General features: G+C 37.5%; 5 protein-coding genes and 1 pseudogene across 7 annotated transcripts; 3 read left to right on the forward strand and 3 right to left on the reverse strand.

The window, feature by feature from the left end:
- Positions 1-6,584: 6,584 nt before the first annotated feature.
- Positions 6,585-9,210, forward strand: LOC141348442 (uncharacterized; annotated as a pseudogene).
- Positions 9,211-18,304: 9,094 nt separating this feature from the next.
- Positions 18,305-69,072, forward strand: ankrd6b (ankyrin repeat domain 6b). Its single transcript, XM_073853160.1, has 16 exons — positions 18,305-18,424; positions 27,346-27,612; positions 42,029-42,127; positions 43,309-43,407; positions 43,702-43,800; positions 47,805-47,903; positions 48,042-48,140; positions 48,260-48,358; positions 48,644-48,721; positions 49,274-49,372; positions 55,820-55,939; positions 56,183-56,350; positions 59,083-59,235; positions 60,177-60,290; positions 60,456-60,759; positions 66,150-69,072. The coding sequence occupies exons 2-16, from the start codon at positions 27,487-27,489 to the stop codon at positions 66,623-66,625; spliced, it is 2,232 nt and encodes a 743-aa protein (XP_073709261.1). The 5' UTR covers positions 18,305-18,424; positions 27,346-27,486; the 3' UTR covers positions 66,626-69,072.
- A 1,575-nt stretch (positions 69,073-70,647) lies between these two features.
- lyrm2 (LYR motif containing 2) lies at positions 70,648-73,432 on the reverse strand. Its single transcript, XM_073816827.1, has 3 exons — positions 73,298-73,432; positions 72,893-73,033; positions 70,648-72,210 (listed from the first exon to the last, which is right to left on the reverse strand). The coding sequence occupies exons 1-3, from the start codon at positions 73,340-73,342 to the stop codon at positions 72,130-72,132; spliced, it is 267 nt and encodes an 88-aa protein (XP_073672928.1). The 5' UTR covers positions 73,343-73,432; the 3' UTR covers positions 70,648-72,129.
- Positions 73,433-74,918: 1,486 nt separating this feature from the next.
- Positions 74,919-89,775, reverse strand: lats1 (large tumor suppressor kinase 1). 2 transcript variants are annotated; one of them, XM_073816513.1, is made up of 8 exons: positions 89,634-89,775; positions 88,563-89,004; positions 86,821-86,962; positions 83,082-84,487; positions 80,592-81,174; positions 80,007-80,189; positions 78,611-78,717; positions 74,919-76,777 (listed from the first exon to the last, which is right to left on the reverse strand). In XM_073816513.1, the coding sequence occupies exons 2-8, from the start codon at positions 88,914-88,916 to the stop codon at positions 76,277-76,279; spliced, it is 3,276 nt and encodes a 1,091-aa protein (XP_073672614.1). In that variant the 5' UTR covers positions 88,917-89,004; positions 89,634-89,775; the 3' UTR covers positions 74,919-76,276. The 2 variants fall into 2 exon arrangements, with proteins under 2 accessions (XP_073672614.1, XP_073672615.1); XM_073816514.1 differs by lacking the exons at positions 74,919-76,777; positions 78,611-78,717; positions 80,007-80,189 and adding an exon at positions 82,812-82,916 and having other exon boundaries at positions 81,043-81,174.
- Positions 89,776-92,895: 3,120 nt separating this feature from the next.
- On the reverse strand, positions 92,896-106,112 carry nup43 (nucleoporin 43). Its single transcript, XM_073817010.1, has 8 exons — positions 105,910-106,112; positions 105,704-105,826; positions 103,938-104,015; positions 103,686-103,848; positions 103,019-103,154; positions 101,997-102,148; positions 100,333-100,449; positions 92,896-93,335 (listed from the first exon to the last, which is right to left on the reverse strand). The coding sequence occupies exons 1-8, from the start codon at positions 106,024-106,026 to the stop codon at positions 93,106-93,108; spliced, it is 1,116 nt and encodes a 371-aa protein (XP_073673111.1). The 5' UTR covers positions 106,027-106,112; the 3' UTR covers positions 92,896-93,105.
- A 10,345-nt stretch (positions 106,113-116,457) lies between these two features.
- On the forward strand, positions 116,458-130,570 carry pcmt (protein-L-isoaspartate (D-aspartate) O-methyltransferase). 2 transcript variants are annotated; one of them, XM_073853208.1, is made up of 8 exons: positions 116,458-116,692; positions 119,921-120,025; positions 120,373-120,404; positions 120,494-120,598; positions 123,747-123,867; positions 124,261-124,346; positions 124,736-124,905; positions 128,708-130,570. In XM_073853208.1, the coding sequence occupies exons 1-8, from the start codon at positions 116,527-116,529 to the stop codon at positions 128,718-128,720; spliced, it is 798 nt and encodes a 265-aa protein (XP_073709309.1). In that variant the 5' UTR covers positions 116,458-116,526; the 3' UTR covers positions 128,721-130,570. The 2 variants fall into 2 exon arrangements, with proteins under 2 accessions (XP_073709309.1, XP_073709310.1); XM_073853209.1 differs by having other exon boundaries at positions 116,460-116,692; positions 124,736-124,953.
- The last annotated feature ends 6,314 nt before the right edge of the window (positions 130,571-136,884 follow it).

Genomic DNA, 136,884 nt, shown 5'->3' on the forward strand with positions numbered 1-136,884 from the left:
GTTGTGTCTGAGTGAGAAAAGAATTCATGAAATTTGAGAGATGTAGTCATTGAATGCATTTTGTGCCAAAACAATGATAATTGATCCTCAGTTTAGCCCACATAGACTTCTGTTGTGCTTACTGTGTGAAGAGTTTTGCAAAAGTGACCTAAGTATTGAGAATTGTGTCCTAGCGTCTGTAAAAAACTGTAATCAGACATGATGCAGAATTTGTCAATATTTTATGTTGTTTATTTATTTTTTATTTTTTTTGTTACTAAGTAATTCCAAAATACAAGAATTTGTACACACACCATCCTCTGATACAGATAAAAAAGTAATGCTAATCTACTGCATTTTTAGATTTGAAATATGTTTCAATAAAATAATGCTGCTGAATTTTGCTGTCTTGTTCAGTTTTGCATTATGTTATTGTTTGGAACATAAGTTTAACAGTTTTGAAAACAGTATGTAAGCATGTGCAAAATGTGCTGTATGTACAAAGATTTTTGGCAGTTGTTGTGTCTGAGTGAGAAAAGAATTCATGAAATTTGAGAGATTTAGTCATTGAATGCATTTTGTGCCAAAACAATGATAATTGATCCTCAGTTTAGCCTACATAGACTTCTGTTGTGCTCACTGTGTGAAGAGTTTTGCAAAAGTGACCTAAGTATTGAGAAATGTGTCCTAGCGTCTGTAAAAAACTGTAAAGCACAGGTTTCACCACTTGAACACAACAACTCAAAACTGATCACACTTGTGGCTAATGATGTGAGGGAACATATACAGTAAGCCAGTTCAGAGAGCACTGGTTTGTGAGGCCTGAGAGGAAGTGTTCGTGTGAGAGGTGGTCAAGGTGGTCAGCGAAGACAAAGAACAGTAATATCTGATAAATCCAAACATCAGTAGATTCACTGTGTCCACCATAATCTGAAGATTTAGAGAAGAAAACAAGGAAATTACCATTTTTTGACATTATAGTCAAACAATTATTTTCTCACATTCACTTGCATTGACGATTTTTCAATCTAGAGGTCCAGTGTGGTTTTATGGATGGGCGGGACTTACCAGCTCTATAGTATGTCATACAGTAATTGCTGTCAACATTTACATACTGTACTATAATGTCAAAAAATGGTAATTACCTGTTCTCTTCTCTAAATCTTCGGATTATGGTGGACACAGTGAATCTACTGATGTTTGGTTGTACCCTTTGTCCAGCCTCCCTCATGCTCATACCATGGACAAGAACATGGTCAATCAAGAAGCGGATGGGAGGGTGGGCATTTATAAGTCTTCTCTGGGCTGAGCTCAGGCAAGGGAGGCCATTCAGGGCTGAGCTCGGGTATGGTAGTTTCAGTCAGTTCCGGTTAAAGTGGGAGGAATGTCCCAGTCCAATACCCCCTCAGCCTCAAACGGCCCCAGATTCTCAGCCTGCTCACCCTCAGCCATGTTGCAATGGGCGGAGAGCAATGGGCCTCTGCGAAATCACTGGCACACCTGGACTGACGTCACTAGCAGCTCTGGCTCTATCCGTGGCTCTATTGCTCCTTGTGGTGACAGGTCGTCAGTCGCGGCGGGCTCTGACTCTCCGTCAGTGGTGCTCCGTGTAGCGGGAAGGTGGTGGACTGGGCGCTGGGTCCAGAGTGGCACTGGCAGGATCCCCCTCGGCACAGACAGTGCCACTCCACTCCAAGAAAGCGGCAAAGTCCTCTCAAGGACCATCTACAGACAATGGCGCTCAACAATACAAATGTATAGAGGCTTCAAAAGAAACTTTGTAGAACAGTGTAGAACACAATCTATGACCATTGCGATATATTGTCTATTGTATTAGATCTGACACCTAAAATAATGCAGTTTCTGTAATTCCATTTGATGTTTGATGTTTTTATGATATTGCGCTATGATTGACTAAATGTTCCTGTTGGAAAAACATGTGTTAGTGTTTTGGAATAATAATTGAATTTTGAGAAATGTTTGCAGTGTTTTGGTAGATGTAGTGTATTGTGTTAGTGTATTCTTATAATTGAAATTTAGTGTTGGAGTTTAGTTTGCAATGTGTGATTTTGAGCATGAAATTAACTGTCAATTGTGTGTTGTAGGTGTGTTGGTGCGTTAAGAGTTTAGGAAAATTGTTAGAACTATTGAAAACTTGTCATAGGGATCGTAAAAAACTGTAATGAATCGACCGCCTGTCGGCTAATTTTCAACATGTTTTACACTAAACAATACCTTTGGATTAAACAATTTTTAGTTTACACTGAAAAGCATGTTGTTTTATAAGAGAAGTCACTAACTTTTTGCAACAGGTGGGATTCAGCTTTCGACACTTCACGGTTCATTCCTATGGTATCCATAAATGGCGACACTCGCTGCGTCCGAAATCGAATACTTCCTACTATATAGTATGCGAAAAACAGTATGTGAGGCAAGTAGTATGTCCGAATTCATAGTATTCGAAATACAGTAGGCGAGAATTACCTGGATGACCTACTGCTTCTGCCCGAATTCTGGAGTATGCATACCATGGACACTTTCCTATCCCATGGGGCTCCAGGAGGGAGTCGTCATATTCGCATAATGGTGGAAAGTGGGGACGCATGACATGTGACAACATCAACATGGCGGATGTAGTACATCCGAATTCCATTCCTACCTACCCATATTCATACTCTATAGAACATACTTTTTTAATGGTTGGGAAGTACTGTTGCAATTTATTAGTTGCAATTAATTAACACTGAAGAATACATTTGCGTTATAAGAGTTTGATTTGCCTTAATGATTTGATTGTTGTTAACCTTTACAATATATTCAAACAAACATTTCCCATGAGCAGCAGGGCGGGTGACAAAGAAAGAAGGAAATGCTGGGAGCATTCGAGAGAGAGCCGTCTATTTTTTCGTTAATACTTCTATCGCCATTTGTTTTCTCTTGAACTTTGTTCAGTAAAGTTCCAGCAACAGAAAGATTCCCGTCTCATTCTTTGCTTCAAACTATTTCATGGTGCCGAAACCAGGGAATTTGGACTTTATTACCAAACTTTAAAAGGAAGTTTGGAGTTTAACTCGCGGCGACGCGAGTGAAGAATGGCTGAACGCTACGAGCGGATGAGACGGAAGCGCGGAACAATTAGAGCTTCCACTACAAGATTTTGGCTGTATCCGAAATCGCCCCCTATACCCTCATTCACTATTCCCTACATTAGTCCACTCATTCAGTCCACTTGAAGGAGTGAGTGAAAACGAGTGAGTGAATTCGGACACTGAGTGCACAGGAAGGACTGCCGCTTTTGCATAGTATTGCTTACTGTTTAACAATCATTTAAAACGGACAGTTCGAGTAGTAAGATTAAAGGATTTATCTTGAACTATGTCAAGGAGTTTACGTATAAACCCTGGTTAAACAATTTAATAATCAATTTACAACGAATTTGTACCCGTGTTGTATGCTGTATTACGCAGTGGACAAGCGAATGGATGGATGATTCAGCTGCGGGCGCCATCGTCTGGCGAGACGCAGGAATTCAGTCGGCGCGCGACTCGTTATCTCTAGCTGTTGAGCGTACATCAGTTGTACACTCGTTTTTGCTGTGAAAAAATCATATGATATCACAGCATTAAGACAGGCTAGCACGGATGATGTATGGAGTGTACCTGAGTTCATGGCTTTTTTGAAACTTGAAGTTCAGAGCCGAGAAAGAGCACAGCAACTCACAAGACCCAACTGCGTACAAGCGGATGCCGTCCATAAACCGTTCAACAAGATAGCGTTAGGTAGTGAGTCACGGCCAAAGATACTGAGTACTCCATCAGCTGCTGCGCTGCACACAGCTTGCCCTGCAGTTCCAACAAGCTGTGTATTTTGTGACTGCACAACCCATAAGTCAGAGTGTTGTCCCGATTACTCAGTATCCGCATTCAAAGAGAAATTGAAAAAATTGGGCAGATGATTTGTATGTCTTGGTACAAGACACATAGCAAAATTCTGCAGAGTTAAAGGGGTTACATGTCCGCTCTGTAGTCGTCGCCATCATCAGTCTGTGTGTGAAAAATATGAAGAAAAACCAGAAACTTCTAGCACGACAGACACTGTGGTTTCATCTGTATCAAGTACAGTAAATATCAAATCAAAAGAACCAAACACAGTGTTGTTGCAGACAGCAAAGGCGTGGACTGAGGGTCCAGGAGGGAGAAAGATTGTACGGTGTTTGATAGACGGAGGTAGTCAATGAAGTTTTGTCCATGAAAGGCTGGTGAGACAAGAGACATTGAACCTCCACACCTTTGGCTCTCCCAACTCTGTGATGACCAAGCGCAACACTGTGAAGATGATCTTGGAAAATGTGTGGAACACACAACAAAAAATTGAGATTGAAGCTATTGAGACCCCACAAGTGTCCTCGGCTGTCATGAAGGTACCTGATGATCAAATTCAAAGGGTGATGAGAGAGAGAGGACTGCAGCTCGCAGATTTTCCGCTTGAGGGTGCTGACCCAGAACTTCTAGTGCTTATTGGAGCAGATTTCTACTGGAAGGTTTTGTCTGGGAAGATCGAGAGATTAACTGATTCCCTTGTGGCTCTGGACAGCGCCTTTGGCTGGGCCATTCAAGGTATTGTTTCAAACTCAAGTGAAATGGAAACCACGTGTATGCACATTAGTGTAGCAGAAGATAATCAGATCTCAAAGCAGTTACATGCGTTTTGGGAAATTGAAGCTCTCGGCATCGTCCATGACAAAACACCTAGTGTAGAAGAAGCTGAAGCGCTAGAGATATTTGAACGGACAGTGAGCTTTAAAGACGGGCGCTACCAAGTGGAGTTGCCATGGAAACAGGGCAGAGACTCATCAGAACTTAAAGACAACTGTAATGTTGCAAGAAGAAGGTTTGAAGCTCTCAAGAAAAGATTTAGAACTGATAATGTGCTCTATGAGAGATACAATGATGTGATTCAAGAATATCTGCAGCAAGGGATATGTGAAGAGGTGAAGGACACATCAACTGTAGAGCAGGCTAGCACAGTGAAGTATTACATGCCACACCATCCAGTAATCAGAGACGATAAGGAAACAACCAAACTGAGAATTGTGTTTGATGCGTCTTCACACAAAGAGGGTTCACCCTCCCTCAATGACTGCTTACTTAACGGGCCTAACTTAAACCCAGATTTACTTCATGTGCTTATTAAATTTCGCCTTCACAAGATTGCATTCACAGCTGATATTGCAAAGGCCTTTCTGCAAATAGGATTGAAAGAAAGGGATAGAGATGTTGTGAGGTTCTTATGGACCCATGATCCCTCATCACAGAACTCTGAAAGGGAGCCTTGCATCATGAGAATGAACAGAGTTGTGTTTGGAGTTGCGTCTAGCCCTTTTCTGCTAGCAGCGACAATTAGAACTCATCTTAAACAGTATGGGTCTGAACCAAGTGTGCCGTAGGTGTCCTGAAAAGTGAAGCCAAAAGTTTTTGATCGTCCCCCGGTGGCTGGCTGCAGTATAGGTCATAAACCCCGCCCTCTCCATGTAATCTAATGGGATGTGAGCCAAACTAAATAATCGAATTACACTTCAAATATTTTTTTTCAAAAAATGATTTCCATCGTGTGAAGTAGTTCTTATAATGCTGATTCATGATTAGGTGTTCGTTTTCCTAATAAGTTCGCTTTTAAGTAGTTGTTTGATGCTATAAAAACGGGGTGTGGTGTCATGATTGTGATCGTGCGATTGGGTCTGTGGGAGTTTGGGCGGGATTTTGATACCACGGCTCCGCCTCACGACTCTACTGCGCAGACTCTGGCTCCAAACGAATCTCTACTGCGCATGCTCTGGCTCCAAATGACGTAATTTCCCCCAAGATGGTAGCGGCCATATTGAGTTGTTTTGGCTTCACTTTTCTATAGTGGAAAGAAGCGGAGACGCGTTGTCCATCTTTTTTTACAGTCTATGGTCTGAACAGCCGGCAACTGTAGCACTTCTCCAGGAATCACTGTATGTGGATGATCTCATTGTGAGCTTGCCTGATGTAGATGAAGCTTGTTTTATCTCTGCACAAGCAAAGGGTATCTTGTCTGCCGCAGGAATGGAGCTATGGAAATGGTCTACAAATTCCTCTGACCTAAAAACGAGATGGATAAAAGACCAAATTGACAGCCCAGCAAATTCAGAGACACACAACACTGCATTGAAAGTGTTGGGACTAATATGGAGGCATGACCATGATGATTTTGTGTTCGACTTGAGACAAGTGCTGGATGTTCTGGAAAGGAAAGAGAGTACTAGGAGGAGTGTACTTCAAATTTCATCACGTATCTTTGATCCAATAGGTTTCCTAACACCCTATACTATCCGTGTAAAATGTCTGTTCCAAGAAATGTGGGAGCGAGGTCTCAAATGGGATGAAGAACTACCCCCAGATTTAGCACACAAATGGAAGCAGTGGTGTGATGAGTTACCGCAACTACACCTAGTGGCCATACCCAGATGGTACAACATATTGACAGACTAGCAAGAGAAGACGAGACTCCATGTGTTTTGCGATGCAAGTGAAAGAGCGTACTGTGCAGTCGGATATCTACAAGGCAAGAGTGAGAATGCAGAAATGATTTCAACTCTGGTAGCCTCAAAGTCCAGAGTTGCACCACTAAAGAAAATTACGCTTCCTCGACTGGAGCTAATGGGAGCCTTGATAGGAGCCAGGCTAGCTCATAATCTGTTAAAGGCTCTAAAGATCAGAGAAAACCATCTCCATATGTGGACAGACTCAATGATAGTCTTGAACTGGATCCGTAGTTCGGCACAGAAATGGAAGCCCTTTGTGGCAAATCGAGTGACGGAGATTCAAGGCCTCACTAAACCAGAATCATGGTCACACTGCGATGGCAAACACAATCCGGCAGACCTGCCAACAAGAGGACAAGCTGTCAACAGTTTGATTGATAATCAGTTGTGGTGGAATGGACCTGATTTTCTCCAGTCAGCGAATCCAGTAGTCTCAGCAGACGTAGAGCTTCCAGATGGAGAGGTAAATGCAGAACTCAGATCTAAATTCCAAGTTGCAGTGCAGTTTAGCAGCACAGAAAAAATAGAGCCGTTGTTTGATCTATGCAGATACAGATATTCTCAGAATAACAGCATGGGTACAGAGATTCGTCACCAATACACGCTCAAGCATAAAGAACCGTGGAGAGCTTTCTGCAGAAGAGTTAATAGCAGCTGAAGTGTACTGGGTTAGAATGACTCAAGAGGAGACATTTGAAAGAGAAACATTTGAAACATAAAGACTCAAAGATCAAGGAACTCAAACCATTCATTGATGAGAAGGGTCTGATCAGTGTGGGGGGAAGACTGCAGCTATCTGATCTCAACTTTAGAGAGCAGCACCCATGGATACTACCTGCTAAACACAGGTATTGTGAGCTTTTGATTCAAAGGTGTCATGAGAACAGTTTACATTCAGGTACACGAGATACACTCATGCAGGTCAGAGACAGATTTTGGATCTTGAAGGGTAGACAGCTCGTCAAGCAGATAGTCGGAAGGTGTCCTGTCTGCAAGAGGTTTAAGGCTAAGCCAGCTCAACAGGCTACCGCACCCTTACCAAGTGACAGAGTCATTGAATCGCCCCCATTTGAAACCACGGGTGTAGATTTTGCAGGGCCACTCATGGTGAAGACCAGCAGTGTTGGGGTTAGTTACTCAAAAAAGTAATATATTACATATTACATATTACTCTCAAAAATAGTAATGCCTTACTTTACTTTATTACTCCCTGGAGAAAGTAACTAGTTATATTACTAGTTATATTACTAGTTACTTTTTTTTTTCTTACACAAAAAAACTGTTATTCTAAACAAAAAAGCATGACCTACTGCGTGCATCCAGTGCATACGCGATCTCATAAAGCTCTTATAACACAATGGATATTATGCACAATTAATCTTTAATAAAGGTCTACGTGTGTTGTGATTCGTAAGCACGCAATATTCAGCACTGTTCAAAACTTTTAAGCAGTGAGTGAATTCTATCTTAAACACCATTGATTGGCGATGCGTTCCAAAAATCAGCAGATGGCTACATTGCTCATGCTGCAAACAAGTTTTAAATCGAAACTGCCTATTCTTGCTCTTACTAATCATATATGTTGTTCTTGCTGCTTTTGTGCAATAGATGAATAACTTTTTTTTTTATTATTATATTTTATGTTTAGATATTTCTATATTGCGGGAGTCCCGCGAATCATTTTATTTTCCCGCATCCCGCACACACACACACACGAGTCTCTACCCGCCCGCACCAGCACACGCACTTGTCCATCAAGTTTTGTCCCGCGCCGCACTCTGTTGCGCTGGGTCCCGCGGCTGCCGGGTGTCGACCAATCGGTGATGGTAATTTAATGATACCTCGTGCCAAACCCAGACCAATCACTGTTCCATTCACGCCCCCCTCCCCTTCCCTTCTGTTCTCTGTGTTGTCGTGTGCCTTGTGTGTGATGAAGGTGCTACTGGCAAATGTAACGCAAGTAACTAGCTCGGGAAAACTGTAATAATATTACAATTTTCATACGAGTAATGCCTTACACTACTAGTTACTGAAAAAAGTAATATTATTACAGTAACGCGTTACTTTGTAACGCGTTACACCCAACACTGAAGACCAGTAATGGTACCACTAAAGCCTACATAGCACTCTTCACTTGTGCGGTCACTAGGGCCATACATTTGGAACTAGTCTCAAATCAAAGTACAGAGAACTTCCTGTTAGCATTAAAGAGGTTCATTTCAAGGAGGGGACTTTGCAAGGTCATATATTCAGATAACGCAAAGACCTTCAAACGAGCAGATCAGGATCTGAAGGAGCTTTGGAAGTCATTCAAAGAGCCTGATCTCCAAATTTTCTTCGCTGAAAGGGGAATAACTTGGAAGTACATAGTTGAGCGAGCAGCCTGGTGGGGTGGTTTCTGGGAACGTCTTGTGAGGTCAACAAAGTCGTGCCTTAAGAGAGTCTTAGGGAAAGCCTCATTAAATTTCGAAGAGTTAGCCACCATCTTAACTGAAGTAGAGGCTGTGCTAAATTCAAGACCTCTCACTTATGTTTACAATGAGCTGAATGAACCTCAGCCATTGACTCCTGCTCATTTTCTGGTCGGCAACCGACTTACATCTTTGCCACCTAAAACCATTGCATCTAACCTGCAACCTCAGCTGCGCAGAGTCGAGAGACCTTGACAAAAAGATGGAAATACAGTCAGAGGCTGTTGAATGAAATTTGGACTCGTTGGCGCAAGGACTACTTGATGAATTTAAGGTCTGCTCACCAACGTGTAAACACCACTGCAGAGGCACTGAAGGTGGGAGAAGTCGTTCCTCATAGGAGAGGACAAGATGCCACGACAGACGTGGAAGACAGGGAGGATTGAAGATGTTTTCCTGGGGAGAGACGGATTGAATCGTGCATGTTCTGTACGCACTTCCCTTGGAACGGTGTTAAGGCGACCAGTACAGTTACTGTATCCTTTGGAAATTAATAATTAGTAAAGAGTAGAGTGATGAACTATGGTTCATCGGGGGGGAGGATGTTGCAATTTATTAGTTGCAATTAATTAACACTGAAGAATAAATTTGAGTTATAAGAGTTTGATTTGCCTTAATGATTTGATTGTTGTTAACCTTTACAATATATTCAAACGAACTACATTTCCCATGAGCAGCAGGGCGGGTGACGAATAAAGAAGGAAATGCTGGGAGCATTCGAGAGAGAGCCGTCAATTTTTTTCGTTAATACTTCTATCGCCATTTGTTTTCTCTTGAACTTTGTTCAGTAAAGTTCCAGCAACAGAAAGATTCCCGTCTCATTCTTTGCTTCAAAATATTTCAAGTACCTTCAAATTTAAATGTAGTACCTACTGAAGCAGTATGCCATTTCGGATGCAGCTTGAGCCAGTAAGGGCTGGCTCAAACTGCGGCATCGGCATCTCGCAGCGGCACTTCCGGCGGCATGTCGAGATGCCGCTGTTTTTCTCCGGCAGGTGCCGCTACAGCGGCATCTCCAGATGCCAGAGCGGCATCGGCATCTCGCAGCGGCATCTAGCAGCGGCATAGCAGCGGCATCGGCATCTCGCAGCGGCAGCGGCATCTAGCAGCGGCATAGCAGCGGCATCGGCATCTCGCAGCGGCATCTAGCAGCGGCATAGCAGCGGCATCGGCATCTAGCAGCGGCATCTCACGCCGGCATGTCAAGCAGGCGTACTTTCTTCTTATTAAAAAAAAAATAAATACATTTCAACAAAATAACATAATATACTACAGGACTGTCATTTCTTAAGTATTTATCATATAATGTGTAATACTGATGCTGGATCAGAGCATGTGTGTGTGTGTATAGGATCCAGCAGTAAGTGTGTATTAATTTTTCATTTTCAGTTCGTTTCAGTGCCAACAAAGTTAGTAGATCACAAACGATAATAAATAAAAAAATGCAGTGTTTTTAATGTATTTGTCTATTTCAAATACTGCTTTGAAATGTTACTACTTATGAATATAAAATGTTAATACAGAAATTAGTTTGTTATGCTGCACAAAACAGATATCGCAGCTCTTATAGCCTAAAATATACTTAATGTCACTCGTTGTAATTGCATTTAGTAACAATTCATTTAGAGAGCTCTATAATTAAATTCCTGCTAGTAACAATTCCAAACAAAGAGCTCTTTAAATTATATTTTACTATTTACAATTACAATTAAAGAGCTCTCTAATTAAATTCTTACTAGTAACAATTCCCATTAGGGAGTTCTACAAATGTATTTTTACTAGTCATATGTCTCCATTGACTTCCATTTATTTTTAATTACAGAGCTTAACAACATAATTTCTACTAGTAAGAATTTCAGTTAAAGAGCTCTACAATTGAATTCCTACTAGTAACAATTACAATTAGAGAGCTCTTTAAATCAATGTTTACTAGTAATAATTCCAATAGCTCTTTAATTCAGTTTTTACTAGTAAGAATTCCTATTAGAGAGCTCTCGAATTCAATTGTCACTAGTAAGAACTTAATTAGACAGCTCTTTAATTCAATTACAGAGCTCTGCAATTAAACATATCTTTAATGTGTTTTTTACTGGTAAAAATTGAATTGTAGAGCTGTGTAACTGCATTTTTATTAGTAATAATTAAATTAGAGAGCTCTCAAATTGGAATTGTAACTAAACTGAATTAGAGAGCTCTGCAATTGGAATTATTACTAGTAAAAATTGATTTAGAGAGCTCTCTAATTGGAATTGTTACTAGTAATAATTAAATTGTAGAGCTCTGTAATTAAAAATGAATGGAAGACAATGGAGACATATGAATGGTAGAAATTAATTTGTAGAGCTCCCTAACTGGAATTGTTACTACTACGAATTGAATTAGAGAGCTCTGTAATTGGAATTGTTAGTAATACAGTTTTTTTACAATCGTTTTTTTGCACTAATAACAGAACTGTAATATCATTTTTCAAAACTCTAGATACAAAACTCAAAACAGTCATTATTTGTAACACAGGCTGTTCAGTGTTCAAAACTTTGCATATTGCATTCATATCTTTAAAGAAGCCTTGCATTAGCAGAAGCATTGTTTCAAAAAACGAATTTATAATGAAATATCGTAGGAACATTACTTTAGATCACCCATACACGAGTTACCCATAGTTTCAATGTGTTTTTGCAAGTACAATCATTAAATATAGCTGTACAAAATATGTGATACAGGTTTCATTTTTTTTTTTTTTTTTTAATGTAGACTGAGAACAGTACAGACACAGTGGTATCATTGAAATACTGTAATGTGGAATTTACTGATAAAATAAATCTCAGCATGACCAGCTAAAACCAGGCTGGCAAAAACAGCCAAACAGCCTAGGCTGGTTTTAGATGTTTTTTTTCAGCAGGGTTAGTTTGTGTACCAACATTCTTGATACATTCTTTTTACCAGGGTAGCCATTAACTCATTAAAAGCCCAAAAGCGATAACATAAAAATGACATCTTGCACTCAGTAATGTTAAATATGAAAATGTGTTCTGTAAAAGAGGTACATAGGGCCATAGAAACAATATCTGATAAAGAATGAAATATGACATCCATAGATACACAGTAAAAAAAAAAAAAAAAAAAGGTACTGCAGAGGTTCAATTTTGTTCCTGGTCAACAAAACATATAAAGGTACCTTTAAAGGTACACAATGGGTCCTTATTGTACAATTATGTACCCAAAAAATTGTACCCTTGGTAACACCCCAGTGACAGCTACTTGTACCCTAAAAGGTATAGTTTTGTTCCTTTTTTTTCTGGGAGTGTAGTCCATCTGGGTCATATTCTGTGGTAACTGGTGTCAAATGATCTTTCCTGAAACATGCACTATTTTCCATAAAAGCTATGCTTCAAGGGTAATGCAACAGTTACTTATCATTTTAAGCAGATGTATCAACTGATAGTTTAATCTCTGTAATGCAATTAATGCACACTCATCTCAAGATGTAATTTCAAATTTCAAAACGGCTTGACATTGTATGTAATACAAATCATATATTTTATTAAGGAATGTGATCTTCTAACTTCGTAAACATAACTGTGATATTGACACATACTTATTGCTGGAGATAGCCTATAGCCACACAGCCACAGCCAGCCAGCCACACACACAGCGCCACGCACACGCACGTTCTGATCCAGCATCAGTATAAACACATTATATGATAAATACTTAAGAAATGACAGTCCTGTGGTATATTATGTTATTTTGTTGAAATGTATTTTTTTTTTTAATAAGAAGAAAGTACGCCTGCTGGACATGCCGGCGTGAGATGCCGCTGCTAGATGCCGCTGTGAGATGCCGATGCCGCTGCGAGATGCCGCTGTAGCGGCACCTGCCGGAGAAATACAGCGGCATCTCGACATGCCGCCGGAAGTGCCGCTGCGAGATGCCGATGCCGCAGTTTGAGCCAGCCCTCTCTCGCTTGAGTGTCGCACAACTCTGAACTGAAATTTAATGACATCAAGGCTGTAATGTGATTGGTCAAGGCACACGTGACCGTTACGCTTTCTCCAATAGTAAGTTATACAGACTTTCTCATCTCCCAATAGTAAGAAAATCAAACAACTGTTTCTTGAAGTGTCCTTCTGAGTCATCATCACGTGCCCACACAGAGGCACCGTCATCATGCAAAGAATCTGTGCAAAGGATTCAAGTGTCCATCAGTTGTACCCTTCGAAATCCTTCATTCCAAAGGGCCCTTTGAAGTGGCTAGTTAAGCACTTTGGTTTGGAACTACACTTCAATATGGCGGCCATGAATTTTTTTTAACTCCGAAGTGCCCTTCGGAGAGCGATATATCCTGTTTGGAATGCACTGTATGTCTTGAAGAACTTGATTAGCTTGTTCAGGTGTGTTTGATTAGGATTGGAGCTAAACTCTGCGGGCTGTGGTCCTCCAGGACCGAAGTTGCCTATCCCTGATCTGAAGGGTGATAAACATTCATTGATGATTAACATTATTACTTAATACGTATCAACTAATTATCTGTCCCTTCCTCTCTACATATATTATTTAAGCTTCAGTATGACATTAGTTTAGAATAACCATGAGATGGTTAGTTCTCCTTTATTCTTAATTTCTTACTGTCTCCATATCTCTATTTTAATCTTGGGTTCATGTTTACTTATTTGTTTGGTGTTATCTTGATTTCACTATATGTTAAAAGTTAATTTACTTTCTTTTGGGCCCTTCATTTCCATTATAAGCTGTTGCTTTGTTCCTTTGTTAGATCAGTTTTAGTTTTATCTTGATTTCCTTGTTTCAACATTTGTTGTTTGACCTCATTTGTTTTGTTAAGTTGATTCTCTTTGGGTTCAAATAAAAACCTTGCTTGTGTTTCCCTCCTGACCCTTGATCCCTCACACACAAAAACAGGCCAAAGAAAGCCAGGATGACCAGTTTCTGCTTTACACTGACTAGGCATGGGATGATAACCGGTTTCAAGGTTTACCGCGGTTTGAAAAAGGCACGGTTTCAAAACCGGAAACAAAAAAAGTTATACCGTTCCTACGATATGCGCATTTTCTGTGTCAAAGTGAAAGCGCAGGACTCCCTACTAGGTTGTGTGTGTGCGTCCCTGCAGAGAAAACAATGCAGCCCCTCCCCCACCGGTTAGTGCTCAGGCGCGTGTCTGTGTTTGTGCACGTGATCCACAGTCAGTGAGATTCAGCAGTAATATAAGTTCAGGACGGCCAAAGGAGGTGAACCCCCACAACACAGAGTGGGGAATAGCAGACTATATGTACTAATTTTACGTTTCTGTGAACTTTAGCACAACAATTAAGTTAAAGTGAAATCACGTCTTTGCTTTTAAGCCTTCTGTCACGTTAAAGGTGCAGTGTGTAGGTTTTGTGGCATCTAGCGGCGAGATTGTGAATTGCAGCAGAGTACCGCTCACCCCTCCCTTTACAGAACTACGGAAGCCGATACAGGATTTAAATCTCACCTTTTTTTTGACAGCAACGAATAGTGAGATTTCTTTTAAAATGTAATTTAAGGAATTATATTAACTTTATCATTCAATAAAACTATGTTATTGTGAATATTACTTGTTCATCATTGTGTCAGTGTTTTTTTCGCAAGCTGATTCTATGTTAATAAAAACATAATGGTTAATTAAGGTCTTTATGCACCCCTGAAAACATAGTTATTGCACCACTGTCTAGAGATCATCTTAAATATTACACGGGGCACCTTTAACACAAGTGACTGCAATTTAATTTAATTAAGAAGATTCAATTATTTATTTTAATTATTTTGCCTTCTGTTCCATGTTACAAAATGTTCTATATGTTTCCTAAAATAAAATATACTGTAATCCGTTTGGGGAAAAAAAGGTTGTTTTTTTTACCCAGACATTTAAATGTAACATTGTAGAGCAGTGATTACAATACCGTAATACCGTGAAACCGTGATATTTTTATCCAAGGTTATCATACCGTCAGAATCTTATACCGGCCCATGCCTAACACTGACATTTGGTGGCAAAACTATTAAAAAGACTTTTAGAATTTCACTCTTTCTAAAGAACACTTGCACCCTCTTGTGGATCTGCTGGAGGACACACACTGGGTGGAAGGTTTTGTGTACCCAACACTGACACAGATGAGTCTAGACGTGGTGAACATGCATGTATCCAAACTCAAAAGAGAGCTGAACTCACGTTTTAGTGACATAAACACAAGATCTGCTAAAACTGACTGTGTCCTTTGGGATGTGAGTGATAGCAGTATAACACTTCCTACTACATTTCAGGAATAACTGATGGGTGTGATGCACAGGAGTCTCATTTAAGGGTACAATTTAAATTATTATCTGTATATCATTATATTATTTTATATTCAATTTTTTTATTTTTTTTATAACTATTTCTGTCATCACAAGCCATTTTTAAGTTGCAATTGCATTTTGTCACAATTTGTTGTAATTTAATCATTTAACAAAATGATAATTTAAGAATTTTAGTTATAGCCTGACTAGTAGATATGTTATCATACATTATGTCATAAATCCAAAATTTTATTTTATTTTTTTACCAGAAATGACACAGGCTTCTCCCAAAAGATAATAAGATGATGTACAAGAGGCATAATTGTGGAAAAAAATATTTCTCAGCTTTTATTTACATTTGAACAAAAAGTGGAATGTCCAAAATTATGCGTATTGCATACTATTGCATACTGTCACAGTATATGGGAAAATCTGAAGTTCTATACCATTCCAAATAGTTCCAAGTAATCCAAGCTGTTCTAAAGCATCCTAATTACCCTGATTCATTGGGAACAGCAGTTTTAATCAAATAAAATTAATTAAATAAAAGATGAGTAATAATTTTTTTCACAATGATGCCTCTTGTACATCATCTTATTATCTTCTGGGAGACATCTGTGTCATTTCTAATTTAAAAAAAAAACTTGCTGGTTGAATAAAAGTAACTTTAAGCCAGAATTTGCCAGGGGTATAAATAATTTCGGGCTTGACTGTATCTGAAATGTGCCTGCTCCTATCCTTTTAATAAATCTGTAATAATTTACTGGATATACCACAAGCGGATTAATCAACATTATTTTCTTAAACAGCCACATTTAAAAGTACATAAATCAAATGTTAAATATGTAAAGAGTACTGTTATTCATTTTTCAAATTACTCATTTAATTATTCTGATATTGTGACTCACTCCATGCGGATAAAATGTAGTTAATTAAATATAATTAATATAATTAATTAAAAACATTCCTCAGACAGACTCACTAATTGATTCGAATTGACAAAAAGTGCTTAGTCTTACCTTAACCATAATAACAGACTTTTTTTACTCTGCAATGGGTTAGAAGTAACAGATAAATTAACCATAGTAACAGTGTTAGCATGCGCTTCAGTCACATGTGGGTTGTTAACGTGACATGTCCCACAAGATACTTATGAATAAAAGCTGCAGTTTTATTCGATTTATACAACTTTTGAGCCAAATGTCAAAATTGTCCTATGGTGTGACTGTCTCAAGCATGGTTCAATAAATGATACATTTGATACATTTTGTCTATGAAAACCATGTCCTCTGGTGTGACACCATACCGATTTTAAATCGGCCAATTCCAGAAAAAAAGTAGTTGAAGGACCCCATTCATGGTTATGTTACTGAAGCCCTGTGAAGCCCATGACATGTGCACATGGTAATTTTTTGTCAGAATTGTTCAAATATTTTACTTTTTTGGAACCACTACAAAAAAGTGTTACTGTCAGTTTTGTTGTCCTTTGGTGTGACACCTCTAAATTATATTTTTTTTAATAAAAAACGTATGTTTAACTACATAATCATGGAAAATTACGCAAATGTGTTTTACAAACCGCTAATGACTGGTTAATTTGAAATAGCAGGGTCATTAATTGACACAAAAATGCTAAAATGTCCTTTGGAAAACAGGACCACAGGACAAAGATGTCACACCAGAGGACAATGTCTCTTTAAAGAGGCATTTTAAGTAATTCATTAAGATTTGTTAAACTGCGATTTGTTATTTTTTGATCATTAATTAATTAAACTATTTTCTGATGTTTTTGCAGAAAACCTCTCAGAATTAAAACAGAAAGAATTGAGGGAGAACATTTAGTGGAAGAGAGAGGACAGAAATATAGACGAACCAAAGTAATGCCTTAAAAAGAGAAGCCATGGTTTAAAAAAAAAAAGCCATTCACATCTTAATAAATATTTTTTGAATATCAATCATATTTCAGAAACATACTGATTGACTAAGAGACTGAATTTTGTTAATGAAAATTATTTTGTTTTGTTTAAAAAAACATGTTTGTATCAAAATTAAACTTCTTTTGATACAAACATGTTCAAAGTTAAATATAAATATTTGAATAACATTTCTGTCCTTTAGTGTGACGTAATGTCCTATGGTGTGACATATATAAAAGAACCACAGATTTTTATTTATCTCAATATATATATATATATATATATATATATATATATATATATATATATATATATATATATATAAATCAATTGAGTAATAGGGAGATAAAAAAAAATATCAATCATCTTAAAATTGTATAATTTTCAGCAGTTTTGAACAGATGGAATCAAAGTTTGTCTTGTTGTCAACGTTTGTTTTGAAATTGTCCAACAAGTCATGGGGGGAAAATTGTTAATTATAATTTCATATTAAATAAATAACATTATATAAAAAATAAGTTAACAGTGAAGATAAATCTTTCTCGTGCAGTTTGTACATTATTTAAAGTTTTTTTTTCGTAATTTTTGCTATGTCACACCATAGGATAAATTTATGGTACAGTAAAAATGTAAAAAAAAAAAAAAAAGAAAAAAAAAGTTAGTTACCCTTTATATTTTCTCAAAGATCAGACTTTACATAAATATATGCATTTCTTCTTCAAAAAGTTTTTTTATTTTAATTGTTTTTTTTTTTTTTTTACAAAAAAAAAGCATTTACTGGCTATTTGTCAGCTGCCCATATGCAGGTTTAGTTGTTGGTTCACGAACTAGAAATCCTTCAACTCAAGAGTTACGTTTATTAATATTAATTAGGTTATGTGATTGGACGCTGCATCAAAAGTGACCACCCTACGTCACTGTCGTCTGATTAATATTCATACAGGCCAAGCCTTCGCCATAGTAGTGTAAATGCTCTTTCTGGTTGTAATGAAGTCTCGTTCTTCGCCGCTGGATGGCACATGAATACTCCTCCTCCTCACTTCATTGCGCAGTTTGGATCATGTTTATCAACCACTTTTCCTTTCCCACGCACCAATTTGCGGAATTTTGCGCGTTTCGGGAAAAAATCTGTATAGCAGCTTATACAAGATATGTTCATGTGAATATCCTCTATGTGTAAGGTAGGTTTTAATGAGTATTATCAGAGTTTTGCCTTGTTTGTGTCGGGTTTTTTTTTCTGCGCTCAACTGTGTTCACTGATGTGTTAACCCGCTGTTTACTAGTCCCTGTAAAGTTGACTTTAATGTGATAATTTGAGTAGCTGCTAGGCGTATAATAGCTCTCTCCTCTCACTAGCTTTCGAATAATAATCAGGCTGACGTGCTGTGGTTGCTGGGACAATCCAGAAGAATGTGCTAGACAGAGCATTCACACTGGCTCTCTCTTAACACACAAACGCGGATAGCGCGCGTTTAACTATCTAAATGGGTGCATTATGTTTTTTATATACAGCTAGTTATAAATATTATAACATAACTCAAACACACACTAACTCTTAACAGAAAACAGCATTTTTCAATTAAGAACTTTATTTGCCTATCTATCTATCTATCTATCTATCTATCTATCTATCTATCTATCTATCTATCTATCTATCTATCTATCTATCAAATGGTGACACTCCCAAAAGGAAGTTTTGGTTTGTCAGATTTAGTCCTTAGTACAAATTTCCCCCCAAAATGTAGTTAAGTACACACACAGCTTCTAACTTCTATGGTTTTAAATTAATTTTTAAGTTAATTTTAATTAATGCAACAACCTATGACAAAATTTGGCATTTAAAAACCACTTGCTTTATTATATGAGCACAAACTACACAAAAATAACTAAAAATAGTTTTATTTTTTCCTTCATGATATGACCGGGACCTTCCCTTCCCAATTTACCATGGTTACCACCGCTTCTGCCAAAACACTTGATGTACCAAATTAATATACATTTTCACAGCTTGGTATTAACCACTAAGCCTATTTATAAATATAATTTATAATTATTTTACTTCAGGAACAATAACTGTAATAACTGTGGTAATTTTTGTCAAATTGTATTTACCATGTAAGGGGTTTTATTAAATGTGTCCATAAAAACATTATTTTACGTGTCTAATCTGAAGCTTTATTAACTGGTAATCCACACTGTTCAGTTTTGTCTTTAATAACGCTGCATGAGTTTATTTCTATGAACACAACTAGCTCAGTTTAGCACAGTTCAACCTTATGCTGATACTGTATTGAGTATTAAGAGATTTAGTCACTATAGTGTCTGAAATAGTTTGGAATAGGTATACGTTGTTTTATCTTTATCATTATCAGATTGTTTTTTTTTTTTTTTCAATTGTTTGTCTCAAGCCCTTTGTCTGATGGAGGGGTTTCTGGCTCAGATAAAGGGTGTGGTGATATCATTCAGGCTTTCTATGTCTAGATTGTTTCTGGTATTGGTCATCTGATGTACAGATCATATAACTTCTGTCATATTTGAAACCCATCAAGTTAATAGTTCATAGATAATGCTTTGAAAAATTTGTTAAAATAAATTTATATATATATATATATATATATAATTTTTTTATTTATTTTTTAACGGCAAAATGCTGTCTCACCATAGAATTTATGTTCTGGAAGCACATAGATTGAATGAATATGGAGGGAATGTGCTTGTTATTGACAGTGACATTTGAGTTGGACATGTTCTTGACAGGTTTCGTGAGATTCACCCCTTGTTTTGGATCAAACTCAGTATCATTTAATAGATCTGCTGTATGCCTCTGAGCTGCACATACTCCAGACGTTTTCTGGCAAGAACATTCAGCAGAGTTCCACCTCAAATCCTGTGAATAGAGCTGAAAAATGAAACTCATGCTGTACGTCGCCACAAGGAGAAAGGATTATGACTAACCATCATAGGGATAAGGTTTCGAAGAAGGAAATAATCAAGTCCTCTTAGGAAAATGTTTCTATTATAACAGTCCCCACACATTTCTATGTACAGTGGGTACGGAAAGTATTCAGACCCCCTTAAATGTTTCACTCTTTGTTATATTGCAGCCATTTGCTGAAATCATTTAAGTTCATTTTTTTCCTCATTAATGTATACACAGCACCCCATATTGACAGAAAAACACAGAATTGTTGACATTTTTGCAGATTTATTAAAAAAGAAAAACTGAAATATCACATGGTCCTAAGTATTCAGACCCTTTGCTGTGACACTCGTATATTTAACTAAGGTGCTGTCCATTTCTTCTGATCATCATTGAGATGGTTCTACACCGTCATTTGAGTCCAGCTGTGTTTGATTATACTGATTGGACTTGATTAGGAAAGCCACACACCTGTCTATATAAGACCTTACAGCTCACAGTGCATGTCAGAGCAAATGAGAATCATGAGGTCAAAGGAACTGCCTGAAGCGCTCAGAGACAGAATTGTGGCAAGGCACAGATCTGGCCAAGGTTACAAAAAAAGAACACAGTGGCCTCCATAATCCTTAAATGAAAGACGTTTGGGACGACCAGAACCCTTCCTAGAGCTGGCTGTCCGGCCAAACTGAGCTATCGGGGGAGAAGAGCCTTGGTGAGAGAGGTAAAGAAGAACCCAAAGATCAATGTGGCTGAGCTCCAGAGATGCAGTCGGGAGATGGGAGAAAGTTGTAGAAAGTCAACCATCACTGCAGCCCTCCACCAGTCGGGGCTTTTTGGCAGAGTGGCCTGACGGAAGCCTCTCCTCAGTGCAAGACACATGAAAGCCCGCATGGAGTTTGCTAAAAAAAACACCTGAAGGACTCCAAGATGGTGAGGAATAAGATTCTCTGGTCTGATGAGACCAAGATAGAACTTTTTGGCCTTAATTCTAAACGGTATGTGTGGAGAAAACCAGGCACTGCTCATCACCTGTCCAATACAGTCCCAACAGTGAAGCATGGTGGTGGCAGCATCATACTGTGGGGGTGTTTTTCAGCTGCAGGGACAGGACGACTGGTTGCAATCGAGGGAAAGATGAATGCGGCCATGTACAGGGATATCCTGGACGAAAATCTTCTCCAGAGTGCTCAGGACCTCAGACTGGGCCGAAGGTTTACCTTCCAACAAGACAATGACCCTAAGCACACAGCTAAAAGAACAAAGGAGTGGCTTCACAACAATTCTGTGACTGTTCTTGAATGGCCCAGCCAGAGCTCTGACTTAAACCCAATTGAGCATCTCTGGAGAGACCTAAAAATGACTGTCCATCAATGTTTACCATCCAACCTGACAGAACTGGAGAGGATCTGCAAGGAGGAATGGCAGAGGATCCCCAAATCCAGGTGTGAAAAACTTGTTGCATCTTTCCCAAAAAGACTCATGGCTGTATTAGATCAAAAGGGTGCTTCTACTAAATACTGAGCAAAGGGTCTGAATACTTAGGACCATGTGATATTTCAGTTTTTCTTTTTTAATAAATCTGCAAAATGTCAACAATTCTGTGTTTTTCTGTCAATATGGGGTGCTGTGTGTACATTAATGAGGGAAAAAAATGAACTTAAATGATTTCAGCAAATGGCTGCAATATAACAAAGAGTGAAACATTTAACAGGGTCTGAATACTTTCCGTACCCACTGTATGTTTTTTACAAAAGCACTCTTTGGGCTAACAAACAGGCCCTTAAAAGAAATACTTGGTTCAAGTAGCACAACTACATTGGAGCTTATTTGCTATGAACCACTTATTTAGAGAGTGTCTGACATGTAAAATGGTCAGTCACAGTTTGTTTGATTTTTACATGCCATTTACGGGCAAGTTTATCTGACATAGATTATACAATTGTGTGAAAGAAAAAAAATAAAATGAGTAAGATATACTGTAGAACCTTATAACCTTAGAATAAAAATATTTCAGTATTACTGGAGGCAAAACAAAAATATTTCTCACTAGGTTTAGTTCATATTTATGTGTTTTTTAGTGCTGCAGGCAACGATTAATCACGATTAATCACATCCAAAATGATTTTTTTTGTGTACATAATGTGTATATTTATTATGTATAAATACACACACACACATGCATGTGTATACATATATATATTTAAGAAAGAATAAAAATATATACATGTAAATACAAAAAAAAAAAAAATATATATATATATGTATGTATTGCCCAGCACTAGAAGTTTTATCATTTATTAGGGCTGGGCGATTAATCGAAAAGTAATCGAAATCGACATTCAGAACCTATAATCGATCAAATTTTTCCAGGTCAATTATTTCAATTACTTTCCCTTTAAAAACACTACTGCGTGTGGAGTCACGTGACCCCGCTCCGTTACGTTACATTATTCCGCCGCCATGTCGATGGAGAGCTTAAGCAGTATTTATACAGTAAAAAGTATTTACAGGATATACAAGAGTAATTTTATTTAGAAGAGATACTGCTTATTTTCTGCTTTTAACATTTATTATTATTTTATAAATAATTTATTTTGTTTCCAAAAGTGCAAGTTATTTATTTTCACTAATTTAAGAAAAATGTGACTTTTCGTTTTAAGCAATGTATGCTCTAATTTCAGTTGTTCAACACTGATGTTCAATAAATAATCATAGATAGTAGATAGTGCGTGCACCCTTCATTCAAAAATCTCTCACTTGTAATATGTGAGCATATTTACTGTACAAAACTTGTCATTGAACTATGAGGGCAAAAAAATAAATATTGTTTAAATATAATTAAATATAGTTTTATTAATGAATAAAATAATCGTTCATTAATCGTAATCGGGTTTAAATGTTCAATTAATCGGGATTTTGATTTTAGGCCAAATCGCCCAGCCCTATCATTTATATGAGTTTGCCAGATGGCAGCATCATAAGATACCTCTCATAATTCATATATTGAACTATTATATTGAACATAACAAAAAACTAAAATTAATATATCATAATTATATATATAAACTACAAAAAAAGCAAAATCACACAAAACCACAAAAATGTGACTAAGAAATGAAAAAAAAGTGAAAATGGAAAATATATATAAAAAATTATTTAAATGTGAAAAACTATAAAAGTATCTCAATGCTAAAACAGCAATTGTTTAAACAAAAAACATACATCATAATATAATAATATGTCATTCTTTAAGTTAAATGGTTTTTAGGGCTTTTAGCTGTTGCACACCAGAAAATGATGTCATGAAAATTAAATTTAATAATTGCACTTTTGTGCTCTGAAGCTTTCTCTACATACTCGTGTTTCTCTCTCACAGGACTATAACAAAATTAACTTGCGTTCAGATGCACGTGTCTGATTTTTCTGTTCACATTAGGATCAGGAATCTAATTAGCTGTATTGTCATGTTGGTGATGAGTGATTATGAGGGAGGGCTTTTGGGGATTTGCTGTTGTTAATGTACAAACTGGGAACCAGGGCTTGTACGGATGCTGAAGAGAAATTTACTGATATTTTCTTCACAACTTCTTATTTAAATATTCCAAGATATAGAAATTTACAGATAAGTATAGTCACACAAACAGTAATTTAGAGCTCATTTCAAAATGTACAATGTCACTGTTTTTCAGGCTTACATTCTTTGCCCTGCATTCTCCTGAAAAGGTGCAAATTCTGCCATTCTTTAGGTTGTGAACAGGCCAAAGTTTAAAGTTCACTAAATTATGGGACTGTATACAACGTAAAAAAGAGAATCCGGAGAATCCTTTAAAGATATACAGGGAGACTGGTGGGGACGTGCCTACACATGCTTATGTCAGCTGTCCTCTGAATTACTACCATAGTGCGTCTGCGGCCCTTTCAGTGGTCATCATCATAAATACTAAAAGTCTAAAACTTGCTTTGAAGTTCTTGACTAAGGACACGGGGAGTTTAGACTGGTTAGTGCTGTAGCTTTGCACATTTCAAAACTGTTATTTAATCAGGTTTGTTTATAGAATAGTCACAACCAAAAAAAACACACTGTAAGACTCCAAGAACCCTGTGCATTTACCCTAAAAAAATTTTTTTGTAAAACTTTTGAAAAGAATGGAGATGTGTACATTTTTCTTATTTTGCCTTAATATCATTTTTTAATTTAGTATGTCCCTTCAGAGGCTACAGGAGATAAAATAAGTTTAATTTACCCTGATCTTCAAATTCAAAAAGTTTTCACCCCCCGGCTTTTAATGCATGTTTTTTCCTTCTGGAGCATCAGTGAGTGTTTGAACCTTCTGTAATAGTTGCATATGAGTCCCTCAGTTGTCCTCAGTGTGAAAAGATCGATCTCAAAATCATACAGTCATTATTGGAAAGGGTTCAAATACACAAAAATACTGAAAAACCAAAGAATTTGTGGGACCTGAAGGATTTGTCTGAAGAACAGCAGGCAGTTTAACTGTTCAGGACAAACAAGGGACTCAAAAACAAATATCACTGAACAAAAAAAACAAAAAAAAAAACAGCTGTGGATCATTCAGGTAAGAAGACAGTATTAAGAATCATGGGGATGTAAACTTTTGAACTGGGTCATTTTTATAAATTCAACTATTATTTTCTCTTGTCGATTATATGTAAACATCTTTTATGTGAAATATCTTATTCAGGTCAGTACTAAATAAATAATAACATGCACTTTGTATGATCCCTCTTATTTTGCTAAAATAATTAACATTTTGCAGATTCCAAAAAAGGTAAACTTTAAAAGTAAACTTTTAAAGTTTGACCTCAACTGTACTTCTGTCAAGTTGAAGCTATGTTTCTTATATGCTCACCTTTGATATTTTTTTGTCACGCTGTATAAATCAAGAGAATGTTGCAAGAAATATCATGGGCACAGGAGGAAACACTGCAAGTGACCCTGAGCCAAACAAAACAAGATCAGGTGACATAACTCAAGTCTTTGCTAATACCTTTGCTATAAACAGGGTCAGTGGTAAACATACAATGTGTGTAGCAGCTGGGATTTTGCAGATACTTCTTTAAAATCATAATATTAGAAACAGACACTATAGTTTATTTTTAACAATATTCATAATTATTTTTAGTCAGTTTAGAACAGTTTGTGTGCCACATTTCGGCCCCAAATGCAATAAACGCTTTGTGTTACTATGTAGCAAATCTTGACAACGTATTTTTTTTAAACTCATCACAAAATTTAAACTGTGTTATCGTAAACTGTATTAAACTCTTTGTATAAAGTTGGATATATTTTTCGAAATTGAGATTTAGGATAGAACAATATTTGGCCGAGATACAACTATTTGAAAATCTGGAATCTGAGGGTGCAAAAAAATCAAAATACTGAGAAAATTGCCTGTAAAGTTGTCCAAATGAAGTTCTTAGCAATGCATATTACTTTCAAAATTAATAAAAAATTAGGTTTTGGTATATTAACAGTAGGTAATTTACAAAATATCTTTGTGGAACATGATGTGTACTTAATATCCTAATGATTTTTGACATTAAAGAAGAATCGATAATGTAGACCCATACAATGTATTTTTTAGCCTGGCGAGCCAGACTTACATCAAGATGTTTAGTCTGGAAACTCTCCATAGACGCGGCTTACTCCGAGGGGCGGGATAAACGGTTGTCTCTCAAAATCCCTATGCACGCAATAGGATAGCGCTTCAACCAATCAGAGCAACGAAGAAGGTGACGTAGTCCAGTCGGCAAAACTCCAAACACATCTTCCTTTTTTAAAAATGACTTAAGTGCCGTTCTTTGCTCGTTTCTTAAAGAAAAACTTAACTCCAAGTCCTCCAGAGTCGCGGCCAAAGCCGATTCGAAAGACCGCTGTTCGACAGCTGCAGCCGCCATTCTTTGTTTTTCAAGTGGCAGCCGTCGCAACTCTGTCGTCATATGTTAAGCCCGCCCCGCCTACTCTATACGCGTTGTGATTGGCCTGACCCAATTTGGGTTTTTGCAGCTAGAAGGTCTATTGAGAGTGTCTAGACCCACCTGGCTGCAAAATAATTTTTGCTGCCGCTAGGGTGCGTCTAGATTTCTAGGCTATGTATTTTTGGCTATTGCTACAAATATACCTGTGCTACTAAGGGGTCATCGGATGGCCATTTTCCATAAGTTGATATGATTCTTTAAGGTCTTAATGAGAAGTCTATAACATACTTTGGTTAAAATTTCTCAATGGTAGTGTAAAAAACACTATTTTTACCTAGAGCTATTCTGTTGCATGTTCCTTTAAATGATAATAAGCTCTGCCTGCCCCGCCCCTCTCTGCCGTGGGTTGACGAGCCGTAATGTTTACTTTAGCCGCGTTTAGCTGCAAAACTTGCTAACTAGCACATTATTAAGGCCATTTGGAAATTTAAAGGCCATTTGTGTGTTGTCACACCAACAAGAAGCTGAGAATGACCTGATTTTAAAAAGGGGATATTACTTTTAAGGATGAAAAAAATACCACTGGGTGGATTTTTATCATTGTAGGGTGGTTGTGTATACAAACTGCCAACACACATTAATATTATTGCACCAGCACTAATTGGCCAAATGTGACTAAAAGCCTTGAAGATATTATAAAGCTGCTTTGAAACAATGTGTATTGTGAAAAATGCTATATAAAAAAATTTTGGAACAGTGTAGACGCTATTTACTCATTTTACTTTTTTTTTTTTTATTAAAAATAAAATACTTCATTTTTATTGGGTCATCAAAATAGTCCTCAAAACATAAATTAAAACTGTTATGGCATAAAATTCTATTCTATTCTATTCATTATAGGTGAACCACATGGAACAAATAAAAATGATTAATTAATGTATGATATGACCCTTTTAAAGGGATAAGCAGGAATAAATAATCAAATCAATCAGTCAAAATAATCATAATTTGTGTTCCGAAGATGAATGAAGGTCTTACAGGTTTGGAGCGACATGAGGAGGAGTAATTAATGACATAATTTTCATTATTGGGTAATCTATCCTTGACAGATCAGCTGATGTAGGGCTGACGGCACAAAACTCCCTCATCCTCAGTATCACATTGTCTGTAGTCACATCCGCTTTACTCTGGAAAACTATAGCTGCTGTTATGTCAGTTGTGCCATTTCCTGTTTCCCTACAGGCTTCTCCAAAGGACATGAGGGTTAGATCCCTCCAAGAGCTGGACATCTATGGTTCCTCTCTCCTCTCATCCCAAGGCAGAGGGACTCATTCCTGTTTCTGATCCCAATAACTCCCCCCTCCCCAAGTCTTTCCCTAATTCATGAGCCAGCAGGATGCATCATGTGTGCGAGCCCTCTCTGAGCGTCTTCTCATAGCCTCGCACAAGGGCCAAGCTGATCATGTGGTTCAGCTCATCAACAAAGGGGCCAAGGTAGCCATTACCAAGGTGAGTAACATGCTTTAGTAAACTACTAAATACTGGGTTCATAAGTCTGAGAAGTTGTCATTCAACCATCGGTGTACATGGTGGAGCAAACTGCATTTCTATACAGGTTTTGGAGCTTATTTGTGTAAGATTATTGCATGTGGACACTATGGTCTTGTCCCAAATGGCACACATTCATTCCATTCATTCTTCGTACTGCTTGTCCTGTGTAGGTGGAGCTGATTTCAGTATCTCAGGCTGAAGGCAGGGAAACACTGCGGTTTGCAAAGGCAGCAGTTTAATTTGATGATTGGGTCACACTTTAGTTTTGTTGACCAATTCTTCCTATCAACTAACTTTGCCTCAATAAACTTAATGCTTAATAATAGTTAGTAAGGTAGTTGTTAAGTTTAGGTATGGATTAAAGGATCTAAAATATGGTAATGCAAAATAAGAAAATAAAGAGCAGGTCATATGGGTTTTCAAAAAATATATTTTTTGCAGTTATATGTAAAAATAGATATGATGTATGTAACATATCTATCCTTCAATGTAAACAGTTTGCAAAGTTGTTAATCCAAAAAGTGCATTATACTTAAAGATATTGTCTCTTAAAAGAAAGAGTCGTCTCAGATTCACCATAACGAGTTGTAATATTTTCAAATCTTCTGCCTGTTACCGATCTACGTCACTGGGTAACACATTAGCATAATGCTTGTCCACGCAACACGAAAAGTCTAACCTGCCCACAAACACTTCTTCTAGTTATTGCGTTTACATCATGTCAAGAAGAAACATTGTTTTTGGTTCATTTAGAAGTATTTGGTTCATGTTACATTCACATTTTATTCAAACGACACCAGAGTTCGTTTGGAAGCAGACCGAAACCCAGCTTTTTAGGATATGTTCACACTTGTCATGTTTGGTTTGATTAAAATGAACTTTGGTGTGATTACTCTGTTAGTGCGGTTCATTTGAATAAGTGTGAATGCTGCCATCTGAACCCTGGTGTGCACCAAACAAGCGGACCGAGACCGCTAAAAAGATGGGTCTCAGTCCGCTTCCAAATGAACTTTGGTGCGAAATAATGACAAGATGTGATGCTATGCAACATAATTTCACGAAGGGAACAAGAAGTGTCTTCGTGAATTCGCAGGTGGTGAAAATAAAATCATATATACGCAATAATGAACACGCTTAGTTCAGCAGACAGCATTAGGTGTATTTGACTTTGTCGCTTTAAGTCGAGCACACCTTTTTCTTTTGTTTAAAGCGTTTGGTGAGTTCTGTCACAAAATATACGTCATTCGACCCAACCAATCAGGTTGTGAACGTATCACTATGCCTTTAGGTTCAGCATCTTTAGGTTCACTGTCAAAAATGCCAGTGTGAATGCTAAGTGGACCAAGACCAAATGTATCATTTTCCTTTTTGGTCCGGACCAAATGAACCAAACTACAAGTGTGAACACAACCTTAGCTGTTTCGGTCCACTTGTTTGGTGCGCACCTGGGTTCGGATGGCAGCGTTCACACTTACTCAGCTGAACCGCACCTAACAGAGCAATCGCACCAGAGTTTGTTTTAATCAAACCAGACATGACAAGTGTGAACACACCCTAAAGTTGCTACTCTTCAGCACAATGGTCACCCACAGAACTCAGATCACAACAAAAACCATTTAAATCCCAACAGAACACTTACAGATCTCCACTATATCAATCTTGTGCAAATATACATAAAATAACACTTCAGTTCAGCATTTACTGTCCTGATTAGCAATGACATTCACATACATTAACTTTTTTTGTTTAGTAAATTTGACTGTCAGATTTTTCAGTAAACTCCTGGCAACCATCCACAGCCTCAGATGAAATCAACTGATATAAGAGAAGACATTAAATATCTCAAGATCTCAGCAGAAGATGATTAAACAACTCTACAAACAGCATTACCAGCTTTTTCAATACTAACCCGTTTGACCAGTTTGATGCATCTACAGAAGTTCTTATTGAGAATTAACTGAGGTTTAGGTGGGGGTGTTTTATTGTTTGCTGAAGTTGGGCTCTTGACCATTAGTGTTTCTATGGCTGCTGTAACTGTCTGGTTAAAAAATATACTTGTTATGGCTTAAAAAAAGTTGGTAAAAAAGTCTGAGTTGGTACAGATGATTTTTTTAAAAATTATTATTCATCAGACTCTTTATTATTAATGTACAGTCACCTGCTTGAATTTTTAAGAGAAGGCCTGGGACTTTTTCCTACAGTCAGAAAGCATTTGAACAGAGCAGATTTCACACAGGAAAAAAATAACATACTGTTGTGATAATGCAAAGCATTGTGACGACTAGAATACATCTCATTGCTCATTGTTAATGTAGCATGAAGTAATGTTGTTATCTCCGTTACTATAGATTAAAATAATAACTAAATAATAAAATAACTTCTAGTGACTTCTTAAGCATCAGTGCACAAACTGTTTTAGTCTTACTGTCACCCCTAATGTCATTATTTCAAGTATACCTTGTTAAATGTGTTTGCAGTTTCATTTTGCTGTCTGTATAACTGGAAGAATGAAAAGTTCTTTATTTTGGGGAGTGAATACATGCTTGATATGCATACCTGTCAACATTTAGGTACCAAAATCCGGGAGACATGTATATTTCAGGTTTTTTTTTTGTTTTTTTTTGCCTGAGCACCAGCTGAGTCTTGTCCTCCCATTTCTACAAGTGATACTTGATTCAACTTCCCACATCTACTACCTTTATTGACAGTGCAAATGGGTTGTAGGTTGCCAGGTTGAGGTCACAAATACAAGATCTGTCAAATGGACAACCTTGGAATAATATATTGATGTGACTATTAACATAATGAGATTTGGGCCATACAAATTATGGGAGTTTCCTGGGAGAAATAACAAAAAGGGAGTGGGGCAGGAGATGAAATATGGAAGACTCCCGGGAAAAACGGGAGTGTTGACACAGGTATGGTGATATGGTTAGTTAATGTTTAGTGAATAGTCAGGTGGATGGTCTCTATGCTATGAATAAAAGCAAACATTAGATTTTAAAATCTAGCATGGAAGTATACATTATGATGAAAACAGCCTCTGAATGTTATGAGACTTGTTAAAGGGTTAGTTCACCCAATAATTAAAATTAGCCCATTATTTACTCATCCTTCAGGCATCCTAGGTGTACATGACTTCCTTCTTTCAAACGAATACAATCAGAGTTATATTAAAAAATGTCCTGGCTCTTTCATGCTTTATCATGGCAATAGACGGGTGTTTCTTTTCATCAGTCCAAAACAAGTCCGATAAAGTGCATCCATCCATAATAAAAAAGTGCCTCACATGGCTCCAGGGGGTGAATAAAGGCCTTCTGTATTGAATCAATGGGTTTTTGTAAAAAAATTTCCATATTTAAAATGCAATAATCACTTTAATCTAGCTTGCTCTCTTTGTTAAACACGAAAGCAGAGTAACGAATCCTCAGAATTATTTCGATATAAGCCAAGAGGTTTTCCTTTGCTAAAGTAAGGAAACTTAGCTTCCTTTGCTTCTGTAAACAAACAAACACTGGCAACACCGACAGCCTACACCAGCTAATTTTAATTTTTGGGTGAACTAACACTTTAAAGTTCAGGTCAGTTTGTTACTGTGAATATATAAGGTGTGTCCTTATTGGTCAAAAGGTGCCATAATTACATCAACAACAACAACAAATTGTCTATGGCTATTGCATTTAAATTTATATTTACTGTAATCATTTTATTAACTACCAAAATGCTGATTTGTCATGTAACAACTTCTTATGCAAATGAGACTGGGGAGGCATAAGTAAGTTTGGTTTAATTGATTTATTTACAAAATAACTGCAAAACAACAAGAAAAAAAGTTAAATCTTTCAGCTTCGCCCCAGTCCCACCCAAAATGCTACACCCATTAATACCTGGGGTGTCACATTCAAACCTTCAGGTGATTCCCACACCTCAGGATTTTAACCGATATGTGATAGCCCACCAGCAGGCCTGTAGAGACACCCACAGCTCATTCAAGCACAGAAAACGAATGTCCCTCTCACCAGGACAATGGCGAGACCAGAGCTGAAGGACCTAGAACACCTGCTAACCAGAGTTCAAGCAGTTAAGATAAGATGACAAATGTCAGGAAAATGAAAAGTGAGACTTTTAATAGCCCAAAAGCAAAAGAGATCAAACCACCACTTTGGTGAGTCAGATTCTGATTAGTATTTATAGAAAACTACTGCTTCGACAATTAGGACTAATAAATTTGTCAGTATACTTTTAGGTAGTTGAATAACATTCTACTGGATCAGAGCTCCTGCTGTCTGAAAGGTGGTACAGATATAACCAAGCACATACCTCTGGTTTCTTCCCCTGCATTGCTACATAATCACTCCCACTAGTGCTGGACAATATATCCAGTTTCAGAATATAAAGAAAGTTTTGGAGCGGTTTTACGCTCACCAGGTGTGACACAAAAGCTCTAAATATGCAGTCTTTAATTGTAGTTGCCTTCATACATCCTGGATGAATTGGACACTCTCTCAGTCTCTTCTAGGCACTTTGTTCATCCTGTGAGGTGATTATAACATCATTCAACCCTAACACCTCTTTTAGTCCTCCAGTGCTGGTCACCCCCTTCACATGTCTGACGTCACTTCTTGATCTCATGGTGTTGTTGAGAAGGACTATTTGAAGGCTCTCACTACCCTACTGCACCTATTCACTTTTTTTTTGGCATGTTTGCAAACGTTGCCGCTGATATGCATCTGACATGAATTCCACCCTGTAATCAACACCTAATACCTCTTCCTTGAAGTAATAAATATGTCTAACTTCAATTTAATCAGCCTATGGCATCTTACTAGGTCATCTGGTTATTGCTGTCATACAGTAGTTCCCTTTGAACTCTGTGAAAATAGGCTTTATGAAATATGCTCTGATTAAAACAAAATAAATTACACTTTATTCCTACATTTTTGCACAGTAAAATGAGCAGGGTGCTGTTAGGATGAAACTTAACAGGGTGGAAACGAAAGATTGAAGTTTTCACCATGGAATTCATTTAAAAAAAAAATTTAAATAATGATATTTTGTAATTGGATCAAACAGGATCTACCCCCAGTTTCACAGACTAGGCTTAAGCATTGATATTTCAACTGAAAGAAACTTGCACCGACTGATCTTAATATATATCAATGCCTTTGTTTTGTCTCAAGATGCACAAAAAGTAATGTTTTTTTCTAAGCATGTTTATAAAAATTACTTAAATGTCCTAATTGAACTATGGCCTAATCCTGGCTTAGTCTAAGCCGTGTCTGTGAAACCGAGCCATAATGTTTTCGAATGACAATCCAAATAATACAACAGAACCTAATGAAACTAATAAAACTTCATATTAGAAGTTAGTGCTGCACCTGGAGACATGACAAGAAAAAACAAACATTTTAACTAAAACAAAGTAGTGAAATTTGTAAACTGAATTGAATATTTTGTCCATTATATTAATATGGGGCTGGAAAATTTACTACATAAAAGGAATGACCTATATGATAATGTGCCAATTAGGACAAGGACAAATAAGGATAATATCACAAGGCGTACCAGCCATAATTGAGGCCAGACAAATCTTTATCTCATAGAGTTAAAGGACAGATACTTTTTTTATTATGTTACCATGTTTTTATTGTGTTTTGTTGTGTTAGTTAGCTGTATTTTTTAGAGGCCACACGCCGAAGGACAATACCACCTATTGTATCCATTGGTGTTCCTATTATTATTATTATTATTATTATTCCGCTCAGGATGTCTATGGCATCCCATAGAACCGCTTGCGGGAAATTTCTGAAATTTGGCAAACTGATAGAGGACAGTCTGAACTGTCACCATAGCAAAGTTGGAGTCTCTAACTCAAACTCTGTAGTGCCACCACGTGTCCAAAATTTCACTCATGTTTATGCTAATAACTTTTGAATTGTAAGATCTAGATTCTAGAACAGTGGTCTCAAACTCAATTCCTGGAGGGCCACAACTCTGCAGAGTTCAGCTTCAACCCTAATCAAGCACACCTGATCCAGCTAATCAAGCTCTTCAGGATTACTAGAAACTTCCAAAAAGGTGTGAGTTAGTGCTGAACTGTGCAGAGCTGTGGCCCTCCAGAAATTGAGTTTGAGACCACTGATCTAGAAGGAAAATTCTTATTTCCTCTGAATCCTTGGCTCATTTTTTCAAAATGTTTAAAAAATAATATATTTTTTAATATTTTTCAATAGTTTGAACTCATCCTAGATGGTTTGTCTGAATTTCACCAAAATTGGCTCACATCATCTTCAGACCATGCTGGCAAAATGTTGTGGAATTCAAGCTGATTAGTCAAACCGCTCTTGAAAAACGTGTAAACGAATTCTACAAAGAGCACTTGAAAATAGATGTGATGCTATATCTCCACAACGGTTTGGTGTGCTGAGACCTAACTTGGCGTGAGTTATAACAAGTATGACCTGAGGCTACCTGCACAGAATTGGAGCAGCACCACCTAATGTTCAAGAGATATGAAAAATGGCAGTTTTTGCTTATAACTTCTGAATGGTTTGGCATCTTTAGATTCGGAGGAGCATGCCGAGTCGAACCATACCCAATTTTCCCATGTTAGCCATTTTGGGTGTCGGCCATTTAGAATTGTATTATAAAATGCTAGATTTTATGAACACATTGGCGTGTCATTCGAAACTCGGTATGTGTCTTTGGCATCATGCCCTGACAGTACTCAAAAAGTTTGGGGGCAGCACCAGCACAAGAAATGACAAATGCTAATAACATTTGATTAAATTGGCCTGTTGTAATGAAAGCGATCTCAGTATATTGGGTAATGCCGAGAACATCGATACCAATTATGCCATAATTGGCCGAACTTCCGGTCTGCCATTTTAATTTATGTTCTAAACCTACTTTTTCAAACTCCTCCTAGACTTTTGGTCCAATTTTAACCAAATTTGACTTGGATCCTCTTTAGATTCATATGAATGAATGAGCCACAAGATGGCTGCCACAGCATGTGGAGTTGCTACTGGCAGGAGCAAAATTCAAACAAAACCTGAAATCTACCGCACAGATACAGGGCAAGTGATTGTGGAAGATGAGCTTTTGAACTTTCTGTTTGTCAAGCTCAAAACTGTGAAGCAGGATGAGATTGTTTTGATGGCTGAGAACCATTTTGGATCAGAATGGATTGCAAACTCCACCAAACTGCTTTTTGAACTGTGTCCAGGTTCTACTCGCAAGCTTGTGGCTCACACCGGGCCTCAAAAAGACTCAAAGAACATCAGGAGTTGCTTTAAGCTCCTTAATTAGGCTGGTGAAAATGTTCCTCGGTTTGTTTCTCACCATCTTGATGAACTTCCACCTGTGACTTTCAACAGCCTTGATGTGTCTTGTTTGCTTGGTAAGATTGAACAACTAAGTGTGGATATTACAACTATGAAACAGGCTATGTCTCTGCAGACAAACACTTGTAACGATCTGCAGATTATCACCACGGACATAAACCAACATTTGAGTGCTATTGAGCAGCCTAGAACAAATCTGAAGAGAGGGCCTGTTCTCCAAACCAATAAGCCTGCAACGACTCAGAGAGTGTCCACTCCTCAAGCCTGTGAGAAGACCCAAGACGACATGGAGGGTCAGACCAGCGAAGGAGATTCAAGCCAGATGGAGAATTCTGCCTCAGGCCTGCGTAGGCCAACCAGTGCTGTAAAGGAAGACTCTCATGTGAAGTGGAGTGACATGGCAGCTACCCCACCCTGGAACTTGGTCCAGGGCAAGAGGAGCAACAACCACAGGAAACTGGTCCATGAAAATGCTTTAGTAAAGCCCAAACCTCGGCTGAATCCTCACAAAGGGAAGAAAACTGCCGGCATTGTTGGAACTGGTACAGGTGGAGACATCCAAGTCATAAAATCCAAACTGGTGAGTGTATTTGCAACAAAATTCTCACCTGATTTGGACTCTGACTTTGACTAACTATATGAAAGATAAACTTGGGCGTAATGTAACCTGTCAGAAGATAGAAGCTGTACAAAGTCGGTTCAGTTCTTTTAAAATAACCGCAGAGTGTAAAGAAGTAGATGAAATGTATAATCCAGAGCTGTGGGCTGAAGGCACGCAAACCTAAATCTACAGCTGTGCCAATATCAGTGATGAATGTGCCTGTAATGGGATCAGGGGTACCTGATGCCTAGTACTAGCAATAGTGATGGTGCTCAGAGTGGTGTCATACAACTCACGAGTAGGGCTGTGCAATAAATCGCATGCGATTGTCATGCGTATCTCATCAGTAAAGCCGGTTCTGTGATTAGTAGTAAATCTCCATCACATGCGTTCAGATGGCGCGGTATTTAAAACACTGAGCTGTAGATCACTGAAAAGCTATGCAATATCGCGTTCAAAATCGAATGCGATTCATCCGCGATTTTGAACGCGATATTGCGTAGCTTTTCAGTGATCTATTGCTCAGTGTTTTAAATACCCGTGATCTCTGAACGCACGTGATGGAGATTTACTACTAATCACAGAACCAGCTTTACTGATGAGATACGCATGACAATCGCATGCGATTTATTGCACAGCCCTACTCACGAGGCTTGCGCCTAGGACAGAGTGCCGGGGACAGAGCACATCGGATTGTGGTTGACCAGCTACTGGAGACCACAGACATTCTCTGCCTGCAAGAGACATTTTTAGCCAAACAGGATCTTGATAAACTTAATTCTGTCCACAGTGATTTTCATGGAGCAGGAGAATCCACAACAGATTTAAGCACCAAAATGGTGCGTGGTAGAATACCTGGAGGTGTGGCCATTTTGTGGCGCAAGAAATATGATCCAGTGATCAGTATTATCAGATTAGAGGTGGACTGGTGCATTGCAATTAAAGTTGTGCATTCTATGAATGTTTTTATTATTTTAAATGTTTATACCCCATATGACTGCTATAAAAATGAAGATGAATATATGAATAGATTGGCCTTTTTGAACTCTTATATTAGGGAATGTACATATGCAAATATGTTTGTGATGGGTGATTTGAATGCAGACATTTCTGATGACAAATCTCTTTTCGGTCAGCATTTGTTACAGTTCTGTCGTGATAGTAAACTGGTTCTTTCCAGTAAGAATTTCCTACCTGCCGGTAGTTATACTTACATCAGTGAAGCATGGAACACGACATCTTGGCTGGATCATGTAATCTGTACAGCCGATGCTCATGAAAGTCTGGAAAAAGTTGAAATTCTGTATGAGTTGACTACAACTGATCACTTACCTGTCTCTATGATTATAAATGTTGATAACTTACCTGACTGCAGTAGTTCGACAGAAGATGGCGCCAATATGGTCAAAGTGGATTGGGATAAACTAGATAGAAAGGATGTCTTGTACTATTGTGGGAGGACAGATGCTCTCCTAAGGGAAGTACAGCTACCCATGGGTGCTATTTTATGTTCAAATATTAATTGTGATGATGTCACTCACTGTATGATCTATGTGAAATGTACAATGGTATAGTGAGTGCTATACATGATGCCAGTCGCCCTTTATACACAGGCTAAGAATACTAAGCCTGGCTGGAATAAGTATGTAGTTGACCACCAAGAAGCTGCTAAGACGGCTCATTGGTCCTGGGTTATAGCTGGTAGACCCAGACAGGGGCCAGAGTTAGAACACAAAAAGCTTACCAGGGCTAAATATAAATATGCAGTGCGGTTTGTTGGAAAGCATGAGGAAGCCTTAAGAGCTCACTCTATGGCTGAAAACTTGATTGGCAACAATGTCACTGAGTTTTGGAAGGAGGTGAAAGCTACAAATAGGGCCAAGACAATATTGCCTTGCCATATCAAAGGTGTATCTGGTGCAGAAAATATAGCAGAGCTGTGGAGGCAGCACTATGCAACTCTGTTTAATTGTATTAAAAGTGAGCATTATTGTGTGGGTGAGTTAAATGAGGATGTAATTCACTTTACTCCCAATGAGGTCTATAATGCTATAGAGCAACTAGCTGATAACAAAGCTAGTGGCAAAGATAACATCACTGCGGAGCATCTCAAGTTAGCCAGCCCCAGAGTGTCAGCCCTTCTCTCCATTTGCCTCACAGGGCTGATGACTCATGGTATACTGCCAGACACCATGTTGACCATCACATTAGTGCCCGTCATTAAGGACAAGGCAGGGAAAATGGGGAGTCTTGACAACTATAGACCCATCGCTCTAACTAGCATTCTTTCAAAGGTGTTAGAAAAGATGCTACTAGATAGACTGAGTGGGCTCATTTATACCACGGAAAATCAATTTGGCTTTAAGTCTCAGCACAGTACTGATTTATGTATCTATGCCTTGAAAGAAGCTGTTGAATCCTACAGAAGGCAGGGCTCTACAATGTTTATTGGGTTTATTGATGCGACCAAGGCATTTGACAGAGTAAATCATCATAAGCTTTTTACTAAACTCATGCTTAGGGGTGTGCCGGGATGCATCATACGGATACTGGTTTACTGGTATGCCAAACAAAGTATGCAGGTTAAATGGGCAAATAGCCTATCGTCACCCTTCAGTGTAAGCAATAGAGTACGGCAGGGGGGCTTCTGTCTCCAGCCCTGTTTAACTTATACATGGATAACCTTTCAAAGCAGTTGGGGAAATGTAAGATGGGTTGTGTAATAGGGAACACTCTGTTAAACCACCTGATGTATGCAGACGATTTAGTTATTATGTCCCCCAGCACTGTTGGGTTCCAAAAGTTGTTGGATATATGCTGGATATAAGTATGGGGTTGAGTTTGATGTACAGTACAATGCAAAGAAGAGTGTTGTGTTGGTTTGTAGGACTAAGGAAGATCTGAAGCTACACTTCCCTATGTTTTACTTGTCAGGACATCGTATCTGTGTATCTAACTGTACAAAATATCTCGGGTATATCATTACTGACAAGATGGAAGATGATGCTGACATGTATAGGCAAAGACGAATGTTGTATATCCAAGCGAACATGTTAGTCAGGAAATTTCATTACTGCTCTGATGATGTGAAAGTGCACTTGTTTTGTGCTTACTGCACCCCTATGTATGCAGCCCCATTATGGGTCAACTACAAAAAGGAGACCATGCGCAAACTGCAGGTAGCATATAATGATTGTCTGAGGATACTGCTGAAGAAGCCCAGGAGCAGCAGTGCAAGTAAGCTTTTTTGTGACTTGAGGCTAAGCTGTTTACAGGCCCTCTTGAGGAACCTAATGTTTAAGTTTATGTGTCGACTTGATGAGTCATGAAACTGTATTATAGTAAGGCTCACAAGTCCCAGGTGTAGCTCGGTCCGATATCAGTCACATCTATGGAAGCATTGGTATGAGTGCCTTTTAAGACTCTTGTGAAAAAGGGTGTATTTTATATGTTTATGTAACTGTTTTTATATGTTGTATGTCTTGCTATTGGGCCTAGAGCCTGTAATAAAGTTTATATATATATATTTCACCAATTATGCCTAAGTTGGCTGAACTTCCTGTCCACCATTTTGACTTATATTGAAAACCTACTTTTCTTAACTCCTCCACAACCGTTGGTCAGACCATTGACTCAGATCATCTTCAGACTGCTGACAAAAAGTTATGGATTTCGTCTTGTTAGACAAAACTGCTTTTTCATAGCTTTGCAACAAATTTGAGGCATGATGCCAGACTATGCCTTAGGCTGAATCTATGCAAAGCTCAGACATACTGACATTAAACTTTGTGTGTGTATTTGTCTCCTTACACCGACCACGCCACATTAATTTAGTAGCAGAGCCACCTATTGGTCAAAAGTAATTAGCCATTCAATCATATTACTAGTAGTTTTATATGATTTTTCAGCCATTTGGACTAAAAAATCTTCTTAAAATAGGGCTGGGCCGATAAACGATATCATATCGAATCGCGATAAAATTTATGTTAATAACGATGATAAGCTCTAGACATTTTTTGCTCGATATGGATTAATCTAAGAGTCAATCACACAGCAGAAATATGCGACAGCGGCCAATAAGCGTGCAGCGTGCGTGTGCACGTCAAAGTACAAAGTTCATTTCCTACCGCACTTTGCGAAGTAACCCTACACCAGGACGACAAAAAAAAGAGAGTGGAAGCAGCGACGAAAGAGAAACTAACCTCGAGTTATTATCCAAAGATGTTGAAGTTGTCGACAAAAAAAGGTAGCACGAATTCCGTAAGTGGTTTGACTAGCTGAAAAGCGCGATTGTTAAAACTGAAACCGAAAGCAAAAAACGCGCGCGCATTCAAAAGCAATTTTAATCCCCCTTGTTTAGAGAGTGACTCCGCAATGCGCGCAAATTAGGCTAAATGACATATCTAGGCTGTTATCAGAATGTAGACTATAATAGGTTGTGTATGTCTATAGCTCTGTAGGCGTTTCTCAATGTCAAGGAAGGATCCTCGGAAGCCAGAATTTCGAGGATGCTACGTCATCGACATCCGTCGAAGGACTGTTCCAATGTCGAGGATCCTCGGAATTTCAACCAAGGACAGCGTCCTTCGTTCGAAAAATATCCCATACACAGGAAAGGATGCATAAGTGTAGCCTTCGCGCTCTAAAATCACCCACAATCCTATGCGCGCAGCTTTGCTATCTTGTTCAAAAATACAAATGATGGACGTTAGCGGAGTTGGAGCGCCAACGGGGCAATATGCTTTCAAATGCTTTCAAATGTAAAATTACTTAAAAAATATTTTTGTATTAAAAAGTACAGATTACTACCGTATTGATATTATAAATTATAAAAATTACGTTATTGATGGCTAACTGAACCGGACCTGTCATTTCACAATTGTTAGCCGTCACTGGCATTTCTTTTGTAAATAACTAACTTAGACCTTTTCACTGACGTAATGACGCAATAACGTGCACTTGCTAGCCTGTTCCATTTACGTGTTCTCCGAATGCTTAAAAGGAGCCTCGCCTAGCCTCTGAAGGAAGTGACTTGGAAGGACCAGTCCTGCCAAGGACGTATCCTTGACATTGAGAAACACCTTGTATCATGCTTGAAATATTCCATCTCTGTTTGCACTTTGAATAATGAGAGAGTAGCCTACTTTGATTATGGCTGAATTGTCTGCACTTAATACGATTAAGAAAGAGCTGTGTCGTGATTTTTTGATATTTATACTGTAGATTGCAGTGGTTGCCTCTAATTTAAATAGCTCAACCTATAATATAGAAAATAAACAATTGTGTTTATAATAATAAATAATAAATAAATAAATAAATGTGTTACAAATGATGTTTTTACAATAATTTTATGTTTACATTTTGTACATTTACTCTCATTTACCATACTCTGTCACAACTTTTATTTATTTTTTCATTTAATTTAGTAAGTTATTTTAATTTTTAAGGCCAAATCTGTAATCTGCTTTTGTTAATAAACTATACTTAAAAATGTAATTTAATGAATCCTTTAATTTTTGTGGCTTTAGTCATTGTTGGGATACTATTTTAAAGCTGGCAACATCAACAGCTTATATCGAAATATATATCGTCATCGTTCAATATGGGGAAAAATTATCGAGATTACATTTTTGCCATATCGCCCAGCCCTACATCAATTACTCATTGCTGCAGTTGTTCTGATGCTTGCTTCTGTAGTACTTGGCCCTGTAATTGCTGCTTGCAGCTATATTTTTAGTTACTTTCACTTAATCAAAATAACCCTGATGCAGTTTGACTGAGATTAATTGGAATGCACAATGAAAACACATGATTTTTGAAAATTGTTAAAAACAGAGTTATCTTCAAATATTGTTGAAACTAGAAATAATGTTGAAACTCAAGAAAACTTTAACAAAATAAAAAATTTGAGCCAGGGACCTCTTTGACATGGAATGATTCATATGATAAAACAGCTAAATTTTCCCTTAACAGAGGACATTTACATCATGTTATATTTAATATCTGGACTGATGTATGTTCCATTATCATTATAAATACTGCAGCAACAACACACCTTGTGAAATAGGCAGCCTGGCATGAGTGTTGTCTGTTACGTAAGTCACAGCTCTGTGATTATTTCTATTTGTGACATGGTTTCTTGGCTGAAGTAGCATTAGGCTTGTCCTCTGGGAGATTAGTCAATGACCAAAACTGTAGAAAAGAGGACTAATGTTAAAAGAGGACATTTTTTTACTCTCACTCATTATGTAAATGGATTATTTGGATTCATAACAGACATCTGCAGAGCTACACTAAGCTTTGCATCATGGTCACACCTTTTTGGTCATTGGGTTTTGTCCCACACACGCTCACTGGCTTACTGTTTATTCAGCCTGTGTTTGTTACAGTTTATGATTTTGTGTGTGTGTGTGTTATTTGCTTACAGAACGGCAGAACACCTCTGCATTTGGCTGCCTATAAGGGCCACATCGCTGTTGTTAGGATTCTCCTGGCAGCTGGTTGTGACCTGGATATTCAGGATGATGTGAGTATAACATGTTTGCAACATTTTCATGCCTTAATTCTCATGCTTGATTTAATAGGGGGCAAAAAGAAGTAGATAAGGAGAAAGAACAAAAATATGTTTAGATATTTACCCTCAAGTTTTGCTTGTATAGAGCTGTCACCGTAATTCTTAGAAACCCTTCACTCACAGTGGCTTAAAAAGAAGTGACTGTGAATTCCGATATGACCACTTAGACTGCGGTCACCTTGCAAAACATCGCACCTGTATGTAATTTAGGACCACATATGAAGATGGCTTAAAGCACAATCAAAAGGATCAGATTCCATGTGGTTTGTGCTGTTTTGTTTGTGTTGTCAGACAAAAAAAACTGATTTAATGCAACTAAAGGATCATAAATGTCTGTGTACATTTACAAGAATAATTCACCAAGAAATGTAAGTTTGTGTAATGTAATCATTGAGTTGCTCACCCACATGTCCTTCCAAACCCATATGACTTTATTCTGTGAAACACAAAAGGAGATGTTTTGAAGAAACTCAAGACAAGACATAAAAGGACCATAACTCATTCATTATATGTCAAGTCAGAAGACAAATGAGGAACAGACCACAGCACAGGTCTTTTGAAACTGATATTTTTTGTTCACTTCGTATCTCTACCTTTAGGGCAGGTGATATTCCACAATGCAAACTGAAATTTGTTTCCATTAGGCTTATCTGTGTTTGGGCAACCATGCTATTTTTGTAGTTTAGTTTGTTTTCTACACCAGAGAAAGAATCATGATTTTACAGAAACCAGCATAGTCCTTTAATGCTGTACAGAAAAATAAAAACAGAGAAATGTTGAACTTAAACAGTGTTTCCTGCTCCGCTGTGCTGAATCTGCAGTGCTACAGCGAACAAAATCATGTTTATACAGCATCATTTTTTAATTTGCAACTTGAAATGGATCAAGATCTGTTGTCATTTTTTGACCAAATCTGTAGAAATGACTGGTTCACAAAAAGATTTCTTAACTTTTTCTACCTTGTTTGATAATGGGAAATGTTAGATTCCTTTGCAGCACGGTAAAGGAGCCAGTGGGAGTAACATATACCTTCCTCTTAAAACTTGTTCCATAAGTACCACACTATGCAGCCAGATGGCAGAATCACTACAAATTGACTGATGTTTCAGTTACATATCATTTCTTGCTATCAGGGTGACCAGACGGCCTTACACAGAGCAGCTGTGGTGGGAAACGGTGATGTCATTTCAGCTCTCATTCAGGAAGGATGTGCACTAGATAGACAAGACAAGGTAAATAATGTCTTTTGTTCACTTATGCTAGAAAACAAGTTACTATTGTAGGAATTGCATTGATCTTTTCACGTAAAATGTAAATATGTAAAGCATAATGTACAGTAATTTGGCTGAAACATTAACTCTGACAGCATGATAAGGACTCTGACATAAAGTAAATTATCCTACTTATTACACAGCTACTCATTGAATAAAAAAATTGACATTTTTTAAATTTCTTTATATATTGCATTTAAAATTACAAATGCAAAGGAGAGCTGTATTACAGTGGTTGATTTTTTTTTTCCTTAGGATGGAAACACCGCATTACATGAGGCTGCGTGGCATGGCTTTAGCCAGTCTGTTAAACTGCTTGTAAAAGCTGGAGCCAACGTTCATGCTAAAAACAAGGTAAAAGCCACTGCCGCAACAAAACAACCTTAGCATAAAATGATTTGCATGTATATAATTCATCTCAAAAAAAGTGCGAAAAAATAAAAGGTGGTGCTTTTTTTATTTCAGCTTTCCAGTTGACATTACTAGTGTTTGACTGATTTTAAAGGGTAAGCTCACACAAAAATAAAATTAGCCCATTATTTACTCATCCTCCAGGCATCCTAGGTGTATATGACTTCCTTCTTTCAGAGAAATGCAATTAGAGTTATATAAAAAATTATCCTGCCACTTCCAAGCTTTATAATGGCATGGGAGTTAACTTTCGTTAGCTTAATTCGCCCCACTTGCCATAGTCATTAGTCTCAAAGCCCAGAAAAGTATGAAAGACATCATCAAAATAGTCCATCTGCCATTAATGGTTCAACCATAATTTTACGAAAGCTACAAGAATACTTTTTGTACGCAAAGAAACAAATTTAATGACTTCATTCAACAATTTGTCTCCTCTGCATCACTGTAGTGCCATTTTGGAGAGTATCCTCTGGATGCAAACAGCGTACGCTGTTTTCTGTCAGCTGCGTCACGTGGATATGCTGTTTTTATTGGAATCAAAGCATAATAAATGTAGAAAACATCTGCATTTACATAGAAAACATACCTTTTAAAACGTAATAATTACTGGTAGTTCACGGAAGCAGATCACAACATGTACAACAGAAGGATTTGTAAAGAAAAATGTCTGATTTCGATATAAGCCAAAAGGAGACTTGTTTTCCTTTGCTAAAGTAAGGAAACTTTGCTTCCTTTGCTCCTGTAAACAACATTGGTTTTTGTGAGACTCACCGGCGCATATGCAACGCATACGTCCTATGTCACCTGCTCGGAACAGCTTCTGTGTACGACCAGTTGGCGCAAGCTAGATTATAGTAATTATTATGTTTTAAATATGGATATTTTTGTTATACAAATGCATCGATTCACTACAGGAGGCCTTTATTCACCCCCTGGAGCCGTGTGAGGCACTTTTTATTATGTATGGATGCACTTTATTGGACTTGTTTTTGACTGTTGAAGAGAAACACCTGTCAATGCCATTATTAAGCTTGGTAGTGCCAAGATAATTCTTAATATGACTCCGACTGCATTCGTCTGAAAAAAGAAAGTCATATACACCTAGGATGCCTGGAGGGTGAGTAAATAATGGGCTACTTTTTTTTTTTGTGTGATTTAACCCTTTAATACAATCATAAATACACCAGGCATAACATGATTACTGACAGGGGAAGTAAATAACACTGATTATCTCTTCATCATGGCATGTGTTAGTGGGTGGGATATATTAGGCAGCAAGAAACATTTAGTCCTCATAGTTGATGTGTTAGAAGCAGGAAAATTGGGCAAGCGTAAGGATTTGAGTGAGTTTAACAAGGGCCAAGTTGTAATGGGTAGACGACTGGGTCAGAGCATCTCCAAAACTGCAGCTCTTGTGGGGTTTTCCTTATCAAAGTGGTCCAAGGAAGAAACAGTGGTGAACTGGCGACTGGGTCACGGGCAGCAAGGCTCACTGATGCATGTGGGGAGCAAAGGCTGGCCCATGTGGCCCGATCCAAAAGATGAGCTACTGTAACTAAAATTGTTCAAGTAGTTAATGCTGGTTCTGATGGAAAGGTGTCAGAATTCACAATGCATCGCAGTTTGTTGCATATGGTTCTGCATAGCCAAAGACCGGTCAAGGTGCATATGCTGACCCTGTCCAACAGTGGGCATGTGAGCATCAGAAGTGGACCAAGGAGCAATGGAAAAAGGTGGCCTGGTTTGATGGATTTTTTTTTTTTGCATGTGCGTCGCTTACCTGAAGAACACATGGCACCAGGATGCACTGTGGGAAGAAGGCAAGCCAGTGGAGGCAGTGTGATGCTTTGGGCACTGATCCGCTGGGAAACCTTGGGTCCTGCCATCCATGCCGATGTTACATTGACACGTACCACCAACCTAAGCATTGTTGCAGACCATGTACACCCTTTCAACGATATTCCCCGATGGCTGTGGCCTTTTTCAGAAGGATAATGCGTTCTGCCACAAAGCAGAAATGATTAAGGAATGATTTGAGGAGCACATCAATGAGTTTGAGGTATTGGCTTGGCCTCCAAATTCCCCAGATCTCAGTCCAGTTGAGCAAATTTTGGGATGCACTGAACAAACAAGTGTGATCCATGGAGGCCCCACCTTGCAACTTACAGGACTCGAAGGTTCTGCTGCTAACATCTTGGTTCCAGATGCCAAAGCACACCTTCATAGGTCTAGTGGAGTCCATGTCTTGATGGATCAGGGCTGTTTTGGCAGCAAAAGGGGGACTGACACAATATTAGCAAAGTGGTCGTAATGTTATGCCTGGTATGTGCAAATGCACAAATAATAGACACCTAATGTTGTTTGGAGGTACTTGAGGCTCATGAACATTAAAGGTCCCATATCGTCAAAATCAAAATTTCCTGGCTTTTTTCATGATAACTAAGGTCTAGGGGCTATCTAACTACCATATGAGTTTCAAAACAGTCAATCCACAGTAAACTGCACACAGCCTGCTTAAAGTAGCTGTTCATTTTCACGAGCAGCTGTGACTTCCGTAACGATGTGACGTCCGATCGACTCAAGTCACCTTCAGTCACAAACCAACGTCCCACCCTCCTTTTGTCAAACCCCCAGACAACAACGCATCCATTCCATTGAGCAACAACAACAGGAAAACAAGTGGAGAAAACCCTGTTCAGTCGATAGATGTCAAGCTACGATCATTACACAGGCTTCAGAACAACGTTAATATAAGAGACCAGCGGCACGTCAACTTCAGCCTCTTTCACACAGCGATTCCGGTAAATACACGGATAATGTGTCCCACGATTTGTTCCGGAATTGTTTAATTTGGTTCATTCACAGTTGTTTTCCGGGATCTGTGCGTGCTTTACACACAAACCATAAAGACATGTGACGTTTGGATGTGAGATGTAATGCGACGCGTACGTTTCACTAAACTGAAACTAACCTGAACAAACTGTGCTTCAGCGCTGATAGTGAGGAGCTGACTCTGCCTGATGATCGCTGCTTCATTCCACTTTGCACGTAACGTTATTTTTCGTTGTGAAGAGTCGCTTGATAACGTGCATCATTACTACAACACTGCCTTTAGGTTCTGGCTTTGGTTCACACAGTTCCCGTAATTTTCCAGAATCAGCGCGCATTGTGAAAGGGGGTTTACTAAAGCAACAGTTATGTAGCCTACTGCATTCGGTGTTTGTAAAAGAAAAAACATTAATGATCATTCTAAAATATCCTGTTGAGTATCAGCTCTCTCTATTGCTCTGAGCTCGCTTACGCTTACAGCATACATGACCGTAGTTACCTGTGATTGGCCTGGTTGTGCGTCACTCAGAAAACAACAGGCCAATCAGAAGAGAGGCTCATGAATATTAATTAGATGGGCCAAAATCGACCTGTTTTTGACAGAGCTCCTAAAAAAGGAGCTGTAAAAATATATTGAGATGGATTTTGGCACTTATACCGCAAATATATATTCTTAAGGACATCAACAAATAAAATAAACCTCCAGAAATGTGTACGATATGGGACCTTTAAATAATTTGTCTCATGCAGCTTTGTTTTGTTGCACTGGACCACATGCAACTCCTATAGTCCTGACTAGTCATGAGTCACAATACGGCACAGGCTCAAGTGCCTTACTGCTATAATAAAACAATTAGTACGTCATTAAAAAAGGGTAATGTATTGTTTAATTCATTCATGAAGTGGTGTCATTTTATCGGAAGTTCTAGCCTTCACATGTAAGATCAATACTTGGTCTCCATGAGTGCTGTTCAGTCATATAGTGAACTAGTGTTTTATAGCTGTACTGACCAGTCAGCATTTAGGACTGCATCTGGATCAATTTTACAATGTGGAGTAATTCTTTAAAGCTTCTAGTTGACAAATAACTGGATATCAGCTCATTGAATCTTTCTCAGGCAGGAAACACAGCTCTTCATCTGGCATGTCAGAACGGTCATGCTCAAAGCTCTAAAGTCCTGCTGCTGGGCGGCTCTCGTCCCGACAGTAAGAACAGCGTAAGAACTCTTTCTTTTTTTCTGTCTATTTGATTCTTATGTCTCTCTTTTCTTTCGCTGTGTTTTGTCATTGTTACATTGAAACAGCATTAAACAAATGTACTATTTAAGTAAAATATAGTTGATTTGTTTGTTTAGGTGGGTGACACTTGTCTGCATGTGTGTGCCCGATATAACCATGTGAGTGTGATCCGAGCACTCCTGGGTGCCATCTGCTCAGTCACTGAAAGAAATCATGTAAGGACTTGAAATATTGTTAAAACAGCATTTTGCTGATCCTTGAGTAAACTGTAATTATGACCATGCTGGAGATGTTTCTGATTCATCCCTAATTCTCAATCTCCTCTGATGTTTAGGCAGGGGACACAGCTTTACATATTGCAGCTGCTCTGAATCACAGAAAGACTGTACGCATGTTACTGGAGACTGGGGCCGACAGCCGCGTCAAAAACAACGTGAGCACCTTCAGAAATATTGCATGAGTTTAGAGAAGCCCTGGAATGTCCTCTACACTGATACTTGAATGCAAATGCTTCTACATATGATATATTGGTACAGTTTCACAAAATGTGTCAGAGTATAATTCATAATACAACAGAATGTTGCATTCTTAGCTGAATCTTACTCAGCAAGTTAGTTAAGCTGTCTAGATGTTTATAGCTGCTATTGGCATATAGCAGAAATGACTCATTTAACTCTGTGTGCACATGGTTCTTCTGTGTGCATGTTTTTGGGTGAAGGCGGGAGAGACGGCCCTCGATCAGGCTCGTGAAAATGATAATCCTGAAGTGGCACTGCTGCTCACCAAAGCTCCTCAGGTAAGAAAACACACACATGCTTATGAGCAATTGACAAGAAGAGGTCATTCTTTTTTTTCTCTCTCTCTTATGTTTTTATTATTGACTTAACAACAAAAACATTCAAATTGTACCGAATTACCAAATTTTATATATAGATAATGACAGATTTAGAATCACATTTGAAAATGACTCCAATCATATGCAAAAAAAAGAAAAACATGCAGCAAGTTCCAGTCTGTGCCAGGTGAAGATCATAATTGACAGTTTTGTTTTGTTAAACCATTTAAAGAGAAAAGTTATTTTGAAGAATACTTAACTCTTTTAGACTATATGGTGACATTTGATGGAGTCCAACACAATTATTGCCCCCACTGATCTCAATTACATGGTCAAAACAATCTCTTTTCACTGTAAGAAAGAAAGTCATGCAGGTTCAGAAGACATAAGGTTGGATAATTGATGACAGAATTTTCAGTTTGTGTGAACTTTCCCTTTAACGTGAAAAATTACACTCTTGAGTGAGGAATTAAGACTAGCAATACACGACTTGGTATCTGTATTTACACATAGAGCTTCACTCGAGGACGGACTGTGAGGAAGAGGAGGGACAGAATGAAGACTGAGGGCCGAGCACAGTCAGTCCCACGTGATGAGATGCTGCCAAGAAAGGTAAGCTAGCAAACCTACACACCCGCTCTCTTAAACACCATCGGTACTGAATGAGCAATCATGCAGTCACTAAATGTTATGTAAGCAATAACTAATGACTGATTAATGACCATATGCATATTATACAGTATTACAATAATACAATAATATAATATAATACAATATTAAAGAGACATGATTACAAACGTGATTTACATTTCTAAAGGTGTGGTAACATATACATTCCTAGAAGGGAAAGGTTTTTTTTTTTAACCATGCAAAATCTCTGATCTACGACAGCGTTTTAGTGCCACGTTAAAAAAAAAACTAAGATTACGAGATTAAAGTCATAATATTTCCAGAATAAAGTCTAAATACTACGAGAATAAAGTTGAAATATTTTGAGAATAAAGTTAAGATACTACGAGAATGAAATCAAAATTTTACGAGAATAAAGTCTAAATACTATGAGAATAAAGTCTAAATATTTTGGAAATTAAGTCGAAATATTACGAGAATGAAGTCTAAATATTATGAGAATAAAGTCGAAATACTACAAGAATAAAGTCAAATTATTACGAGAATAAAGTCGAAATACTAAAAAAATAGAGTCAAAATATTTTCAGAATAAAGTTGAAATACTACGAGAATAAAGTATAATTTATATTTATTTATTTATATTTATTTTTGAAATATTTCAACTTTATTCTCATAGTATTTCGACTTTATTCTTGTAGTATTTCAACTTCCTTATTTTTATTTTTTGTCGAAATATTACGAGAATGAAGTCGAAATATTTTGAGAATAATGCCAAAATACTACATGAATAAAGTCAAAATATTCTAAAAGTCTAAATATTTTGAAAATGAAGTCGAAATATAACGAGAATGAAGTCGAAATATTTTGAGAATAATGGCAAAATATTATGAGAATAAAGTTGAAATATTACGAGAATAAACCGAATTATTACAAGAATAAAGTCGAAATACTACAAGAATAAAGTCTAAATATTTTGAGAATAAAGTCAAAATACTATGAGAATAAAGTCGAAATATTACGAGAATAAAGTCTAAATATTTTGAGAATAAAGTCAAAATACTATGAGAATAAAGTCAAAATATTTTGAAAATAAAGTCGAAATATTACGAGAATAAAGTCAAAATATTACGAGAATAAAGTCGTAATATTTCGACTTTGTTTTTAAAATATTTCAACTTTATTCTCGTTGTATTTCGACTTTATTCTTGTAGTATTTCAACTTCATTCTCGTAATACTAAAAAATAAGAATAAAGTCTAAATATTTTGGAAATTAAGTCGAAATATTATGAGAATGAAGTCGAAATATTACGAGAATAAAGTCATTACGAGAATAAGCCAAAATATTACGAGAATAAAGTCGAAATACTACAAGAATAAAGTCGAAATACTACAAGAATAAAGTCAAAATATTACAAGAATAAAGCCAAAATATTACGAGAATAAAGTCGAAATATTACGAGAATGAAGTCTAAATATTTTGAAAATAAAGTCGAAATATTGTGAGAATAAAGTCAAAATATTACGAGAATAAGCCAAAATATTACGAGAATAAAGTCGAAATACTAGGGGTGGGAGAAAAAATCGATTCTCCGATGCATCGCGATTCTCTCTTCAACTCTTCAATTCTGAATCGATACCTAATATTTCAGAATCGATTCTGAGCTTGTTTTTTTTTTTTTTTTTCGCATATCGCCCATGTGCGCGCTAGAGACGCGGCAGGCTTCATTGCACTGAATTTGCACTGTGAGACATGTGCGCACTGCTTGACATTGTGTGCTTCCACCCGCCGTGTTTTACTTATATGCTTTCATTTCTGCCGTCTGGAATGCAGTACTATTAGATGCATGAAACTCGTGCACTGACAGACTTTCACGTGCGCTTTGTATTTGTTCGTCCTAAAGCTCGATTGCGGATGCGGTTAAATGCACTTTCATTTTCGAATAGTTTTAAACGAAACTGTACATACAATTAGTTATGTTTTCAGAGCAGGACAAAACATCTGATATATCGAAATAGATCTGTGCATCAGTTGCATTCCGTCCCGTCCATATAAGCTGCTAACGCTACGCATAACAGGCTGTCAGAGAGAATGCGTTCACGTGTTCATTAATATAAACATGCTTATAAGTTGATCCCTTATTTGAGATAGAATCTTCCGGGCAAGCAGATTCTCCGCATCTTTCTCGACTCCTCAGTATTGAAACGCATTATCTGTTTAGCTGGCATGATTTCATTCGCGGGGTAAGCTGTCCGCGAAGCGCTCGCCCAAGCGAAAAAATGCGCTGTTGCTGTCACGTTCAAACAAGGAGGTCTGGGTCCAAATGCAGGGAGAGAATATTTTTAATGAATATAACAAAACAAACTAACAAAAAGGCCAACACGGCACAAAACTAATAACTAAAACACAAAATAACAAAACCAAGAACAAGATCCAAAAGCCAAGAATATCAGAAACACCAAATAACAAAACAAGACACGAGACAATGCAGACATGAATGCAGAGTGGGAAATGAGAGTACTTATAGTCCTTATCCGTAATAGTGAGCAGGTGTAAGTGATAATGACATCTAGACAGGTGATAACAATTAGCAGTGCAGGGAACAGCGACCTCATGTGGCTGAGGGAAGCCCCACAGCCCAGATCATGACATTACCCCCCCTCAAGGGAACGGCTTCCAGACGTTCCCAAACAAAATCCTGGAGGGAGGAGGAACGGTGGAAGGTGAATCAGGGGGAGGGACGGCGGGCCAGGCCCGTGCAGTGGAGGAACGTGAGCGGACACCGCCGCCAGTGGAACGTGAGCTGGCCTCGCCACCAGTGGAACGTCCGCGAGCACCGCAGTCAGAGGAACGTGAACTGGCCTCGCCGGCAGAGGAACGTGAGCTGGCCTCGCCACCAGTGGAATGTCCGCGGGCACCGCAGTCAGAGGAACGTGAACTGGCCTCGCCGGCAGAGGAATGTCCGCGGGCACCGCCGTATCAGAAACAGAGAGCGCGGTCACCGCCGCGTCCGGAACAGAGAGAGCGGCCACCGCCACGTCCGGAACAGAGAGCGCGGTCACCGCCGCGTCAGGAACAGAGAGAACGGTCACCGCCACGTCCGGAACAGAGAGCGCGGTGACCGCGTCAGGAACAGCGAGAGTGGTCACCGGCGCGTCCGGAACAGAGAGAGCGGTCACCGCCGCGTCAGGAGCAGAGAGAGCGGTCACCGCCGCGTCAGGAGCAGAGAGAGCGGTCACCGCCGCGTCAGGAACAGGACGCGCAGCCGTCTCAGCGTCAGAGACAGGGATGGCGGTTGTCGCCACATCCCCGCGAAAGAGCGTCTCCGCCCCCGCCGCAAAGCAGGGACCCTTCCGTGCAGCCTCGGCGCTGCGGGTGTCCAGTGCCGCCAAGCAGGCATAAATGAATTCAAACCGCTTGGCCGACGCTGCCTCGAAGGACATCCCGGTAGTGTCAGGAACAGAGCAGATGGTCACCGCCCCCAAACGTGCGTCCGCCGCCTCTTCAAAAAAATTCCTCCCCGCTGGACCCATCAGTGATGTCTGCATTCTGTCACGTTCAAACAAGGAGGTCTGGGTCCAAATGCAGGGAGAGAATATTTTTAATGAATATAACAAAACAAACTAACAAAAAGGCCAACACGGCACAAAACTAATAACTAAAACACAAAATAACAAAACCAAGAACAAGATCCAAAAGCCAAGAATATCAGAAACACCAAATAACAAAACAAGACACGAGACAATGCAGACATGAATGCAGAGTGGGAAATGAGAGTACTTATAGTCCTTATCCGTAATAGTGAGCAGGTGTAAGTGATAATGACATCTAGACAGGTGATAACAATTAGCAGTGCAGGGAACAGCGACCTCATGTGGCTGAGGGAAGCCCCACAGCCCAGATCATGACAGTTGCTGCCAGATTCTGATTGCCGAAAATCATATTGTGTTTGATGAGCAACTTACTCGACTAAATCAAATGGGAAAAAAAAAAACATCCTAACTGTATATTATCATAATTTCTCAACAATTCAAAATTTTAAAGGCCACTGAAAAAAAAATTGCCTATATAAAATGTAATTTTTTTAAATAATAAAAAAGAGGAAATATTAAAATATGATTTCATCTCTGATTTTATTGGTATCTAAATAATCTAAAGATATTATTATTTTTGGTATTACTGGTGGTTTTAGCACTCAGCATACCTGGTAAAAAAATAAAAAAAATAAAAAAAAGTCACCGTTCGCCACTGCTGTGCATTAGTTTGAATGCAGCCTGTTAAAGCTGCCTGTCAAAGCTGCCTGTCTATGATCTCATCAGTAACAATAAAACTGCAGTAATGCTGAGGAAAAAGTTGTCTGTACAACTTTCAACTGTAACTTTCAGATACCTAAAGAACACTTATTTTAAATAAGTACTTGTTTTAAAAAGTACCTTGCTTATATAATTTAAAAAATAAAGTAAAATTGCCACAAAATAAATTTGACATAAAACGTATATGAAAATGTAGCCATGTGCAGTACTATTGAAAACTGAGAATGTGTCCCATTGTGATATTTAGTTGATAATTAAAACAGTAATTAAATTGAATCTTGAATCCAGTGAAGATTGACACACCTACTTTTACAAAGATTTCAATAAACAAAAAGCATAGAAACTGCAATTTTACATGTTTTTAAAATTCTAAAGTTGTATTTGCACAGCAGAAGAATTAATTGGGGAAAAAATGTAATCAAGAATCGTTTTGGAATCGGATCGTGACTCCTAGAATCGGAATCGGATCGGATCGTGAAGTGCCTAAAGATTCCCACCCCTACGAAATACTACAAGAATAAAGTCAAAATATTACGAGAATAAAGTCGAAATATTACAAGAATGAAGTTGAAATATTACAAGAATGAAGTCGAAATATTACAAGAATAAATTTGACATATTTTGGGAATAAAGTCGAAATAGAACGGGAATAAAGTCGAAATATTATGAGAATAAAGACGAAATATTACAAGAATAAAGATGAAATATTACGAGAATAAAAGCAAAATATTACGAAAATAAAGTCGAAATATTTCAAAAATAAAGTTGAAATGTTTCGAGAATTTAAATTGTAGAAATTAGTAAAAAAAGTAAAGATTTTGAGAGTATAGCCTATATTACACATGCAAAGAACCTAATTGAGAGCACTTATAGAAGTTGCCAAGCCACAGGATTTTATTTGAATATTGTTGTGTCGAAGTGGCCGCATCATCTTACTGGCATGAGGAAGAGTCAATTTTAAGGACTCGCAGAAACAGCTTAATATCAAGAATTTGATATTTATTAACAGACTAAACAGGAACAACTTTTTATTCAGCTCACACACTCAATAGACATTCTTTTTTAATCATTTTTTATACACTACAAATATATGTGGGATTATTAGCAGAAATCATACCTTGTGTCATATTTAATGTCTTCGATTGCATTCATTATATGTAATATAAAACAAAGTTTTAGCTTTCAAAATCAGTTTTATAGTGAAATACAAAAAATTTTCCTTACAATGTGTAATCATTATATATATAAGATACGTTATATTGTTGTCTTTTCTGAGGTATATAATGTAAAGTGACTATTCACAAGCTGTTTTATTCATGGTATGATACAGTAAATTATTGTACATAATATTTAACAGTCTCTTGATTATAATCAAAAAGATGATTGACTCACATGCTGCTTAAACTGAAGCAAATACAGCAATCTGTTACGCCACATTAAAGAGCGTGAAAAACACATTATTGTATATTATTACATTATTGAGACTTCGTGGTATCCCCTGGTGCTCTCAATCTGGGCCGTTTGCATGCGCAATAGGCTAGAATATACTCTCAAAATATTATAACTATTATAATATCTCGTAATTGCTACAGACTTTATTTGTCGAAACATTTCGACTGTACTCTTGAAACATTTAGACTTTATTCTTGTAATTTCGACTTTATTTTCGAAATATTTTGAATTTATACTTGAAATGTTATGACTTTCAAATCTCACTAGAATCTGAACATCCATTATTCATAGTTCATAATTACAGCCTGCATTAAATGAAAAAAGTATGTTATAGATTTTATTGTAATGTTTAATAAAAAATATCAGTCATGCCTTGCTCACATCTCAACATCCAGTCAACAAAAGATGCATATAATCCAGTCTCTGTCCTGTATTTTGTCTTTTTCAATAAGCTTAACTTGGATGTACAATATGTAAAAAAAGATCTGTTAGTACTTCCGTTTTATTGTGACTTTATATATTTGCTTAATTTCATTAGGCCTTTAGACAACAATAAATGTGTAGTACTTCCAGTTCTGCTTAACAGATTTCACAATGTTTAAATCTGCTTTGTAGATTTTGCTGTTCGTTGTCATTGATCCGACTTTACTCCCCTGTTTGCGCAGGACAGTGCATCTCCTGCGAATGACACTCACGGAAGTGAAAATTCTCTCCGCCAGAACGAGAGTGTGTGCATCACAGAGGCACGTGCAAACAAAAATAGTGTGAAGAAAGTCAAAGAGAGGGTATGTCATGCATGCATTTTCTAGTTTAAAGATAATGTATAATCAGCTGGGTATAATATGTGATTTATATTATTTGTGAAGAGCAGAGTCTTGTGTCACACTGTCTGGGTTTATATTGCAGTAGGTTGTAAATAGAGTCTTTACAAGCACTGCTTCCAGAGACTGTGGTCAGACTTTTTTTTTTTAAAAGCTCTGTGTTCTGATATTTCACCACTTGTGCATGTTTTTTTTTTTTTTTTGCAGCTGTCACCATCAGATGCCCTCATTCGAAGACAAAAACCCAGTGATCTTAAGAAGAAGAGCAAAACTGAGAAATCATTGGCTGTTCCTCCTCCTCCTCCTCCTCCGCATAACTACAAGGCATACCAGCTTTATACTCTCTACAGAGGCAAAGATGGCAAGATCATGCAGGCAAGGAACCAGTTTCACTATCAGATTAAACTGATTAATTTCTCAATTAGCACTCTACTGAAAATCACTTTTAGTAGTTAAGCTGCCAAAGAACTTCGATATTTGTATGTTTGGAGTAGACATGGGTTACACAGTTTTAAAGTCAAAATATTATTATAAAGTCTAAATGTTTTGGGAAGAAAGTCAAAATTACGAGAATAAAGTCAAAGTATTAATTCGTAGCAATTACGAGATTAAAGTTACAGTATAATATTTTGAGAGTATATTCTATCCAATTGTGCATGCAAATTCCCCAGATTAGAAGCACCAGGAGATAATAAAGTCTCAGGTTTCAAAATCTGTCAGTTTTATAGTGAATTACAAACAATATTATATTACAATAATCTGTTTTTCACGCTCTTTAATGTGGTCTGCATTCGCCTCAGTTTGTGAATCAGTCATCTTTCCAATTACAATAAGACATTCGTTTCATTAAATTAGGCTATACTGCTTTTTTTCCCTTCATTTATAATTTGTGTTTCGTGGTAAAACTGACAGAATTTGAAAGCTGAGCTGTGTTATATTAAAAGCAACAAAGCACAAAATTATTGTGATTACTGGGTAGATGGTGCACTACAAATAATAAATTGAAGATGTTAAATATTATTTCCAATTATTTACTCTATTATACCACAAATAAAACAGCTTGTGAATAGTCACTTATGTACCTCAGAAAAGACAACAATATAACTTATGGTAATGATTTGGAGTCCACTTCAACCTTTAGAACATTTTATTGTTGATTTTAATTAAAACATGTGAGGAATGAAAGACTGGACGCCACAGACATTTTTGCGGAGTAGGTGGTGGTATTTTCACAAAGAAAACAGTACAATTTATTGAAATTAAGGTCTCAGTGTTTCCCCTACCATTATCTTAGGGGGGCGCCCTGCCCCCCCAACGGCACCCCCCGCCCCCCTTGAATGTCAAGTTCATTTTATTTTTGATATAGCGTCAGATCACAATAGAAGTCATTAAGGTTATCTTTCCTATAGAACAGGGCTATACATTGTTCTTTTATTAAACAAACTAAATTGCCTTGTGTTATTTATCTTATTTACACGAAGGCATGTCATTTCTGTCTTTACATGATCGCGTGTTTACAATGTCTCATCTGCGAAAACACAGACGGGATCGCAGACTCCATTCATAAAAACCGAATCTACTATAGCGCGAAATGCCACGTAAATTCGTCGATTTTTGGATTAATAAATCAAAAGTTGGTCTGTTACTTCATTCAAATCGCGATATGGACTAGTGTCTGTGAAAACTGAAATGCAAAAAGACCGTTTCAATATGAATCCTGCATGCTCCGTTTGCCTCTGTATGTATGAATGGTGGAGACGCGCTTTTACTACACGCATATACTGAAGCACACGTGACGCTTCCGCTAATTTTGGGCATTTGCATCTCGCATGAACAGATAAACTCAATATCCAAAGCTGCTGTGAGTGTCACTTTTACCGTTTCATTTGAGAAAACTAGCATCATAACATGCTGTACACACACAGAAACTTCAAGGCAACCTGTCAAAATAAAAGTAACATGTAACAGAACATTAGTCTTGTATTACTTTTGTACAGTATAATGTAGTTGTTTATATATTCCTATTTAAATAATTGACATGAAACAATATATATGATAAAAATAAATATAACAAGATTAACCACTTAATTGTAGAAAAAATACTACAATTATTATTTAAATGTTAAATTATTATTATTTATTGATTTTAACAGTAAACCTCTGTTTGTTTGCCAAAAATTAAAAGGGTTTATTTTTCATTTGATTAAAAATAAATAAATGTTTATACTTTTAATTTGATTATGAGAAAAAATAATACACACAAGAATTAAAAAAAAAAAAAAAAGCAAAAGTTGGTAGAGCCCTATTGTTCAAAATGTTAAAATAGAGAGTTTTGGACTTATTTTTCCACTGAATAAGTCTATAATAATGTTTTCGTTATTTCACAAAGTAGGGTAAAGTACCGGGGAAAAAAAAGTAACGTTGGCTACCGGCACCCAACCCCCCCCCCCCCCCCCCAACACTGGAAACCTAGGGGAAACACTGGGTCTCATTGTAATCTAAATGAAGATTATTCACATGAATACAGTGATCTGTCCTACCACATTAAAGAGCGTGAAAAACACATTATTGCAAGACACGTTGTTTGTATTTCGCTATAAAACTGACAGATTTTGACGCTGAGACTTTATTTTATAAGTAGCAAAAGGATAAAGCTCTAAGCTCTAGGCCTAATGAATGCAATTGAAGATGTGAAATATTATTTCCAAGTATACTGTCCTTGCGAGTATAACACATGCTATGATTTCTGCTAATAATCCCACATATATTCAAATCAATTTCTGTAACTACAGAAAATTTCATATGATTATTCAGATTGCCTACTTTGGTGTTTTGAAATTTATAGAAATTGTTTTTGTTTGTTTGTTTTTTTAAAGAAAAGTTTGCTTTATACTTTTAAAACTTGAAAAGCATTCGATTAATTTATATTTATATGTACAATTCTTCAAAGAAAGATTCACCGTCACTGCCATTTTTTTAAAGTAGCTTCTGTCTGTTATGAGCCTAGTGCTCATCCAACATTTTCTCCAATATAGCATATATCTAATGCAGCAAATAGCTATTTTAATTTATTATTGACTCTTGTATATGTGTTATTTCCATTAAAGGCCCCATTGAATGGCTGCAGGTGTGAACCTCTCATTAACAAACTGGAGAATCAGCTCATGGCCACTAAAGAGGAAATGCAGTCAGAGATTCACACTGTACAAGATCTCATGAACAGCAAGCTGGGCCAAATGGAGCGCAAGAACAAACACCAGGTGCCAAAAAAAGCCTAAAATTCACAAGACCAACATAAACATCTGAGCTTCATCTGAATATAATTTTCCATGTGTCCTTAAGGGGCCAAGCACTGACATTTAGAGTTAAGGTCAAAAGTTTACATCCCTCTTTCAGAATCTGCAAAAGTTCACAAGTCCCTTGTTTGTCCTGAACAGTTAAACTGCCTGCTGTTCTTTAGAAAAGTCCTTCAGGTCCCACAAATTCTTTGGTTTTCCAGCATTTTTTGTCTATTTGAACCCTTTCCAACAATGACTGCATGATTTTGAGATCCATCTTTTCAAGCTGAGGACAACCAAGGGACTCATGTGCAACTATTACAGAAGGTTCAAATGCTCACTGATGCTCCAGAAGGAAAAACCTTGCATTAAGAGCTGGGGGTGAAAACTTTTGAACAGAATAGAGATGTGTACATTTTTCTTATTTTGCCTAAATATTTTTTTCATTTAGTACTGCCCTTCAGAGACTACAGAAGATAGTTACATGTTTCCCAGAAGACAAAATAAGTTACATTTATCCTGATCTTCAAATTAAAAAAAGTTTTCATTGTTGGACATTTTGCAGATTCTGAAAGGGGGGTGTAAACTTTTGACCTCAACTTTAACTTTTCAAACTTGTTCAAGGCCACTGGTTCAATTCACATTATGACAAGATATTTGATTTGTCAAAACATTTTCACTTTTTGGTTGTGGCCTATATTGACTCGAACAAAAAGGGAAAAATTCAACCAAAGCCAACAATCAATTCAAATTCAGCAGCCCATAACTTTAACTGATAATGGCCAGTCCTGCTTGTACCCACGTATATTTATCTGTTTGAAGTTTTATTGGGCATTTCAATAAGTATTTTATGTGCATAGTGCATAGCCTATGGGTTGTTGTTTTTTTGGGGGGTTAACTGTTGTATGTCTTTGCAATTTCAGATCAGAGCTCTAGATAAGATTACTTTAGAGAGAGTGTCTGCTGAGAGGATTGAATGTTTACATCGCATTGACAAGCGAGCCATACAAGAACGCTTGGAAGGAGAAAAAAGACAGGTAATATTAAACCCAAAAATTATATACAGATAATCACATTTGCAAAAACCCTGTTTTACCTGCATGAGAAACGTAGAGTGCTGTCTTTTGTCTAAATGTAAAAGGAATAATATCCAGCTTTTAGTGGTCCTGGGCTAATCTTTGAATTACTGTCTTTGTAAGCAGGCATCAGTGGTCAGCGATCTAAAGAATTGGTGCCTTTCTAAGATCCAAAGTTTGGAGACACGTCTTTCTGGTGATCGTGGTACCACCAAGTTACAGCACTCCTCATCCCTCACCGACACGCTTTCAGATTGTGATCCCCATTCCCACACGACCGCACCAGATACATCTAGTACCAAAACATGCTACTCTCCATTAACAAACCAACCAGAGGCGAAAGATGGAAGAGAGACTGGAGCAGCGTCCACGAGTCCTGAGGATGGATCAGCTGGTTACTATGTAATTGAGGTGGACCGCGTCTCACCGGGTAGGATGCTCATGACTGGATGGATGAATCATTGTGAACAGTCACACACACATTTCGCTGTGTTTCTTACTGTTATATACACACAGATGAGCAAAACAGATTTTCTGGCTCATCTCACATACAGACAGCACTACATGCAACATTAATGGTTTTCCTGTGTTTGTCCTCATTTAGATATTTAGATATAGGCTTTCGTAAGTGTTATGTAACACGTGTAATGTACGTTTATTAGAAGTAAAATATACCAAACAGAACATCTTTACACACATATGGAGGGATATAGCAGACAAAATTGTTTATTTCAGGAATAAGAATATTTTCATGGCATATATATATAATTTTTTTTTTTTTTTTTTATAAATATATTATAACAAAATATATTTAATTGTCATATCACCATAGGACATCAACATGGGTGTTGAGATTTTTTTTTTAGTGTCAGCACATTCAGTGGAGGATTTCTCTCCAAGATCTTTAAAAATAGGTTGTAGTAGTTTTTCAAGGATATACCATATACATTAAGCCAGGGATAACCAATGGCTAGGAGTTCATTACAGGTCATTAGATCTAGCATTCTGCCCACTTTGAAGGAATAGCTGACCCAAAAATGAAAATTTGCTGAACATTTATTCACGCTCAGGCCATTGAAGATGTAACTGAGTTTGTTTCTTCATCAGATGTGGAGAAATGTAGCATTCGAAATGGGTGCTGTACTTTTTTTTTCTCCTGAGAAAAGTGTAACTACACGCCATTGGTTTGTGCAGTATGCTTTAAAACGAACCAATGGCTCTGCAGCAGTGCTACCCAAGCCTATGGCCATGAAGCCCGCCAGAATGGGCAGGGCCATCTAGCTATAAAAGCAGGTGCTTCACTATAGGATCTTAAGGTGACTTCGACTGAAGCGACGACTGAGTCGTGCAGCTGCATAGCATGACTAGCAAAGCAGTGCTCATTCCCGTATCTCAGGGAACCAAAGTTACTTTAGTAACCTAGTACGTTCCCTATCGATACTTCACTCATACTGCATCTGCTAAGATGCCTCTGCCTTGCCAAGGATCTCCTAGATTGCGGATGGAGCATCCACTCGTCTGAGGGGACCTTGTTCTGTGACAGCATGTGTGCTCCTTGGTTTAATCTACCCGGTACGTGCATTGTTCTCAGCGAAGGTCTATCAGGCCCAACATAATGCCAGCATTTCCAGGCAGTTGATGTGAAGCCCCTCTTCTGTATTCAACCAATGGCCGGAAGTCGGTTTGCTGTCACACAGAGCTCCCCAACCCGTATTGGAAGCATTTGTCGAGACAACCTTCCTTCTGCAGATGCCCTGTTCCATCCACTGAGAGTCCTTCCAAGGGGCCAGAGCTGTTATACAGGCCTGGTTCACCTTGAAAAGTATGCGTCTGTGACACCACCCATGGTTTTAGCCAATACTGAAGGGGCCACATATGAAGCAGACTCAGCCATCAGGGCCAGCATCTTCTGAAACGTCTTGATAGGGCGAGAGGCTCCGATCTTAAAGGAGGCCGCAAGCTGCTGTATGGCCAGAGCACGCCTTGGTATGACTACCAACGTCATTTGGGTTGAGTTGAAAACTGTTCCCAGAAATGACATTTGCTGGCTGGGGGACAGTGCGCTCTTGGCAAAATTGAATCCCAGGCATTCTAAGAGGCTGAGGAGGAGGGATCTGTGAGATAGAAACTCTGCCTCCGACTGGGTCAGAACAAGTCAGTAATCAAGGTAGTTGAAAAGGAGGATTCCCATCTGCCTCAGAGGGGGAAAAGCCGCATCCATGCACTTTGTAAAAGTCCAAGGACCCAGGGACATTCTGAAGGGAAGAACCGTGTATTGATAAGCCACTCCCTCAAAGGCAAATCTGGATTTGAAAGTAAGCGTCTTTCAGGTCCAGGGAAAAGAACCAGTCCCCTGGGTGAATTTGCAAAAGGATCTGCTTCAATGTAGTCATCCTGAATGGTTGTTTCATGAGGGCACGTTCAGGCGTCTGAGATCAAGGATGGGCCGCCATCCTTTTTGGGGATGAGGAAGTAACGGCCGTAAAAGCCTCATTCACTCTGAGCTGGAGGAACCGTTTCTATGGCTCCCTTTTCCAGCAGATTCCTCACCTCAGAGCAAAGGACGTCTGCTTCTTTGCTCTGAACCGAGATGGGAAACACTCCGCTGAAATGTGGGGGTCTTTGAGAAAATTTAAGTGTATAACCTCGTTTTGTTATCCCCAAACCCTATGTGACACTCCAGGGATGGCCTACCAGGCCTCGGCCCGCATGACCAGGGGTTGAATTGGTACGAGTGTCTGGTCACTGCATGAGGACTCGTGAGAAGTGGAAGAGGAATTTTGGAAGCGTAAAAGAGGCAGCTTGGGGGGTGGTCCGGCTGCAGCGAGACTTAGCCCTCTACTCTTCCTTTCCTGCAGATCAGGACGATGCACGTGGTCCTGTGTCCAATGCTTGGGCCGGGGTCCCTGACGCTTCAGAAACGGGTAGACTCGTCCATGCAGGAGAGGAGCTTAGGCTGAAAGACCTGAAGGACCGCCATGGAATGGAGCGTAGAGGCTGCTTGTCCAGCCAAGAAGTGTGTGCGTCAAACGAGGGCCCATGTCTTCCTATACGGCTTGGACAGGTGGGCTGCCTTTGCCTTTGCCGACAGCAGTGGGCGGACAGTGGCCATTGATTCGTCCAGGGGAGGCAGCTTCTCATACCCCTTTTCTTCAGCGCCGTCAACCGAAGTGAGAGCGGATGAAATGGAAGTTCGAAGGCATGCATGGGAGACAGGGGTGTAGTGGCAATCGGGACGACCGGGACTTTTCCCGGTCGGCCGGCCGAAGGATTTACACAGCGGATCACAAATTAAGTGGGCGCGAGGCGAATGCGACCGGCCTGAGCCTTTTTAGAGTCATTGACGTTACTAAATTCTCTGCGAATAGTGGCCAAATACTCCCACATACTCCCCCCTAAATGTCCAACCAATATTTATATCAGTTGCTCACTCTCTATCAGTGCCGGCCCTCCCTATAGGCGAACTGCTTAGGGCCCCGCCGCCACTAGGTGGCCCCCACTAGTGGTCCGAGTCATTACGTTGCAAAGCGCATGGCTGTCACTAGCCAAGTTTTCATCCAGTTTTTGCACTGTTTTGTTATCGACAAAGAGAATATGTGTAAAAAAAAAAACTGCAAAATTTGCTGTCTACAGCCTGTTTTCCTTCCAACCGGCCTTTTACCGATAAAATGGTGTGCATAATGACCTCATCCCTAAAAAAACAAACTGTCGCATAAGTTTTGGTGTATCGCAAAAAAAAACTGCCCTTGAGCTGTTTCCATACATAATTTCACCTATATTGTGTAAATTCTAAGGCTAGTAGCCTGTTATTTATCCATTTGAAACAAAACCTAATATTAAATTGTATGTTAGCTAATTTTTATTAACAAGTGTCACGAGTTTTTTTTTTTTTTTGTGTGTGTTATAGACTATTTACTTGATCATCAACAATAATCATAAACAGGAGCAGTTGTATTATTGTCATTTTTCTGATGAACTTTTATTTAGAAATGGGAATGTTCATTTCGGTTATTTTATTTCTCCTGACAACCGACGGTCGTTAAGACATTTTTAACCGTTAACTTACAAGATTGTTAAATTACAATTAAAGGAAATTTTAATTAATATGCGGCTGTGACCCATTAAAAATACCTAAATTTGTTTTCCATGGATTAATTTTATACACGCAAAAAGCAGCATAAACAACAGAGTGTGAGGATTCACATGGTCACGCACCTGCAGCGCTTCTGCGAACGGATGAAAACATTATACAGCTATATATCAAATAAATCTATTTCTAAATAAATTATGAATTAACAAAACGAAAGAAAAAAAATGTGAAACAATTAGCAGCCTATATCAACCTATGCAGAATTTAGTTAAATTTTTCTGATGCGCTTGAGGCATCCTGTTTGTTTCCTTTTTACAAAAGCACACTGTTTGTTTTTATTGTGAATGTGCATTAATAAAATAAATATTTAGAATAGTTTGGAACAATGTCTTAATCTTATATGACCACAAACGAAGGAGTAGGCTATTGTAAGTTGTTTCCACTTTTATAAGGGGGGGAAAAAAATCAAGTGATCGTGTCGGCGCCTCCTGCGCGCAGTTAAGCATTACTAACTCGACAACGCAGCTTCATTGTCATAATAAAATACAGTCAGCCAAACATATTGAAAAACATGCTATTTTCCCCCTTTTATTTCAGAACAAATCCTTTAAATTTAATGGAACAATACTCATAACACAAGAAGAACAAAAATATAAAAAGCTACTAACAAGCCAAAACAAGTTCATTTAAAATGTTGTACTTATCATTCCAATATCCACGTAAAACAAGATCTTCAGAACAAAATTAATACATTTTAACTTGCAACGTAGCAAAGCCCCTTTTCTCTACAAAAAAGTGTTTCCAAACGGATTTTTGTGACATTTGAAGTATGGATTTAGAATTTATGCGCTAAAGTTAAACAGAAAAAGATTATGTCGACACATGAGAAATTTTATCGATAAGACATTTCCACCAGCTATATCGGTAAAAATTCCGAAGCGCTAAATTGTTTTGTGTTTTTTTTTTTTTCCACAAACAAAATCTTTGGATGGAAACCTGGCTACTGGCAATACTCCACTAGTATTCACTGCAAGGCAGGGCCCCAAAATTATCCAGCTTAGGGCCCCCAGATGTACAGGGCCGGCCCTGCTCTCTATGTCTTTGTCATGGTTAGCTTATCCTGCAGAACATTCATGGTCACAAATTAAAAACCAGCAGGCTTGTCAACAGCGAGTAGGCTCTTGTAGTCAGTGAAGAGATCAGCGGAGAATTACGTCAGCGCTGAATGAGAAGCATACTTTTAAAGCATACTGCACAAACCAGTGGCCGTGCAGTTACACTGCGTTATTGAAAAAGGCTTCAGTTCAGGAGAAAAAATTAAAAATTATTTTTCTCATAGTGTCTTAGTGCAGATGCAGTTCGAGTGAAATATCAAAAGCGAACCATCAAGGCATTTTTATGTTTTTATCAGCTATTTGAACTCTCATTCTGACGGCACCCATTCACTGCAGAGGATCGAATGCTACATTTCTACAAATTAATTCTAACATTTATTTGAATAAATGCATGTGTGAATTGTCTCTCTACTACAGTAAATCTGTGAGTTTAATTACTTAATAAACAGTGATGTTACCTCATTGCTGAGAAATGTAATGTTGTAATTAAATAGCGAAGTTAATTACTTAAAGTCAGGCCATTGTATAAAGATTAATATTACTTAATAACTGTGGTTGATGCTAGTCTGAATACATATGTTGTGTATCTTCTCAAGCTGCTCTCTTTCATTTCAGATAAGCAGTCACCACAGAATCAATCTGCGCCCCAGTCTCCTTGTATAGTCCGACCTAAACAACGCTCAAGGGCCTGTAGTGACCCTCACAGAGCACCAGATGAGCCTCAGGATTTGAGTCTGGAGCTGAAATCTGTCACAGAACAGTGCTGCGAGCACAGGAACCTCAAAAGACGCACCCAACAAAGAGCAAAGACCAAACAAAACGCTCAGACCATGACAAGTTCAGGAAACTCACACACCGCTGAGGCTTCTTTCGCCCAGGAGCGGGAAAACATGCACGCGCTGGAGGTTACGCAATACTTTTTTGAGGCCGTGACTCTGCAGATGGAGCGCTGGTATGAGCGCAAGATTGAAGAAGCACGCTGGCAATCCAACCAGAGAGCCCAGGCCGACAGATCCGCTCTGCTGGAAAGAATAAGCTACCTTGAGGATGAACTCAGACTGCTGAGAACTAACAAACAGGAGGAGAGCTAGTACATAAGATACCACTGGTGTAGCAGACACTGGAACTTTCCGGATGGATTAGTGAAGTTCGATTAAGTTCGTTAGAGCAGCTAACACATGAAGATAACACTGAATCTGAACAAATTGCTGAAACTTACTCTTCGCAAGTACTTCCATCCAAACGCTTCAAGCTACATGAGTTTGATTTCAATTGCCATAACAGTTCATAAAGGAGGGCAAATGCATTCTTAGCACTGTTACAGAAAGTGCTGTAGTGGGCATTAGCATTAACTGTCTGCTGAAGTTTGTTGCCGCCAGAGTAACATAAGAATGCACTTTATGAACAGCGGGACTGCATGCTGCCAGAATCCTGTTCAAGAATTTGTGTCTGCGTTTTCGTACTTGCATGGGTTATGAGTCTGGCTTTACAGACGTAACATCATGACAAACCATCACTGCCAAAGGTCTGTTCAAACTCCAGGTTTTAACCTCTTTGATAATGCACTACAAAGATAAGTCTGTTTCATTATGAAAGCAAATTCAAAGAACAAAGACTTCACATACACTCTTAAAATGAAAGGTTCCAAAAAGGGTGTTGTTGCAGTGATGCCATAGAAGAACAGTTCCTAAAAGAACCATTTTAAAATCTAAAGCCAATAAAGAACCATATCTGCATTCGAAAGGTTCCATAGAATCATTGATGCCAATAAAGAACCTTTATACTGTATAATTAAAAAATGTCTAAATTATGCCGCTACTTTGGAGGTTTGCCAGATCATACAAAAACAGTGAACAATGAAACACTGACAAATAAAAGTAACTAAAAAAGTATTAGTTTATCTTGTAACATCTTTGTATATGAACTTTTTTGCACAAAGTGAAATGTCTTAACCTGTGATGTTTAATCGAAGATTTTGATGTAGTTCATAGTATAAAAACACAATGAAATAAGTGGATTTACATGTGTAAATGTTTCATTTGGTAGACAGGTCATCTAATTCAACCACTATTAATCATTCATTTAACAAAATTCAGAACACATGGGCAGGGAAAAAGTCTGTCCCTTTATGTGTTTTGAGGCTAGTGTTGTGTAGAGGTTAAAATCGGTTAAAGGAAACCCTGGGTATTAAAACTTGAAATAACATAAATAATATGTCTTACTGAAATATATATTAGAAGATCCATGAAAGATTTATGTTATTTAAAAAAGCCACATCATTTTATACATATTTTGGACTAATGGGGGTGCCCTGATAACGTCGATGATGTCAAATGGTTGCACTCGGTGAGCTACTGGCGCTACCTGTTGCTATTTTTCCCATAACTCTGAAAATAAAATACTGATACAATGCCGCATTGTGCGGCTTTTGGTTGTAATTTTCAGTCGAAAGGCAACAAGAGAAGCGATGAAAGTCTTCAATGCTTTTCCTAGTGATAATAAGAAAAGAAAAGATGCCTGTGAATTAATAACTGTGGATGAATAAAACTTCCTAAAGACCTGCGTCTTTGTTCTCTTCACTTTAGCCCTGATGCATTTAAGGCTATTAGTAGACCACAGCTACTGAAAGAGCTTACAAACATTAGAGACAAAAACCACTGGATGCCATCTTGGCAGATGTAAACATGTCGACGCTTGTCATGACTCCGCAGCAACTGAAGGAGTTTCTCTGCTCGATATCCGCGGGCGTTTCGACTCCTTGTGGTACGCCATTTGGTTTAAGCCTACGCTTGTATCCATCACCACCTGTAAGCTCTCTCAGTAGCTGTGGTCATCGTATCAGTATTTTTTTCGAGTTGTGTATTCCAAGTTGTGTTGTGGTAAAATAGCAACAGGTAGCGCCAGTAGCTCACTGAGTGCAACCATTTGACATCATCGAAATAATGGTGTCCCCATTGTCCAAAATATGTATAAAATAATGTTTGTTTTTTCTACTAATTATTTCAGTTAGAGACATAATTTATGTTATATTTAGCTATAAAAATATTAATACCCAGGGTTCCTTTCAACTGTACTCAACTGTGATGTTGAGGCAAAAAGCCCACTTCTTCACGTTGACTTTAAAGGTTGACAAATGTTGGTTCATTTTATCACCATTGTGTGCTTTAATGACAGTTAACCACACACTGCTCCACAAAGATTGATATACGATGTGTAGACTGTCAAGTATTGTTGAAATGATCAAAAACACAAAGTAAAATATTCATGTTTGCTATGATTTCAGACTGCTGTTTAAAGTTACACTGACGTCTTTGCCAGTGGATAATGATGTTGCTGAATTATGTAATCAAATTGTTTTTGATGTGTCTTGACAAATGTTAACAATATGTAATGACCATGTTTTGTTTTTTATATACATGTACAACTACTAGAATAATTGTTTACAGCCGCTTTAAAGGGAACATTATTGTTTACTGTCATACAGCTGTGTGATCGGTCACAAATTAATGTTTAATAAATTACATCGGTGTAAATTTAAGAGAGAGAAAAAATCCATCCAGTGTCTGGCTAAAAACTATTATTTTACGCAATTTGTACATAAATAAGCTTTCAATGTTTGGCTTGCTAGAATAGGACAATATTTAGCCAAAATACAGCTGTTTGAAAATTTGGACTCTGAGGGTGCAAAAAAAAAATCTAAATATTGAGTAAATCGCCTTTAAAGTTGTCAAATGAAGTTCTTAGCAATGCATATTACTAATCAAAAATTAAGTTTAGATATATTTACGGTAGGAAATTGACTAAATATCTTGATGGAACATGATCTTTACTTAATATCCTAATGATTTTTGGCATAAAAGAAAAATCATTTTGAGCCATACTGTATATTTTTGGCTATTGCTACACATTGTTGCAGTCCAGGGTCACATAAACTATGTTTAATTATTGTAGTTTGATAATATAATGTTACATATTTAGCTGAGGTTGCTAGCCTGACTAACACCAGACCACGTTATGACTTCATCATGATTCATGGTCTGGGAACCACATGTTCATTTTCTCGTATTTGAGGCGTGGTTTACGAATGCCCAGAGCCGTTTATTGGGTGCTACGAATGTCTATCAAATGCGCATGTGCGTAGCTCATAGCCAATCGTTTCAATCATACCGGATGACGTATACAGAGCGATGGGTTAACGCCAAAAGTTGCTCTTTTTTCAAAATAAACTTGCGTTCTAAACTACTTAGAACACTATCTAAGGGGCCGTTCACATGTCGCGTCTTTTGCGCGCTAAAGTTCGTTATTTCAAATGTAGACGCGCGGTATGCGCGCGCATAATGGAAGCGACGCGGTTGCGACGCGCTCGCGTTTTCCATGCGCAAGCTACAGAGCGGTTTGGAAAGGAGAAAGCGACGCGCCTAGCGTTTTCCACGCGTTTTTAGGCGCGACATGTGAACGGCTGCATCGAATGATAACTTGCTGCCATGCTGGATCCATAGTTATAAACAAACTGCTTCGGTGAGTCGCGACGCATAAGGCGTCATCGTCTTGCTGCTCCCTCCCCGTTCTGTGATTGGTTCCCTATCTGAGGTGAAAATTTGGTCCATGGTTTCCATGCTACCTTCCAGCGTGAATAAAATCGCGCTGCGCGGAAGGCAGCATGGGGACACCCAGGCTATGAGGTTGCACTACTGAGTCCTTTATTTGCCTTTTGAGTACTTTATCCACAAGAGAGTAATGGCTAACATTTTGCATATTTTCTATTTACAAATGCTGTTATAAAATAAAGTCTCTCCTCTTGTGCCGTGATGCTCAACTGTAAGATGTTGTGCTCTGCTTATGCCTCATCCATTATCTACCATTTCCCCCAAGGCAGACTGTAACATCCTTACGGCATCTCCATTTGTCAGGTTATTTGAGAGACGTGGACTTTCAGTACAGATTTACAGTTGTTCCACATTTTTCTACAGCTTGTAATGATGGATTTGAAAAAACATAGCTTTGAGGTACAAAACACTTCCATTCATGCCAATCATATTTTCATGGTTTCGGATCGATGTGGAATGTTCACTGGTTTTCACAATGTAGCGTTTGCTGTAATTAGGACTCAAAGTGAATGTATTTGGCTTTTATTAATATTTGGCAAAGTAAAAGAATGAGCACTCGTGCATTATAAATATATATACACAATAAAACATCAGATTTTCTTTTACATTACAGTGCACTTTTTTAAAGGAATAGTTCACCGAAAAATTACAGTTCTGTCATCAGTCACTCAAACGCATGCTGTTCCAAATCTATAAGTTCATCTTCAAAAACACAAATGAAGATATTGAAATAAAACCTGAGATTTCTGTCCCTCAATTTAAAGTCTAATCACTCATAACACTTGACACAATAAAACATGCCTTCATACTTTGCTTTGAACTTATTTAATTTAGGCTTTTATTCAGATATAAACATTGAGCTGCACAACTAATACGGTAAACGAAAGTTTAAACGTGCTTCGTTGATGCACCAGAACCAAACAGGTTTGTTCTCATGCATTACGAGATTTTGTTTTTACCAAATTTTACGCGCTCTATGTATGCGAGTTGATCAATGTTTATATGTGAGAAAATGTATGTGAGACGATCCACAGTTGTGTGTTTTGTTTAGTGATAGTTGTTCATGAGGTCCTTGTTTGTCCTGAACAGTTAAACTGCCTGCTGCTCTTCAGAAAAACCTTTCAGGTCCCACAAATTCTTTGGTTGTTCAGCATTTCTGTGGATTTGAACCCTTTCCAACAATGACTGTACGATTTTGACTCCTATGCAACTATTACAGAAGGTTAAAAGGAAAAACCATGAGCCATTTAACCATTAAGAGCTGGGGGTGAAAACTTATGACCAGAATGTGTACATATTTCTTATTTGACCTAAATATCACATTTTTTTCATTTAGTACTGCCCTTCAGAGGCTACAGAAGATAGTTACATGTTTCCCAGAAGACAAAATAAGTTAAATTTACCCTGATCTTCAAATTCAAAAAGTATTCACCCCCCAGCTCTTAATGCATGGTTTTTCCTTCTAAAGCATCAGTGAGCGTTTGAATCTTCTGTAATTGTTGCATATGAGTCCCTCAGTTGTCCTCGGTGTGAAAAGATGGATCTCGAAAATCGTACAGTCATTGTTAGAAAAGGTTTAAATACACACAAATGCTTTGTGGGACCTAAAGGATTTTTCTGAAGAACAGTGGGCAGCTTAACTGTTCAGGACAAACAAGGGACTCATGAACTACTCGTGTAATATAGAAATATCTAATTCATGCATTTTGATTGATCCCACTTTTGTCCACAACTGTGAAGTGGGTTGTGCCTCTTCAGAAGACTTTCGTTTTCACTTTTTAGAGCATGCAAGTTGGTTGTGTTGACTTTCAATGGAGAGACAAAACAGAATTACTACAAACATTTTGGCTTGTATTTCGATAAATGAAAGTATTACATCTGATGACAGAATTATCATTTCTGTCTGAACTATCCTTTTAATAACTAAACATTTCAGTTCGATTTCCAGATAAATTTAAAATCGGAAGTCTGTGGTAACCGTCAATGTTCTAACATCCAGCCAACGCGAGAGATCTTCTCAAATCCTCCAGATGATTGTTTGCTTGAGTGATCATCATGCGAATCACATCCTAAGGAGAAAAATCATGCAAAATTTACAATGTAAATGGGGAATGTCATAAGCAGGGCTCACACTAACTAACATCATTCATTTTATGAGAGCTGGCAATTTCTGACTACATCGCAACAAATGCTGTTGGCAATATGACAAACGTTATGCAACTGAGAAGAAAAGCAGTGCCGTGAGTACCGACGTAAGTGTATTTTGTTTGTGAACACATATTAAAGGTAAATGTACACTTCTTTGTAGTGCAAGGTTTTTGGAGGAGGACATGTCTAATTAAGCAGCAAAAGGAATAGTTCCCCCCAAAATGTATTACCCCTCGGGCCATCCAAGATGTAGAGTGTTTGCTTCTTAATCAGAAAAGATTTGAAGAAATGTAGCATTACATCACTTGCTCCTCTGCAGTGAATGGGTGCCGTCAGAATGAGAGTCCAAACATCTGATAAAACCATTACAAAAATCCACAAATAACCCACACCAATCCAGTCCATCAATCTTGTGAAGCAAAAAGCTTCATCATTAAGGCATTTTAACTTTAAAGCCAAAATACAAGTCCAAAACAACACTTACCCAGTAAAAAGTGATGTTTTTATCAACAGTTTGGACTCTCATTCTGACAGCACCCATTCACTGCTGAGCAAGCGATGTAAGGTTATATTTATAGGTTGCTAAATTTAAGAAAAGCCCACCTGGTCTGTTTCACTCTTGTTCCTCTTGAACTCTTCTCTGGCCCAGTCTCTTAAATAGATGCGATCAGACTCGGTCGGTATTTTGCGGATGTTTCGGAGCAGATCTCTGTAAATGCCCAGAACCTTCTGTCTCTGCAAAAACTGACCACAACACATGAAAACACGCTTGACTACAACATCTACATGTGCTGTACACACATGACACATTCTCAGTTGTTGGTTTATGTATTAATGCATCAAACAAATGTATTTATCCGCTGCGTCGTCAAGCTTTTAATTCTGCGTTCAGCTCCATTCACTTGCGCTCAACGCAACAACGCGCCCTAATAGCATTGTTGTGAAACTCATCGTAATCCACATAGACGTTTAGAAGCGTTCACTCGTGTGACTTTTTTTTTTTTTTACCTGTTTAAGACTCAGAGCAGCTGGTGGTAATCGGGACACTGCCATGTTGAGAAACAAAGGGGGCAGAGCTCACCGGTACATAAGTTGTTTTTTTGTTTTTATTGGTCAAAATCGGTGACGTCGCAATGTTCTTCGTCTGTATTTTGTGGCGGATTGACTGTCTTTGTTGCATATCGCCACCTACTTGAATAGTATCGAACTGTATCTATATTTCAACTTACATTTTATAAAAGCTAATAATGACTATATCTATCTATCTATGGTCCAAAAGTTAAGTTTGGTTTCATTAGACTAGGAAACACTTACTTATATATTCATACCCTTGAAAATTACCTCAGGAGCATTTATATTGCTTCTAGATGTTTGTGTGGAGTTAACCGGTGGTAAATTCACCTGAATGGGTTTGATTTAAGACACACACATCATATTAAAAGGCCTAACAGCTAAAATGCATATTAGAGCAAAAACCAAGCCCTGAGGTAAAAAAACAAAACGTCTGTAGAGCTCAGAAACATGATTGCCATGCACCTGGGGAAGATATGCTGCATTGAAGGTTCACAGAAGCATGTAGTCTCCAATACCCTTAGTAGAAGTTTAAAACAACCAAAACTGTTCCTAGAGCTAGCCTCCTGGCCAAACTGAGCAATTGATGGAGAAGAGCTTTGGTTTGAGAGATGACCAAGAACCTGGTGGTCACTCTAGTTGAGCTTCATGATCATTGTGGAGTAGTAGAAACCTACAGAAGGATAAACATCACTGCAACACTCAACCAATCTAGGCTTTATTGAGGTGTGGCCAAAATCAATCCTCTCCTCAGTGAAGACACGTGAAAACACACTTGGAATTTGCAAAACAAAAACACCTAAAGGACCCTTAGACTGTGAGAAGCAAGGTTCTCTGGTCTGATGAACGTCAATTCCAAGTTTGACGGAAAACAGGCACTGTTCATCACCTGCAGAGTACCATCCTAAAAGTAAAGTTTTGCTGTGTGGAGCTGTTTTTCAGTGGCAGGGACTGAGGAACTCACCAGAGTAGAAAAAAAGCTCAACGCACAAAAATATTGAGATAACCTTGAAGAAACCCAGTACAGAGAGCATTTAGAACCTCAGATTGGTCAGAATGTTCACCTTCCAACAGGACAATGATCCTAAACACACAGCAAGAGTGGCTTATAGACATCTCTGTGAATGCCCTTGAGTGGCCCAGCCAGAGCCAGGGCTTGAACCCAATCAAATATTTCTGGACAAACCTGAAAACATGTATCTGCCCCCATCCAAGCTGACAGAGGTGAAGAGATGAGAAGAAGAATGGTAGATAAAAGGCTGTGAATACTTGTGATTTTCTTCATTTAGTTTTTATAAATATGCAAATATTTCAAACAAACTTCTATCACTATGTCATTATGGGCTATTGTTTGTAGAACATGAAAATGATGAATTTAATCCATTTTGGAATAAGGCTGTAACATAAAATGTGGAAAAAGTGAAGTGCTGTGAATACTTTCCAGATACACTGTAACTTTAACCATAGCAAACACATTTGTAAATATGTCCTGCTTTTGAAAAAGAATCTGTTAATATGATTACACCATAATTTGTCACACAAACACTAGACGCTGAAGTATGTGGTTTGTGCTTAAGACCTTTTATTTATCACCACCACATCCTTTTCTCCCATTCAAGCCAAATTTACACTCAAAGTAGCTACAGATGCTTTTCCTGGGAATAAGACCACCAGTTTAATCAAAAGAAAAGAAGTTCCTTATTACATTATGAGACGCACAGGATATTAGAGAGATTTCAGAAAATTAAAATAATAAAACATGATGCCAAAAGACCGTTCTTGCAGAAAAACAGAAGGCTTTGGTAGTGACACAGCAAGATCTCTTCCTAACAAGGAGAGAAACCAGAGCAGGGGATCTCGAATGTGTTTTGCTCAGGATCTGTAGTGATATGTACTGTAGAACGTGTTTTGACATCATATCCTGTAGAACAGAACAGGATCTAGCCCACGATTCCTTTCCTAAACCCTTAGGACTAAGAAACAGGGAGAAGAGTACAAATTTACACTGCATAACTTAACATATATACAATTTTTGTGTGTATAAATAAAAAATACACAGAGCAACCATTTACAAAGTTTTTTCTTGGGAACTTGTATAATGAACAGTCAGCGTACATGATGATCTCCCTCATAGTTTTGGTGAAAGAAAGCATAAAATAAAAGTCCCTGTGCAGTCTAGTGCCCTGTGCCGCTCAGAATGAGAAACAAATCCACACAATCATAAATAAAGACATCATTTCAGAAAGAAAATACTCAACTCGTTTCAGCTACCATTAAAAAAAAAAAGTCTTTAAATAAATTAAAGAGGAGTAAAAATACAGAGCTCCACTGCATCATTAGATTCTCGGTTGTTTAAAAGGCACCAGACAAGTGCGTCCTGAACGAAAAATAATAAATACAGCACAAAGTGTCAAGGCAGACTCAACCAGTCACCACCAGAGATGGAAGAGAGAAAACATACACACAAATATATAAAAACACCTCACACACTCACAGCCTACACAGGTCCGTCTTGTGAAAGTATGCCCCGATGTTACCCATAAATCAAAAGAAACAAGAAATTATATTTTGCATAATGAAAATCAAACCAGTTCTTTGCCAGTATTGTTGCCATGCTCGTAAGAATTAAACACATTTCCCCCAAAAATTCCTGTTTGTAGTTTTCATTGTTTAAAAAAAGACTATAATGCAAATTCATGCATTCATCACAAAGGCAGCGAAAAAAAAATACTAAAACACTATTGTTTTTAATTAATAAACACATTTGTTTACATTACAGTAATGAGAAATTGAGGTTTAAAATGAATAATGCTGATATGAATGGTCCTGGCATGATTTATGCTCAAGCGAAATATAATTTCTGGTTGGTTTCTTTTGATTTCTGGGTTAGTTTCCCCCCCCCCCAACGCATTCACACTAAACATACACTAAATCCCGGCCCTGTTCTGGCCCCAACCCCTTGGACGGGTTGAGCGGCTCGTCGTCCTCCCCGTCATAATCCTCGCACTCGATGGGCTTGGGACAGCTGTACGGGTGGCCGTTATCGTCGAAGAAGCGTCGGAAGGTGAACTCGTAGAAGGCGTGCTCCGGGTGCTTACCGTTCTTGAACCAGCGGTTGAGTGTGTCGTTGTGGTTGCTGTCAGCCTCGTCGCTCCAGAGTTTGTCAGGGTCAACGGGGTCAAAGTTGGAGGTGTCAGTGCAGTGTGTAATTTTGGGGATGTAAGGCGCATGGTGTTGCTGCCGCAGGTCTGTGGAGAAGTCGATGCTTTTGAAGAATGGATGTGCTTTAATCTCATCAGCTCCATTTTTCCCAAGCCGGTCTTCTGGGCCACGACAGAGCTTCAGGATCAGGTCGGTGGCCTCCGGACTCAGCTTGGCCTGAAAGGGGATGTGTAGGGACGTCTGCCAGTTTATCACCTGAGATGGACACAAACACACAGCAAGGTGAATTAACTCTGTGCGTAGCTATGCAAACATAGTATGATGGCATTTTAGTGCCACATAAAAAAAAATAAAAATCTAAAATTACAAGAACAAAGTCGAAATGCTTCTAGAAAAAAGCTGGAATGTTTTAAGAATAAAGTCAAAATGCTAAAGTCGAAGATACGAGAATAATGTTGAAGTCTTTCAAGAATAAAGTCGAAATTCTTCAAGAATAAAGTAAAAATATTTAAAGAATAGAGTTGAAATGTTTCGAGAATAAAGTCGAAATGCTTCGAGAATAAAAAGTCGAAGTTACGAGAATAAAGTCAAAATGCTTTGAGAATAAAGTCGAAATGCTTCGCGAAAAGTCAAAGTTACAAGAATAAAATCGAAGTGTTTCGAGAACAAAGTCGAAGTGTTTCGAGAACAAAGTCGAAATGCTTCGAGAATAAAGTCAAAATGCTTCGAGAATAAAGTTGAAATGTTGAGAATAAATTCTAAATATTTCAAGAGCAAAGTCGAAATGCTTCTCGAAAAGTCAGTTACAAGAATAAAATCGAAGTTTTTCGAGAACAAAGTCGAAATGCTTCGAGAATAAAGTCGAAATGCTTCGAGAATAAAGTCGAAATACTGAGAATAAATTCTAAATATTTCAAGAGTAAAGTCGAAATGTTGAGAATTCGAAATGCTTCGAGAATAAAAAGTCAAAGTTACGAGAATAAAGTCGAAATTCTAAAGTCAAAATGCTTCAAAAATAAAGTTTAAATGTTTTGAGAATAAAGTCAAAATTACGAGAATAAACTAGAAATTACAAGAATAAAGTCACAATTAAAAGAATAAAGTCGAAATGCTTCAAGAATAAAGTCGAAATGCTTCAAGAATAAAGTCGAAATGCTTCAAGAATAAAGTCGAAATGCTTCAAGAATAAAGTCGAAATGCTTCAAGAATAAAGTCGAAATGCTTCAAGAATAAAGTCGAAATGCTTCAAGAATAAAGCCGAAATTCTTCGAGTTCTTCAAGTCGAAATTACAAGAATAAATTCGAAATATTTCAAAAGTAAAGTCGAAATGTTGAGAATAAATTTGAAATGCTTCGAGAATAAATTAGAAATTACAAGAATTAAGTCTAAGTGTTTCGAGAACAAAGTCGAAATTACTTGAGAATAAAGTTGGAATTCTAAAGTCGAAATGCTTCAAAAATAAAGTTTAAATGTTTTGAGAATAAAGTCAAAATTGTGAGAATAAAGACAAAATTACGAGAATAAACTAGAAATTACGAGAATAAAGTCACAATTAAAAGAATAAAGTCGAAATTACAAGAATAAAGTCGAAATGTTTCAAGAATAAAGTTGGTTTTATAGTGAAATACAAACAATGTGTCTTGCAATGTGTTTTTTACACCCTTTCAATTCAATTGTGAATCAATTGTCTTTTTGATCACAATGAGACATTCATTTAATTAAATTATACTGTTCTTTGTGAAAATTCCACCACCTACTCCACAAAAACTGTGGCGTACAATCTTTAATATCTCATATGTATTTAATTAAAAACAACAATAAACTATTCTAAAGGTTGAAGTGGGCTTCAACTCGTTAACATTTGTTGTCTTTTCTGAAATATATAAGTGACTATTGACTAGTGACTATACCGTTTTATTTACGGTATAATACAGCAAATGATTGGAAATAATAAGTCTTCCATTCATTATTTGTAGCGCGCCATCCACCCAGTAATCGTAATTTGCGCAATTAATGCTGCATATGCGTGTTACAATATGATGAGCCCAAACACATGTCCACCTTTAAGGACCAACATATATTCTCACCTTCATCTGGGTCTCGAGAGGAGTCGTTGCCAGAAAAGGTGGCTGACCAACAACCATCTCATACAAGATAACACCCACACTCCACCAATCACAGAGCTGGGTGTAACCTAGGATTTAAAAAAAAAAAAAAAAAAAAAAAAAAAGTTAATACATAGATGAAACAAAATCATATTACTTTAAAGGGTCATGAAATCTCAAGATTGTAAAAGCATACAGTTCTGTTGTGCCTTCCACCACAGTTTGGTACATGGTCCATTTAAATTTAATTTACTAGTGAGCACATCATGGTCCACATCTGGTAAGTGCGTTTAAGCTTTATATTGACACATCTACTTCAGTAATCCAAACATGAATCACATGTTTAGGTATATATATATATATATTTATATATATATATATATATATATATATGTGTGACCTGTGCTAGCAAAATGAGTCAGAATGCGCAGTCTTATTTTGAGCTACAGGCAAAAGAAGTGGAAAAAAACATTAGTTTTGTTCAAATTTGAGGTTTTCACAAAAATTAGTTCATTAAGCCTAATTAAGTTCATAATGCTCCAAGTAGTAATTAAACATCTAAAATGCTCTTTATTTGTATGCACAGCATTCCAGCTTTCTGAATATTCATATCGAATTCTCAATGACATGAGTGCAAACCACTGAAATATGATTATCAAACCCATGCTGATGAAAATAAAAAATGACATTTGTAAAGCATGTTGATTAACATTGAAACAGATTGATATTAAAACCTACTGTAATAAATGGATCTAATATAATGTTACACATCAGATTTTCCGCCAACCATTAACTAACTGTTCACGTATAACAAATTATGTTTGAGTGAATATTTCCAAGACATATTTAGCAATACTGTACTTCATAAGGAGATTGCGTGTTCTCAGAGAGGCGCGTCTTATGTACGCACTTTGCAAATGTCAGTCAGCATTATCATTTTGTTTTCATCAGCATGGGTTTGAAAATCATATTTCACTGGTTTGACTTATGTCATCAAGAATTCGATATGAATATCCACAAAGCTGGAATGCTGTGCTTTGCAACATTGGTCCTACAACTTGTGGTAAGAAGCAGCAACAGTCATCCAGAAGTGAGCAGAGAAAAGGTTCCTCCTTTCAGATAACCTAAAAATACAGATCATTTTAGATGTCTAATTACTATTTGGAGCATTGGGAATCACTAAACGAGGGCTTAATGAACTCATTTTTGTGAAAAACTCAAATTCAAACACAACATTTTTCACTTTTTTTGCCTGTAGCTCCAAATCAGACTGTGCGCATTCCGACTCATTTTGCCAGCACGGGTCACAAACAAAGTTTATTATTGTCCATTAGTAGGTGTTAGTAGGTACCCACTGGATACTTTGTGTAGGCCATACCTGTGCGTAGCAGAACTTCAGGTGCGATGTAATTGGGAGTGCCCACCAATGAGTGTGCCAAACAGCGCTGATGTTGTCTAGCGGCTCTGCGCTCCAGTGGCTTTAGACGGTCTCCACAGCGACAGTTAGCACTATCCTCCCACTCCTTACTGAAGTCCATACTGTCCTGACGCACATGATCACCTGACAAGACAAAGATACAGAAAGTTCAACACCTTAGACTAGTTGAGTCAAAGCCCTTTATCAATTCTCCAATATGTTTAATTCAACTATACATTCAGGATCCATAAATATTACTGATGCGATTGTGAAAAGTGACCACTTTGTCAAAATGGAATCAGACCTGAATGTGATTTTGCAGTGGGTTGTAGACAAATTTGTAAAATATTTCATTTTTTGCCATTGTAATATATTTTTAAACTTTATTACAATAACGCTAATGTAGTAAACAGTATATATGTAATGCATTGACTTACTGTGTTAACTAATGGCAAGATTTTAGAAAGTAGCTATTTGGCTTTAATAGCACAAAATAATCAGGTCAGTTTTTCAAATATGTTTTGGTTTTTGAGTTGTTAGGCTCACCACTTTGATAGTATTTGGAGTCGTGAGTCCATCGGAAGCCAGTGCACAGGCCAAAGTCTGTCAGTTTAATATGTCCATCACGATCAATTAGGATGTTGTCAGGTTTGATGTCTCGATGGATGAAACCCATTTTGTGGACGCTTTCCACAGCACAGGTGAGCTCTGCGATGTAAAACTGAGCCAAGTCCTCTTGGAAAATGCCCATTCGGATCAAAAGACTCATCATGTCCCCACCAGGGATGTAGTCCATGACAAAATACAGGTTATCTTTATCCTGAAACGAGTAGTACAACCGGACAACCCACTCATTATCAGCTTCAGCGAGAATATCCCGCTCAGCTTTCACATGAGCAACCTGGTTCCTTAACAGGACATCTTTTTTTCTGAGGGTTTTCATGGCATATAGTGCACCAGTGTCCACTTTCCGAGCCAAACACACTTCTCCAAACGCCCCGATTCCCAAAGTCTTGATCTTCTCAAACATGCATTTGTCCATTTTGGCGCGTTTGAGGCGGATGTAGTTGGATTCTTTCTGGCACAGCATCATGCGCATCTGCTCCTGTGCATCACTTGAAAGTCCCACCTGAACACATAAAACATGTTTAGATACCAGCCCAAACAGATACTTAAGACATAAATACAGACAAACTTGCTCACACAACACACAAAGACACAGATTAAATGAACTTCTGAAATTATTTCAGACAACATACACACTAATCAGTCATGTAATATTCACAACTTTTGCAGGCAGCATTCAGCACTGAAAAACAGCAATGCATGCAATGCACAGGGTTTCCTACAGTGATTTAAAATGACCACTATTTCAATATCAAGTTCATTTTTATCATTGATATTGTGCTTGCACAACTAAGCAAATGTATGCAATGTCAAATTGAATTTGCAATGTGGCTTGACTTTCAACTGTAATATGTTTCCTTCAGCATACCTGATACACAGTGTCACTCGCTGTCTGTCTGGATTTCATTTCATGTGCATTTTAATACATAAGCATGCATCTCATATTACCTCTTCTAACCTTAACCTGAAATCGGGTTGTTTAATATATATTTTGACTGAACTAATACTTCATTAGTTACCAGTAAAACTGTTGCACATTGCTCCATTCATACACATCACTACTCCACACACAATAATCAGCAAAGAAAATGTGAAAAGATATATCCCACACAGGCATACAGTTGAGGTCAAAAGTTTACATCCCCTTTTCAGAATCTGCAACATGTTAATTATTTTACCAAAATAAGAGGGATCATACAAACTGCATATTATTGTTTATTTAGTAATGACCTGAATATGATATTTCACATAAAAAGATGTAGTCCACAAGAGAAAATGTATAAAAAAATGACCCTGTTAAAAAGTGGAGCATCAGTGAGCATTTAAACCCTCTGTAAAGTCCCTCAGCTGTCCTAATTTTGAAAAGATGGATCTAAAAATCATACAGTCATTGTTGGAAAGAATTTGTGGGACCTAAAGGATTTTTCTGAAGAACAGTAGGCAGTTTAACTGTTCAGGACAAACAAGGGACTCAAATTTTTAGGTCATTTTTATAAATTCAACTATTATTTTCTCTTGTGGACTATATGTAAACATCTTTTATGTGAAATACCTTATTCAGGTCAGTGCTAAATAAACAATAACATACGTTGTGTATGATCTCTCTTGTTTTGGTAAAATAATTAACATTTTGCATATTCTGAAAGGGGGATGTAAACTTTTGACCTCAGCTGTAGATGTGAATTTTATCAGAGATGCAGGAAACCCTTAAGATTGTAGCTCCGTTCTAAAACCTAGTGAGGTGCCTTGCAGTATACTGTCTAGATAGTTAGCTTCACAGGACATCCTAAGTGACCGATAACCTTTACAAGAATTCCTTAATGACCTATCTGAAACGCTCTTTGTTTCCTACAAACAGCACTCATCACATCCTGGGCAGAGAAGTTGAGTCTTAATTTCAAATAAAGACTATTATTAGCAAACTGTTAACCAAACACCACAATATTCTGATTAGCATAAAAAAAAATACAGAGCGTGCATAAAAATTATGTAAAAATCTATTAGAGTGAACTCACTAAAGTCATCACACTGTAGAAGTATTAAAAAGTTGTGTAAGTAGGCACCTCAATAGGCTTTAGAACAGAGCTCATAAGAACATTTGAGGAACATACACATGCTATCCAACTGACAGGGTCTTACTTTACCACTGTTGAGTGAAGACTACTCCAGAAGAAACCTTTAAACTATGAAAACCAGTTGATCACACATAGAAAAGAAAGTAGGCTTATGGAGGAGATCCACAAACTAAAAGATACGGAAGAAAGACAGACAAGAGAAAGGGAGAATAAGAAAGCAGAAAAGAATAATGAAAGAAAGTAGGGAAAAGTTAAAAGTCAATAGAAAGTAAACAGCAAAGCAGAGGAGCACGGAACATTGTGAGGAAGTGGCAGTGAAGAAATGCACGCTAACCCGCTGCATCTCGCTCTCCAACTGCTTCTTCCTTCGGATCCTCTGCTGGTGATTCTTCAGGATGTTCTCCACATGCTGCTCCATGAAGAACTTAAACGCCTGTGGGGAGTACATAGGAACTCTGGCTTCCCCCTTGCGCTCCTCGTCACGTTTACAACGCCGCACCGGCACGGGAGATGTCGTGATCAGTTTTTTCTCACGTTCCTCAGAGCCCTCAGCACGCTCACTGGAGCAGGTGCTGTCAGTGTCATTATCATTGTCCATGCCATCCTCCTCTTTGTTGCTTGGTCTTAGGCCAGGGTTGGGCTCGTACCCTGGTGGAGGCGGCTGTTGTAGCAGGTGTTTAGGATAAGGAGGGGGTGGGCCTTGGTAGCTAGGGACTTCGGGGGCAACCGTGGGAGCAGACGGCTCTTGATACGCAGTGGCTGGAGGAGGTGGCTGCTGCATCCAAGGTGGGTGTGTAGGGGCTACGGCAGTGTGCAGCTCTGGCTTTTGCACACGCATACTCTTTACTGGCTGCAAAATGGGGGCCTGTGTAATGGTGGTGACGGTAGTGCCGGAAGGTTGAGAGCTGGGCACAGATGAGCACTGACGTCCACTGGGTTGGGCATTTGTGAAGGAGTTGGAGCGTCCTGGCACATTGTGGGGCCATGACGAAGGAACGTCCTGATTGGTGCTGTGGCCAGGGGAAGTCTGAGGCTGCTGCACAGGAGATCTGACCTGAGGTAGTACCCCAAGGTTGTACATATCAAGGTTGTGGCTATTGCGGTTAGGCACCAGCATGCTTTGGGGAAGGTTGGCTCCATTTGAGGGCGCTGCAAGAGCGCTGGATTGCATCTGCTGGGCCGTAGGGCTCTGTCGGTTAGTCTGGTGCATGGGATACGGAGGTGGTGGCGGTTGCCGGCCACTATTAATGCCCACATACTCGCTTTGCATGTTGCCATTCTGAGGCCACGATGGAGGGAAGGTGAACTTGTTGCCCCCGGAGTTTTGCATGATGATGGGTTGCCGACCCACAGGCACCGGACTGATCCCTCGCTGCGCCTGGGGCGGAGGGTTTATATAGCTGTCTGGTCGGGGCCCCTGAGGCACAGGAGAGATCCGAGGCACCAGGTAATCCAAGTTCCCAGAATACCGCTTGGTTGAGGGATTGGAGTCCCATGAGGAGGGAGGAGGAGTGATGCTACGCACCTGTCGTGGAAGTGGAGGGTTCACTCGTTGACCGCTAGGTCCAGCAGCAAGATTTTGAGAAAAGGTAGCAGGCCGTGAGAGGTCACTTTGAGGTCCAGGGCTACTGGGACGGTAAATCATGCCATCAGTCATTAGAGCACTGTGTCGCTGTGGGGCCAGAGATTCCTTTGAACCCTTCCAGCTTTGGCGCCGCATTAATGGAATTTGGGATGGTCCTAGAGAGGAAACATTCATACATCAACAACAGGAACCTGAGCAGAATTTTAATAGTCCTATTAACAAATTGTTTATTTAGATTTTAGGTGAACTATTCTAGGGAAACCTGGGAGGGCGATTCTTAAACTGAAGGATTAGTCCACTTCCAGAACAAAAATGTACAGATCATTTGCTCACCTTCTTGTCATGTAAGATTTTTTCTTTCTTCAGTTGTAAAGAAATTATTTTTTGAGGAAAACATTTCAGGAATTTTCTTCATATAGTGGACTTCTATGGTGCCCATGAGTTTGAACTTCCAAAATACAGTTTAAATGCAGCTTCAAAGGGCTCAAACAATCCCAGCCGAGGAAGAAAAGTCTTATCTAGTGAAACAATCAGTCGTTTTCATAAATTAATATCTATATACTTTTTAACCTCAAAAGCTCGCCTTGTCTAGCTCTGCGACACGGATGCATACTCTGTGCACTCCTCTTCAAGACAGTTTACATCTCATTTTCTCCTCTGCCTTCAAAATCGTCCTACATCGCCGTTTTACCTTTTTTTGTAAAGGGCGTTTTTTGCATGTTCACTTTGTAAACACTGGGTCGGTACTTCAGCGGCGATTATTTTAAAGTTAGAGGAGAAATTGAGATTGGAGTTTTTTGACCTACCCTAACTGTCTTGGATGGAAGTGCACACAGTACGCATGCACAATGCAGACAAGACAAGCATTTGTGGGTAAAACGTGTACAAATATTAATTTATTTACAAAAATTACCAATCGTTTCTCTAGATAAGACACTTTTTCTTCGGCTGGAGTGTTTAGAACCTTTTGAAGCTGCATTTAACCTGGGTTTTGGAAGTTCGTAGGCACCATAGAAGTCCACTATATGCTAAAAAATCCTAGAATCCAGAATCCTCAATCTTTTCAGTCTTTATGACTGAAAAAAGAAAGTCATGAACATCTTGAATGACAGGGTGGTGAGTAAATTATCTGTAAATTTTTGTTCTGAAAGTGAACTAATCCTTTAAGCTTTACAGGGAACCCTGTCAGTTGGTACATTGCTGTAATATTAAAGGTTACAATTAAGAAGTCCAAACCAAAATTTAATTGCTATTTGCTTTTTAGATAAAATATTCAACACTCAAAAACTAAGTTGCATTCAAATATTTAAATTCCAGCAAGCAGCATTTATATTTAATGATATTATTAGGTTTATTTTAAAGGTGGCTGTCATAAAATTGTTTTAATGACATTTGTGACCATGGACCACAAAACCAGTCATAAGGGTAATTTTTTTTTTTAATTGAGATTTTTACATAAGAAAAAATGAGCTTTCCACTGATGTATGGATTGTTAAATACAAAAATGTAATAATCTGAAAGAAAAATCGCCTTTGAAGTTGTTCAAATTAAGTTCTTAGTAATGCATATTAAAATACTGAGAACATTTTTTTAATGTTGAGAAAGTCGCCTGTTCAAATGAAGTTCTTAATTCAAATTACCAATCAAAAATTAAGTTTTGATATATTTACGGTAAGAAAATTTATAAAATACCTTCATGGAACATTATCTTTACTTAATATCCTCGTGATTTTTTAATATAAAAGAAAATTCAATTATTTTGACCCATGCAATGTATTTTGGCTATTGCTACAAATATACCTATGCTACTTAAGACTAGTTTTGTGGTCCAGGGTCACATTTATTTAAACATATATTAATAATCCATCAGAAAAAGGTTAAGTAACAAGCTATGGACACCTAATGGCATTGTTAGTTAAATACAATATCTGACATTTGTTTTACTGACATCTACCAAAGCCTAAAAAAAAAAAAAACACTGATTAAGATATTTACAAGATTTGATTAACCTGTACTGTATCTTCCAACATTCCTTTTGATGTTTAGCAATGTATTTTGGGCTGTAACTAGAAGCAAGGAGGAAGAGATTCTCTCTTTTACCTTCAAGCACATTTCTTTGTGTCACATAATTACTATGCTTCATACTGTTCTTTTCAAGAAATATCTGCTGATGTTAACGCTGTTATAATTGTGTTAGTTCTGAGTCTACGATAACAAAGTATTATAGCACAATATTCTCTATTTCAGAGGTCCTTAGTTCCCCTCCTGGATTTCTACCATAGCTAATCAACAGCTATGTTCAGAATAGCATTTATTATGCAAATTTTAGCATGCCTGGAATAGCTAGATAATCTACTAAAATTGTCAAGAGTACTTCATTCTATAATGCAAACCCTAAACACTTCCAGTAATTCATAACTAAATGTTATTTTGCTATCAAATTGAATGAATATATCAAATTATGGATGTGGCTTAGTGGTATACCAACCTGCTTGTATAATGGCCGTGTTGACAGGTCGTGCTGCTATCTGCTCCCTCGCAGGCTCCTGGAAGTTCATCCTACTGATGTACTCTATGGCTGCCTCCACGCTATGGCTGTTAGTCTGCTTCAGAGCACGAACCACCATGTCCTGTACAAACACACACATGTATGTATTAATATGACTGAGAATCAATAGAACATAATGGCACTCATTAAATGTTACTTAAAGGAGTACTCAACTTCCCTAATAATTTATTCAATAATTTACTAATTTACTTCTTCCGTCGCAAAGAAATTAAGTTTTTTGAGGAAAACATTCCAGGATTTTTTTTTCATAGAGTGGACTTCAATGGTGCTCAATGGATCGGAGGGTAAAAATGCAATTTCAATGCAGCTTCAAAGGACTCTACACAATCCCAGTTAAGGAATAAGGGTCTTATCTAGTGAAACAATTAGTTATTTTATTATTTCCTAAAAAAATAAAAAATTACGATTTATATAATTTTTAACCTCAAATCCTCATCTTGTCAAGCTCAGCAAAGCACACTCTGAGCGCTCCAGTTCAAGACAGGGTAGGTCGAAAAACTCCCATCTTATTTTCTCCTCCAACTTCAAAATCGTCCTACGTCGTTTGATATTGGAGGAGAGAATGAGATGGGAGTTATTTGATCTACCCTGTCTTGATATATATGTATATATATATATATTTTTTTTTTTTTTTTTTAAATGACCAATCACTTCACTAGATACTTCACTTCCTCGGATGGTGTAAAGCCCTTTGAGCACCGTTGAAGTCCACTATATGGAGAAAAATCCTGCAATGTTTTCCTCAAAAAACTTAATTTCTTTGCAACTGAAGAAAGAAAGACATGAATATCTTGGATGACATGGGGGTGCGTAAATTATCAGGAAATTTTTATTCTGAAAGTGGAGTAATGGTTTAAATGAAAAAGGTTAAAAATCCTGGACAAAACATGCAAAGCTGCTAACAGACTATAAGCTCCCGAAAATTTCATTTGCATTTATGTGATACGGTTTTATTATTTCATGGCTCTTCGGAATATTTGCCAGTAATTGGTCAATGGCATTGGTGTGCGATATTTGTCCGGGGAAATCGATTTTCGACAGCACATAGCTGTGCTAGTTTCACATCACCTCATATCATTGCACATGCTCTTGTCACAAAACAAAACAATCTGCAGTCAATATTGTATATCCTCCAACTATTAGTTGTTTGGCAAGCAACTACGTACAAATTAAGATAATGTACAGACAGACTTCACATGGAGTCCTCATCACGCTCTCTAGGTTTCTGACTATACATCATCTTTTACAAAGTATTCTCAGTTTAGTAATTTCTATAATAACATTAAATAAACCTGGAAGGTTAAAATAATGGTTGTCTGCCTGTACAACCAAAGTAAGAAACCAAAATTTGTTTTGAAAACATTTTTGCACATCCACCACATGAAAAAGCAAGTAATCAATCTTATTGGAGGGGAAAAAAACCCTAAATATGTACATCACACCCACTGTGTTAATGAGCATTTGAGTGACAAGTTGAGCTTGCTTTTTCCAGAGCTGGTCTGGCAACATACCATTTCTGTCATTCCTCAAATAAGTGAAATTATAAAGTGACAGTAGAGAACATTCCCGGCACAAATGATTGTTATGACGCATTAGGGGAGAAGAGTATACAAACTTCTCTCAATATGCTCGCTCCGACCAAATTCAGCAAGGTCCTTTACCTCATCAAAGCCAGCATCCTGCAGCTCTTGCAGCATGTGTCTGTTGATATCTGCAGTGTATCCACTGGAGGTAGTTTCATTAGCAAATGGCATGAGTGATCTGCGGATCTCCTGCAGGGCTCTGTGATGGTGGGGGTTCCTGGGGTTGTTGCTGCGCCCTTGTTGTCTGGGATCGTCCGGCGGTCCCTTTCCAACCGTCACGTCCGTTTTGGGAGGATCTGGCGGCCGGGAGAGGTTCCGCAAGCTCTCTCGGATCTCCTGCAGCATTTGCTGGCTATTGCCACCATAGTTGCTCGCAGGGAACGTCTGGGGTCGCATTTGTCTGTATCCCTCGGGTTTCTCTCCCCTCCTCATGTAAAAACATATGTTAAGTGCCAAGGCGGTGAAGAGACTGCTGGGTGGAAGCGTGAAACTCTCTGGATTTCAAGGTTTCATCTGCACACTAGAGAAACATCAGTGCATTAGTACACATGCATGAGGAACATCTGAGAATTGTTATAAACATCAACATAACTTAAACTGCATAATTAAAACTTGTAACAGCTACATGGTGATCTTCCATAAAAATATATTTAATAATGATAGTTCAAGGCCATAAAACATCATGCCTTTTGTGGCAAGTCTAGATATGCCTTTCTAAAGCTCACAAGACATTTAACACTAAATAAAAAGGTTATGATGATCATAATAAGCTACTGCAGTAATAAATATGTTATATTAATTAAACTCTAGCCTAGGTTCAGCCTACCTAGACAGGGCACGCTGCATATGCCTAGGATGGCCAAAAGTGCTGTCTAGGTAGGCATCTCTATAGGTTTTGAAACACAGTCGTAGTGTCCAATTGATTCACGCACTGCTAACTCAGTTACGTTATACCTGAAACTGCTTTAGAGTGCAGAAGTATTGACACCTAAAGCCATTCAAAACTTTAAACATAATTCCTACTGTACAGTGTTCATTTTAAAGCTGATAAAGCATTTATGAATGGTACAACAGGTGACTGAGGCCTAAAGCTGAGGCGATAGCATAGTGCTATCAAACACCGAATAAAAACGAATTACATTCACTTACCATTTAATGATGGCGAGACATCGTGTTCGTATTTGTATAGACCCCTGTGAGCTTTAAAATCACGAATACCTCCTCTGTTGTGTCTGACAGATACATGTATTTGTTGACGGACCGTCCGCTTCTCTTTGGTATTTACTGTCGTCTTGAGTTTTACAACGGCTGTCATGCGCGTCACAAATGCCCGGATGTTGTGACACTCCCTCTTCGAGAGCTCCTCCCCCAGAGGAACTCATCACCAGACCAGAGGCCCTTCTGTGTGAATGCAAGTCAGTGGAAGAGATGCGTCAGCTGCTTTTATGTGGACACCGTTTGTTACATAATAAATTGACCTCTTAACCATGGATCGTGTTCAACAGGTTTCCATAACATATTCATTTTAGAGTAAGCTATATTCACAGTTTACTACAAAAAAAAATAGATATTTTAAATGATACATTTTTTTTTTTTGCAACAGGTGGGATTGAATTTATGCTGCCAAGTGAGTCTCATATGGTCTGTCTTCATTCTAACAGTAGTATGTACATTCTCAGTAAGCAGTACTATTTATGGCAGTGCATGTGGTCTTATTTCCCTTATTTTTATAAGGACCACATGTCCTCACAGTCAGTAATACCAGTAAATTTTGACCATGTGGGAACATGTTTTTGGTCCCCATGAGGAAACAAGCTTATAAATAATACAGATAATAATACAAATGTATGTTTGAAAATCTAAAAATGCAGAAAGTGATGTGAGAGGGTAGGTTTAGGATAAGGGGAAAGATTATACTTTGTGCAGTATAAAACCATTATGCCTATGGAATGTCCCTATAAAACGTGTGTGTGCCGCTTTAATTCAAAAGGTTACAAAAATTCAATATTTACCTTAGATTCAGGCCCAAACACTATCAGGACATGTCCCCCCTATTTTCATATCATTGTTCACCAAATTTTGTATTTCTAATAGCCTTTTCAAGATTAAAATGATTCCTATATAGAGCTGGGTAGAAACTGATTACATGTAATCTTGATTACGTAATCAGATTCCAAATAATTGTAATTAGATTAAATTACATTTTAAAATACTCCTAATAAGGCTGAAGCAGGAACAGTAATACCACGCAGCACATGTGCAAATGCTAAACTAGCTGGGAACTCATTTCTGATAATACTCCGCCTGCTTCGGCCATATTACGGCAGCAAACTTCCTTGACTATTACGCCGGAATGGAAGTGTAGTTCCTAATCTTATCAGCCTAGAAACTTGCAGCTTTGCATTTCCACCGGTCTTAGTACACGATAGAACTACAGAAGAGTCAAGTTTTAAATACAACAAATATGGAAACTCGTTGGTCATTTTTTAACACGATGCTATTGGTCTAATAGGATTCAATGATCTATGCTAAGCTATGCTAAAAGTGATATCGCCAGAACAGGAGAACGGCTGAATGGATTTCAAAACGGTAAAAATCAACTTATTAACTCAGGGGGGAGTTGGAGAATGAGCCTATTTCCAAAAAAAGTGGAGTGTTCCTTTAACAGTGTCTTTTGTGTGCTTTCTTTATAATAGTCTGAAAAACACTTCATGAAACAGAAACACCAAAAAGCCCAAAATCTCAAACTTAACAGGTACATGAAAAAACTGTGTTTTGCCTCCAGTGTCTCCCCTTAATGCTTCTTGCTAATTCCTCTTTTTCATCTTCTTAATTTTCATTTCTAAAACAGCCTACTGCTCATATACACTTAGGAAGTTTTCAGTGTTGTGGACATTCACACAAAGATCAGTCATTAGTCAGGTGGCAACACAGCATTTGACCACTGATTTACAAAAATTATTTCAGGTTTAAGAAGTGTTTCAATATTGCATCAACTACTAATGAACACATTGATTTTTATTTGAATTATCACTCAGTAGTTTATTTAACCATGTATTTCAATGTCTGGCTTTTGTCTTTCAAACACATGAAAGTGCCCAAATTCACAAACCTTTTTGCCATCTGATTCTCCTTTACTTAATATATATGATTAAAGTATCCCTGAGACTTTAAAATAAATATTTTAATTATTAAGTATTACATTTACATGTTCATTGGTTCTCTGACGCTGGTTATGCATGACATGCAGGTAAACAAATTATATATTGCATTTTTTAAATACTTTTTTCTTTATTTAAATTGACTTTAAAATTATTTATTTTTGTTTACCATTTTTATGATTTACTTATTAGCTTTTCATTAAACTCATAAATTGTACATTTTTCATTACTTTTGAGTTGCAAATATGCAAAAATGGTTTAATTAAAACTGATAAAAAGGTTCAGAATTCCTGTCTACAATCTTCCGAAATGCACTGAAATCTCTGAGTGTGTTTCATTTGCTGTCCAGCGCCTATCATCCTTAATTGCAGGGTGCTTTGAAGCGTCAGCATCAGACATTAAAATCTACTTTGAGAAAATACTGCTTGGAAACAGGGAATGATTGGAATGAGGGAGTCCCATTAGTGTAATTTGCTGCTTGCTAGACAAGACAGGAGTCGCTTAGTTTCAGCCCTTCTGAATTCTTTCTTGCTACGTCTGCCTGAGAAAATCACTGTGATTGATTTTATTTCTCTTTCTCGTGATTGCATGTATTGTTGCAAAGTAATCAAACACAAAGGGCTGCTTTGTTAAATGCAACTCTACGTAACTTCATTCTGGGAGAAAAAAAGTTTTAGCGTCACTCCCTTTCACATCTAGTAGGCATGAAAGTGGCTGCTATCCTTCTACCCTTGTACCCCGTGCCCACCACAAGACGGGAGTTTGGGTTTTAGGGTTGGCTGGCAATTAAATCTGTTTATGTAAGAACTTTTAAAGCGTGGTTGTTCCTTAAACCAAGATGTGTAGCCCTAAATTTGCTTTTAATCAAAAGTAATTCATTGAACATCTGTCAGACATCTTTGTCCAAGTGTGTTGTGACCACTGTAGCGCAAAAGTCTGGGGTGCAGTTGTGCTACCTCAGCATATTGAAAATTAAATATTTTTCACTATTCTTGCAGATTGAGGTAGAAAATCTGTGGATCCACCTACATCTCCTCCCACAACATTTGTGAGTCATGTTGTAGCTGCACAAGTACATCTATCAGTAGCTAGTGGCACGGAAGAGCAGCAAGGAACTCCACAAAGTGCACCTCACACACCAAAAGCAAAAGGTGGTAAAATAAACAGTCTCTTGTAAACTTTAATCTGGTGAACTCTGATTCATTTGTTTAGCCATCATAGCTAAGTAAATATTGGCTTTAACCAATCACAACTTTGAAAAAAGTATGATAAACTTTTATTATGGTCCTCATCGTCATATCCAAAACTTGAAGCATATAGAAGTTTTGACACAGAAAGGCTGTACACACTGCCATTTAATGACTTAACCATTCTTGTGTAGTTTCAACCTACTGAACAAAGAAATTAAGTATATAAAAATATTCCAAGCATTCTCTTTCATACACATTTTGGGTCAATCATCAAACAGGAACTTGTCTGTGGACGTACACAGCCTCTCCATCAGTCCCACACACTAAACACTGCTCAAGCACATCAAGGCTGTTGACAGACAGCGTCTGGCTGGGCAGGATGTGAGTTGCCTCCAGTCTATTTTTGCTGGAGTCTCCAGCAAGCCAGGAGCTAACCACAGAGTCATTCTCCCCTGCCAGTGGTACAGCACTATGAGAGACGACCCTGCTGTTCCAGCCTCCTAAAACAAACCAGGTATCAACCAATTAGAAGAACATACAAAATCAAAACACATTTATACAAAGTCATATAAGTCTAGGATGGGTTAAGGATGGGTACTTAATGGGCTAATTTTATTTTTGAGTAAACTAACGCTTAATAAATTTGTGATCCCTTGATATGAGATTTTTACTAAGAAAAATGGGAAAGGAGGTGAATGAAAAGTTATGAGGGATAAAAGAGTTTCAGTTTTGCAGTTCTCGCTTAAGTGACCGCTGTTTTTAACTAAAGAAACCTGTTATATTTGCTGATTTCAATTAAACAACCACTGAGAGAGCAGTTGTGTTTTGTTTAGGAAGTTGCTTTGCAGAGCATGCTCAACAGTTGCCATATCCACTTATCATACACCAAATACTGTTTCCACTACGTGAATTTTTCAGTAGTAGAATGTGATTGTCACTCTCATAAATTATTGAGCTCATAAATTATAAACACTCAACTGACAACCAAATTTAGTTCATGATAATGATAATTAGAAAATATTTTGCTGAGTGTGTTATTGTGCTGGTATCTTGGTCAGCTCATAGCAGTGAAAGAAATTAATCTTTTCCAATAAGTTTAGATAGATTTTAACTTTTAATGGGCATTTTTACCTTTATAAAGTCATTTTTTCTAAAAGTCTGCATAATCTTTTGAGTCAAATTCTTACATGTGGGCTGTTACCAAACGAATGACAACTAAACTAATACTAAAATGTTTGCAATGCAGAGGAAACACAGAAGCTGCATCTGAAGTGGCATTTAGATGTGTTTACATACTGTTTAACGCAGATAGGACTGACGTAGAACGTTTTAACCTGCGGTTACAAATACATAATGTATTGATAATGTTGAATACTGATATTTGAAATGATTTAAAAATGAAAAAGATGCTTTAAACGTGAAATTAAAACCACCGGTAGGTGGCAGCAAGTCACTGTTAAGTGAGTCATTGCGATTGAACCTAATCATTTAAACGATTGATTCATTCAGAAACAAAAAACCATGTCATGTTGCTCATAGATGCAAGTGTTGTGCCTATGTTTGGATTGATCTGTGCTGGCGAAAGAGCAAAACCAGGAAATATGGTGTCTAAAACGTAGGTTTCTTAATTTAAACTTCTTGTTTATTGAACTATTGTATAAAATCAATATCACATTTGTAATTATGCTGAATATGTGATCATTTTAAACACTGTACACACACTAGTTTAACCTAACTTACTAGACTTCATCGTGTCTGTAGTTGTGTTTTGTTTGCTTTCTGTGATATACTCAATGAGTACGTTTACATGGACAACAATACTCCGATTTTAACGCGATTAAGACAATACTCTGATTAAGAAGCAACCATGTAAACTGATATTTTTGATTAATTTAATCCGACTAAAGTCATAATCGGAGTAAACACAAATCGAATTAAGACAGGTGGAGTATTCCTATTTTAGTCGCATTATGGAAGACATGTACACACCTTAATCACACTATTCCCCTTGCGTAGGACTTTTCACCAGAGGATACACACTAATGCTGCGTTCCAGACAGGTTTTTGAGCTCGTAAATCACGTCTTCAAACCACGACTCAGGACTTTGTAGCACTTTCACGGGTAGAAGTTTGGAAAAACACGGGTTTCCTGGAACGCGGCATAACGCTCTCAGTTGGTCGCACGTGCATATGCTTTGGTTTCATTTTTATTAATTTTTTTGCTACAACATGGGATTAATCAATGCTCATTGCTGATAAATAGTTTGTCTGTTATCATAATTTATAGTTTTATGGAAACGTATTTAACATTCAACCCGTTCTTTTTCATTAGTAGGCTATTATTTGTGATTTTAATTTTGTGAACGGGATTTCCGCTATTGGAACGTCTTAGGATGCTTTTCACTTTTACTTTTACGAATTCATGATCTTTTGCTTACATATAGGCTACACCTATCAATTTTAAGATTAAAACAAATTCTTAAAAGATGGATTTGTTATTTTTAATTAAACAGCATAACAACAATCAAATAAAACTAGCTTATATAGCATTTATTAACAAAAACTAATAAGACGAGGCATGGACTCCATCACATGCTGTGTTATATGCCGACTAAACCATTTATTACAGGGCGCGCAATCAAATTAATTAATAAAAAATAAATAAATAAAAGAAAGCCTCCAAGGCGTGATGTGAAGTAAACGGCAAAGATAACAGGGTTTTCAAAATGAAAACAAACAAAAAAAGTCAAACTAAACTGGCTTTCGGTGACTGTGCTTGTGTGTGATTTTTTTCCTAAAAACTGTCTGGCTCTGAAACGCTCGCTGTATGGAGCAGACGCTTTGGAGCAGCACAGCATGCACAAAAATGTGTTGCATATGTCCAGAGCCACTTCAAGCTTTTGTCAAATTAAAACCGAAACATCCAAAAGTCTATAACGAAGATGAACTGATAGCGTCGCGTGTTAATGATGCGTGTCATTAACCGCTCTATGTACTATAACATGTAAAACGGGAACATGAAAGGAATATTCTAAAAGCAACTCATGTAAACAGCTTAATCGTCAAATCACACATCGTTAAAACAACAATTATGATATTATCGCAGACGATATATCACACCCAAATGCAATGTGCATACTAAAGCAGATAATAATTAGAGTTTTCCCAAAATAGCAGCAAAAGTTTTTAGTTAAGAGTTTTCTCTTAAAACCTATTAACAAAGCTTCTGAGGCAAACTTTTACTAAGGAATAGAGAGAACTCTTAAAGGAGTCCTATTATGCTCTTTTACAAAGTCTTTATTTTGTTTTGGGGGTGTACTTGAACATGCTGTCATGCTTGGTGGTTCGAAAAACACATAATTTTTCACATAATTTACATTATTACAATAGCTTTCTCCTGAGGCTGACACAAACGGCTCGATTAGTTCCGGGTTCCACCTTCCAAAAAAACAAATGTATTGTGATTGGTCAGAGTCCCACTGCGTTGTGATTGGCAAACAGCGTAGACTGCGTTCCGCCCTGCCACCGCCCTTCCCAAAGCAGCAAACTAGATTAAATTGATTCTTACGTTTTAAATATGGTTATTTTTCTTACAAAAACACATCGGATCGCTAAAGGAGGCTTTTACCGACCGCCCCGGAGCCATGTGAGGCACTTTTTTTATTATGGATCGACTATTTTGGACTGATGGAGAGAAACACTCGTCTATACCGTTCAGTTCTAAAGCTTGGGAGAGCTAGGATTATTTTTAATGTAACTCAGATTGCATTCGTCTGAAAGAAGGAAGTCACCTAGGATGCACGAAAGGTGAGTTAATAAAATGCTACAGTATTGTTGGCCCTATCATCAGCCTGCGAGATCGCCGATACGTGATATTATCATTATTGTGCTAATGTATTTATTATTTACATGCCCGAAACCATAAGGCTAGTGAAGCTATCTACACTGTATGATGAATAAATGTCTTACCACACACTGCACGTCTACGGCGCGGCTTCAACGCGTGCACAGATGATCACTAGTCAGTGTTGGTGTTTACATCAGCCGCGACTCTGCGTGTGTTTGAAACCTCTATACCGCACGTCAATGGCGCGGATCCAGCATGGATTCCGGAGCAGTTCGCGGACTCTTTAGTTAAAGCTGAGACGACCTGCGGCTCGCTGAAGCATCCCAGAAGCGGCTGTCCATAATACATGCTAAAGTTGGGCGAATCCCCAACCCGCTAACGAATTGAATTTCTGTAGGCGGGATACCGCGTTGTGACATCATTGCATGCGGAAAACAAACGCTGTAGTCCAAATGAGCCGTTCGTTGTAGTTCTTGAAAAGGGATTTTTTTTAAACTAAATATCTCCCTTTGGAGTGGACTTTGAGATTTGTAACTTTGTAGATGTTTTTAATGCCCAAACGTACACACCACCAGGGGCGGATCTGCCAGGGGTGGCACGGGGTGGCAATTGCCACCCTAAGAAAAAGCCTTGCCACCCCAGCACTCGTGTCCTAGTGTTCTAAAATTAAAAGAGTTTCCTCGACTGATTTACAGCAGCGACTCTGTATTTTGATGACATAAAAATAGCGTATAGTGTGACGAGCGTCCCAATCATCTATCAGCGTCACCCTGGAAACCAAGGACGGACACCTGGAAGAGCTAATCAGAAGCCAAGCGATCAAGCGAAAACATGCAGTGAGGTTGTCGCATCATGCGATGGCTTGAAACCGAAAAATTATGTTTAAACGAATTATGTTTAAAACGAGAACTCGGAACTCGCAAAATCGCTAGCCCGACGTGCCGGAGCTATTGTGTTTTCCTGTCGGGCTACCAAAATGTTTAACCGGCCTCCCCGACGCACTATTGTAAAGTAGAGGGCTCCTGTGGGTTCCTCAATTTAGGCGATAAAAAGTTTTAAATATGTTAAATAGAATAAGAAAATGCTTAATTATAATTTTAAGAGTTCTTACAGTTGGGGACGGAAAGACGAGAATGCTGCATGTTTCAAAGTCAAAACGCGGCACGGATGTCTTTATATGCATGTATCTGAAGGGAACAGACTGTCATAGAATCGTGTCGTTCGCATTTTCATTCCGTGTCTGATAAAACAGCGCTAATGCTGCTGTGTGTACAGCCGTTACTAGGGAAACCGCGATGTTTCAGCGCACCTAAAGCGCCCCCTCGTGACAAAGAATGAATTTGCTCATTTTCAGCTGTTTATAGTCAGATTGCAAATATCGACCCACGTCTTTATGCAGTAAACACAGAGTTGTAAATGTGAAACAAGTTAATGTGCTTTCTAAAAATCTAAACAATTAAAAAGGGTCATACATTGCCCTAAATTGATATTTAAAAATTCTGCAGATGCACTATAAATAGTGAAAAAAAAAAAAAAATGAATTCCTTCATATTTGTTTGTTTGTGTATTGAAAATATTTTTGATTGACATTTAGACTCCTATCTGATTTTCTATACTTAAAAATATTGTCTTTTTTATTTGGACTAGTTAAATTAATGTTATTAGTAATTTTATAGCTTATTTTTTGTCTACCTTTTACTACTTTTAGGCTAAAATGTGAAATGTATTTGTGTGAAAAAAACACTTTTTGAACTGCAGGTTTAAGAATTTTAGTTTAGTATCATGTTTTTTTACAGTCATTTTATACCAGTCATTAATATGTTACCATAGACATTGCCCTACCCCACTCATACAGTATTACTTTTATTTGCGCAGGTCTTACTATAATATTGCAGATAATCTGTAAATTATATTAATTAAATATTTTAAATTGTAGAATTTTTATACTGTATGTTGGCAACTTATATTTGGCAATGTTATATGAAATCCAGACAGTTGTTTTTTTAATAGCACAATAACATCTGTTTTAAAATGAAGAACTCATGTATGTGAACATGTAATTTACCACAGTGCTGGAAAATCTTGAAAATGCACCTTGAAAGTGCTTGAAAATTGCTTGAATTTTAATTTTACACATGTGCACCAAAGCTGTTTGTGAATGGTCATAACCTTGTTACACCAAAATTTGTTATTTAGTTTTCGGTCCAGGCAAATTTGTTGGTTTGTTAAAAAAGAAGAGATAATTGGACTTAAAGGGACTTTTGTTGCTTTACTTGCATAAAAAAATATTGAATTTGTTTTCATGTCTCATTCAAGATATTTGAATACTTTAAAAGGTCATTTTGTTGCTCTGAATACTGTGATTTATTTTATTCATTTTGAAGATATTTGTTGGTGATTTAAATGTGGTTTCTGTATATTTATTATGTGTTTTTGACTTAAGGAAACTTGATCCACTGAGTCTTTGTATCCATATGCAGTCTGCATTGTTTGTCATGCTTTGTAAATTAAACTTGGCATAGACTTAAACTTGCTACAGGTTTGGATAGAACTCAATAAAGAGAAGTTAAATATTTAATTTATCTGACTTTCCAATCCAGATATCAGGTTCAAGACAATCACACATCAGCCTTTATTTCATTTTTATAGGACAATGTAAAAATATGCACCCTAGTGTATACACCGAATAAGAATAGCGTTCCTTGAATCCACAAAAACCATGCAAGGATGCTTGCTTCAGTGTTGCCACCCCTCATAATTTTAATGCCACCCCCTTGCCACCCCATGAATAATTTTCTAGATCCGCCCCTGCACACCACACACTGGCTAAAGTTCAAAAAGTGAAAAAGCATAATAGCACCCCTTTAAGCTAAGAGTAAGGGCGGGGTTGACATTGTTGCTATGTATGACCAATTTTCATTTTTGGCTAAACTAAGGCTTAAACAGACATGTGTGATCCCTAGGGATGAGATTTCACCAAGAAAAATGGGAAAGGAGGTGAATGAAAAGAGATAAAGAGTTTCAGTTTTGCAGTTCTCAAATGTTGAGTGATGCTATTTTTGACCAAAGAAACCTGTCATGTTTGCTGATTTTTAATTAAATCACCGTCAACAGAGCCATTGTATTTTGTTTATGTTCAGGACAATGCTCATTAATTATTGCCATGTCCACTTATTATTAGCCAGCATGCTTACTAACTATGCACACAGTGATTGGCTGATAGGGGAGGAGTCTCTGTCAGAGATTTGTTCATAGAAATATTGTAGAACATGAGATTATGTTGCAATATTCAAATATTGCATATAAACAGCCTTTTTATTACCAGAATAGAACAAACATGGCTGTTAGTAAGATATGCAAATGTAAAAGAAAACCAAACAGAATGCAAGAACGGCTGTTACTTCATGCCCAACTTGTTAATGAAAACAAGGAAATAATCAAAGGAAAATTTGGAGTTGGGACAACCTCCAAAACCAAGTTAAAACCAAATAAATGCAGAGTGTTCTGAGGCAGATTGCAAGTTATGAGCTAATTTTAGCCTTAAGATGTTTTGTGAATATGGGCCCTGATCAATACAAATATTTTAGATAAAAATCAGATAGCTAGATTGTCATTTATATTATTATAGTTGTAATGAAGTCTTGGCTTACTCTGTAGGAGTGTGCTCATGTCTGATCCTGAAGTCGTCTCCCAGTGGAGCAGAGATCCATCCTCTGAGCACGTAAACAAGTGATTGGGATTTGATGGATGAAAATGTACTTCCCACACTGTAGAGAAAAAAGACCAGAATCACTGCCAGTGCTACTGACCAATTATCCGGTTTTTGACATTTAAGATTAAATGATAAGAAACGATAAGAAAATCGTTGTGATGAAACAGAAGTAGTATTTCTTCTGTATTGTGATGATATTCACAGGCAGATAAACAGGGTGAGAAAAATGCACTGGATTCAAAGGGTACTCACTAGTGTTGCTTTCGACAACGAAAATTATGACTAAATATCGTCGTCAACGAACCTTTATCACGTGACGAAAACGAGACGAAACGAAAATGTTGGTCATGTGACGATGACTATAATTAAATGTTTAATGCAATATCGTTGACGAATAAAAACGAGACTAAATGTGGTTTACAAAATAAAAACTATAATAAAATGTCTCTTCCTTTTTGTTGACGAAAACGAGACGAAACGAAATGTTATAACGTTAGATTGATGTGCGCATGCCCAGTAGCCAGAGCTGTATCCCTTCTAGCCTAAACCGCAGGCGACGTCACTTTCTCAAGCCCCACTCGCGGAATTATCTAGAAGACGACTACAAACGAAGTTAAGTCTGACACAGATAAACGGACCGATGGCCGGCCAGCTGGGGTTCCTCTTTGGGAGAAAAAGAAGAAACGACATTTCTTCGAAGCGTTCCCCTCAACTCTATCATAAAAAGGTTCATTATTCAAAGCTTTTCAACACGTTGTACACTAATGACATCTTGTAGTCAAAGGTGGAAAAAGTTTCTTTTGCGTCCCAGATGCCCAAGCGATTTTTGGACAGTTGCATAAAATAGATCAATTTGTGCTACGAAAACCATAAAAAATATTTTACTTACACAAGGTAAAAATGAATTAATCTGTAAATAAACTTATAAAAATATAAGCATGATTCGTGTTGGCATAGATGATCAAAGTAAATTAAGAATATTGTTAAGCTGACTAATATTATTATTAATTAGTAGTGCTTGTGAAGCGGGGATTACTACAAAATGAACATGCACAAAACTACACATGTACATATTTATTCGTTATGATTTATTCTTAAAAAGTGAATGACACTTGAAACCTGCACAAGGGGTTTGTGTTATTTGATTTTGTTGTAAATTCAAATTAGAGCATCTTCCATGTCTGGAATGGATGTATTCTTGAGCCTATAAGGTAACAATAATATAATAAGATAACCGTGTTTGAAATGGGTTTGGCTAAATGAAAACTTTGGTTTCGTCTATACTACTAGGTACTTATGCTATATTGACTGGGTTAAATAAATTTGCATTACTAAAAAGAGACTAAAATACCATTTTTATTGACTAAAACTAGACTAAAATGGCATCAGTTTTCGTCAACTAAAACTAGACGAAAATAGTCATGGGTAATTCTGACTAAAATAAGACTAAAATGCTCAGACTTTTAGTTGACTAAAACTTGACTAGACTAAAAAGAGTATGAACGTGACTAAAACTAATAAAAACTAAAATGACAGCTTCACACAAAGACTAGACTAAAACTAAAATTAAAACTGGCCACCAAAAACAACACTAGTACTCACTTTCTGCTGAATGGGCCTCTATGAGAGAGAAGGGTGTATTGCCCTGTCTCACATCCCAGATATACAGCATCCCATCCTGTCCTCCTGTGGCCACTATGTGCTGCTGGTTTGGGTGTTTATCCACACAATGCAAGGGCACTCTGTCACCAGTGCTGCATCAGCAGAAAAAAAAAAAAAAAAAAACAACAACATAAGATCCCACTTTTAGATGTTCTATTTAGAGTAAATTCAGATAAATAAAAAAACTTTGATAGAGATGAATGTCAAAAGGGACCAACATTTTATATCTTTAAAGAGGAATACATTACAGGATTTTTCTCCATATAGTGAACTTTAATGGTGCTCAATGGTAAATATGCAGCTTCAAAGGGCTCTACACGATCCCAGCCGAGGAATAAGGGTCTTACCTAGTGAAACGATCAGTTATTTTCTAAAAATAAATAAATAAATACAATTTATATACTTTTTTGTCTAGCTCTGCGATGTGCATGCGTATTCTGTGCACTGTGGTTCAAGACAATTAGGGTATGTCTCAAAACTCCCATCTCATTTTCTCCTCCAACTTCAAAATCATCTGCAGAAGTACCGAGCCAGTGTTTACAAAGTGAACTTGCAATGAAGGTCAAACACCCTTTACAAAATGTAAAACAGCGATGTAGGGTGATTTTGAAGTTGGAGGAGAAAATCAGATGGGAGTTTTTCGACACACCCTAACTGTCTTGAACCGGAGTGCACAGAGTACGCAAGCACATTGGAGAGCTAGACAAGATAAAGCATTTATGGTTAAAAAGTGTACAAAAAATGATTCTTTTTTTTAATTGTCTGGTTGTTTGACTAGATAAGACCCTTATTCCTCGGCTGGGATTGATTAGAGCCATTTAAAGCAGCACTGAAACTGCATTTTTAACCCAGGTAACCAGTAATATGTAAAAAGTAATTGTAAAACTTGTAAAAAGAATCTGGAAAATAATAAACTAATAATGCTAATATGGTCTCTTAAACTAGTTATGAATGAATCATACAGAGAGAGAATTTGTGCAGGACTGTCACTCTGCTGTCTGAAGTCCCACATCTTCAGCTGACCGATGGAATTAACAGTGAGAACTTCAGTCGTCCTTAGAAATGTCACAGCATGAATTGTACTGCTATCTGCATTTTCTGTTGAAAGAAAATAACTGTCTTATTAACATGCATTACATGTCAAAAATGAAAGTTCTATCTTGATTTATTCCAAAAATGACTTTTGAGTAAAACACAAAAAAACCAAGAAGAATCTCAATTTTTTTTTTCCGATAGAGTACTAAAGCTTCAAAAAGCACCATAAAGCAAGTTCAAGACTTATGTCCTATTGTCCGAATCTTCTCAATCTTTGTGTGAGGAACAGAATTCAATTATTTATCTTGAAGGGAAGGTTTTTTAAGGTCTGCTGTTCCACATTCACACCTATAATAAGCTAGAGAAAACCTGAAAATCACATAGTACTTTTTTTGGATTTTTTGCAAGCAATTTTCATTGTACAGAAAAACATATTTTGTGTTTCATGGATAACAGTTAGTCATACAGGTTTGGAACATGACACAGACATAAAGGAGGGTAAATTATAATGAAAAGTAAGTCAAACTTTTTGCATAAAAAAAATATTTAAAAAATTCTTTGTCCATGCTACAAAGAAAGCTAAAAAACACTTACCAATAACACGGAGCACTTCTGTCTGATCTGCCTTGTAAAGAATAACTCTTCCGTCCTCACCCACTGACACGATTTCAGGGCTTTTGCACACTATTGCAGTGCAGGGTGCATTATCACAGGAGTAACAATGAGCTCTATCCCACACATGAGCCAATGACAGAGCCTAAACGTCACAATCACAAGGGTCAGACTTTGCTGTGCATAAAGACATGTATCAAACTGATGCATATATCAAACAAACAAACAAAATACCTGACAGTCAGACTGAAGCTTAAAGATTGTCACAGCCCCACTTGATGATGCAGAAACAAGTCTGTCTTGATCTAGAAACTGCACAGATTATACAAGGATGGCTTTATTCAACTAGTCCACAAATTAAAGACATCTTTCTCTTTTTAATTTTGCACATTTGAGTAATTCTGAGAATGTATGTTGATGAACAATGTAAATATAAAATCAAATTGGCTCTAAACATTCATGTTCAAAATTATTCAACCCCCAAAAGTCAAATTTGGTGCAGAATCTTTTATTCTTTAAAACCATTATTAAACGCTGCCTGTAAGCACTTAGAAGCTTTTGTCACCTCTCTACTGCAATCTTGGCCCAGTATTCACCTGAAAAAGCTTTCAGATCACTGATAATCTTTGGTTGCCACTGCTTTCTTCAAATTCAACCAAATATTTTCAATGTGAATTAAGAGACTGAACAGACCACTCAAGAACATTTGACTGATCCCTGAAACAAGCACAAGTAGATTTGGATGTATACTTTGGATGGCTGTCCTGCGGGAAAGTCCACTGATCATCAGCTTCAATCTTTGCACCAAAGGCATCACAATTCTTGTCAAAATGACCTGATACTTCAAAGAATCCATGATGTTTTTACACCATCATGATTTCCCCCTTCCTGCTACAGTAAAACAACCCCATAACAGGACTGATCCTCCTCTGAGTTTGAAGATGGAGATGGTGATTTTCTGCTTTTAAGCTTAGACTTTTTTGCACCAGACATACCGCTGATCCATAGGTCCAAAAAGTTCTAGTTTGGTCACATCACTCCATAAAAAAATTCTTCCAGAACTCCACAGGTCGATCCAAATGAGTTTTAGAATGTTCAAGTTGGTATTTTTGCTCTTCTTGGTCAAGAGTAGTTTTCAGCAAGATTCAGCAAGAGTTCTTCTTATACACTGCATTAAAATGTTTTTCCTCCTTTCGTCAGGTCATCTTGAAAGTCTTTGGCTGTACATTGCAGGTTTTTCCTCAGTTGTTCAGATCAAATATTTTATGATATTTATGATAAAGGTTTTCTGGTACAACACATTTTAAACTAAGAAATAAGGCTGCCAGCTGTGTCTCTAGGAACTTTTAATATCTCGGAAATCTTCATATAGCCTTAGACTTTCTAAAGTAATAAACTGATTTCTTCTCTATAGCTTTTGTGAGAGCTTTGTTGACTTTGTCATATTAGCTACTCAACTTTGGCACATGCATGGGCTAACTGTATGTATGTGTAACAACTTCAGCTAATTCTGTTTTCTAATAGAGTTTCTAAAGGTTTAGGCGTCTTTTAAGACATTATAGCTCCCCAAATAATTCAGCAATGTTGAATAATTATGACATAGCGGTGTTATTAAAAAATCCTGTAACTCAAAAATATGACATTTTATATTAACATTATCAGTAATATGACAGTAATCTGTTTTAGTTGCAATTTTTAAGTCCTGGATCTTCAGAAAGCAGTCTCTGGGGGGGCTGAACATTTCGATTGCAAATGAATTCACAAAAGAAAATAATGAAATGAATGTAACTAAATACAAATATTTTACATGTTGTTTAAGTATTTTCTGATTTATTTAGCATTACTAACTGGACTTGTAAAACGTGTACTGAATGGTACAACTGCCCCTGATCTCCCCTACTCAACATAACACATTCTTTCTCAATGTAATGTAGAAAAAAGTTAGATGTCATGAGACTGAAGGGATGTGCATGCAGTATAAGGTGTGAGTTGACAATCACCTGCAGGTCCATGACATCCCCGTCATGTTGTGATTCACACAGTAACTGTGGCTCTTCATCAAACTCTCCGTCCATGTTAGAGACTCCATGATCTCCCACTGACCAGATCGACACTTTGTTATTCTGCAAACACACAATAAACGATGAGTAAAAACGAAACACCAGTGAGATGTGCCGTGGTAATTTATCTAAACTAGCGCTCCTGCCTCGTTGTCCCAGGATCCTGTGGCGAACACTTCAGGCTGCTGTAATAATGCTGGAGAAATAGGCCGCCACCGCGTCTTACTGATTTTCTGCGAGATGTATTTGGCTATTGGGTCCATTGGGTCTCACTGTTGTTGTCGTAATGTGTTAATGTTCAGTGCAGTGTGCTTGCTTCACATGTAGCAATGTATCCCGCCACCTCCGACTGCCGTGTTCCTAGTACGGCGGCCTCAAAGGACCAAACGCGATTCTGTTTGACAAAATTGTCACGCTGCTTTCTTCACATTTATTTATTTGTACAAAAAATCACATGATTAAATAATATAAAAATAGAGGTCTGAAAGCATCTGAATTTGAATTAATGGTTGGAGTACGTAAACTGAATTGGATTAAAACCTATTTAACACAATGTGGTTTCATATACCAAAGTGTGTATTCAAGAGAGTCTGATGGTTAGATTTTTTTATTATTTAAAAAATCATATTCACCCAAAGTTTCACACCGCTATCTTGTGGATTAACAGAACGATTACAATAAATAGAAATACAGCATGGTATGAAAAATGTTTTATGTTTTAATGTTGTAGATCTGTTAGATGACGCTGGTCAATTTATTCAACATAATTCATTCATGGAGAAATTTGAAAAAAAAAAAATTTCCTTTAGAGAAATTAATATTCTGTGTAAAGCCTCCCCCTTCTTTAAAACAATACAAAACTCCCTCACATATTTAAATGTATATCTGTTGAAGATGGAATACATATTGGGATAAAAAGTGTAAGATCAAAGTAATCGGGAATGTATTAAAATGTATCCTAGGTTATTTTCAGACTTCGGTACACCCTCAAAAATAAAACATTTTGATAATGAAATATTTAAAAACAAATTGAGTAATTATCTTAAATGACAAATTACCTAAAATGAAGGTTATTCTGTTTAGAATTATTAACAATGTTTATCCAGCTGCTGAAATTTTACGGGAAAGATTTCATTTTGAGGTAGATTGCGTTTTTTTGTTTAGAAGAACCTGAAACCAAAAGTAAGTGAAATAACAGTAAACCCTCTATAAATTGTTTTAAAAATGAATGTAAGAAATACATAGAATCTTTAAAAAAAACTTATAATCAACTGTATAAAATCAATTGTATAAAACTAACTTTTTTTTTAATCAATTGTATAAAACCATGTATGTACCATCCTTTTAAGAATGGTAAGTTTTTGTATATTTATTTATTTATTTATTTTTCCTTGCAAAAATGTTTTTGTTTGTTTGTTGTATATAGTGTGTGTGTGTGTGTGTGTGTGTGTGTGTGTGTGTGTGTGTGTGTGTGTGTGTGTGTGTGTGTGTGTGTGTGTTATTATATATATATATATATATATATATATATATATATATATATATATATATATATATATCATATATCAAAAGTTTGGGATCAATAAGATTTTTAATGTTTTTTTTAAAGAAGTTTCATTTGATCAAAAATACAAAAAAATAATATTGTGTTCTATATTAATATACATTAAAATTTAATGTATATCTGTAGTTAAAGTTGAATTTTCAGCATCATTACTCCAGTCTTCAGTCTCTTCATGATCCTTCAAAAATCATTCTATGCTGATTTATTATCAGTGCTGAAAACAGTTGCTTAATATTTTTTTGGAACCTGTGATACTTTTTTTAGGATTCTTTGATCAACAAAAGGTTAAAAACAACAGCATTTATTTAAAATAGAAAGGTTTTAACAATATACACTACTTTTTAACAGTTTGGGGTCAGTAAATGTTTATTCTTTCTTTAAAAAAAAAAAAAACTTTTATTCACCAAGGATAAAAAGTGATAGCATAGATTTACATTGTTAGAAAATATTTATATATTTTTTGATAATTCTAATAATAAATCAGCATTTTAGAAAATTCAGCTTTGCATCACAAAAATAAATTATATTGTTTATATAATTATATATTTTATATTAAAATATTAAATTAAATTTTAATATTAAATATTAAATTTTATATTAAAATATATTAAAATTTTATATTAAAATATTAAAATAAAAAACATTATTTTATATTGTAATAACATTTTGCAATATTAATGTTTTTTTCTGTATTTTTGATCAAATAAATGCAGCCTTGATGAGCACAAGAGACGTCTTTAAAAAAAGTGCCCCTATTATGCCATGTTAAAGGTAGTTAATATTGTTGTAATCAGGGGCGGATTAAGGTTGTCAGGGGCCCCTAGGCTGATCTATGTGTGAGACCCCCCCCCCCCTTTGGCCCACCGACTTTTCAACAGGCCCATCCCAAAAAAATTTTTTTTAATATATTCTAATTTTGTCAAGAATTATATAAAAAAAAAAAAATCGGCAGTAAGCTCATAATTTGTGTTAAAATAGTCTAAATATTGGTTTAAAAAAGTTAATTTTAAAAAGCTGGTTATGTCTAAACTGTCTTTGTTTCTGCGCAAGTTCAGCAGACATTGGTTCGTCTTTGTTCCGATCAGAGCATGTGAGCGGAGAGCGCATTCTGAATATTCCGCTTGCTCATTCCACTCAGGGTCGCTGGCTCAACCCAGAATGGCCTGCAAATATGTGGAATAAGGGCTGCCTCCGACTAAAGTCAACTAATTGTTCATTCAAGCCATTCGTGGACAAATCGCCCCTTTATATTAATTTCATTACTTAGGCTATATACCCGATAGATGAGCGTTTACGTAATATAGCCGCACTCAAGCGCAGACCACAAGGAGACATTTAATTATTTATTAATAAACTGGTGTTTTCTGTGTCGCAGCAAAGATGAAGTTGACGATGTGGTCTCGCCATGAACGCCAGAGAGAAACGCACATTTCATATGATTACATATTCAGAGAGAAGGCTAGCCTATTTATTTTAGTTTTGAATATTTTCGTTTAAAAGTAGACATTTCAAACTTTCTATAATAGATAGCCCATATTTCTCAAATCTGTGAGGCACAAGCTGAGTTTCGGCGCCCTCCAGTTCACATGCAATGCAACTGATCGTGTCGGCGCCTTATTACATTGTCTGCTATATATTTGCTTGTTATTTATTAAACACAGGCAATTGGTTGATAAAACATCAAAATTAAGATACAATTCATACAAAACGAAAATCTTTTAAAAAAGAGACTACAAAACAAAACTTAATGAAGTGGTCAAAATGTTTTACCCATGTCTCCAGACATATTGCACATCTCATGATGTATCATATCTTTCTCATGCTGCATGCTCACTGCATGCTCACTTTCATAATCAACATTGATTAAATTAAAAAAACATAATGATGTCACATATTTTCCAACCCAGCCCTATTTTGTCAAAAGAAATGTTCTTGATTACAAGAAAAATACAGATTTTTTCTTGTTGTGGTTTATTTTGTCTTTCCTTTATACAGATTTAAATAGTTTCGTTTTCGAAGTAGGCTACTCTAAATTATGTCAGTGATTCTCCGATGTTAAATATGATCAAGAATTATTTTATTTCGATCTACAGTGTAATAAAAGTTGAGAAAAAGATTAGCCTATAGCCCTAAATATATATATATATACACTACAAGCGAACTCCTTTTTTCTTAACTTTTAACTTTTTCTAAAAAATTATAAAGAATATTAAATCAACTTAATAGGCTAGGTTAACGAATTTTCTTATACAAACATAACGAATGCACTTCAAAACGAAGTTTTCAAATAATATTATTTTACATATTAATAGTTGTTTTAAACGAATTTATAGTGCTTTACATTTATTAAGTAATGTTTAATTTCGTTCGTTTAGCTCTCTGGAAATGTAAAGAAAAATACCCTTTGAATTCGTTTTCAATCCCTGGTTTTAAACAAGCATATATTTGAGATAATTTATATATTATTGCTTGAATAAACGTTTAAAAATAGTGCTAGAAATTGTATAATTAAGGAAATTAAACAGACCTAGGCATTTGAAAAGACATGTGTCTAATAATTCCAAAAAGAAAGAGAAGCATTGGACATAATCAAAATATTTATTAGGAAAACCATTTTCTTAAGAATTAAGGTGCTGCATGTGTTTATCCAGTCTAATCGTCTCTAACCCGTCTTTCCCAACAAAAATCCCACCCCCTCTCAGAAAATACATAAAACTAACATTACTGAGCTATATACGTTTAAAAGTAGCCTATAAAATGGTACAATGGCATTGCTCAGTTAAGCGTGTTGGGAATCGGGCATTTTGTTCCGCCTCAGCTTTATTCAACAGTTAATAACGCTTAACATTCAAAAGTTAAATAGGTCTGTGTATTTCAAAGAAAATTGTGTCTAGTACAATATGAATTACAAAGGGTTAATTGGCATCTTTATTTCAAACGACCCGACCGACCGCGACCCGAATAACATTAGAAATATTTTTGGATGACTCGTAACCGCGGGTAACCGCAGCCTCCCGCTCATTTTGGATCAACCCGCGCATCACTGGTGGGGAAGGGAGACTGGAGAGAGGGCCGCACAGGAGATCACCTTTTCTCCGCTAATTTGGTCTAGGCCTATATTACCTTTATATTGCTTTTGTATATCAACATGCTTTAGACATATTTTATTTGTTATTTATACTAGTAGCCTGTCGTGATGATTTTTCACGACCCAGATTTTTTGGTGCCCCCCGCAGCCCAGGAATGATGCTTATGATACCTAATGGAGATTCCAAAGCACTCTTCTTTGGTCAGAACCACGGAGAGCGATCGCGAAGTCCGTCCTATGCACCGAAACTTTTTTACAATGCAACAAAATATTTAAAGAGCAAGCTATTAAAATGTATATTATGTATAGTCACAGATAATTTAACAGTATATTAGTCAGTAATTTTTATTAGGTTAAACAGTGATTAGATAACGTTTTTAATTTAACGTTCACAATTGGTCTGGCCCATCCAAACTGGTGTCCCTGCGCCGTGCCGTGCCTGGTTCGCACTTAAGTATAAAAAAAAAAAAAAATTGTCTGGCCAATCCGAGGCCCCTGAACACGTGAGGCCCCTAGGCTGCAGCCTATGTAAGCCTGTGCGTTAATCCGCGCCAGGTTGTAATAGTCTCTTAAAACAGGTTTACATGTATGCAAGTTCAAAAAACACTTTAGTTTTCTCAAAAATTAGATTTAATTTTACCCCGTTTCTAAATGATTCGTAAACGACTCGTGTGAAGCAGTTCGAAGAATCAGTCTCTCTAAACCCCTCCTTTCAGTGAGCCCTCACTGCTGTGATTGGTCAGATGGTGCAGTCCTTTTGGATTGGTCTACCGCTTCAGCGCAAAACGAAACGCCCATTGGCATAACTGAATGACAGCTGTGGAGACCTGTTAATGCATAGAAAAGATAGCCTCGATTTTACCCTATCAATTCGAGCCGGAGTCTGACGATGAAACGGTTGAAGAAGTGGCACATCGACAAGAAACTGTTTTGCAAGCACGACTGGAGCAGGACGTTTCTCAGTGGGTGTCATATTATAACTGTAGAAAGTGCTTGCAATTTGCTTTTGTAAGCGAACCGGGCACACCTCTACGTTGTGAACTTCAACACTGTAACGTACAACCCATAACACTGCGTTAAGCCATCGTTTATCATTATCATTACTTAAACTAATAAGGCAGACAGACAGTCAAGCTGCATCAATCACAATTTTTAGACTACACTCACAGCTGAAAAACAGAACTACAGAAACGCAAGTTAGCCGCTTACCAAGACATGTGCGGGGTTGTTACACACCATAACGTACACAAAGACGTATTTTGAACGATCGCTAGAAAATACAATCATCAATTATTAATCATACTTACAGGTAGAAGTTCAGAGGAGCAAGCCGGTCCAAATAAACTGGGCACTGATCCATTTTTTAAAACCAAGCGTTTGGTGAATCTCGCGTTGTAACGTTACTCCCCAAGATTGGAAAAACAGTCATCAGTAAAATGAGGCGAACACAACACAAGATTGGCATTGGACTGCTGAGGTGTTGAAAAAATTAATGTTAACCACTCATTCTTGGTAGTTTCATCTTTCGGAAGGGCATATAAAACAAATACACTCTCACAGCGCAGGGCGTCTTCTTGACATGATGTAACGTTAATCCACGTGAAAATGGTAGGCCTACTGTTTGTGGGCGGGCAAGTTGTTCGCGAAATTGAACGTGGGCGGACATTACGCAAATGTGTAGCTCGTGACGTGTGGCCGTTACAGAAAAAAGATTCGAATTGCTGACGACTCGTTTAGGCGAATGTGAGCCGACTCTTTTTTTTGTTAGACAAAAACTTCATTTATAGTGCACTGTCCGCGTCACAACTTTGCAGATAGTTTATGTTCACATACAGCTACATGACACACTACATGAAATATCATATTTGAAAAGGCATAATAGGGGCACTTTAAAAAACAAGTCTGATCCCAAACTTTTGAGCGGTAGTGTATACACACACACACACACACACACACACACACACACACACACACACACACACACACACACAGAGACATTTATGTATGACTATGGCAAGCCATTTTAGCTTTTAGTGTTACTCGTCGTAATTGCATTTTTACTTGTAATAATTCAATTAGAGAGCTCTCTAATTCAATTCTTACTAGTAACAATTATAATTAGAGAGCTCTCTAATTTAGTTAGAGAGCTCTGCAATTGTATTTTTACTAGTAAGTTCTGAATTAAAGAGCTCTCTAATTTAGTTCTTACTAGTAACAATTGAATTACAGAGTTCTGCAATTACATTCTTACTAGTAAGAATTCATTTAGAGAGCTCTACAACTCAATTTAGAGAGCTCTTTAATGCAATTCTTACTAGTAAGAATTGAATCAGAGAGCTCTCTAACTGAATTAGAGAGCTCTGCAATTGTAATCTTACTAGTAATAATTTAATTAGTTCCTACTAGTAACAATGCACATTAGAGAGCTCTCTAATTCAGTTCTTACTAGTAAAAATGCAATTACAGAGCTCTCTAATTCAATTCTTACTAGTAAGAAATCCAGTTACAGAGCTCTAAAACGCATATTCATTAGATGCAAAACAGATTCGCGATTACACGCATTTCCCTTTCTAAATCCCGCCTGCGGTGATGCACTTCAAAATAAAAGCCCCTTAATTTTTCTTATGCATTTTCATTGTGTTAGAATGACCATAAAAGTGATATGACAGCTTGGATATGTTTTGTTTTTGAAAAATAATATTTATTCACTAGATTAATTTTCATATTTATAGTTCTGAAATACTTAAAAGCAAAGAAGACACAAAAATGTTCGCTCTAAAAAAGTTAATGTCGGTCAAAATGTCTGGTATGATGAAGTTTACCAGACAAAATTTCATATCATTTTGGTGTTTATTATGCACTGTAACATGCGTGCAAATTTTTGAGCTACATATATAGGCTAATAGGCTAGTTGACACTAGTTGATAAAATGTGTTGTTATTATTATTATTATTATTTTGGTCAAACATTGGGAAAGAAATAAATTTGCGATATATTGTTTAATCGATAAGCACTGAGGAGATATATTTTGCTGAGTATGCGATTGTCCTGAAATCATGGCTGGTTTTGTCCTGTCTAACCGCCAGTAGGTGGGAGCCCAACCCTGTCGTAAATGAAAGATTAATTTAAAACAGATTCATAAAATGTATGAACGTACTATGCGCGCCCAGTTTTCCCGCCTGGCAATTGAAGCTACATAACGCCGTGTTGCATGCTGGGGCGCTGCCATTCCAGGAGGATCCATTACCCACCCCTCTCCAAAGAGTATACTCTTTGCCCTCTCTGCTGTAAATGTTTATCCATTTAAGAGATTGGTGGCGGTAAATCATTTAAAGATCCGTAAAACAAGAAGAAGAAACCGGCTTACTTTTTTTTTTAAGTAAAATATTCCCGTTCTTCATCGTTTCGCTTGCTATTTTATTGCTTCACATGATAATTAGATTTTTTTTTTCACTTCAAGTTTTGTAGAATATGGTGTAAATAGCGTGAAAACAGTGCCGCGCGGTGGACTCACACAAATAAAAGTGTGTTCAACAAGCTGTTAGAAGTTCATCCATTTCTTTGTTGGAAGTGTTGCAATGATGGAGTGTTATTGTTGTCATTGTGATTTTTTTTTCCCATGGCCACAGAGACTCAGAGATTGTGGGTCACAGCAGGCAGACAGACACAATTTTTGTTTATATATTTATTTCAACAAATGTCATCCAAAATAAAAACCCTGGGAGCTTGTTAACAGTTTAGTAGCATTTTAAAATGCTGTTTTAATGTACCAAGATGTTAAAAGACACGCAGAGCCCAGAATATTAACTCCACGAGTTTAACTAACACCTGAAACGTTTTACTCCCTTTAGAAAATAATCATCATAAAGAAACGCTTAGCATGACTTATACGTTCAGACAGACCGTTATATTTAAAGGTCATATTTTAGGCTTAACATGGAATGCTTTATTAGTAAGGCGTGTACAGAATGTGCACTGCATTGTTCAGTTTTCTCTCAGAACGAGGATCTAAGTTACTATTGCACTTCTCGATGACGCATAAATCACATACAACGATTAAATTTTTTCACATTCATGACAGAACATCAAAATACTGTCCTAAATTCAATAGCGGAAAGGCAGCGCGATCTTCCCGGTATGGCGAATAAACAAAACAGTCCCAGAATTCAACGCGGCGTGAAGTCAGCTTCACATTCTCAGCCAAATGAATATGCATGAGGTGTAATTACCATAATTAGGTGGTTTTGAATAGAGAGCTCTACAATGCAATTCTTACTAGTAAGAATCGCTATTGTAGAACTCTACAATTACATTTTTACTAGTAAGAATGCAATTACACAGCTCTACAACTGCATTCTTACTAATAAGAAATACAGTTAGAGAGCTCTCTAATACAATTCTTACTAGTAACAGCTGAATTAGAGAGCTCTGTAATTGCATTCGTACTAGTAAAAATTCGGTTAGAGAGCTCTACAATTCAAATTTTACTAGTAAGAATTAAAGTAAGAGAGCTCTTTAATGCAATTTGTACTAGTAACAATTGAATTAGAGAGCTCTGCAATCGCATTCTTACTAGTGACAATTGGGATAGAGAGCTCTACAATTGAATTCTTACTAGTAATAATTACAATTAGAGAGCTCTTTAATGCAATTATTACTAGTAACAACTGAATTAGAGAGCTCTTTAATTCAGTTAAAGAGCTCTCTAATTCAGTCTTTACTAGTAAGAATTCTAATTAGAGAGCTCTCTAATTCAATTGTTACTAGTAAGAACTGATTTAGAGAGCTCTTTAATTTAATTACAGAGCTCTGCAATTAAACATATCTTTAATGTGTTTTTTAGTAAAAATTGAATTATAGATCTCTGTAATTGCATTTTTACTAGTAATAATTAAATTAGAGAGCTCTCTATTCAGAATTGTTACTAGTAAAAATGTAATTGAAGAGCTCTCTAATTGGAATTATTACTAGTAAAAATTGATTTAGAGAGCTATTTAATTTGAATTGTTACTAGTAAAAATTGATTTAGAGAGCTCTCTAACTGGAATTCTTACTAGTAAAAATTCAGTTGTAGAGCTCTGTAATTAAAAATAAATGGAAGTCAATGGAGACATATGACTAGTTAAAAATAATTTGTAGAGCTCTCTAATTACAATTGTTACTAGTAATAATTGAATTACAGAGCTCTCTAATATGCATTGTTACTAGTAAAAATGTAATTATCGAGCTCTCTAATTGAATTATTACTAATAAAAATGCAATTACGACGAGTAACACTTAGAATATTTTAAGCTAAAACGGCTTGCCATATATGACTAGAGATGTAATTATAGGAAAGTGTGTATTTTTCATATGCATATTTGTCTTTCCCACTTTTCAGCATTTTCACAATATGTATTGTTTTAAAGCAGCATCACAGAAAATTAATGAAATTCATCTTTAAAACCAGAAAACAAAAATGAAATGCTAGTTTCTCTGCACGGTGCATCATAAAATAATTTTTACATTAATATTATTTACCTTTTATTAGGTAAATATCAACAAAGTCAGGGTATTTTTTTTTATTGCAGAAGGAGAAATAGGCAAAATAATAACAAGATGAACGTACAAATAATAACAATACAACTTATAAACAAAGAAAAAAAAAACATAGCACACATTTAACACATTTTAACAAATAAAGATCTTACAAAACGCCAGGGTAAATATTTTAGTCTTCGACTTCTTCTAGTAACGTATTAAATTACGCCAGACTTCTGCGTCATGTTTAGTGATGCAATTTAAAACCTTTTGTTTGCTTGCTACACTGCCTTTATTTTCTTTTATGTGAATAGCTCAACTTAATCATAATTAAAACACTTATTTCTTTTCACTGCTGGTTTTAGCAATGCACCTCGTTCAGGATTAAGAAAACGTGCCAAAACGGTCACCCTAATAATGCCTTACGTCACGCGATAACGCGCTTGTGCTTTCCTCCTGTTGGCGGCGCGCAGCACAGCGACTGTACTACCAGAATTCCCAAACCCGAAAATGTGCACAAATATGATCCAATGTGAAAACATCGTAGAGAATGAGTGACGCAGCAGTGAATTGATAAGCGTGTTGCAGGACATGTCTAGTGACGTATCCGTGCTGGAAGTGGTAACGGTCGTCGGAAGGGCGGTGTGCGCAGGCGCGGCGCTGACAGCCGCACTCTACCTGATCCGCAGAGTGTGTTTAATAATGGCCTGGAAATCCGGAGGAGCGAGCCATGCAGAGCTCGTCAACAACCTCCGCAGTGAGTTTTGCCCGGTTTGCATGATTAAAAGAGCAAAGTCAGTCATACTTACTGTAGAGCTTAGTAACGGGGGTTTGTTTACGTCGTCTTAGTGAAGGAAAGTGCGCGTCTGGGAGCTAGCATTGCGTTACAGCTGAGGGGGAAAGTGCGCTGATGCGTGTTTGGATGGCATGACTCCATCTCGGCGTTGTTCATGCGTGTGATATCATTTCAGACAGGCACATGGTGGCTGCTGTTTAAAACTTACAATGCGCTTCATGGCTCTTCATTTTTGTTAGCTAGCTGCTAGCGTAATGTTAGTGTAATATGCGACTCTCAAACCACCTGAAAATAATCAGCTTTGTTTAAACAATTGCTTAACTGTCTATATCATGTTTGATTTAGGTTTATGTTTTGTATTGCTTTGACTGAACAAACATGTGGTTTTGTTCACATCGATGACACAGCAGCACCTGTGTTAGCATTTACGTACTGAGTCCAGTGTATATACTCGTTCCTGCAGGTATATACAATTTGTGTAAAATAAAAAATAAGACACATTTTTCCTAAGCGCCAGGTTGTTAATATTTTTAAAGTGTGTAGTTATTTAATGATCGAATATGCAATTTTATTTGGATTTGTTCAGTGGGCGTGGCACACCACATGCTGCCAGTGTCATTGTATGATGACGTCACTCTGGACTTTATGCATCTGCAGTTTAGTACTTTGAGCCTTGATATTATTAATGCTGCGTACGCATTGAAGTCGATGTCTATCTATGTAATATAGATTTTCCCTCAGATCAAATGTGACCCTGGACCACAAAACCAGTCATAAGGTTAAATTTTACAAAACTGAGATATATACATCATATGACAGCTCAATAAATAAGCTTTCTATTGATGTATGGTTTGTTAGGATAGGGCAATATTTGGCCGAGATACATCTATTTGAAGATCTGGAATCTAAGGGTGCAAAAAAAATCAAAATACTGAGAAAATCACCTTTAAAGTTCTCCAAATTAAGTTCTTAACAATGCATATTACTAATCAAAAATTACATTTTGATAGGTTTACAGTAGGAATTTTACAAAAAAATCTTAATGTAACATGATCTTTACTTAATTTCCTAATGATTTTTGATATAAAAGAAAAATCAATAATTTTGACCCATACAATGTATTTTTGGCTATTGCTACAAATATACCCCAGCGACTAAAGACTGGTTTTGTGGTCCAGGGTCACAAATATGTTTACTATTGTTTAATAATTTTTATTACTAACTAATCTAACAGTTGACTATTGGCCAGAGAGACTAATAATACTCGTCTGGCATGTAACCCATCCTCCTGAACTCCTGGCTTTATTCAGAGGTCAAGTGGTCAGTGTGCTATATTTAGTGGTGCTTGCTAAGACTAAGTATCACTGTTACTGTTCCTGCTCCTTAGGGTTAGGGATTTGAACAAACTGCTCATTTAAACTTGTCACTTGTCCTAACAAATGGAAGTCAGTTGTTTCTCTCACCATTGTGTGCTGGAGTATGTTTAACTCTTGGTTGTACCATGCAGTTTGTGCTTAGTCACTTTGGGCTACAGAAGTAATTAAGTGTTTGTTTAGTCTACTTGCATATATTTTTTCAACTACATGAGATTCATTTTCTAAATACCCCACATAATTAGGCATATATCAGACCTCCAAAAAATCATATGTTCCCACATCAGGCATCAACGTCCTTTTATTATTTACAGTTTTTGTTTTTCAGATTGAGACACCTTTTTTCAACCCCGTAACAGACAAAGTGGGATTTTACACAGAACTTGTTATAAAACAAACATCTACCTTCTGCTCATGTGTCCCTGATAACAATGTAATGATAGCAAATGTAACATGTTATCATATTTTTTGTTTTACATTTTTACAGGACTGAAGCTAAAAACACACTAATTGTGTTTCTTTGGTCTCTTTATTTTTATAAAAAAAATATATTTTTAATTTAGAAGTTTAACTAAAACCACAATTCTATTGTTTTAGTCCTTGACATGTCAGATAGTGATCAACAAAAAGTGCTTTTATTAATTGTCTTCCCTATATTTTTTCAAAAATATTAATGTGACGGGGTTGAAGTCTGTAACACGTTTGAAGGGATACATTGCCTTCAGTTTTAATTTTTGGTTTTGTTTCTGTCTCATATTTTTCTTTTTTGGGGGGGTCAACATATCTGCATGCCCAACACTGTCTTTCTGCTGCAAATGTGGGTGCAATTTCTGATCTAGGATGCTTGACAAAGTTAAAGTGATCAAATTACATCAAAAATCTATTTATAACAAAAATATGAGTTTTGTAAGTAAGTGAGTCATGATTTTGGTAAGTATATATTTGTTGAAACCATGACTCTTTTATTTATTTTTTTTCATTAAAAATTATGTATAAGTCAAGTAAAGTTTACAACCCCGTAACAATGAGAAATACATATATTTGTGACAGGGTTGAGGTTTATCACTCAAAGTTGCCACTGCTCCTCATGTAGTTAGGAGAGTAGACATATGGCAGCAATAAAACAAGTACATTTGTATATACTTATGGATTAAAATAAAATGTTGAAAAATAAAAAAAAATTCTTAATTTTATGTGACGGGGTTGAGTTGTTAAGCTTGACAGTAACCTCCCTGATAATAATATGCCTCAAAAATATGAATAAAACGTATTCTACTAACCATTTTCTGCACCACTATTAAAGAGACTTGAATGATCTCATTTCTGGTAAATAATGTCACACTCACACATGTGTAGAGTTTAAATTATTATGGGTGTAGAATGGTTAGTGTGACAGGGTTGAGTTCAGACTGAGGGACATAACTTTAAAGCCTGTTTTTTATTAAATATCTTGCAGGGTTTTTTTTTTTTTTTTTTTTTTAGAAAGGAACACAAATGTCTAAAATCACAGACCAATGCACATTTTGTTGTTTTTCTAAGTATAAACTCAGTAAAGTGCCTCAGGGACATGACAAAATGCTTGGTTTGAGATAGACATAAGACATTATTTTATGCAAAGAAATATTAAAATGCAATAATTATTTTCATTTATTTTAATCGGCATACCAAAATTTTGTGAAAAGCTTTGAACAATTAATTTTGATTAACCACCACTTTAGAAACTCTGGAGGGCTGAAATATTACAGAATCCCAGGAATGACCCTTATAGTATGTATATTGCAGTGGTATTAACTGAATGTTTGTGTTTTGTGCCCAGAAAATGGGATCATTAAATCAGACCGCGTGTATGAAGTTATGTTGGCCACAGACCGTGCCCACTTCTCCAGATGTAATCCATACATGGACTCGCCACAATCTATAGGTAAGCTCCAGAGTTATTTTGTTGTCACAAATTTGTCATCTATAGCTATTTTGCTCCCATTATAGTGTCCGATGTGGCCAAAGCTTAGTGAGACAAAATTCCTGGTTTCTGTTTTTACTGCTCTGCAGAAATACTCCAACCACATTATTTTCCCTGTCTGTCTAATATAACAAGATTTTATTAATTTATTGAAATAGTCTCAAACTGACATTCAGAGGTACAAACAAAGCAAAGTGATGTTTTCTGCTTTCAATGTAGATGCAGTGTTAGACAAAATGCAGAACTCTGGTGATTCTGTTGATGTGTTTTCTCTTTGGGATGAAGGTGTTTTTTGTAATTTTGTGCAGGTTACCAAGCAACAATCAGTGCACCACACATGGTAAGTTAAACTGCTTTAGCACCATTTGTAGTAGCAGCTATTGGCCTGTTTGCAGTAGGCGCTGATGAACGCTCATTTGTGTGCTGTAGCACGCGTATGCTCTAGAGCTCCTCCATGATCACCTGTATGAAGGAGCAAAGGCTTTGGATGTGGGATCAGGCTCTGGAATCCTGTCCGTCTGCTTCGCCAGAATGGTGAGTCCCTTTGCTGCCGATCGCAAATTAAATGTAGAGCAATGGCGTTCAAACATTTATGACACTGTTTAACTGTTCTAATGTACAAAGGTGTGTGTTATGGTGGAGCAAACCTGCAAAAATAAATGAACATATGAGGAGGCCTAAAATGTTTCAGTTTTCAGAGAATTTGAAAAAGCTTAGACTAGTCTTAAAAAATTTGTCATCTTAATTAATTTTCTTTTTTTTTCTTTTTTTTTTAAAGGATTACTCCACTTCCGAAACAAAACGTTCCTAAAAATTTGCCATCCCCCATGCCATCCAAGATGTTTATGACTTTCTTCAGTCGCGAAGAAATTAAATTTTTTGAGGAATACATTACAGGATTTTTCTCCATATAGTGGACCTCAATGGTGCTCAATGGATTGAAGGTTAAAAATGCAGTTTCAGAGCAGCTTGAAAGGGCTCTACATGATCCCAGCCAAGGAATAAGGGTCTCATATAGTGAAAAGTTTAGTTATTTTCTAAAAGAATTTACAATTTATATACTTTTTAACCACAAATGCTCGTCTTGTCTAGCTCTGAATGCATATGGTAGATGTGCACTCCAGTTCAAGACAGTTAGGGTACCGACCCAGTGTTTACAAAATTAACTTACAAGGAGGGTCAAACACCCTTTTACAAAAAAAGGTAAAACAGTGATGCACTGTAGGGCGATTTTGAAGTTGAAGACGCACAGAGTATGTATGCACCTCAGAGCTAGACAGGACGTGCATTTGTGGTTTAGACGTGTATAAATATTAATTTTTTTAAAGAAAATGACCCATCGTTTCACTAGATAAAACCCTTATTCCTCAGCTGGGATCGTTTAGAGCCCTTTGAAGCTGCATTGAAACTGCATGTTTAACCTTCAATCTGTTGAGCACCATTGAAGTCCACAATATGGAGAAAAATTCTGGAATATTTTCCTGAAAAAAAAAAAAACGATAAAAAAAATAACCGATTGTTTCACTATATAAGACCCTTTCTCATTGGCTGGGATTGTAAAGAGCCCTTTTAAGATGCATTTAGACTGCATTTTGGAAGTTCAAACTCGCGGGCATCATAGAAGTCCACTATATGAAGAGAAATCCTGAAATGTTTTCTTCAAAAAATGTAATTCCTTTGCGACTGAAGAAAGAAAGACATGAATATCTTGGATGACACAGGAGTGAGTAAATTATTAGGAAATTTTAATTCTGAAAGTGGAGTAATCCTTTAAGACTAGTTATAACTTTTCAAAGTCACTTTCATGAAGTCTAATTTGATTCCAAAAAAAAAGGAAGATTGATTGGTTAGTAAGACAAGTATGACACTTGTCTTACTTCTATTTGGTCAAATTATACTTAAATGGGTATTTCTTTTTTTTTTTTTTTTGTTGTTGTTTTCTTTTTTGATTTCCTTAAAAAAAACATTTGATGATTAATTCCTGTAATTATATATTGTTGGGTTCTTTATTCTTTTATTTATTTAGTCCAGGAAATTTTAGTTTTTTTATTCATATTTTTCTTTTTACTACATTTGATTATTTCTAGAAATAAATTCATACAAATTCTGGTATGTAGTTCTGGTACACCACAAGAGGTACTACCTGGAAGACTACACACCTGAAGAGACTTCGGTACTTTCTTGGCTTTATTATAATAGTTTTACAGGCAATATGCAAATAATTTTTTAGACACTCATTGCACATTCTTTGCAGTGAGGTCAGGGTTGGGGGTGGCTAAAAAAAAACTCAATGTACACACCATAAATAAGCACAAAAGTGCACGTGCTCACAAAGGGAGCACTCCGTTGTGACACCAGCTGCTAGTATACGCCTAAAATGATTGTTAAAGGAGAACTCCGCTGTGATATTGACCTAAAGTGTATTGAATCATGATACCGAGTGTGAACGTACCTTGCATATTTCATCTCGGTTTGTGTCCAGCTGTCCGAAATCTGGGGTCAGTTAGCCGATGCTCACAACAGGTTGTCAATGAAAGTCAATCGGGCATCGAAGGAGCCATGTAAATAAATCACTGTTTTACGCCATTTACGAGGCACAAAGTAGCTCCGCACTTCATCGGTAGACTTCCTAGGGCCCTGACATTTAAAACGAGACATTGAGAACTCAGAAAAAGCACCGGTAGTTTATTTACAAGAAGATTTATACAGACAGTACCTGGGAAAGAAAATCCGGTAGCCGCCATCCTGAACTTAGTCACGATAAATCGAGTGTCGAGCACCAATGAATTTATCAGGTTATCAACGTATCAGGTTGTAGTTTCCTTCGTGCTCGACACTCGACTTATCGTGACTACATTTAAGATGGCGGCGACTGCTCTGTTCCTGGTGGAAGATGTCTGTATAAATCTTCTTGTAAATAAACTACCGGTGCTTTTTCTGAGTTCTCAATGTCTCGTTTTAAATGTCAGGGCCCTAGGAAGTCTACCGATGAAGTGTGGAGCTACTTTGTGCCTCGTAAATGGCGTAAAACAGTGATTTATTTACATGGCTTTTCCGATGCCCTGTTCACTCTCATAGACAGCCTGTTGTGAGCATCGGCTAACTGACCCCAGATTTCGGACAGCTGGACACAAACCGAGATGAAATATGCAAGGTACGTTCACACTCGGTATCATGATTCAATACACTTTAGGTCAATATCACACCGGAGTTCTCCTTTAATGCTTTAAAGAAAGTTACAGTCACTGTTGCTGAAACCACAGCCTTTGACAACCTAATCTCTGTGGATTTACTCCATTTAGCAAATGCTTAAAGCTTGTACCTTTCTGTCTGTCCACTTGTCGGAATGCCTCTCCATATTTGGCGGAGTAAAATTAGCCCAATCCTTTGAGTAACAGCTACAACAGGTCCGTTTACATATGGAAGCTGATGACTCTTTTTTTTTTTTTTTTTTTTTTTTTTTCTTCTTTGGTTTGTTCAGCATATGCATCCAACCAATTACAGTCTACAGGACCACCAAGTTTCTGAGTAGTTTCTGAAATGGGTAGTAGTTCCTGCAGTGGGAAAATAAATTTAAGTTAATATAGGGCTCATTCATTCACTTCTGCCGGTTTGGACCTCCATAGCTTGACGGTAGTTTGTTGTGTGTGCATTACAGTGGATGTCTTGTGGTGTTTTGTAGGTTGGGCCGAAGGGGAAGGTGATTGGCATTGATCATATAAAGGAGCTTGTGGAGGATTCTGTAGCTAATGTAAAGAAAGATGACCCTAGTTTGATCTCTTCAGGGAGAATCAAACTCATTGGTTGGTCTACTTACCCTTCTTTGGTCTCTCGCAGTTGTTTGTGACTGTTATACATTTTGTGTTTTATAATGTACTGTATGCCTTTTTTTAAGTATGGAGGAAAATTTTAATTCTAGCTGATATTGAATGGCCAACAGTCAGGACTATTTATATATATTTACATTACATTTTTTCAAATGTTATCGCATTTAAATCCATTTCTCAGATGTTTCAGTCATTGCAGGAGATATTTTAACAAGTACACAGATTTCCTGTAGAACCAGTTATGTGTTATTGTTTTAATGTTGTGACATTATCGTACAATTTTACATTCAGAGACAGGCGGTACACTAGAACAGAACAGCTCTATGGGCAAAGCTGTGTTATTCTGTAATGCTGTCTGTATGTGTGCAGTTGGAGATGGAAGAATGGGCTATTTAGAAGAAGCACCTTATGACGCCATTCATGTCGGAGCCGCAGCTCCCACAGTGCCACAAGCAGTATGTTTCCTTTTAATCTCAAATACACTTTACATTGGTCTGTGGTCTGTTAGGACAATATTTGGCTGAGATACAACTATTGGAAAATCTGGAATCTGAGGGTGCAAAAAAATCTAAATATTGAGGAAATCACTTTTAAAGTTGTCCAAATTAAGTTCTTAGCAATGCATATTACTAATCAAAAATTAAGTATTGATATATTTACAGTAGGAAACTTACAAAATATCGTCATGGAACATGATCTTTACTTAATATCCTAGTGATTTTTGGGATAAAAGATCATTTTGACCCATACAATGTATTTTTGGCTATTGCTACAAATATACCCGTGCTACTTAAGACTGGTTTTATGGTCCAGGATCACATATGTGTGTGTGTTTGTGTTGTAGTTGCTGGACCAGCTAAAGCCAGGTGGGCGTCTGATTCTGCCAGTGGGGCCAGCAGGAGGGAACCAGATGCTGGAGCAGTATGACAAATTGGAGGATGGCAGTACCAAAATGAAGCCACTGATGGGCGTGATTTACGTGCCTTTAACAGACAAAGACAAGCAGTGGTCAAGGTGGAAGTGACTTCCTGTCCTCTGTCCCCTCTCTCTTCTAGGGCACAGGTGAAACGGTGTGGTCCGGACAGCAGACAGAGGCTGCATTTGCCGCTTGTCATCTTTTTTGCTGCTCCATACCATGATGAATGGCTGCACAGTTTTGTTTTTGTTTTGTTTTTTAACTGTAACCCACCAGCCTGGTTTGACCAAAAAAAAAACATAATGTTTTAAATTTCTGGTTTGCCATTAACTGCTGGAATGGGCTTGAGGTTGTTTTTTTTTTTTTCTCCCCTCTAAAATGCTTTCTGAATGATGAAACATGAAAGCATGAAGACATCAAAACATGTTTAGACTTGGCATTATGGCTTTGTTCACACTGGCAGCCCAAATCTGATTTTTAAGGCAGATCAGATTCAAATCCACCAAAACTGAAAGATGAAATCTTTTGTTAATTTAGGTATATATGACATTACTTAAAGAGCAGGTCATATGGTTTTTTAAAGTGTCTGAATATGTCCCCTACAACAGGTTTAATTGCATCTTAGGTCATAAAACATTGTAATTTTCTCAGAATATGCATAGTCATTTGTCAATGATTTCGACTCTCTTCCATAAGCCTACTCTGCTCTGATTGGTTAGGTGGCCAAGCCTGTTGTGATTGGCACAGAGAGGAGTACTTGAGTAAGTTAGAAAGCACTAATATCTGTGTTGCCAAGTCCGTGGTTGTTTTTAATGTCTGAGGGTTGAAGCGACCCCAATAACGTCATATTTATCCCCTGGAATGTGAATTTACCAGGGGAACCACGACAAAAAGTTTGTATTTTACACCCTGGAACGTGACTTTTAACAGGGGACCCACCTCGAAATGCGATTGGGCTAGTTTTGTAGCTATTGGGCGGGTTTTGTTGTGAAAACCTGGCAACCCTGAGCAGCCTGTACATAAAACTAATATAGCGCTTCAATCCGTTCTTAGAATAATGACGTAAAAACGTTTTGTTTTACACTTATGCAAGTAAATCATGCCCACAGCTAAAGTTTAGCTGCTAAACTGTAAACACATAAAACAATAATGGTGGATGTTAGCTGAGTGCTAACGTGACTAACTGATGAAACAAAACTGTTTGTAAACCAAAATATGTCTTAGTTAGATTCTTTATTATTAAATGTAATTAGAATGACTGTAAATTAATCAACACGTTCTTAGGAAATAGTGTGTTCACACTGAATTATTAGAACTATTTTAGTAAGAAAATACTGTGGTTTACCTGGAAACTTACAACTGCACTAGGTATACATCACATATTAGCACAAAAAATAGATATTTTGAGCACTCGCTTGAAAATGTGCACATAATGTATCAGTCGTACTTGCAGATTGATGCTTGTTTTTCCAAATAAACAAGATTAGAAGCCGAAGAAGATAAAAGCCAAGATTAGAGAAGCAGTCCTCTGTAAAATGACAAGCACACAACAAAATGTTCGAATTGCATTGCTGTGGTATCCTGGAAAAATGAATTTTAACCATTGATTCTTCACATTGTCATCTTTCAATGACAACAAAACAAACTTGCTTTCACATCGCAGAACACAGCGTCTTCTCGGCATGACGTAAACACACTAAATAGCATAAGTGTTTGTGGGAAGGTCAGACTGTTCGTATTTCATGGCAGGCGATGATTCAGACAATATCTTTATCATGCACTTTTGTAACAACTTTGCAGACTGTTTACTTTGAAGGATAGCTACGTTACAAACTGCAAAAACTATATTTTCTGAAAACCCATATGACCTGCTTTTTAAACCTCAATGAGAGGAGCTCAGAAAGCCTCTGAAAATACATTTTCTATTAAATTGATTACAATTTGTGTTATATCATTTGCGAGACTAGTAATTGCCCCCAGCATAATTGCACAGCTAATTTATCCTTTGAATTTCCACCGTCGGACAGCTGCCACTGTGACATGTATTTAATGTCATATGCAGTGAGTGCTGAGCATTAGTGTGTAGATGTGAATGTTTAAGATGCTGCATTAAATGCATCCAAACTGACAGTTTCTACTGTCCATTTTTTTTTTTTGTAGAAGAAAGTCTTTTGGCATTGTGTTGACGCCTACATTGTTACTACAGCAACCAATGTAGATACACCAGATATCAAGACCACTGTCTGAATCCTGTTTCATAAGTGGCAAAGTGCAGACCATCAGCTTTTAAAGGCAAAATATATAAGATTTTTTGATTAAAATATCTAAAAACTACTAGAACAGTGTTATATATTTTGCTGACTTGTGTACTTTATCCCAAATGTTTCGAAGAATGTTTAAATCCAGAGGAATAAGCAATTTTGTGTCATTGCCAATGATGTCTTACACCCTTGATTTCCCGGTTTTATTTTGTAGAAAACATGGAAACCCCAAAGGTCGCTTTAATATGCTATGCATTTTATAAGGCGGGTGACGAACACACGAGTAGTATTACAACAGAACTTTCCACACACATTTAAATGTATCTAGTACAATAAAACAGCGCTGCTTTTTCCTACATACGCATGACCGAAAGAAGCAGAAGCGGTCAACTGTGGCATAATAAAAGCTCCGCTGCTTTTGAACTGTGTATCGTGTTCGTCTTTAAAGAAGAAGTTCACTTCCAGAACAAAAATTTACAGATAATGTATTTAACCCCTTGTCATCCAAGATGTTCATGTCTTTCTTTCTTCAGTCATAAAGAAATTGTTTTTTGAGAAAAACATTTCAGGATTTTTCTCCATATAGTGGACTTCTATGGTGCCCCGGAGTTTAAACTTCCAAAATGCAGTTTAAATGCGGCTTTAAGGGCTCTACATGATTCCAGCCAAGGAAGAAAGGTCTTATCTAGTGAAAAGATTGGTTATTTCCTAAAGAAATTGACTATATACTTTTTAACCTCAAACGCTCATCTTGTCTTGCTCTGCCTGAACATTTTTTTCCGGTTCAAGACAGGGTATGTCGAAAAACTCCTGTCTTATTTTCTCCCTTCAAAAATAATTTCAAAAACATCCTACATCGCTGCAGAAGTAACACCCTTAACAAAAAAAGGTAAAACAGTGATGTAGGACGATTTTGAAGTTGAAGGAGAAAATGAGATGGGAGTTTTTCGACATACCCGGAAAAAAAGTTCAGGCAGAGTGTTTGTGGTTAAAAAGTATATAAATTGTAATTTAAAAAAATAAAAAATAACCGATCATTTCGCTAGATAAGACCCTTCTTCCTCAGCTGGGATCATTTACAACCGCATTTGGGATCATTTGAAGCCGGATTTAAACTGCATTTTGGAAGTTCAAACTCGGGGCACCATTGAAGTCCACTATATGGAGAAACATCCTGGAAAAAACAATTTCTTTACGACTGAAGAAGAAAAGAAATGAAAATCTTGGATGAAAGAAGTGAACTTCTTTAATACATTAGCTTATCCATGGATATGTTGTTTGTCTTGCCGATTCCCGGATTGCATCGGCATAAATGGGGATAAAGACAACAACTCCTATGATTCCACACTCAATCATGAAGCCTTTGTTTCTTTCTTTGTTTTGAATATGCGCCCTCCAGTGGCGAAAACTTATATATTGTGCCTTTAAGACTGAATTTGAAAGACAAAATTGCATGCCATTTGAACACAGCCCATATTTCACATTAATACCTTTAGGATTGTTGAAACTAATTGTTGCATGTGTTGTTCTTATACTGTATGCACATGTCAGTTGTGAAATTTTGTATAATAACATCTTGCTGTTGTGTATCTTTGATGTTCACAGTAACCTTTTGTTTCTCTGTTGTTGTTTTTTATAGGGATGAACTTTGAAAGGATGATCCGGCAATACTCATCGCACCACATGCGCACACACACACACACACACACACACACAAACACAAACACACACATCCAAATGGACTTCACTGAGGAGAGCTTGTATAAATGCTCTATTTCCATACCTGTGACAGTCTGACGGCCGTGAAAGATGGATGTACTGATCAGATTATTTTATTTAAAAAGGAAAAAAGCGGAATAGGGCTTTGTGCTGAGATTTTCATGCCTGCAGTTTGAGAATTGTGTGAATGCATTTTTTTTTTTGGATGCGCAGGTGCATATTTCTTGTGATGACTTCAGTATTACAGTCAATTGGATTGTTCATGCATCTCAGCGTAATGTAAACAGAACACGGCGGTCGGCCTTTGTGCTGAATCCAGCCTGTGATTAAAACATAATTCACTGCTACATAACGTGTAGGGATGTTTTTGCTCTACAAATCCGTGTTAATAGTAATGGCTTGTGTTTTCAGCTGAAGCATGTGATGCCTAGGCCGAATAAACCACTTTACATTTAATAATTCCATCAGTACCACAGTAAGGCACAACAGACCATGTGTTACATTGATTTTACCACGGTTATGGGATGTTCTTTGGTCTGACGCAAAGCAAACATGTTTAACCGTGATAAAATCAGTGTAACAAATGGCTCAATATGTGATAATGTACAGTCAGCTGGTCATTATAGCAAACACTAAGTAGAACTGTTATTTCTGGATGCTTACCAACCAAATAAATGGACATGAATTGTTGAAAAGGTGAAACTATTTTAATATGTGAGAAGAAAGAGTGCAGAATAATATGAGTAATTGTTTATATGGGTGTTATTACAAAAGTCCACAGAATGCTGCCATTAACCAATCACAATCAGGTATTCCAGACAACAGAGTCTAATAATTGCTTTTAGAGCTGCAGCAATGGCAGTATGAGGAAAGACTCCAGTGTTCAATAAATAACTACAATTATTAATATCATTAAATGTAATAATAAAAACATTTCTCCTGGCAAGCACTAATTAGCTAAAACTTTAGGCTGTTTACAGTTGCTAAGCAATGCAGCAACATTAATATAGATTGGCTGATGGCTACGGGTGTGTGTTTATAGGCGGTTTGCAACGGGTATTTTACAAAGCGTATCCAATCGGACTCTACAGTCTGAGCTATAGTTTACACGTTGTATAAATTGAAATTTTAGAAATCAACTCCAGAATACTAAGACTGTTGTGATGATTTAGTCATGTTGCTCCAACCCATTAATATTTTCTTTGTTCTGTGAAACACAAAAGATGCTTTTCCACATGATGAAATTGCACTAAATTTGTAATCATCACCTTTAGATTTGATGTTGTTGACCCCAAACAACAAGCTTGAGAATTGGGAGCTACTGTATGGCGAAAGGGAAGATTAAATCTTCAGACTTGGATTGGAGCACATGGATGTTTTCTGTTCTTTGAGCTTGGCAGCAAAAACCATCGTCTACTTTATATGGAAAACAGAATCTTGGACATTTTGCTTATTTCACAGAAGAAAGAAAATCCAAGTTTGGAATGATATGAGCAGAGTTGGGTCACAAGTTCAGAGCACAAGTGTAGCAATATTACTGCTCACTATGAAATGTGTTTCACATCACTGCAGAGCTCAACATAACAAGCTTGTCTATATTATCTTAACGTGCAGCAAGTAAAGGCCCACTCAGATCTACACTTGCATACACAGCATTGAGCTAAACCTTCAGTGGTCATTTTGATTGTAAGCGGTTTTCAATGCCAATTCTCTGTGCATGTTTGTGTGTTACCTGCACGCACAAACGTGGCTTTTGACAAATAAACTCACTGCTAAGCAATGATCTGTTCATTCACTGGTCTATTCTTTCACACTATTTCACAGTCTTAACTATAGGAAAGTAGAATTTTGATGATAACATAAAATCGACCACAAAATGCTTCTCTGTCAATCTCCTATATTTGTTAGGCCATAGTAGTCGGATCACAAGCTAGTCAATGTAAACATTGTATTGTAGTGTAATATTAAGATGTCAAGAACTGTGCTGGGTTGCGCTTTCATTTAAAGGGGTCATCGGCTGCCCATTTTCCACAAGTTGATATGATTCTTTAGGGTCTTAATGAGAAGTCTGTAACATACTTTGATTCAAATTTCTCAATGGTAGTGTAAAAAACACTCTTTTTACCTTGTTAAAATCAGCCCTTTTTAGAGCAATCTATTCTGTTGCATGTTCCTTTAAATGCTAATTAGCTCTGCTTGCCCCACCTCTCTCTGCCTGGGATGATGAGCCGTAATGTTTACTTTAGCCGCATTTAGCCCCGTTTAGCGGCGAAATTTGCTAACAAGCACATTATTAAAGGGGTTTGGACTACAGCGTTTGTTTTCCGCATGCAATGATGTCACAACGCGGTATCCCGCCTACAGAAATTCAATTCGTTAGCGGGTTGGGGATTCGCCTAACTTTAGCGTGTATTATGGACAGCCACTTCTGGGATGCTTCAGCGAGCCGCAGGTCGTCTCAGCTTTAACTAAAGAATCCGTGAACTGCTCTGGAATCCGTGCTGGAGCGGCGCCATTGATGTGCGGTATAGAGGTTTCAAACACGCAGAGTCGCGGCTGATGTAAACACCAACACTGACTAGTGATCATCCGTGTACGCGTTGAAGCCGTGCCGTAGACGTGCAGTGTGTGGTAGGAGATTTATTCATCATACAGTGTAGATAGCTTCACTAGCCTTATGGTTTCGGGCATGCAAATAATAAATACATTAGCACAATAATGATAATATCACGTATCGGTGATCTCGCAGGCTGACGATAGGACCAACAATACTGTAGCGTTTTATTAGCTAACCTTTCATGCATCCTAGGTGTATACAACTTCCTTCTTTCAGACGAATGCAATCGGAGTTACATTAAAAATAACCCTAGCTCTCCCAAGCTTTAGAACTAAACGGTATAGACGAGTGTTTCTCTCCATCAGTCCAAAACAAGTCGATCCATAATAAAAAAAGTGCCTCACATGGCTCCGGGGCGGTCAGTAAAAGCCTCCTTTAGCGATCCGATGTGTTTTTGTAAGAAAAATATCCACATTTAAAACGTAAGAATGACTTTAATCTAGTTTGCTGCTTTGGGAAGGGGCGCAGCAGGGCGGAACGCGGTCTACGCTGTTTGCCAATCGCAACGCAGTGGGACTTTTGGTTTTTTGGAAGGTGGAACCCGGAACTAATCGAGCCGTTTGTGCCAGCCTGGGGAGAAAGCTATTGTAATAATGTAAATTATGTGAAAAATAATGCGTTTTTCGAACCACCAAGCATGACAGCATGTTCAAGCACACCCCCAAAACAAAATAAAGACTTTGTAAAATAGCATAATAGGACCCCTTTAAGAAAGGCCATTTGCAAAGATGCATAAAAAAAACCTTATACTCACTTCTGCTGTAGGTGAAGCTGCTTCACGAAAGATTTGCACAAACATAGACGCATATGTAGATCGGGATCTGCGCTTTCCTTTCAAAAACGAAAGTAATGTTAATTCTCTGCATCTTTAGCGGCTCAGATGTCATGAGTAAATGACTACTGCTATGTTCATTATTACATCCAACAACAGAGCACCTTAATCGCTCAATCAGAGACATTCTTGTCTTCCCCTGCACCTGAGTTGACACAATGGTGATCGGAGTTGGACTGTTTCAGCTCGGTGAGGGCGGGTCTAAGGTAAGGCACTCATATCAATCAACTATCCTGGGAGCGGCCTTTTCAAGAAGCCCAGAATGACCTGATTTTAACAAGGGGATATTATCCACTGGGTGGATTTTTATCATTGTAGGGTGGTTGTGTACACAAATTGCCAACACAAAACATTAATGTTCAAACAAAATGAAAAAGTTAGTTTTGCATCCGATGACTGCTTTAAAATATTAATTTCAGTAAATCTGGAGGGGCATACCTTTCACTAAAACTTAAAGGGTTACTTCAAAATGAAAATTAGCCCATTATTTACTCACCCTCCAGGCATCCTAGGTGTATATGACTTCCTTCATTCAGACAAATCCAATCAGAGTTATATTAAAAATGATCATGCCATTTCCACGCTGTAGAATTGCATGGGCGGGTGTTTCAATTCAACAGTTCAAAACAAGCCCAATAAAAGGCATCCATCCATAATAAAAAAGTGCCTCACATGGCTCCAGAGGGTGAATAAAGGCCATCTGTAGCAAATCAATGCATTTTTGTAAGAAAAATATCCATATTTAAAATGTAATCTAGTTTGCACCAACTGGTCATACACAGAAGCCCTTCCGGGCAGATGGCGTAGTTGTTGCGTATGTGCTGTAGCCTGGAAAAATCCAGACCCTAATCTATTAAGATTAAGGGTCTGGGATCGAGCAATGAAAACTGCCTAACTCGAGAGGCGGCACCAAGCATGCATTTGAAACTCTAACTGCACGCAATTGGATAACGCCACGACCAATCACAACAATACACGCTTAGCTACCAGCAGAGCTAAATGATGTTTCATTAACAAAGTTCGGGAGAAGCGCGTCAGATACTTAGCGTAAACATCACAAGTCAATCAGCGCCATAGGTTTAAATACAGCTGACTCACCTCAATTCACTCGATGGTTTATCAGTAAACCTCCACCACCCCATCTCATCACTCCGAGTTCTCGCTACTCCTATTGGGGGGTAACGTACTCTGGGTTCGGGCCACTCCCGAGCTCGGAGCCCTTCACCGGACAGCACGCCAAACATGCACTACTATTCTCCGGCTAATTATATGTAAGCGTGAACTCGTGAACTGATAGATTAAACTCTTGCCGTATCCAGTCGGCAAAACAGCAAAAACGTCCTTCTTGCAAAGGAACGATTCGAGTTTTCGGTTTTCTGTTCCTCTTTTATATGGAAAGCCAAGTCTAACTCGTTCATTGTAGCGGCCAAAGCCGTTTCAAACAACTTGTTGTTCATCTGTAGCGACAGCGATCTTTCAAAGTTTACTATATGATTCGGACGTCGCAGTGCTGTCATCATCAGCTTAGCTCGCCTCTGACCCGCCTACATCAGATACACCGATTTGATTGGTTCCCACAATTGCTTACGTATTGCAGTAACCTGCATCATTGCTCGATGCCAGAGTGTCTTGCAGAGACAATTCAAATTGTGCTCTCGCGAGACCTCTGGATTTCCAGGGTATATGTGCTGGTGAGTCTCGCACAAACCAGCGTTTTTTTTTTTTTTTTTTTTTTTTTTTACAGGAGCAAAGGAAGCAAAGTTTCCTTACTTTAGCAAAGGAAACCCAGTCTCCTCTTAGCTTAACCCTTCTGTGGTCCTCGTTTGGGAGTCACACTCATGCTCCTCACAGTCAAAAGTGACCGGACACCTGAAATGAATTTTTAAAATATAATATATTTTTGTTATTTTTGTTCAATAATATTTTATCTGTTGTATTTGAAGAGAATTGTATGGTACTAATTATTATTTATGCAATAATTATGATACATTTTTACCATTAAAAATAGTAAAGAAATAAAATAAAATAAAAAGTTTTCAATTAATGCAGGATTTCAGATTAAAATAGAGACTAGGCCTTTCAAATCAATTTTTTGAAGACAGATTAGCACCACCCGGTCAGAGCAAAGAAAGAAAAACTTGTAATTTCATAGTGTAACCACTAGAAGCCTGTATAGAAATCCCTAGTTGTTTGGACATAATTGCTTACTTATATTAAGTAGTGGACTTGAATACATATTAAGACATTCTCAAAGAGTACTTTTTGTCAAGTTTTAGATATTTTGTTTTGTTAGAAATAATGATTTCAAGTGTTAGTTTTTGCATTTTGATTATAGTCAATCCTAAACAGAATGTTAGAAAGATAACACAAGGAAGCAATTTCAAGTGGCATAATAGTCACCAAGTTTCATATCATTCTGATGAAGCTGTGATTTTTTAAAAATCCTTTGATCGCATTCGTCACTTCTGAGTGGCGCATGCGCAACGCCAATGCCTGGAGCTGCTTCTGTGTACAACCAGTTGGCGTAAGCTAGAATAAAGTGATTATTACATTTTAAATATGGATATTTTTTACAAAAATGCTTTGTTGTGCTATAGGAGGCCTTTATTCATCCCCACGGAGCATTGTAAGCCACTTTTTATTATGTGTGGACGCACTTTATTGGACTTGTTTTGGACTGATGAAGAGAAACACCCGCCCATGCAACCATGGTAATCTTTAATGGAACTCAAATTGGATTCGTCTGAAAGAAGGAATTCATATACACCTAGGATGCCTGGAGGATGAGTAAATAATGGGCTAATTTTCATTTTTTTGGATGAACTAACCATTTAATATTTGTAATGCGTTATTGGCTTCTTGGGTGTCTCTAAAAATAAGCTGCATTTAGTTGCAGCAGCTTGAATTTCTAATCTGTTTTTAAATGCAAATTAACATTTTGTTAAGTTTATGGCACACAGATAGAAGACACTTTGGACATTCACCATAGTAAATTTGAAAACTTTGTCTCAAACATTCTAGCACCAGCAACAGCCCAAACTTTAATTTTTGTTTATGATAATAATTATTGTATCTTAAAGTTCAAAAACAAAATTCAAATACATAGAATGGTTTCAATTTTGAAAATCTACTTTTTAGGGCAGGGGTGCTCAACCCTGTTCCTGGAGATCTACCTTCCTGCAGAGTTTAGTTCCAACCCTGATCAAACATGCCTGTCTGTAATTATCAAGTGCTCTTTTAGGGTGCTTTCACATCTGTGGTTCGGTTCATTTGGTCCGGACCAAGAGCAACAAATGATACATTGTAGCATTTTTCTGCCGTTTTGGGTCCTTTTCACACCACACTGATTGCTCTGGTCCGAACCAGTTGAAACAAACCAAAATGCAGTCATGTGACAACATCCACATCACTCGTTGGCCAGATCGTGTCATTGAACCACTGATCTATAATAGAGAATTATATAGATCAGTGTGTTGAACGTATTTTCTAAACTGTTAGGGGCCATTCAAATGTCCCGTGTTTTGCGCGCTCAAGCTCGTTATTTCAAATGTAGATGCGCGGTATGCGCGCTCAGCATGGAAGCGACGTGGTCGCGACGCGCATGTTTTTTCCATTCGCGAACGCGCCGCATCGAGATAAAAACATCGCAACTTTTCAGAATTCTGCAAGCGCACCGCAGGTCATGTGACATAAACCAACCAATCAGCTTCGTCCTATCCCTTAATAACATTGAAAGCATTGACAAGTTGGAGAAACAGCTTATCATAGCTGTACAGGCGTTTTCCATGTGTTTTTAGGCGCGACATGTGAACGGCCCCTTAAACAATAAGAAAGATAGTGATATTCTTGTGAGTTTTCGAAAGTTGGGACCTATATGATCATCAGACCAAATTTATGAGGCTTCGCGCCTCCTCACAACTCCGCGAGCTGTCATGGGGCTATGTTGCTAAAGCGCTAACTGTCAACAAATACTTGTCCTCATCCCATAATGAACAGCGCAGCGGACTACGGCAGCTGGATTAGTCCAAAAAGGCGCAGTACTTTTTGCGGTTGGGTCTGTTCAAGTTCGGTTCATGTTCTCACCATAAACGAACCGCTCCAGTGTTCGTTTGAAAGCGTACCGAGACCACCTCTTCAAGGAGGTCTCGGTACGCTTTTTTGGTCCGCTTTTGGTGCGCACTCGAGTGCGATTGCTACATTCACACCTGCCCAAACGAACCGCACCAAGAGGGAAAACGAACTCTAGTGCGATTCAACCGAACTAAATAAGGCAGGTGTGAAAGCACCCTTAGATCCTAATTAGTTGGTTCAGTTGTGTTTGATCAGGGTTGGATCTGAACTCTGCAGAAAGGTAGATCTCCAGGAACAGGGTTGAGCACCCCTATTTTAGGGGAAACACTGCAGGTAAAAAAAACACAGTTTTTTAAAGTCAAACTTGTCAAGTTTGAGATTTCGGGCTTTTTGCTTTTTCATAAAGTGTTTTTTTTTTTGGCTAGTGGAAGGAAACCATCTAAAAAACACTGTTAAGTGTGTATTTTTATAACATTTTATCTATTTGTGTCAGTAGATTTCAATTACAGTATATTTTTAAAGGCTGTTTTCTCAAAATTGATTTTTTTCTCTAACACTGAACCATAAATCTCCACTT

Source organism: Garra rufa, chromosome 13, assembly GCF_049309525.1.
Source record: "Garra rufa chromosome 13, GarRuf1.0, whole genome shotgun sequence".
NCBI lineage: Eukaryota > Metazoa > Chordata > Actinopteri > Cypriniformes > Cyprinidae > Garra > Garra rufa.

Coding starts and splice junctions, on each gene's coding strand:
- ankrd6b (XM_073853160.1), top strand. CDS start 27,487: ATGAGCCAGCAGGATGCATCATGTGTGCGAGCCCTCTCTGAGCGTCTT. Junction 43,801..47,804: donor ACGTTCATGCTAAAAACAAG/GTAAAAGCCACT, acceptor AATCTTTCTCAG/GCAGGAAACACAGCTCTTCA. Junction 55,940..56,182: donor TGAAGAAAGTCAAAGAGAGG/GTATGTCATGCA, acceptor TTTTTTTTGCAG/CTGTCACCATCAGATGCCCT.
- lyrm2 (XM_073816827.1), bottom strand. CDS start 73,342: ATGGCAGTGTCCCGATTACCACCAGCTGCTCTGAGTCTTAAACAG. Junction 73,034..73,297: donor CTGCTCTGAGTCTTAAACAG/GTAAAAAAAAAA, acceptor TGTTGTGGTCAG/TTTTTGCAGAGACAGAAGGT. Junction 72,211..72,892: donor ACAAGAGTGAAACAGACCAG/GTGGGCTTTTCT, acceptor TTTTCTCCTTAG/GATGTGATTCGCATGATGAT.
- lats1 (XM_073816513.1), bottom strand. CDS start 88,916: ATGAGGAGGGGAGAGAAACCCGAGGGATACAGACAAATGCGACCCCAG. Junction 86,963..88,562: donor AGGATGCTGGCTTTGATGAG/GTAAAGGACCTT, acceptor GTGTTTGTACAG/GACATGGTGGTTCGTGCTCT. Junction 80,190..80,591: donor CTCCAAATACTATCAAAGTG/GTGAGCCTAACA, acceptor TTGTCTTGTCAG/GTGATCATGTGCGTCAGGAC.
- nup43 (XM_073817010.1), bottom strand. CDS start 106,026: ATGGACCCAATAGCCAAATACATCTCGCAGAAAATCAGTAAGACGCGG. Junction 105,827..105,909: donor CAGGATCCTGGGACAACGAG/GCAGGAGCGCTA, acceptor GTGTGTTTGCAG/AATAACAAAGTGTCGATCTG. Junction 104,016..105,703: donor GGGATGTCATGGACCTGCAG/GTGATTGTCAAC, acceptor TAATCTGTGCAG/TTTCTAGATCAAGACAGACT.
- pcmt (XM_073853208.1), top strand. CDS start 116,527: ATGTCTAGTGACGTATCCGTGCTGGAAGTGGTAACGGTCGTCGGAAGG. Junction 116,693..119,920: donor GCTCGTCAACAACCTCCGCA/GTGAGTTTTGCC, acceptor TTTTGTGCCCAG/AAAATGGGATCATTAAATCA. Junction 123,868..124,260: donor AGGGAGAATCAAACTCATTG/GTTGGTCTACTT, acceptor GTATGTGTGCAG/TTGGAGATGGAAGAATGGGC.